Below are 143361 nucleotides of genomic sequence, written 5' to 3'. Positions count from 1 at the left end.
TCTTTTGGCCCCGCTGTCATAATGGCAAACTTCCAAGATCACTGGGTAAGTGCTTCCATCCAGCTACCACCTGAGACTTCAGGCTTGTGATGGGCCCTGATATTGCTAGGAGATGAAGGACACAAGTAGACATTCCCACCTTCCCCCACATTTTCCGACATTTCTCTGATGAAAATAGGGACGTCCTATTCCATAAACATAATAATTTTATTATTTATACCCTGCCCATCTGACTAGGTTGCTCCAGTCACTCTGGGTGGCTTCCAACATATATAAAAACATAATAAAACATTAAACACTAAAAAAAAAACCCAAAAAATTCCCAACACAGGGCTACCTTCAGATGTCTTCTAAAGTTACTTATCTCTTTGGCTCGGGGGTCACATAACCCTCCAAGTGTCCCTATTTCACGATTTTTCTTAGGATGTCCCTATTTTCATTGAAGAAATATTAAAGGGTATGGAGTTATGCAAGCCCTGAGCTAAGGAGATAAGTAACTATACAACCTTTAGAAGACATCTGAAGGCAGTCTTTTTTAGGAGATTTAAAAAAAATGCTTAATACTTTATTATGTTTTAATATATGTTGGAGGGACGCGGGTGGCGCTGTGGTCTAAACCACTGAGCCTAGGGCTTGCTGATCGGAAGGTCGGCGATTCGAATCCCCGCGACGGGGTGAGCTCCCGTTGCTCGGTCCCTGCTCCTGCCAACCTAGCAGTTCAAGACCACGTCGAAGTGCAAGTAGATAAATAGGTACCGCTCCGGCGGGAAGTTAAACGGCGTTTCCATGCGCTGCTCTGGTTCACCAGATGAGGCTCAGTCATGCTGGCCACATGACCCGGAAGCCACAAACGCCAGCTCCCTCGGCCAATAAAGCGAGATGAGGGCCGCAACCCCGAGTCGTCTGCAGCTGGACCTAATGGTCAGGGGTACCTTTACCTTTACCTTAATATATGTTGGAAACAGCCGAGAGTGGCTGAGACAACCCAGTCACCGATGGCCAGAATATAAATGATGATGGTGGTGATTGACTACATCTCTATTTTCATCAGAGAAACATTGGGGGTATGCCATATCATCCAACATTTCTCCAAAGAAAACAGGAACATCCTACCATACCCTTCAACATTTCTCTGATGAAAATAGGGACATCCTGAGGAAAAGAGGGACATTCCGGGATCAAATCAGAAACCAGGACAGCTTCTGTAAATCCACAACTGTCCCTGGAAAATTGGGGCACTTGGAGGGTCTGATTTTCTACCACCCTCATCCTCGATTAGCAGCAGATTTCCAGGGTGTTAGAAAACGGGCATAGAAAGGGCAAGATTCTGTCTTCCAGGCCCTGGCACATGGATGAATGGCCGGTGCATTAATTAGATGTATACAAACAAGACTCAATTCTTGTCGGGCTCTGTCTTAATTAAAACCAGTTGTTTATGAAATACGGGTGTGGAAATTGATAGATGAGCTATGGGCCTTATCTTAGGGCCCCTGTTTAGACAATCTGTTATCCTGAGATAATCATTCCTCCGTTTGCTTCAGCCTTTAATTTGCTTACATGTTCAAGTGATAAATTAGATGCTGGAGTAATGTGAAAGGACGTCAGCCAACTCTAGCAAGATCAGGGACTCGACGTGGCTCACCTTTCTTTCAGCCCAGAATAAGGAACAGAAGAATCTTGGGTCACTGGAGTTCCTTAATGGGTAAACAACAGTTCCCAGAATTCTGGGAATTGTAGTTTACCTCTAACAGAGCTGCACATCGCAGTACCCTTAACAAACTGCATTTCCCATGATTCCTTGGAGGAAGTAACGTGCTTTAAATTATGGTGCAGGTCTAAGATTTTTCTTCCACTATGCTTTTTCACAAAAGGGTGTTAGGCTCAGAGTTGTTTTGAGAGTCTCCTGTGATTATACAGAATTGGAACAAATAGTACTGTTGTGCCCCCAGAATTGCATTATAGGGATCACAGAGACATTTCAAGGCTTAACTCCTCCCTATGGGTAAAATACTTGCAGTGTTTATGCGGCAGTGGCACAAGCAGGATCGGTCAATTGTCTATTATCTCTGACAACAGCTCCAGTTGATAATGTTGATGTGTGATGTCAGGAGCTGACGTTGGCCATACGTAACAGGAATGATGAGCACAAAACATAAGAGAATTTCAGAGTATAGCTACATCGTGCATGGATCCAGAACCATTTCCTTTGAGCACCTCGAGACAGTTCCAAAGCCATTTGACTCTGCTCTGGCCAACTGCTATGTCCCAATGGGATGGGCTATAGAGAGACTGCACTTGGCAGCAGAACATGGTTGGCATATCTTGGCTCCTTGCCCCATTATGCATTCTGAGCAGAGGATGGAAATAATAATAATAATAATAATAATAATAATAATAATAATAATAGTAGTTTATTATTTGTACCCCGCCCATCTGGCTGGGTTTCCCCAGCCACTCTGGACAGCTTCCACAGAGACAAAAAATTCACTAAAATGTCACACATTAAAAACTTCCCTGAACAGGGCTGCCTTAAGATGTCTTCTGAATGTCAGGTAGTTGTTTATCGCTTTGACATCTGATGGGAGGGCGTTCCACAGGGCGGGCGCCACTACCGAGAAGGCCCTCTGCCTGGTTCCCTGTAGCTTTGCTTCTCGCAATGAGGGAACTGCCAGAAGGCCCTCGGCGCTGGACCTCAGCGTCTGGGCAGAAGCCAATGTAGGTCTTTCAAGACCGGTGTTATGTGGTCTCGGCGGCTGCCCCCAGTCACCAGTCTAGCTGCTGCATTCTGGATTAGTTGTAGTTTCTGGGTCACCTTCAAAGGTAGCCCCACATAGAGCGCATTGCAGTAGTCCAAGCGGGAGATAACTAAAGCATGCACCACTCTGGCGAGACAGTTCGCGGGCAGGTAGGGTCTCAGCCTGCGTACCAGATGGAGCTGGTAAACAGCTGCCCTGGACACAGAATTGACCTGCGCCTCCATGGACAGCTGTGAGTCCAAAATGACTCCCAGGCTGTGCACCTGGTCCTTCAGGGGCACAGTTACCCCATTCAGGACCAGGGAGTCCTCCACACCTGCCCTCCCCCTGTCCCCCCAAAACAGTACTTCTGTCTTGTCAAGGTCCTTTCCAACTATATGATGGTGTGGTATACCTCAATAGCACCCCTACTGGCCGAGAAGGGGGGAAACAGCTCTGTAGCTGCTCCAACTGGAAATGATTCCATTGAGGAGTGACTCACCAAAAACCTATGTTTTGTTTGCATTTCTTCAGATCTTTTGGGTGGGACCTCTGGCGGGCGGCATTGTGGCCTCTCTGATCTACAACATCATCCTCGCTCCTGACACAAGAAGCCTATCCGAGAGGCTTGATGTTCTGAAAGGGACCTACCAACCTGAAGATGACTGGGTGGAGAAGAATGATCAGAAGTACTCAACGGAACTGGTGGATCACAGGATCATAGAATCATAGAACGGTCGAGCTGGAAGGGACTCTGACGGTTATCCAGCCCAAACCCACTGTCAAACAGCGCTTACTGTCAGAAAGTTCTTCCTGTTTAGTCAGAATCTCCTTTCTTGTAACTCTCAAATCTCCTTTCATCCAGGCTAAATGAACCCAGCTCCTTCAACCGTTCCTCATCAGGCTTGCTTTCCAGACCCTTGATCATCTTGGTCGCCTTCTTCTGCACATGTTCCAGCTTGTTAATATGCTTCTTAAATTGTGGCGCCCAGAACTGGACACAGGTGTGGTCTGACCAAGGCAGAATAGAGAGGGACTATTAACTTTCCAAGATTTGGAAAGGAAGTAACTTTGTGCTGTGCAAAGAAGCACTTTTGTCTGGCCCGGACAATGTTCAGCTTCCCTGGATGCCCACGAATTCTAGTGTTACTAGAGAGGGAGAAAAACATTCCTCCCCCCACTTTCTTCATACTACGAATAATGGTATGAACTCCCATCATTTCTCCCCTTACTTGCCTTTTCTCTAAACTAAAAAGTTTTAAGGTGGAAGGACCAAACAAAAACAGTACAGTGGTACCTCTGGTTACGTACTTAATTCGTTCCGGAGGTCCGTTCTTAACCTGACTGTTCTTAACCTGAAGCACCACTTTAGCTAATGGGGCCTCCTGCTGCTGCCGTGCCACCGGAGCCCGATTTCTGTTCTCATCCTGAAGCAAAGTTCTTAACCCGAGGTACTATTTCTGGGTTAGCGGAGTCTGTAACCTGAAGCGTCTGTAACCCAAGGTATCAATTTACTCAAACCATCCCTTACAGACCTGCAGATCAGCTCCCAACCCTGCCCTCATTCTGGATTTTTCCTACCATCTCCCAAGGGCAGGGGTCAGCAACCTTTTTCAGCCGTGAGCCGATCCACCGTCCCTCAGACCATGTGGTGGGCCGGACTATATTGGGGGGGGGGGAATAATGAATAAATTCCTATGCTCCACAAATAACCCAGAGATGCATTTTAAATAAAAGGACACATTCTATTCATGTAAAAACACGCTGATTCCTGGACCGACCGTGGGCCGGATTGAGAAGGCAATTGGGCCGCATCCAGCCCACGGACCTTAGGTTGCCTACCCCTGCCCTAGGGTATTGCATTGGCATCCCTTTGTTTATTGAACGGGTGTCTTTGTTTAATAGCCTTCCATGCGCCTGGAGCATGAGAAGTCTTAGCTCGACCGCACCCTCCAACGTCAACTGATGCATCTAGTCTTTTGACATTCCCAGGTCTCTCCTTCCTGCCTCTGTTCTTCAGTGAATGTGGATTGTAAGCACTTTGGAGGCAGAGACTCTGTTACTTCTGTTCAGTGCCTAGCACACTGCTAGGGCTAAACTAAATGTTAAATAGCAGTAATAACAATAAAGTAGTAATAATAAATGGAGCAAAAGCAGCAGCATCAAACTGGCCACCACACAACAAGCCCGGGCAGTGCCGGATTTACGTATAAGCGAAACAAGCTATAGCGAAATAAGCTATAGCTTAGGGCTCCACTCTCTTGGGGGGGGGGGGTTAAAAGAAAAAATCACTGGATGTACATTTCCAAAATAGAAGATAAAAAATAAATAAAATAAAATCTACGTACAGCAACAGTGTTTTATGTTGTTTTGGCACCTATGATGTACTGTAAGTAATGCTAACCTGCTCCCTAAAATATCACTGGTTTGCTCATTTCTATATACAGTGGTACCTCAGGTTAAGTACCGTATTTTTTGCTCTATAAGACTCACTTTTTCCCTCCTAAAAAGTAAGGGGAAATGTGTGTGCGTCTTATGGAGTGAATGCAGGCTGCGCAGCTATCCCAGAAGCCAGAACAGCAAGAGGGATTGCTGCTTTCACTGCGCAGCAGGGATTGCTGCTTTCACAGGTTTGCCTGTCCACCTTACCTAACACAAACCTGAGAAGGCAGCTGGGAAATGCAACAATCAGCCAGTTTCAAGCAATCTAATAGTTCGTTGCACAAAGATCCTGATGCAGTTCATCATGATGACATGTCCGAAACCAATGGAACCAGTTAGACATGAGTTGTTACAGACCCGCTGTTTTCAGCTGGATTCAGCCACCTTAATCTGGATTGGAGCTCTTAGCGGAGAATTCTCCCTGGGAGTGCACCATTGACCAATACCTTGTCCTTCAAATCAGCCTCCATAGGTTGGAGGAAAAGAGGGACACTTGGAGGGTCTGGCATTGGTGTTTCCTGACGACCAGAGCAAGGACTATTGTGCTAACCTAAAGCCAAGAATGACGGTTGCACAATATGAAATGCAGCTCAACAGTTGCACGGGTGGAAGTAGGTTGTGCAACTGGAAATATCAGGGCTACAGCAATCTGTTGAGCAACCTCCTATGAGAACCTGTGCTTTCCTCCTGCACCATTTATTGTGCAGGCCATTCGATTTAGTACACTGCTAAGGGACTTTGTAAATTACCGCATTTTTTGCTCTATAAGACTCACTTTTTCCCTCCTAAAAAGTAAGGGGAAATGTGTGTGCGTCCTATGGAGCGAATGCAGGCTGTGCAGCTATCGCAGAAGCCAGAACAGCAAGAGGGATTGCTGCTTTCACTGCGCAGCGATCCCTCTTGCTGTTCTGGCTTCTGAGATTCAGAATATATTTTTTTTCTTGTTTTCCTCCTCCAAAAACTAGGTGCGTCTTGTGGTCTGGTGCGTCTTATAGAGTGAAAAATAATGTACTTGATTCGTTCCGGAGGTCCGTACTTAACCTGAAACTGTTCTTAACCTGAAGCACCACTTTAGCTAATGGGGGCCTCCTGCTGCTGCCGCGCCGCCGGAGCACGATTTCTGTTCTCATCCTGAAGCAAAGTTCTTAACCTGAAGCACTATTTCTGGGTTTGCGGAGTCTGTAACCTGAAGTGTATGTAACCTGAAGCGTATGTAACCCGAGGTACCACTGTATAGGGTGCCTACATTCTGCATGGACCGGTTGCATGGCAACATGTAGCATGGAGCTTCAGACTGCAGTGCAGCCCAGTTGAATGTCGGCCAAGCTGTTGTACCAGTTATCTAATATTAAAGAGTGCTTGTAGACTGATGACCAGGCAGCATAGACTAAGGGTATCAGTCTTACGCCTACCGATTGATTTCATGGAATACATAATTTATTTATTTTGATCCCATTATGGCTTAGGATACCTATTAGGTCCATAAATTACCATGTAGCATATATTCAACACAAAAAAACAGCGACAATTGGTTGTTGACAAAAGACAGCTGGACATATAAAGGGCCCCATTACCTTCAGTAGCTTAGGGCCTCATCAAACCTAAATCCAGCCCTAATGCGAATCAGACCTGGTAGAGCATGAGATTCTTAATCTCAGGGTTGTGGGTTTGAGTCCCACCTTGAGCAAAAGATTACTGCATTGCAGGGGTTGGACTAGATGACCCTCGTGGTCCCTTTCAACGCCACAATTCTATGCAGTCGAGCCAGCAGAGAAGAGAATTGCCTTCAAGCCCTGTTTCCTTATGCAGAGGACGGGGCCTTCCACTTACTTAACCTCAGTCTCTCTAGCACCTTGGAGCAGTCTCCCCCAGCCTGGTGCCCCCCCCCCCGCAATGTTTTGGACTACAACTCCCATCAGCCACAGCCCAGGCGGCGGAATGCCAGGGATGATGGGAGTTGTAGTCTTTTTTTACAAAAAAGATATCTGGAGGGTACCACATTGGGAAAAGCAAACTTGGAGGGGCAGCAAGAATGTGCGAGGACTTCAGTTGGCTTCTAGAGACTGTGTGAAGAAGAAGAGTTTGGATTTGCTATCCCGCTTTATCACTACCCGAAGGAGTCTCAAAGCGGCTAGCATTCTCCTTTCCCTTCCTCCCCCACAACTCTGAGGTGAGTGGGGCTGAGAGACTTCAGAGAAGTGTGACTGACCCAAGGTCACCCAGCAGCTGCATGTGGAGGAGCGGAGACGCGAACCCGGTTCACCAGATTACGAGTCTACCGCTCTCAACCACTACACCACACTGCCCCCCCGGGGTATCTGGCCTTTGAGCAGCACCAGAAACAAAACAAAGGCATGGACTCGGAACGGTTACAGCCAGTACACAGAAGAGACATAATTTTGCAAAAACGCTTTCCAGCTGGACCAACTGGACTAACAGCAAAAATAATTTTTCATTGCAACGGCACAGCATAAGGAATTTGTAGGAACGTGCCGCTGGAGGGAGGGCATAGGTGCAAGCCACTTGACAAAAAAGTCCATTTTCTTAATCATTCCAAAGAAATGGGCTGTCATTTTTGTAACATGAACTAAGCTGGGAAGACAGCGGGTGAATTTGCAGCCAGAGATAAATTGTCTGCAGTCGGAACGTCCTCGTGCCCCCGGACCGTTCCTGCTGTCAATAGGGCAAATGAAATTTCAATTCCATGCAAAAGCTGTCTCAACAGGACTCTGGCCTTGTAAGAAAAGAGAAATCTACAAAGCGGGGGGCGAGAGATTGTAAGTGGATCGCAAAATGAAGGCTGGCATTCGGTCGGCCTCAAAAGCGAACATGCTTCCCCTTACTGACATCGATTATATGGATTTTAGGAAGGGCTGTCTTTATTCTTCCAAACTGCTCTGAATCATATCAAGATGAATGATTTCTCTTTTTGGTAAAGGAGCCAGTATCCTTTTCTAACCATATTTTCTCTGTTATATCCTGGAGGTGAAAAGAACATGGAGCAGCCCAGGGCAGTTGGGGATACAAATAATAAAATTATTATACAGTTGCTATGAAGCCCCTTTATAATAAACAAAATAACATACTTCTTCACACACATTGGCCAGTTAAACTAAGGTGGAATCCAGACGCATATAAAAAAGTGTGAAAATGCTTTTTTTTAAAAAAAAGTTTTTAAAAATATATTGAATTTGCCATAAGCTCACCATCTAGTGTCAGATTTGTATAATGCGCTTAAAACACACTAAACACGGTACTTTTGCAGCTGTATAGCTGAATTTACTGCTGCAAGATGCCGTGAAGAGAACCAACTTGGATGTTTTTCAAAGAGAATAAGACCAGTTCATGGAAGTTAACCCCAGTAGTCATGATGGCTGTATTGTATCACTGTATCCAGTATCACTGTCCATGTGGAACTTAATAATAATAATAATTTTATCATTTATACCCCGCCAATTGGCTGGGTTGATTCTAGTATTACAAGAGGCAAAGGGAAAACCACTTTCTCCATTTTCCCCACACCTTGCATAATCGCTGCTTATTTAACTGATATGCAGAATTCATCATGCGAAAGGCTGGGCTGGATGAATCCCTAGCTAGAATAAAGATTGCCGGAAGAAATATCAACAACCTCAGATATGCAGATGACACAACCTTGATGGCAGAAAGTGAGGAGGAATTAAAGAACCTTTTATTGAGGGTGAAAGAGGAGAGCGCAAAATATGGTCTGAAGCTCAACATCAAAAAAACGAAGATCATGGCCACTGGGCCCATCACCTCCTGGCAAATAGAAGGGGAAGAAATGGAGGCAGTGAGAGATTTTACTTTCTTGGGCTCCATGATCACTGCAGATGGTGACAGCAGCCACGAAATTAAAAGACGCCTGCTTCTTGGGAGAAAAGCAATGACAAACCTAGACAGCATCTTAAAAAGCAGAGACATCACCTTGCCAACAAAGGTCCGTATAGTTAAAGCCATGGTTTTCCCAGTAGTGATGTATGGAAGTGAGAGCTGGACCATAAAGAAGGCTAATTGCGGAAGAATTGATGCCTGTGAATTATGGTGCTGGAGGAGACTCTTGAGAGTCCCATGGACTGCAAGAAGATCAAACCTATCCATTCTGAAGGAAATCAGCCCTGAGTGCTCACTGGAAGGACAGATCCTGAAGCTGAGACTCCAATACTTTGCCTACCGCGTGAGAAGAGAAGACTCCCTGGAAAAGACCCTGATGTTGGGAAAGATGGAGGGCACAAGGAGAAGGGGACGACAGAGGACGAGATGGTTGGACAGTGTTCTCGAAGCTACCAGCATGAGTTTGGCCAAACTGCGGGAGGCAGTGGAAGACAGGAGTGCCTGGCGTGCTCTGGTGCATGGGGTCACGAAGAGTCGGACACGACTAAACGACTAAACAACAACACCATGTCCCTCAACTGAAAAGTGCCAAAAGTTTGTATCTTTCCTCATATGGGGGTTGCTCCAGCCCTTGGTCATTTTGATTCCAAAGCAAAACATTTGCTCATATTAGAAGGAATATATCTACCCTCAGGCAAAACCCAGCCCAGCCAAGACCAAATATTCTGGGGAAATGCAACAGGAGTTGAAATGCCCAATGGCTGTGAGTCTTGCTGTTATGTAAACAGCAACATTGTCTTGAGATCCCATCTTCTAAATGTCTTAAAGTCCTGCGTTCTAGCAAAATACCCATCACCGCGATTGGCAGGAGACGAATGCCGCAAGCTTAACAACACAGGCACGACTCCTGCGTTTTTAGCAGTTTCCTGACACACAGAAATTAAGACAGTGAAGTGTCTCTTCCAGCACTTATCACTGTGCCATTAAAAGCTTTGCCTGCTCCATTATGTGTATCAGGAAATGGCTGTAAGCAAACAGATGGAAATAAGGTGGCCATCATAACATGGAGGGTTTGCCAGCATCTTGCAGTGATATCTGGGTGCACAGAAGTGGGGAAGGAACTTGCATTTCTATGTGCTGTGTTTGGAGGGAAACATCATCCCCAACCTTTGAGGTCTCTCTCAGCAGAGTCTGGATCACCTGCCTGTGGACTGTCTTGCCAGAGTGGTGCATGCTATAGTTATCTCCCGCTTGGACTACTGCAATGTGCTCTACGTGGGGCTACCTTTGAAGGTGACCCGGAAACTGCAATTAATCCAGAATGCGGCAGCTAGACTGGTGACTGGGAGTGGCTGTCGGGACCACATAACACCAGCCCTGAGAGATCTGCATTGGCTCCCAGTACGTTTCCGAGCACAATTCAAAGTGTTGGTGCTGACCTTTAAAGCCCTAAACAGCCTCGGCCCAGTATACCTGAAGGAGCGTCTCCACCCCCATCGTTCAGCCCGGACACTGAGATCCAGCGCCAAGGGCCTTCTGGCAGTTCCCTCATTGCGAGAAGTGAAGTTACAGGGAACCAGACAGAGGGCCTTCTCGGTAGTGATGCCCGCCCTGTGGAATGCCCTCCCTTCAGATGTGAAGGAAATAAGCAACTATCTTCTTTTTAAAAGACACCTGAAGGCAGCGCTGTTTAGGGAAGTTTTAAATATTTAATGCTGTATTGTTTTTAACACTTGATTGGAAGCCGCCCAGAGTGGCTGGGGAAACTCAGCCAGATGGGCGGGGTCTAAATAATAAATTATTATTACTGTATTATTATTATTATTCTGGAGGGACAATGGACAAATACAGCACTAATTACAGCACTTTTATTTCCTCACTGGGTGGAAGGCAGAATGACAAATCCTATATTCCTATAAAGATCAGCAGTGTCCCCTAAAAGATCTCCAATCAGGCCGGTTCTCTGGAAGTCTGCAGCAGACAGACATCCTGTTTGTTTTGTTTTTATTCCCCAGCAAACACCCTCAAGTTAATCTACCCCCCCTTTTTTTACATTGATTTTAGTGAGAACTGGCTAGCCCTTTTAAGTGCAGGGTTTATAAGGTGGTTGATCTAGCTTCTAAATAAAGTTCTGATTGGCCACAGAGACCATCAGAGACTGAGGATAACTCACCAACAAAACAATAGTCTACTTCTGTAAAGGACCCTTTTTGTATTACTTCTCAGATTTCCTATAAAAATGAGAGGCTTCACTCTCAGGTTTCGATCTCCTGAAATCAACTAACCAGGATTCTGAAAAGGTACTCAGTCAGACCATACTTTCTGTGAGAAACTCTGTGTGTGCTCTGAAACCCACCTGTTAAGTATTCAGTGGTCTGTGTTTGCCTGAGCTTGAGTCTGGACTAAGGATTCTGATCCCTGTGTTCTGATTCGATACATGATATTCAATCACAGAATAATTCAGGATTTGGGCCTCTGCCATTGGCCCTTAAACTCTTGAGTTATGATTCGCAGCTTGGAAGTTTAGCCAGCCAATCATGTTGGGAGTGGGAGTGGCCCAGGCCTTCAGAAATGTATATAAGCAGTTGCTTTGCCCCTGTTGCCCAGTTCTGTTAGTTAAATAAAGGTTCTTGCTGTTATCACTGTGTCTTGCCTCGTGGGAACCCACCTATACTTCATTGCCTTTGCTTAAGTATATAACATGCAACTAGCTAATTTAGACTGAGTTTTTTTAATTTCATATTAAGTCTCTTTGTGTGATACGGTGCTTTAATTCTCCCCTCCTTTCCCCGAATATTTGGCTTCACTGGCCTATATTATGCACAGCAAAAGATGCAGAAGAACCTCCTTCGATCATTGTCCTTCTCCCCTGCCAGCAGTAAAGGTCTCAGACTAGGAAATCACTCCATTTGCTGCTGCGATAAGGTCATGGCATCCCGTAAAGAGACGCTCCTTCTGGAAGTACTTTGGAAATGTAGGGTTGTACCCAGCTAAGTTTTTCCCAGGGTAGGCCCACTGAAATTAGTAAACCTTAGTTAGTCATGGCCATTAATTTAAATGGATCTCTGCTGAGCATGAATAGCAATGCATACATGGAGTCATGAAGAGCACAGCAGGTGCGAAGGACTACCAATGATGAAAATAAATGTCCATAGCTAAGAGCATCCCTGATGCTTCTTTGACAGTAAGCTAAGGAAAGAGACTGGTGCGCTCAGTAGAATGTATGAGTTTGCAGCATGTACAACCTGTGCTGCTTTATGTGGTGGGTGACTGCATGGGTAGAGGTAAAAGGTAAAGGTAAAGGACCCCTGGACGGTTAAGTCCAGTCAAAGGCGACAATGGGGTTGCGGAGCACATCTTGTTTTCAGGCCAAAGGGAGCCGGCGTTTGTCCACAGCTTTCCGGGTCATGTGGCCAGCATAGCTAAACTGCTTCTGGCACAATGGAACACCATGACGGAAGCCAGAGTGCATGGAAACATTGTTTACCTTCCCGCCACAGCGGTGCCTATTTATCTACTTGCACTGGCATGCTTTCAAACTGCTAGGTTGGCAGGAGCTGGGACAGAGCAACGGGAGCTCACCCCGTCGTGGGGATTCGAACCGCCGACCTCCTGATTGGCAAGCCCAAGAAGCTCAGATGTTTAGACCACAGCGCCACCCTCGTCAACTGAGGCCCCATCAGAAGTCGCATCCCCTCCAACGTGTCTCCGGTGCAAATAGGGTTGTCCTAAGGGAAAGTGGGACATTCTGGGATCAAATCAGAAACCGGGTTAGCTTCTGTAAATCTGGGACTGTCCCTGGGACACTTGAAAAGTCTGCGAGTCGAGACCCTACTGCTCACAGTCTAGTTCAGGCTTCTTCAACCTCGGCCCTCCAGATGTTTTGAGACGACAATTCCCATCATCCCTGACCACAGGTCCTGCTAGCTAGGGATCATGGGAGTTGTAGGCCAAAAACATCTGGAGGGCCGAGGTTGAGGAAGCCTGGTCTAGTTGGTTTTGCACAGATGACGGCAGACTTAAACCTCGAGAGCACCATCATTGCTACCTTAGCTGCCAGCGTTCACAGTCATTGGGCGCCGCAAGCGATGGGCCTCTGAACTGGCTTCCTCTCTGCCCTTCCGCTGCATTGCATACGCATGTTAACACAGTGCCTCCTGCTGGCCATACAACACCACAGATCCATTCCTATTGTCTGGCATTCCTCTTGCTAAAAAGAGTCGTTGCAAATTTGGCACCGTGCATATGCAATCTGACTTCAGATTTGAGAGAAAAGGCACTTGGAGCCCTCTTGTGGCCAGAGAGAGAAGAGTGGTTTCTCACTTAAAGGTAAAGGTAAAGGTACCCCTGCCCGTACGGGCCAGTCTTGCGCCCATCTCACTCAAGAGGCCGGGGGCCAGCGCTGTCCGCAGACACTTCCGGGTCACGTGGCCAGCGTGACAAGCTGCATCTGGCGAGCCAGCGCAGCACACGGAAACGCCGTTTACCTTCCCGCCAGTAAGCGGTCCCTATTTATCTACTTGCACCCAGGGGTGCTTTCGAACTGCTAGGTTGGCAGGCGCTGGGACCGAGCAGCGGGAGCGCACCCCGCCGCGGGGATTCGAACCGCCGATCTTTCGATCGGCAAGCCCTAGGGCGCTGAGGCTTTTACCCACAGCGCCACCCGCGTCCCTGGTTTCTCACTTAGTCCTTCCTAAAAACAAGAGGAGCCGTCGACGTTCTTCCATGGCTTGCTCCTAGGAGTCTAGAGTCTATGTACAAGGCTGGGCATGGGCAGAGATACAGAGTCTGTCGGCTGGTCTTTCTCCTTCTCCGAAGGTTCTGCATCATAGCTGCCCCTGAGAATAGCCAGTCGTTCCGCAAAGGTCTTTGGGTCGTGGTGAAGGACAAAGGAATAAAGCACAAAGGCCAGGACTGCACCAGCCAGTGGCCCCACCCAGAATATCTGCAGGGACAAAGAGAAGAAACAGTTTGTGCTGATGGGAGGCTAGAGGAGGCTGCAGTTCATTTACCCAAAACATCACTTGTTCCCACTTCATAGGGGTAGAAAAGAATCATAATGAAAGGAAGGGGCCCTGATCCAGGGAAATTAGGCCACATTCATCCCATACATTTAACTGTTTTTGCAGAGGAATTTTTTGAAATCGACCCTCAAGTACAGCCAAAGGCAGTACTGTATATACAATCTTGCGAAAGTGAAAGCACCTCTGTATTTTGGAATTGTTAAATTTTGCAAATAGGGTGCCGGAGTGTCAAATGACTAGGTGGACAATAATCCTACCATGGATAAAATTTCCTTATTGTGGCCAGATTATTCTGTCGCTCAATATCATATGGGCTCTCCTATATAGGTTCTGTGAGGAGAATCGGGGCCTCTTTTAGGCCTTGGGCCATCCCAGGTGGCGGCTGAATCTCCACCCGATGGACACAATCCCCGCTCCCTTCTGGCTTCAAGGTAACAGGGGCAAAAGGGTCAGAAAGGAGGCGACTTACCCATTGCTTTGTAAAATTCCCAACTACAACTGAACGGCCAAAGGATTTGGCTGGATTCATGGAACAGGTGGTGTAGTAGTGCTAGGAAGGAGAAATGGGAAGAGATGTGTCTGGACAAGCATATTTTGCAGGGTTCATCCTCCCCCCTTCTCTGAATCTCCATAAAGTGAAGGGCATCAGATGCACCACTTCGAGCTCCAATAATTTTGGAGAAAACAAACATGCCAAGAACTCAGGGATGGAGATCCTGCAGCCCTCCAGATATTGGTGAACTGCAGTGCCCATCACTCCTTACCACTGGCCATGCTGGCTGAGGCTGATGGGAGCTAGATTCTCACAAACAACTTGAAGGGCCACAGGTTCCCCATCCCTGCTATAGCAGGTCCCCGGATCCAGATTTCTACAAGTCACCTACAGTCAGGGCTCATCCACAATTACGTTTTGCCATATGCTTTCTAGGCACAGGCGTGTGCTTCTTTTTGTGTTGTCGTCCCCCCCCCTGCGCTTTCCCCCATGAAAATCCATTCTTTAATGCTAAATCGGAGCAAACAGAAGTTCAGGTTCCCTGCGGATTACCATTTGTTCCAAAGAGTGGGTGTTCACAGGGAAAACGCCGGACACAACACTTTAAAGCTTGGACCTGTGCCTAGGAATGTGGCAGAATAGGAAGTCCGGATGAGCCCTTACTGATTAGGACTGCAGTCATCAGAAGCAGTGCCGGATTTACGTACAAGCTAAACAAGCTGTAGCTTAGGGCCCCACTTTCTTGGGACCCCCCAAAAATGTAAAGGGGAAAAAACCTGGATGTACATTTCCAAAATATAAGATAAAAAACAAATAAAATAAAACCTGCATACAGCAACAGTGTTTTGTGTTGTGTAGGGTCCTGTGATGTAAGTAATTGGCTCTGCTTGCTAGCCTGCTCCCTAAAATATCATCTTTGCTCTTTTCTATATACAGTCATACCTCATGTTATGTTTGCTTCAGGTTGCGCATTTTCAGGTTGCGTCCCGCGGTGACCCAGAAGTACCAGAAAGGGTTACTTCTGGGTTTCGCCGCTCGCGCATGCGCAGATGCGCAAAATGATGTCACGTGCATGCGCAGAAGCGGTGAATCTCAACCCGCACATGCGCAGACGCGGGTTGCGTTCTTTTCAGGTTGCGAACGGGCCTCCGGAACGGATCCCGTTTGCAACCAGAGGTACCACTGTACAGGGTGCCTACATTCTGCATGGACTGGTTGCATGGCAACCTGTGCAAACGGCTTTAGATACCTGTTAGGTCCATAAATTACCATATAGCATATCTTCAACACAAAAAACGGCAACAATTTGTTGTTGACGAAGGACAGCTGGACATATAAAGGGCCCCATTACCTTCAGTAGCTTAGGGCCTCATCAAAACTAAATCCGGCCCTGATCAGAAGACCCCTCTGTAGGTTCCCCACCTCGTGACTGACTTCTGAGAATGGAGTAGCTTAGGCTACTTGCAGAATTGCTGCTGTGCTTCCCCTCTCTTGTAATCAATGGGCTCACATTAGTTCTGCACATGTCTGGAAGATCCACACGCTGCAATCTGTGGTGTTCTCTGCACTCTTTGGGTAAGGTGCTCTCCAGGATCTCACCCATTAGAGAGTTAACCCATATCTAGATTATGTCTATAAGTTCTCAGTCGGGGAGGCCCATAATACTAATGATCATAGGATTTGGGGGCTCAATCTTACTGCCACTCGGGGGCGCCATGGGGTGGGTGTGAAGATGCCTTGGGCCTGCCTGCTGCCACTATTCCCCCAATAAAACGAAACAACAGAACAAAATTGCCATTTACCACTGCCTCTGTGTGCAATTTATAAACCAATCCCTCCAGTAAACCTGGGCGGTTTGTCAGAAAATTAACACGTTTCCTATTTAAACTTGGGTGGTACTGTGGGTTAAACCACAGAACCTAGGACTTGCTGATCAGAAGGTTGGCGGTTCGAATCCCCGCGACGGGGTGAGCTCCCGTTGCTCAGTCCCTGCTCCTGCCAACCTAGCAGTTCGAAAGCACCTCAAAGTGCAAGTAGAGAAATAGGTACCGCTCCAGCGGGAAGGTAAATGGCGTTTCCATGTGCTGCTCTGGTTCGCCAGAAGTGGCTTAGTCCTGCTGGCCACATGACCCGGAAGCTGTACGCCGGCTCCCTCGGCCAATAAAGTGAGATGAGCGCCGCAACCCCAGAGTCGGCCACGACTGGACCTAATGGTCAGGGGTCCCTTTACCTTTACCTAACACCTTGCTTCTAAAGAGCATTCAGCTCTTAATGAGCACCTAGTTAAACATAACTTTCCCTTCTGATTTTTATTTTGCATTGGACAGGAGTACTCTGTGTAATTTGAGCATCTCCTTCCAGCATTCTACAGATTAGTTGGTCATCAGCAAGAGCTACTTCTTCCTTTGCTCATCAGATCCCCTGTAGTTTTTAAACTGCCCCAGGTCCTCCACTTACCCCAATTAAGTGTCCCAGGGCAACGGAGACACCGATCATGATAGCTGGAGAACCTTTGTTTCGGCTGCTATCGGTGGACACAAGATAGCTTAGAACCAGCTGCAATGTCAAAATGAGCTCGATGGACACAGCTTGTCCGGATGAGACGTTGACCCTCACCTGGGGAGGAGGAAGAGGAAATAGTGAAAGAGCTTTCGTGGGATCACGGTATACCATCACCAAAGCTGCCAATCTCTTAGATTTATGGAATTAAGATTGCCAGAAGAAATATCAACAACCTCAGATATGCAGATGAGACAACATTGATGGCAGAAAGTGAGGAGGAATTAAAGAACCTTTTAATGAGGGTTTAATGAGGGTGAAAGAGGAGAGTGCAAAATATGGTTTGAAGCTCAACATCAAAAAAACTAAGATCATGGCCACTGGTCCCATCACCTCCTGGCAAATAGAAGGGGAAGAAATGGAGGCAGTGAGAGATTTTACTTTCTTGGGTTCCATGATCACTGCAGATGGTGACAGCAGCCACAAAATTAGAAGACGCCTGCTTCTTGGGAGAAAAGCAATGACAAACCTAGACAGCATCTTAAAAAGCAGAGACATCACCTTGCCAACAAAGGTCCGTATAGTTAAAACTATGGTTTTCCCAGTAGTGATGTATGGAAGTGAGAGCTGGACCATAAATACACACATCTGTATATTAAGGTATGGTGATGTAACTATATTCTTTCTTTCTTTTCCTTCCTTCCTTTTCTCACCTTTCTTCTCTTTTTATGAATGACATTCTTCTAATGAAATATTATTATTTTTAAAAAGTAACAGAAACATCCCAGGTACAGACTGGCTGTTTTAGACAGGCCTTGCCTCATCCTCGCCTTTCCCGACGACGGCAAACATTCAGAAGACAGACACGGAGACAGACGTACCGTACTGGTGCCTAAACTTCCTCGGATGTCCTCAGGAGTCACCTCGTAAAGGACAGCTGCTCCGACAATGCCTCCGACCATCTGGGCAAGTATATAGCAGGCTGCCCTCGCCAACGATATGCGAGAGCCAAGCAGGAAGGCCAAGGTCACTGCTGGGTTGAGGTGGGATCCGCTGGCATGCCAGGCGATCTGGACAGCGGTGGCTGCGGCCAAGTTGAAGGTGATGGCAGTCTGCAGGACAGAGGGCTTCTCTGGCCAATTCAACTCCGAGCCCAGGCCAAAGAAGACAAAGATGGCGGTGGCCAGGATTTCTGCAAAGACAGCCCGGTAAAAAGCCACCATCCGCAGTTCCCTCCACATCCTGAAAAGAGGTTGGAAGACAGCTCTGTGTGTGGATTCTGCCTCGCCTCTTGATTCCTTTCCTGATGCTCAAGCACTAAGAAAACAAGCGAGTGCTTGCAACATACTGGGCTGGACCAGGAAACTTCAGGTTTATATCACAGCAGCCTTTATTTTCCCACCTCTCTGTATGGCACCGCCCACATTCCTGAAGGGATGGAGATAATGGGAAATTTGTGGTCTGCTGGCTCCTCCTTTGAAAACATGGGGAGAGGCAACACAACATATATAATAATCATTCTGTACTTGTAAAGAATCAAACTTTTAGGGTGGCAGTGCCTACTTGGAAACTCCCTGCCTATTGACAGCCAGTAGGCACCTTCTGAACTCAGCACCTCCTTAAAATCCTTCTGTTCAGGCAAAAGCCAATCCAGACGTGCTAAAAAGTTCACATGGGTTTTAATTTCGTTTCAGCTGACTATCGATTTCAGTTCCGCTTCTAATGTTTTAAACACCCTGTCTTCAGCTGCCGCTTATTGATAATTTAAATGATTTATTCTCCTTGTAAACCACAGGGAGGTTTTATTGCAGATATAATTTTTTGCGGAATAAAAAGAAAGCTTTTCCTGGAGAGGAAACAGCAGGGTGGATTGCTGAGAGACTCGCCTAAACAGAAAGGTCTGTGTGTGAGCATCATTGTGTGTGTGTGTGTGTGTGTGTGTGAGAGAGAGAGAGAGAGAGAGAGAGAGAGAGAGAGAGAGAGAGAGAGAGAATGTTGATGAGAACCAGGAAGTCTCCAAATCTCACCTCAGCATATATGTTTTTCTTATAATTATAAAAGGATTTATATGCTGCTGTCTCATAAAATATCGCTGTGCTAGTATACAGGAATATAAAACCATGGAAACATTAAGGGCTGCACAGAGCAATCACGAAGCAAACATTGTCTCTCTCACACTTGTCAAAACAGCCGCCATTGTGAAGAATCCTTTGCTTCTTGATTCATTTCCCAACTGACACACTCCTTGGCTTTCAACGCACCAGAAATAAATGCTTGGCGATACTGAAGACAGCACAACAGATACAGCGCCTATTCGAAAAAGGTTTTTTTAAAAAAAGGAAAAGAAAGAAAAATTGAAGGTCACACACATCTCCAGTTTTGATAAAAGAGCCATTACAGTCATGTCATTGAATGGCTGGTGGGCTGCGTCATAAAGAAGAGGTCTTACGGCTGCAAAGGATGTACCTGCTACTGGCAAGGCAGCCTGCCCTTGCTAGAGATTAGCACAGTGCGAGAGGGGAGAGAGGCAGTCTCCCTGCCCTGACCCGTGGCAAAAAAATAGACACCCGTGGCTGCTACCTCTTTCACAGAGGAGTGTGCCTGTTTACTCAGGTCAGCCGAAGAGGCCATCTTGTGTACCTGCACACTGTCTGAAGTGCAGGTCACATCTGCACTTTATATATATATTTATTTTTTAAAAAATAATTTTTATTAAATGATTTTATGTTACAAAAAACAATACAACCATACTACCACTAAATATAATTAAGAAATAAAAATTACATACATCGATATTTAGTTTGTTATTTGTTATTTACCGTCTTATTTCCTCCCAAACATTCCATACAAAGACACACATATGTGCAGACACCCACACCCACACACAAAATGATAATAATGAAAGTAAATATTTTTTCCCCTTTTATCTTACAAAATCTTTTCTTCAACTTCAAGTCCCTTTGAACATATTTTATCTTACAATCAAATGTACACAAAACAATCAACCTTTCTATATAATTTTTTCAATACATTCTGAAAACATAATAAATCCCTAATTGTTGTCCACCTCCTTTTAGTTTCTTTATCACTCGAATTCTAGTGAACAATGCTGATTCCCGGACCATCCGCGGGCCGGATTTAGAAGGCGATTGGGCCGGATCCGGCCCCCGGGCCTTAGTTTTCCTATCCATGGTGTCAACTAATATGCCATCTATAGCCCCCATACTAGCAGCTCAGCTACCACACCAGCTCATTTGTATGAGATATTGTTGCACCAATACAGTTTGTAACTTTGTTGTGCAGAATTAGCCATTCCCATATATTGGGAACACCTCTCACCCCACAAAGGGCTTATCCAATTTATACATTGTCAACAGGAAACCTACTGGAAAGCAGCAGGCTTAGACAATCTCAATAAGAACAGCTTAAAATGTGAGAGCAAATACCTGCTGACATAAGCCTCTCTCCCCCTTACCACCCTTCCTTAGGGTAATAAAAAGCCATTCTGAGTTTTGCATCCTCCATATGCAAGCGATCTAGCAGCTTATTTAATTACTCCAGCGCACAGTTGGGATGCACATCGACTATCAAGGTTGTCTCACTTCCACCTACAACATTTTAAAAATGTATATCAGGCAGTTTGTCCACTCTGCAGACAGTTTTTCCGGGTCATGTGGCCAGCATGACTAAGCCGCTTCTGGCGCAACAGAACACCGACACCAGAGCAGCACACGGAAACGCCGTTTACCTTCCCGCCAGAGTGGTACCTATTTATCTACTTGCACTGGCGTGCTTTCGAACTGCTAGGTTGGCAGGAGCAGGGACCGAGCAATGGGAGCTCACCCCATTGCAGGGATTCAAACCGCGACCTTTTGATTGGCAAGCCCAAAGCTCAGTGGTTTAGACCACAGCACCACCCGCGTCCCACAGAAAAATGTAATTAGATGCACATATATATATATATGGAAAAATTGGAAAGGGGGGGGGGAGTCGAAGGGTTCTAAGTAATCCCAGGAGTGTAACAATTGAAAACGATGTGAATGTATAAAAACACTGTTAAAAATTAAAATAAAATATTTTTAAAAAATGAGTGGTCACCTTCAAAGGTAGCCCCATGTACTGAGCATGGCAGTAGTCCAAGCGGGAGATAACCAGAGCATGCACCACTCTGGCGAGACAGTCTGCAGGCAGGTAGGGTCTCAGCCTGAGTACCAGATGGAGCTGGTAGACAGCTGCCCTGGACACAGAATTGACCTGCACCTCCATGGACAGCTGTGAGTCCAAAATGACTCCCAGGCTGCACATCTGGTCCTTCAAGGTCGGGACCTTACAAACCTCAGGTAAGTGCCTGGAACCCCTGGAATCTTGCACCACTCAGAGATTGAGGTGGTGTGCAAGACTATGGTGTGCAGTGCAGCCTCAGTCCTTGCACAGAGACAGGATGTAGAAGGAATGTCACCTCTCCATGCAATGTGACAAAGTCAATTTACAAATCCACAGTGTGAGAAACGCAAACACACAGGGCTTAATGAGCCAGGATGTGAAACTGAGAGATGACATTCCAGGGCTGCAAAGTTTTTACAGAACAAGGTTATTCAACACCAGAACCTAAGCAGCTAACAGAAGAGGACCTGCTCCGTGGAAGCGTTAGAAGTTGCGTTCTAGTGAGTCATACCTTTGGCTCACCTGGCTCAGTGTTGCATGCAATGACAAACATGGCAGCTCTCCACGATTTATGGCAGGGACTATCTCTCTCTTAGCCAGACTTAGCACCTTCTGCGTCCAACACAGATGCTCTACCACTGAGCTATGGCCATAGCTGTCAACTTACAGATTTGAAAATAAGGGACCAGCAGCCTTGAAAATAAGGGATCAGCAGCCAAAATAAGGGATTTTCCAAGCACAGGTATGTTCAACTTCTGAGCCCCTCCAAGCCAAAGGCAGAAAGCCCAGCCAGTAGCCAAACAAAGCTTCAAGCGGTGGTTCCCACAGCGCAGCAACCCGGCAAAGGGCATGCAGCAAGGAAAACCACCGTCACCTCTCCGCTGGGAAGCGCTGAGCAAAGGCGAGTCCCCAGGCAACACGGCCGATTTGATCGGCACAAGGCATGCAAGCTCCACCCCCCAGTTGTTCTTAGACTCCTTATTGGGTGAGCAACGCAGCCAAGCAACACAGTTGGAGCCTCCCTCCTCCCTGGCCGGCAGGGAGGGAGGGAGAGGAGCTGCTTCCTTTGAAACCCGGGAAATTTAAGGGACATCATCAATAAGGGACAGCAGCGGGACACGGCGCTGGGATAAGGGAGTTTCCCATAAAATAAGGGACGGTTGACAGCTATGGCTATGGCCTTCTCCATATCACTGTCAATAATCAATAATCACCATCACCAAGTTGGACTACCTATGGAGCCAACTATCCAACATTTCAGTAGTGCAGCCTGTCATCCTCAGACCCAGAGACAACAACAGAAATTACATAACTTGGGTTTTGTTTGTTTTTTAATGCTAAAGGGGCAACTCTGCACATCTAATCCAAAAGTGCCTTCTCCAGAGTGACCCTAGGAGTCAATCCTCAGTTTCCAGCTCACCCCCTTTCTCTCTGATTGACTCCATTCAGCACAAAGAGCGAATGGAGACTTCTCAGTGATGAAAAGGTTCTCTTTCATGCTGAACCAGGCAGAGGGCCTTCTCAGTAGTGGCGCCCGCCCTGTGGAACACCCTCCCATCCGATGTCATAAACAACTATCTGACATTTAGAAGACGTCTGAAGGCAGCCCTCTTTAGGGAAGTTTTTAATGACTGATGTTTTAATGTATTTTTAATCTTTGTTGGAAGCCGCCCAGAGCGGCTGGGGAAACCCAGCCAGATGAGAGGGGTATAAATAATAAATTTATTATTATTATTATTATTATTATTATTATTATTATTATTATTATTAGGTAGGCTCTAGGATGCTGGAGACGGGGACCCTGTTACAGTAAAGGGTCTTCAACCCCTGTGACCCCAGACCACCACATCTCTGCCTTTAACTACCGTAGTTCTTGTGGCTACTTTTGTTTTCCTATCCAGTTGGGTGTCCTAGGCCTAAACAAGTGAGGACCTGTTTCTTACAAGAAATGTACCATGTTATTAAGGAGGACAGACTGGTGAAAAGGGGGTAATCTGGGCATCACTTTCTTGCCCAGGGAAATACCACATCAAAGACAGCCGTAATTCTGAATAGGTCCTTCCCATTTCAAAACCTAAGACAGCTCCTTTGGGGAGATTAATGTTCATCAAGAAGGCTGAGGGACCAGAAACTGGCAACAACATCACTATAATGTCCCCTCACAGTGCTACAGCTGCAAGTGTTCCCTGGGAAGAGGGATTAATTGATAATTAATTAATCAATTAATTGATACAGTTCTGGGAACTCTCAGAGCTCTTAACAAGCTATACTTTCCAGAATTCTTTAGGGCGAGCAATGACTGTTTAAATTGGCAGGATACTGCTTAACATATAAAATGTAGATGGGGTTATAGTCTAACTTTTATAGTCAGCTTTGTGCCAGCAAATCAGAACGAATGTTGAATAACTTGGCTGTCTACAGTAGCCCTTTCCGAACTACATCCCCCCCCCCTTTTTTTAAAAGTGGATTTGTCATGACCGAGTGCTTTGACCCGCTTTAATTTAATTTAATCTAAATTTCTGGTGTGTGATTGAATCCCGCCCACTAAATACGGATGGTCTGGAGGTGACCTAAATTGGAATGGGAGCTGATTATAAGATTGTGTGCTGCTTATTTGGTCACCTAATCAAGGTTTGAATTTGCACATTAGCTACCCGCTGCAGCAGGAATTATAACATAAACAGAAGGACCACCGGTTTCCTTTGCTGATCATCTTTAGGTGGGCTGATGTGCTTCGAGTTGCAGGTGCAAGGATTACTGCTGGTACAACAGTGCTTTCCACCTCTCCTCCTGCTGTGCGTGCCCCTTGCCACCCCCCAGATTTGCTCCACAGGGTTGAGGGAGAACAGATTTAGGGCAGGAGGAAAAGGGGAGAATTCCATTTCACAAGGAGCAATCGGAACGTTCACCTTAGCACTGTGATGGATTTTAATTGGTTATAAACATGAGTTCCTAGAAATATGCTGGAATCCTTATGCAAATACATTACAAAGCTAAATGTAAATATATTTTGCCGGCAAGATCCTAACAGACAATGCCCAGAGCTGGTAGCTCAATTTTGGTTTAACATGGATTGCCTACCACAGACTACTAATTTTGAGTATATTCAGTCGATGGTGATGATGGAATAGGACGTCCTTATTTTCATCGGAGAAATGTTGACGGGTATGGTGTTAGATAGTTATCGCCTCATCACTAATACAGTGGTACCTCAGGTTACGAACTTAATTCATTCCAGAGGTCCATTCTTAACCCGAAACTGTTCTTAACCTGAGGAGCGCTTTCGCCAATGGGGCCTCCCGCCGCCTCTGCCATGCCGCCGCGCGATTTCTGTTCTCATCCTGAAGCAAAGTTCTCAACCCGAGGTATACTTCCGGGTTAGCGGAGTTTGTAACCCAAAGCATTTGTAACCTGAAGTGTTTGCAACCCGTATAGTGGAACCTCAGTTCTCAAATGCCTTGGTACTCAAACGTTTTGGCTCCTGAATGCTGAAAACATGGAAGTAAGTGTTCCGGTTTTTGAACGTTTTTCAGAAGCCGAAGGTCCGATGCGGTTGTTGGCTATTGTTTCCAGGGCGCCTGCACCAATCAGAAGCCGTACCTTGGTTTTCGAATGTTTTGGAAGTCGAATGGACTTCCAGAACAGATTATGTTCAACAACCAAGGTAGCACTCTATCCCCTTTTAATGCAAGATACTTGATGCTTTTGAATTCTGGTGCTGGAGGAGACTCTTGAGAGTCCCATGGACTGCAAGGAGATCAAACTTCTCCATTCTGAAGGAAATCAGCCCTGAGTGCTCACTGGAAGGACAGATCCTGAAGCTGAGGCTCCAATACTTTGGCCACCTCATGAGAAGAGAAGACTCCCTGGAAAAGACCCTGGTGTTGGGAAAGATGGAGGGCACGAGGAGAAGGGGACGACAGAGGACGAGATGGTTGGACAGTGTTCTCGAAGCTACCAGCATGAGTTGGACCAAACTGCGGGAGGCAGTGGAAGACAGAAGTGCCTGGCGTGCTCTGGTCCATGGGGTCACGAAGAGTCGGACACGACTAAACGACTAAACAACAACAACTTGTCCTCCTCCACCACCTCTGTTTGTCTGTCTGTCGGCCTGCCAACTGCCTCCCCCTCTCCCTCATGCAGAAAGCCCAGAGGAGCACTCTGGGGAGCACACGGGTGGGTTGGCTCCTAGCCACTCCAAGCCAGAGTGCAAGAGGCACACCCTGGGCCTACACCCTTGGCAGAGGCCAACCTAGACCTAGGTATGCCGCTGTCTGCACCTGACAAAGGAAAAAATTCGCCCCACCCCCCACTTTGGCAAGCATCAGTGGCTAGGCAATCAGCTGCAATCTTGTCTCTGCTTCTCCCTAGGAACTGTTTGAGATGTGCATAAAAGATGCAATATTTGGGGGAATGGGAAAAGGTTTGCAGAAGTCCAGAATGAGTTTCCCAAACTTTCAGTGCATGCGCATAAACATTTGACATTTACGTTACCGAACTATGTTAGACGTTAAATGATGAGATGCAAAGGCATATTAGGCCATTTTAGATGTAGCAGAGGTGTATTGGCATGCATTTATGAAATACTGATGGAAGTGGAATCTAAGCGTAATAAATTCAAGATGCAATGGGGAAAGATATTAAAATCAGTTTCTCAGATTGGAAAAAAAAATGGAAATATATTTATAAAGCGGGATTAATGGATACATTGAATGTGGCATTTAAAGAAAGCTTCTGTAAGATAATCTCACAGTGGGTACTGCGAGCCAGCAAAGGTTGAATGAAATGTACAGACACAAATGTAATGTATGTTTGAGATGTGGGAAAAAGATGAAAGAGGCTGATTTTCTCCACCGTATTTCGTGGAGCTGGAAAGTTGCAAAACCATTTGGAATGAGAATTACTGACAAAATGTTACAGAAGATAAATCTGTTTTTTCTCCAAGAGCAATACTTCTGAATTATATATATATATGATGATTGAAAGTATGCTTACAGCTGCGAAGAGGGTTTTTGCCCCAAACTGGAAGAAATCTAATGCTGCTGAGTCCTGACACAGAACATCAGCATCAAATATCCCATATTATTTTCAGATAATGAACACAGCAGCTGTACACATGCCATCAGATAGAGAAAATGGGTTGAAATGGTAAGGGAAATGTATGGGTTTTAGGAAAGGACCTACAGAACTGTGTGAGACATCAAATATTATGCATTTTATGTGAATTTTCTTTCTCTCTCTCTCGTCTTGAGTTTGATTTAGATAGCTAAAGGATGTTTTAAATAATTGTTTGAAAATGTGAATGTGTTCAGTCTGCATATTTAACTCAAAGGCTTTTGCAATAATTCGCCATATTTTGGTGCTGGAGGAGACTCTTGAGAGTCCAATGGACTGCAAGAAGATCAAACCTCTCCATTGTTAAGGAAATCAGCCCTGAGTGCTCACTGGAAGGACAGATCCTGAAGCTGAGGCTCCAGTACTTTGGCCACCTCATGAGAAGAGAAGACTCCCTGGAAAAGACCCTAATGTTGGGAAAGATGGAGGGCACAAGGAGAAGGGGACGACAGAGGACGAGATGGTTGGATAGTGTTCTCGAAGCTACCAGCATGAGTTTGACCAAACTGCGGGAGGCAGTGGAAGACAGGAGTGCCTGGCGTGCTCTGGTCCAGGGGGTCACGAAGAGTCGGACACAACTAAACGACTAAACAACAACAATTGCATTTTCATTGCCTCCTCCTTTTCTTCTATTGGATTTTATTGGATTGCAATGTGAGTTCTATGGTAAGTGTTCTTCACAGATACACTGCAAATCACCCAAATGAAGCTCACAGACCACTGGTGTTCTGTTGAGGACTACAGTTTGGGAACCATGACCAGTGCCAGATTTACGTATAAGCTAAACAAGCTATACCTTAGGGCCCCACTCTCTTGGGGCCCCCTAAAAATTTAGAAGGGAAAAAACCTGGATGTACATTTCCAAAATACAGTGGTTCCTCGGGTTACATACGCTTCAGGTTACATACGCTTCAGGTTACAGACTCTGCTAACCCAGAAATAGTACCTTGGATTAAGAACTTTGCTACAGGATGAAAACAGAAACCGTGTGGTGGCAGCGGGAGGCCCCATTAGCTAAAGTGGTGCTTCAGGTTAAGAACAGTTTCAGGTTAAGAATGGACCTCAGGAACGAATTAAGTACTTAACCCAAAGTACCACTGTATAAGATAAAAAACAAATAAAATAAAACCTACATACAGCAACAGTGTTTTGGGTTGTGTTGGCTCCTTTGATGTAAGTAATGGGCAACGCCTGCTAGCCTGCTCCCTAAAATATCACTAGTTGCTTATTTCTATATACAGTGGGACAGAGGGACACGGGCGGCACTGTGGTCTAAACCACTGAGCCTCTTGGGCTTTATATCAGAAGGTCGGCGGTTCGGATCCCCGTGACGGGGTGAGCTCCCATTGTTCGGTCCCAGCTCCTGCCCACCTAGCAGTTCGACAGCACATCAAAGTGCAAGTAGATAAATAGGTACCGCTCCAGCAGGAAGGTAAACAGCGTTTTTGTGCACTGCTCTGGTTCGCCAGAAGCGGCTTAGTCATGCTGGCCACATGACCCAGAAGCTGTCTGCGAACAAACGCCGGCTCCCTCAGCTTATAGAGCGAGATGAGCGCCGCAACCCCACAGTTATCCGCGACTGGACCTAACGGTCAGGGGTAAAGGTACCCCTGCCCGTACAGGCCAGTCTTGACAGACTCTAGGGTTGTGCGCTCATCTCACTCTAGAGGCCGGGAGCCAGCGCTGTCCGCAGACACTTCCGGGTCACGTGGCCAGCGTGACGAAGCTGCTCTGGCGAGCCAGCACCAGTGCAGCACACGGAAATGCCGTTTACCTTCCCGCTGGTAAGTGGTCCCTATTTATCTACTTGCACCCGGGGGTGCTTTCGAACTGCTAGGTTGGCAGGCGCTGGGACCGAGCGACGGGAGCGCACCCCACCGCGGGGATTCGAACCGCCGACCTTTCAATCGGCAAGTCCTAGGCGCTGAGGCTTTTACCCACAGCGCCACCCGGATCCCTCTAACGGTCAGGGGTACCTTTACCTTTAAGCACAGAACCCAAAAGAAAACCAACAGAAAAGGAGAGTATCTACATTTAACCAATTGGAAGCCGAGCTACTCTTTCTATCCAATGGGAATGGGGGCAGTGCAAGCCACTTCATTTATATCAATGAACCATGAGCCCCAGTGATGGAGTTAACCAATCAGACAGCTGGAATTAAGCTGCTTTCATGTGCATGTTGAGTTAGTATTGTAGAAGCGCTCCTAGGCTAGGATGAAAATTCCTGCGGCAGCTTAAAAGCTGAAAGTCCGATGCATCAAGTGCATGAAATCCAATCTGCTAAATATTGCACACATGTATATTGGGGGCTGGGAGGAAGGAGACGTAGCGAAGTGAGTTTAGGGGGAAGAAATCATCATCACCTATGACCAGGCAGCGACTGTCACCTAAAAGCATATACAGGCGCATTGATCACTGCCTGTTCCCACTGACTACAATTACCTATGACTAACTACCCTGAAATAAGAAAGCACTCCAAAAATGCAAGTAGATAAATAGGTACCGCTCCGACGGGAAGGTAAACAGTGTTTCCATATGCTGCTCCGGTTTCACCAGAAGCAGCTCAGTCATGCTGGCCACATGACCCGGAAAAAACTGTCTGTGGACAAACGCCGGCTCCCTTGGCCTGTAAAGCGAGATGAGCACTGCAACCCCAGAGTCGTTTGCGACTGGACTTAACTGTCAGGGGTCCTTTACCTTTACCTTTATATACAGTGGTACCTTGGTTCTCAAACTTGATCCATTCCGGGAGTCTGTTCCAAAACCAAAGCTTTCCAATTAATAATTATTTCACTATGAACATACTTCTTCTTAATTGTATTTCACTATTAATATACTTCTTCTTAATTGTATTTCAGTTCAACAATTACTTTGATAAAATACATATTTTGTTATGTGCAAATGGCTTTAGATACCTATTAGGTCCATAAATTACCATATGGCATATATTCAACAACAAAAACAGTGACAACTTGTTGTTGACAAAGGACAGCTGGACATAGAAAGGGCCCCATTACCTTCAGCAGCTTAGGGCCTCATCAAACCTAAATCTGGCCCTGACCGTGACATAGCCCATCTGCAAAGAGGACCACACAGTTTCTTTCAACTTCTAGCATTGTCTCAAGTAGGAACCGAGATTCCAGAAAAGAACCTTGAATTGTTTACAGAATGACAGGTGGAGCAGGAATCACTTTTGCTCTGCTTACTTGACCTCCTTTACGAAGAGGAAATAGAATAGAAAATCCCCAACTCATGCAATCTTGGGCACATGGGTTCGATAGGGTTGAACTATTTTATTTAAGGAGGGAGCAGGAAATTATGTACTTGCCCTTCTTGTCGACTAGCATTTATTTGTAAAGAAAAGAAACACAATCGTTTCTAGCTCACCCAACTTTTTAAAGCTGTACAAATGCCATTGAAAGTAACAACGGCTGTGTACGGACCATTCATTTAAAGGACATGACAGCCCCCAAAGGACATTGGAAGCCACAGTTTGTTAGGAGTACTGGGGATTGCAGCTCTAAACTACAGTCTCCAAGATCCTTTGGGAAAGTGGGAAATGTGGTTTGTCTAGGGTTCTGGCAATTGTCACTCTGTGAGGTCTAAACTACAGTTTCCGGGATCTGAGTGGTTCATGTGCTTTAAATGGTGTGTACCAACGACACGTCCCGAAACTGTTCCGTGTCTGCACGCCCATTCCTATGCAAAGCTAGGCATGTCAAAATGCATTGAGAACAATGGAGAGAGGTGGCCCTATTTTCCAGCGACAGTACCATATTTACAGAAGCCATCCTGGTTTCTGATTTGATCCCAGGATGTCCCACTTTCCCTTAGGACGTCCCTATTTTCATCGGAGAAATATTGGAGGGTATGGAGTTATGTAACCCCTAAAACAAGGAGATAAGTAACTAGACATTAGAAGATACCTGAAGGCAGCACTGTATAAGGAAGTTTTTTTAAAAAATGTTTAATGCTTTATTATGCTTTTATATATGTTGGAAACTGCCCTGAGTAAATGGGGCAACCCAGTGAGTTGTGTGGGGTATAAATAATAAAATTATTATTATTATTATTATTATTATTATTATTATTATTATTATGGAATAGGACGTCCCTATTTTCATCAGAGAAATCTTGGAGGGAAGCCGCTCAGAGTGGCTGGGGCAACCCAGTCAGACAGTTGGGGTATTAATAATAATAATAATAGAATAGGACATCTCAGCGCCTAGGGCTTGCCGATCGAAAGGTCGGCGGTTCGAATCCCCGTGGCGGGGTGCGCTCCCGTTGCTCGGTCCCAGCGCCTGCCAACCTAGCAGTTCAAAAGCACCTCCGGGTGCAAGTAGATAAATAGGGACCGCTTACTGGCGGGAAGGTAAACGGCGTTTCCATGTGCTGCGCTGGCTCGCCAGATGCAGCTTGTCACGCTGGCCACGTGACCCAGAAGTGTCTGTGGACAGCGCTGGCCCCCGGCCTCTTGAGTGAGATGGGCGCACAACCCCAGAGTCTGTCAAGACTGGCCCGTACGGGCAGGGGTACCTTTACCTTTACCTTTATGTGATACATGGCTGCAAACCTGTGCTCATTTAGTTAGGACACTATTCAATGCACTCTATATTCTGGAGCTATTGTTTTAAGAACAGTTACCATTAGATTACAGGTTATTAGACAATCCTATTCAGAGGCGGGTTCAAAACTGCCTGACCCAGACTGTGGGGTGTTATATCCTTTCTTAATCATGGCAATCTTTTTTACAGTCCCTGTTCCTATGCCTCATAAAGGCATAGGCATTTGAGAAGCAGAACCTTCACCTGGTCTGAAGATGCTGTTCAGGAAATGCTATGCCTGTTCAGTGTCTGTGTAAACTGCTAGTGAAGGCAGAGGAAGTAGACCAGATTAGGAAAAACCCAAGCAGTGGCATACAAACGCCTCAGGGCAATTTCCTCACACCTAAAAAGAAAGGCTAACAAAGGATTTCATTGTTTCAATTTCTGCTTTGTCAATGAAGGTTGTGTAAGGGATTAATCCTTGCCCTAGTTTCAGGCAAATGAGCTCTAAATTGCCATGCCCCAAAGACATGATGCAATGCGACTGCACCAAGGGCTGTGGGGTGCAAAAGGCAGTGCAACTGTGTCGGCGGCTGGAGTGTGCAATTTCCCCATTGACTCCAGTCACGTCTGTGGATCTTCTTCACTGTCTTTGACTGGGGAGAAAGCAAAGGCAAGCGAGAGGCAAAGAATTAAGTCTTAAGAGAACTAAAACCTATGCAAAAAGTGTGGCAGTCACATGTACACATGGTTAGGGGGTTGTTATAAGAATTTGAAGGTCTTATATATATAAAATAAAGGTAAAGGTAAAGGTACCCCTGCCCGTACGGGCCTGTCGTGTCCGACTCTAGGGTTGTGCGCTCATCTCACTTAAGAGGCTGGGGGCGAGCGCTGTCCGCAGACACTTCCGGTTCTCGTGGCCAGTGTGACAAAGCTGCTCTGGCGAGCCAGCAACAGCGCAGCACACAGAAACGCCGTTTACCTTCCCGCTATAAAGCAGTACCTATTTATCTACTTGCACTTAGGGGTGCTTTCGAACTGCTAGGTGGGCAGGAGCTGGGACCGAAAGACAGGAGCTCACCCCGCCGCGGGGATTCGAACCGCCGACCATACGATTGGCAAGTCCTAGGCACCGAGGTTTTACCCACAGCGCCACCCGCGTCCCTATATATATAAAATAGATGTTCCTAAATGTACCAAGCAAACGCATACAAATATGTAAACCACATGTCTGAAACCCACAGAAAAGTCCTGAAAACATTTTCTCTCTCCCAAAATGACCTCAAATATTTCTCTGCAAGGTCGAAGGAAATGGGAAATCTCCCCATTGTCTCTTTCACAAATCCTGTCTTAAGGGCACATTTAAGATATGAATAGGGTGTGAGCCTGTGACCTGGATTCAGGAACTGAGGAACAAAAGAGTGGCCAGGATGCCCAGGTAATCCAATCAAGCAACCTAGCAGACAAGAGGAAAAAACAACGCACTCAGATTTCTGTTGTAGACAGCCTTTTCTGTGATGTATGTATGATGTTTCTGGGGGTGGTCTTGGACTCCAGGGCGGGGAATTTAAAATGTCTATATAAGAGCTTGCACACCTTTGTCCTGGGTCCCTCCCCCGCCTCCTGAGGGGGGGGAGCACCCTGTTGCAACAGCTTTCATAAAGATCAGGCTTATAGCCGCTTTGCTTTTGTATATCCTGGTCTGGTCTCTGTTCATTTCCCAACTGGTTTGAGCGTTAAAAGTCACGCTCTCTCCCAAGGTCCAGTCTTCCTTAAGAAGCAGAACCGCTTGGAGGGACCCCATTTTTATTCTTATTTCAGGGCGGTCATAGGTAATTGTAGTCAGTGGGAACATGCAGTGATCAATGTGCTTGTTAATTGGCCAGTGAAATTATTTTGCTTTTAGGTGACAGTTGCTGCCTGGTCGTAGATGATGATGATTTCTTCCCCCTAAACTCACCTCGCTACGTCTCCCTCCTCCCAGCCCCCAATATACATGTGTGCAATATTTAGCAGATTGGATTTCATGCACTTGATGCAGCATGCTTTCAGCTTTTAAGCCGCCGCAGGAATTTTCATCCTAGCCTAGGAGCGCTTCTACAATACTAACTCAACATGCACATGAAAGCAGCTTAATTCCAGCTGTCTGATTGGTTAACTCCATGACTGGGGCTCTCGGTTGATGGATATAAATGAAGTGGCTTGCACTGCCCCCATTCTCATTGGATTGGAAAAGTAGCTCGGCTTCCAATTGGTTAAATGTAGATACTCTCCATTTCTGTTGGTTTTCTTTTGGGTTCTGTGCTTAAAGGTAAAGGTACCCCTGTGTTGTAAACAAAAAATTGCCCTTTTCCCTTATGGGGTATCCAAGAGCCCATATAGAGTCCTTACATAGGTTCCCTATTAGTAGGAGAAAATAACAGAGGCCAACCAGAGAATATTGAGAAGCAAAGCAGCTAGTAAGCCTGATCTTTATTGAACTGTTGCAACAGGGTCTCCTCTCACCAGCAGGAGAGGAAGAGGAACCCAGAAAAATGGCATGCAAGGCCTTATAAAGAATTTTGAAATTGCCACCCTGTAGATCAAGACCACCCCCAGAAACATCATCCATCCATCACAGAAGGGTTGTAACCTAAGACCACCCCTCAGATACACCATACCTACATCACAAAAAAGGCGGTCTAAACAAAAATGTGAATGTTGTTTTTCTCCTGTCCTTGTTTATCTCCTGTCTGGCAGGTTACTTGATTGGATTGCCTGGGGAGCCTGGCTAGTCTTTTGTAGTGATAAATACTTAGTTCCTGGGCCAGGTCACAGGCTCACACCCTATTCATATCTTAAATGTGCCCTTAAGACAGGATTTGCGAGGAAAGAGACAATGGGGAGGTTTCCCACTTTGACCTTGCAGAGAAAACATTTGCTCAGTTTAGGAATCGAAATGGTTCCAGGTCGGTCTTTCTGTGCTGATCTATGTATGGGCTTGGTTGGTACACTTATGAACATTACCATATATCTAAGACCTCAAAATTCCTATCACACCTGACCATTAGGTCCAGTTGTGGACAACTGTAGGGTCCGGCGCTCATCTCGCTCTATAGGCTGAGGGAGCTGGCATTTGTTTGCAGACAGCTTCCGAGTGATGTGGCCAGCATGACTATGCCTCTTCTGGCGAACCAGAGCAGCGCACGGAAACACCGTTTACCTTCCCACCAGAGCGATACCTATTTATCTACTTGCACTTTGACGTGCTTTTGAACTGCTAGGTGGGCAGGAGCAGGGACCGAACAATGGGAGCTCACCCAGTCATGGGGCTCACCCAGTCACGGGGCTCACCCAGTCACGGGGATTCGAACCACTGACCTTCTGATTGGCAAGCCCTAGGCACTGTGGTTTAGACCACAGCGCCACCCACGTGGCAACTGGTGTGCCTTGAATGATGGTCAGGGGTGCTGCGGGCAACCCTGGGCTCTGTCCCTCTTCCCTTCCCTCCCTCCTCTGATGCCTTCTTGCGCCTCTGCCTCCCAAAGGCTTGCACCCCTGTTTGTAGCCAGGACAGCTGCTGCAGCTATCTCCCCAGGTGAATGGTGCCTTGGGGGGCTGGCCAGGGGGTTCTTCCCAGGCCCCTGTAGGGCAGAGTGAGGAGGCAGCTCTCTTTGGGGCAGAAGAGAGTGGCGCTCAGAGACCAGGGGTGGCATCTGCGGCTACCCAGAAGACTCCCAAGGAGTGGGGAGAGGAGAGGAGGCTGAGGGAACACTCCACAAGGGAGGGTGTTTGCAAAGGGGTGAGGGGCTGCCGGCTCTGCAGGCAAGGGGTGACACAACTGGGCCCAAGAGCCCCACAGGGGTGCTGCAGAAAGAAGGTTGTTGGTCAAGGGATCCATGGACCCCCAAAGGTTGAAAACCTCTGGGCTTAGGGGATTGCTGCATTCTAATACTGGAAATTATAAAAACTCTTAGTGTTGCAGCATGTGATGAGTCACACCCTGGCCGGCGCTTTCTTGATCTCCTGCCCTCGGGCAGAAGATATAGAAGTAGGATTAGTCGCACCAACAGGGCAAAGAACAGCTTCTATCCGTGGGCTGTTAGGCTGCTGAATGAAAAGATAACAACAGGGCAACTGACTTTCGGGTTTGGTGGGTGTTCGTCAGTAAACAAGGGAAATTAAGACTAAGAGAGCTGAGTGGGGGGTGCTCGTGTAATCTCACTGTACAGTGGTACCTCAGGTTAAGTACTTAATTCGTTCTGAAGGTCCGTTCTTAACCTGAAACTGTTCTTAACCTGAAGCACCACTTTAGCTAATGGGGCCTCCTGCTGCCGCCGTGCCCCCGGAGCACGATTTCTGTTCTCATCCTGAAGCAAAGTTCTTAACCTGAAGCACTATTTCTGGGTTAGCGGAGTCTGTAACCTGAAGCGTATGTAACCTGAAGGGTCTGTAACCCGAGGTACCACTGTATACAAATTGTACAAGTGACAATAAAGTATTTCAATTATTGCTGTTACAATTGCAAAAGCATTTATTGCAGACCTTGGAAAGTAGGGTGCAATAGAAGCCTGGTATCTGAATTCTATTCTGTTGGGGTTACCCCCCTTTTTTTCTGGGCTCAAGGAGCTTTGAGAGAGAAAGATTAGAAAGGAATTGACTGATTTTTGGAATAAGCTTTGAACCACGACAGCCAACCACTAAATGTACATACAAAGTAACCAGTTACTAAAATCTAGCTTCTGGTGTGTATGTGCAGAGAAGTCAGCTGCTTTTAATGGTTCACTTTTAAACCCAAAATTTCAAACTCTTTTAATGATAATAATCATCTCCAAATAGGATTTTCATAACGTCATTTAGTACGGACGTCTTTGAAATCAAACCACGAGGAACGACGGAAAACTGAGCTATATCCAGGCAGAATTAACACTGCTTAAACCTTGCTGTTTCATAAGCGCCATTAGGTTTTTCGCCTCAGTAACGGCAAGGTAGGCAAACTATAAGTAAGTGGAAATGTCTAATGCGTTTTAAAAACTCAAAAGAAGCGTTCTATCTTTTGGCAGAAACCCCCAGGGCTCTCGGAACGCGCCAAATCTCGAGTTTGAATTTGATTGGCCGATTCAGCCTGCCATTTACCCACCCAATCAGGGGAGAAGGGGGTGGAGCCTAACTGTTTCAGGCTGAAGTTTTCCCTCCGGTCCGATTCTACCATACATAAACAGAAACGCAACACCAAGCAGCTTCATTTCGGGGAGACATCGGAAAGAGCGAGTCATGTCTGGTCGTGGCAAAGGAGGCAAGGGGCTCGGTAAAGGAGGCGCCAAGCGCCACCGCAAGGTTCTTCGAGACAACATCCAGGGCATCACTAAGCCCGCCATCCGGCGCTTGGCTCGCCGAGGCGGAGTCAAGCGTATCTCGGGGCTCATCTACGAAGAAACGCGCGGCGTCCTCAAGGTCTTCCTGGAGAACGTCATCCGCGATGCGGTCACTTACACGGAGCACGCCAAGAGGAAGACTGTCACGGCCATGGATGTGGTCTACGCCCTGAAGCGGCAAGGACGCACGCTGTACGGCTTCGGAGGCTAAGCCCCTACAGTACATAATAGTTCTCAAAAGGCCCTTTTAAGGGCCACTCAAATCTTTCTTAGAAAGAGCTGTAGACACTGCTAAAGAATTTACAAAAAGCTTTACAATCTCTCCCCACTCCCGGGATGGACCCTAATCCAGGAAAGTGTCGGCAAAAAATACACTAATCTAGTTACCCACCCTTTGGGAAGGTTCTAAAACTGGTTTCTAGAGAGTGTTGCGTAATGACCGTGTCAGATGCAAGACCAAGGCTAAAGTACGAAGTGACTGGTGCCAACCTAACCTACCTTACTGGGTCGTTGTTAGGGTGGGAAGGGCGGGCTGTAAGCTTTCCTTAAACTACTTGAAGGAAAGGTGGGGTATAAGTAAATAAATGACCGGGGTTGAATGAGGTGCCACAGGGGAAGTAGGTATGTTTTTTGTTCCCCATTTGCCTCTTTCAAGTTGTACACAGTTTGAACTAATGAAATGGTGAAATTACCAAATCAGCCAATCAGTGTGTGTGTGTGTGTGTGTGTGTGTGTGTGTGGAATGTTACAAAATGCATGAGGTCTCATTAATCACAGAATCATATAATTGTAGAGTTGGAAGAGACCCTGACGATCATCTAGTGAATCTCCTTTAACGCAGGAATATGCAGCTGTCCCGTATGGGAATCGAACTGCCGTGCCAATAAAGCATTACGAAGAAAACATTTAAGTTGCCTGTTTGGAGGGCACTTAATGCAGCGCCTTGTATATATATACATGGAATATTTCTGCTTTCGGATACTCACTTATTCCCCCCCCTTTTTTTTTTACTTCTGACAATAGATTCCTTTGCCCTTCCCAAAAGCAGGATAGGAGCACAGTCATTATAAAGATCTGTGCCGCCTGATGCATAAAAGCAACCAGGTATATTAAATAACATTTATTTAGGGAATGTACTTAAAGACATTCTCATGGATTAGTTACCTAGTCATGCTTTATGAGCAGGGAGCAGGAACTAGGTGGATTTCATGTTTGCCCCATTCATTGCACGCCTGTGGCTGAAACGAAGCATTGAGGATAAGGAGGATGTGTTAATATGGACACTTAGAATCATAGAACTGGAAGGAACCCAAAAGTCATCTAGTCCTGCAACGCATTTTAAATGCTGCATTTTAAATTGTATCTTAACCTGTATTTTAAATTGGTGCCCTCCCCATTATGTTTTTATTGTAATTTTACTGGCGTTAGCCGACTTGAGCCTGGGTCTGGCGGGGGAGGGAGGGGTATAAATAAAATTTTATTATTATTATTAAAGCATCCAAGACACACGGGCGGGAACGTGTGAATATGATCTGATTGTTGAATATTTGGTTAACCTTTCACAGACTAAGAAAAAAGTTTGCTCACAGTTGTTTTTCTCTCGGTCGGTCGCAGTAAAAGGTGGGGTTTTTTTACCCGCGAGTAGCAAATGCCTCGGCATCATCCTCTTACATATGCAAAAGACAGGATTGTAAAATACACGTTTCCTATTGGAAGCCTGCTTTGGCTGCTCTTTCCATTGATCAAAAACGAGAACCTTGCTTTTCATTGGTTGGTTTAAGCCCGATGGTCTCTCCAGCCAATCACGGGCCGCGATTTACAAGTCAAAGGAACGCATAAAAAGCTGAAAGTTCCCTTTCCGAATTCTAGCTCGCTGCGAGTAGTACGTCGGATCCGGTCTCGGAGAAGAACTCAGTTATGTCTGGACGCGGGAAACAAGGAGGCAAAGCTCGGGCTAAGGCCAAGTCTCGCTCTTCGCGGGCCGGCCTGCAGTTCCCCGTCGGCCGCGTGCACCGCCTGCTTCGGAAAGGCAACTACGCCGAGAGAGTCGGTGCCGGGGCTCCGGTTTACATGGCTGCCGTGCTCGAATATCTGACCGCCGAGATCCTGGAGCTGGCGGGCAACGCGGCCCGAGACAACAAGAAGACGCGCATCATCCCTCGTCACCTGCAGCTCGCCATTCGCAATGACGAGGAGCTGAACAAACTCCTGGGCAAAGTGACCATCGCGCAGGGCGGAGTCTTGCCAAACATCCAGGCTGTGCTGTTGCCCAAGAAGACCGAAAGCCACAAGGCGAAAAACAAGTAAAGGCTCCCAACTTTTCGAGCAGCCTAAAAACCAAACGGCTCTTTTAAGAGCCACCCACAGTGTCAAAAGAGGAGCTGTGATTCTGGTTTGCTAAAATCGAGCAAGTACAAATAAGCAAGATATTTATACACAAAAGGAAGAGGCTAGTGAAACTTCAGTTATCTAAGAGGGTCAAGCCAGTATAAAAAGACGGGAGGTAATAGTCTTCAAAGAAGACTAGCAATTCCAAATTGTCGAAAAAGGGCTTCCGGGTTAATTCGGACGCCATTTTCTTGTTTCATTTCTAGAGTCTCACAGTCTAGATCAGAGCTTTCCAAACTCGCGACACCTTAGTGTGTCGGCTGCAGTATGTAGGTGTGTCGCGCAAACTTTAAAAGAGTTCGTTAGTAAAACTGAATTACTGTGAAAAGTTTGGAAAGCTCTGCTCTAGATTACGTTTGAAGCAAAAAGACTTGCGCTTTCTCACTTGGGTCTTCAGTAAGAAATGTATCTGCCCTAGTTCATGAATTCACCCTGCCATGTAGTCCATCGCTTTTAGCCTCGTATTGCTGGCTGCTGAAGCAAAGACTAGTTTTCAAAGCCCTGCAATTTGATTGGCAGCCGTTAAGTACTAGGCTACATTGGAATGCCCCATGTTCAACACTTTCCAAAAACTATCAAGGTACACGTCAGCTGGGGGTCCATGATCTATTCTTACTTTAAGGAAACTGCAGACGTGTGGGAGGGGGGGAGTTCGTAGTAGCCCGGTTTTATTTCCCACCGGATACTTTTCCACCCGTTCGGAGGGGGGGGGCAAAGTATTGCGACCGCTTTCATCACAACAATTGCTGTAGCAAAGGGCTTCATCCCCGCCCTCTGTTTTCCCGTAATCCACTTAGCAATGTCGATTGCCGGTTTCTTGAATTCCTATCTCCAAAACAAAAATCCGATCACTTCCGGGGTAGTTTGTAATCAGGATGGCTAAGCAATGTTTCCAAATGGTGGTGAAATTTATGTCCCCGCCCCTCGCCCTGCCTTTAGTCAATGGAAGCAGATTGCAACAAAACACTAGCTTCTTTAAATTGTCCCTTCAAACGCCTGCGAAACCAATAACTCGACTGAATGTGATTGGAAACGCCTGGCGCTCCATTGACTCGAATTCAGACCCTCGCAAAGCAAGATTTTAATATATCAAATCGGAAGCTGGCGGTGTGTGCGTGACTCTACCCTGTCTGATCTCTTATGCCGGGGGGTTGACGTAACAGGGGAGAATGAAGGAAATATCCAATCGCGAACAAGCCCGGGAATTTCAAATGTTTCCAACGGCTACATGGCTATTTTCAGCCAATCAGAACAAAGCGAGCTAGCTATATAAATGGTCCGCACGCAAGCGGCTTGCTCATTTTGATTCCCGGCGAAGGCGGAGGTAGAGGGACCGGTACTTACTGCAAGGAGGAATGGCTCGCACCAAGCAGACCGCTCGCAAGTCCACTGGCGGGAAGGCTCCGCGCAAGCAGCTGGCCACCAAGGCAGCTCGGAAGAGCGCTCCGGCCACAGGCGGCGTGAAGAAGCCCCACCGCTACCGCCCGGGCACCGTCGCTCTGCGCGAGATCCGCCGCTACCAGAAGTCCACGGAGCTGCTGATTCGCAAGCTGCCTTTCCAGCGCCTCGTGCGGGAGATCGCCCAAGACTTCAAGACCGACCTGCGCTTCCAGAGTTCGGCAGTGATGGCTCTGCAGGAGGCCAGCGAGGCTTACCTGGTGGGGCTCTTCGAGGACACCAACCTGTGCGCCATTCACGCCAAGAGGGTGACCATCATGCCCAAAGACATCCAGCTGGCGCGCCGCATCCGTGGCGAGAGGGCTTAAAAGGGACCCGCAGCCAGCCGCTGTCCCTCCGCCAACCACCCACCCAAAGGCTCTTTTTAGAGCCGCTACTCCTTCAAGAAAAAAGCTGAAGTCACTTTTCTGCCACTATTGTGTGTAATCGCTTCGTACTTTCGCAGTATATATATCGCCTTAGCCGTCCCTATAGCCATGTAAAATGAATCTTACTGGGCTACCTGAGACATTCCTGAAGAAGTGATAAACTAAAACAGCTTAATTTTTCTTTCGCCCGCTTTTTTAAAAAATTAGATCTCGGAGGTTCACAGCATAAAAATACAAGATAAACACAAAACAGAATAAAAACATGCCAGTTATCCCAATTAATGTGAGCTTACAAAAGAGAAAGCCCACGGGGTACCAACTAGTGAGATGCATTCCTAGTAGCCAAAAGGCACATCAGCTGAAGCAAAATTTTAGGCTCCAGGTGTGAGTTACAAACATTTGTTCCTCTCTCGAATCTGTTAGCTTCTTGGTAAAGCCACTAAGGTTAAGTGAAGCATAGTTTTTCATAGGTATAGTGATTCTGCGGTGCAAACGTGGAAGTCCATGTAGTGTATAACCCCCCCACACACACACCGCCCCAAATCAGCTATTTGCATGACTGCGTCTGTGGGACTTGGGTGGGATGTATGGAGTGTTCAAAACCTAACACCCCTGAAGCCAGAAGGAATATTCATTGCCCCCCCCCCCGCGCTCTCAAAATCTGTAGTTTCTAGTTTAAAGGCACACTAGTTTAAAAACGCAGCTTCCGTCCTCTTAACTTTGTGGCAAGATTGGGCTTTATGCACATGATGAAATTGCAGATACGCACATTTGCTTCGAAAGAAGCGATAAAGCTCTTTTAAGTGAGAAAGTGGGTGGCCCTTAAAAGGGCCTTTTGAGAGCGATTATTTTCAGTATGGAGGTTAGCCTCCGAAGCCGTACAGAGTGCGTCCTTGCCGCTTCAGGGCGTATACAACGTCCATGGCCGTGACAGTCTTCCTCTTGGCGTGCTCCGTGTAAGTGACCGCATCGCGGATGACGTTCTCCAGAAAGACCTTGAGGACGCCGCGCGTTTCTTCGTAAATGAGCCCCGAGATGCGCTTGACTCCGCCTCGGCGAGCTAAGCGTCGGATGGCGGGCTTGGTGATTCCCTGGATGTTGTCTCGGAGAACCTTGCGGTGGCGCTTAGCGCCTCCTTTGCCGAGCCCCTTGCCTCCTTTGCCACGACCAGACATGACTGACTGTTTCCGACGTCTCCCCAAAGTGAAGCTGCTCGGCGTTGCCCTTCTGTTTATGTAGTGTGGAATCGGACCGGAGGGAAAACTTCAGCATGAAAGCGTTAGGCTCCACCCCCTTATATGTCGATTGGGTAAATGAATGGCAGGCTGAATCGGCCAATCAAATTCAAACTCGAGATTTGGCGCGTTCCGAGAGCTCTGGGGGTTTTTACCCAAAGGTTTACTGATCAGAACGTTTCTTTTAAGATTCTCGTAACATTTGTGAGAGTATATTTCCACTATTTACAGAATATATTTTTGCAAAATCGTGTGGTCATTTCTAATCACAAATCACAAGCCCACTGTTGTTTTACTTCTTTCCTTCTCTTTAAAGAAATCTCTGTGCTTTTCCAATTATTGACGAGAAAAGCTTAAAGAGGGTTTATATCGACTGAAACAGTTCGGTTTAAGCGACTTTAATTCTGCCTTTGATTGTGACTCAGTTGGTGTCTCCTCTGTAGTTTGGCTTTAAGGATGCCCATCTTAAATCACACAGTAGATAAGTTATTTGGAGAGGCTTATTATTATTTTTACAGCTGAAACAATAGGTTTAAAATCCCACTCTTAAAAGTTTTAACTCTGCACATACTACATGCCAGAGATTAGATTTTTTAAAGTGATTGTTTTCTACATTTGCAGAATGCATCCGCTCCATTGCATCCCCACTTAAATAAGTTTGTAAGAGCATGCTAAGAACATTTAGCTTGGAAATAGGAGCTTTTCAGTTTTGATTTGTTTTTCTCATGGCGGCTGCTTCTCCTTCCCCTGTTCAGAGCAAAGGGTGGAGGAGGAATTGATCAAACTTGGGAAGAGGACAGTCCTTTTTTTTTACTTCAAGAGGAGAGGGAATTCTGGCAGGAGCAATTTGACATGTAGGGAGCATCTACTGAAAGCCCCCCTTCTGTGCCACTAATAATACTACCAGACTTCTGTCATCTTATGCATTTCATCCCTTGCTGAGATTACACTGGGTATTAAGTAACCCAGGACAGTGTTTGGAAATTTGACCTAGCATGCAGAGGTTTTTTTTCATGCAGAGGTGTTTTTTTATGCCGCCTCCCATCAGATGTCAAGGAGATAAAGGACTACACAACTTTTAGAAGACATCTGAAGGCAGCCCTGTATTGGGAAGTTTTCAGTGTTTGAAGTTATATTATGTTTTTATGTGTGTTGGAAGCCACCCAGAGTGGGTGGGGCAAACAGACAGATGGGCGGAGTACAAATAAATCATCATCAGAACAATGACCTGGCTCAACATGGCAATTGTTAAAAGGTAAAGGGACCCCTGACCATTAGGTCCAGTCGTGACCGGCTCTGGGGTTGCGATGCTCATCTCGCTTTATTGGCCGAGGGAGCCAGTGTACAGCTTCCGGGTCATGTGGCCAGCATGACTAAGCCTCTTCTGGCGAACCAGAGCAGAGCACGGAAACGCCGTTTACCTTCCCGCCGGAGCAGTACCTATTTATCTGCTTGCACTTTGACGTGCTTTTGAACTGCTAGGTTGGCAGGAGCAGGGACCGAGGAACGGGAGCTCACCCCGTCGCGGGGATTCGAACCGCCAACCTTCTGATCGGCAAGTCCTAGGCTCTGTGGTTTAACCCACAGCGCCACCTGTGTCCCAGGGCAATTGTTATGTTACTGTAAAACAAGCTCACATTTCGGACCTCTTAAGCAAACACGTTTTATTTTTAATCTACATTCTCCATAAAGCAAGTTGCAGTAAGGTTGACTTTACTTAAGACCTAACAATGGGTTCTTTCTCCCAGTCTTCCTCGTTATTGTCGTCATCGCCGTAATCTTCCGTCTCACCGCCACGCTTCCCCAGATCATCAAATTGCTGAAATGAGTAGTAGATGGCCCCACGCTTGGGCGAAGGGGAGCGGAAAATCATATCAGGCACAGAGTCCCAGTTGGGGGCCATGGGGGTGGGACTTTCTTGCTTCAAGATCCAGAAGAAAGAATAGACGGCTAGAGCCACCACAACGAAGGACGTGAGGAATCCACCGACGACCCCTGTCACCAGTGGAGTGACCCACTGAAAGAGACTCCTGTTGTATGGCGGCAGGGGCCTCCTCTCTATAATCAGCTCCAATTTGTCCCAATCCCTCTCTTCCAGCTGGGCCTGAGATCCCTCTCTCCGCAGCCGGCCTCCTGGCCCCTCGCTCCCACCCATCTCGTTCTCTTCCAGGAGCAGCGAAGAGGTCAAGCGCTGGACCGTCTTGTGATATCCCTCCACGTTCTTCTTGATCTCCAGACTCTTGTCTTGGTTGAGGTTCTTGCCCAGCTCCAGGGAGACGTCGGGACGGCCGACGGCCTGGAGAGCCCTCGACAGGCGGTCCCAATACATGGTGTCTCCTTCCGTCTCCAGCCAGCCGTTGAGTGTGGCTTTGCAGGCCTCGGTGGTGGCGATTTCCCGCCGCCTACGAATGGGGTTCCTCTCCGCCGAGAGCCGTTGGAGCTCTTCGTTGACGTTCTCCTCCGGCCCAATGAGCTTGGCGTAAAAGGCCTGGCATTCCTCGGGGGACAGGAGCTCCGAGATGCGGCCCATCATGTGGCTGCCAATGTCGTCGGCCACCGTGTCGTCGGGCAAGGCAGGACGCACCAGGAGGAAAAGGGCTGTTCTGATGAGAATCAGCATTGAGGAAGTCCTGGAGCCTGAGAGAAGAGAGCATAGCTGTCAACCTTCCCATATTTGGCGGGAAACTCCCTTATTCCAGCGTCGTTTCCCGCTGCTATCCCGGATTGTTGCTACCTCGTAAATTTCCCGGATTTCAAAGGAAGCAGCTCCTCTCCCTCCCGGCTCCCTGCCGGCCAGGGAAGCTCCTCAACTTCGTTGCTCGGCTGCCCAATAAGGAGTCTGAGAATGACTGGGGGGTGGAGCTTGCATGCCTTGTGCCGATCAAATCGGCCGCGTTGCCTGGGGACTCGCCTTTGCTCGGCGCTTCCCAGCGGAGAGGTGATGATGGTTTTCCTTGCTGCATCCCCTTTGCCGGGTGCTGCGCTATGGGAACCACCTCTTAAGGCTTCGTTTGGCTGCTGGCTCAGCTTTCTGCCTTTGGGCCTTTGGCTCAGAGGGGCTGTGTGTGTGTGTGTGTGTGTGTGTGTGTGTGTGTGTGTGTGTTCTCACCCTGAAGCAAAGTTCTTAACCAGAAGTACTATTTCTGGGTTAGCGGAGTCTGTAACCTGAAGTTGTGACCCGAGGTACCACTGTATCAACTTGCACTTCGTGCTTTCGAACTGCTAGGAGCAGGGACCGTGCAACAGGAGCTCATCCCGTTGCGGGGATTCAAACTGCCAACCTTCTGATCGGCAAGCCCTAGGCTCTGTGGTTTAGACCACAGCGCCACCTGCATCCCAAGGACATCCTATTCTGTTGCTGTTATCATCATCATCATCACCACCTCTGATCCTTTTCTAAACCACAGGCATACAGATGTTTTTGTTCTTCAAATGAGGATCAGCTACAATTCTTAGGAAGCAGAGGTCTGTAGATCTTCTAGTTTCTCTGTGTTTCTGCAGTGCTGTAGCACACACAAAACACCCACTGTTTCTCTACTGCAAAGGTGTCCTATTTGGGAAGGGGAAATTGGCAGCCGAGTGCCTTTACAACTGTGTTTGTAGAGTGCGTGAATTTTGCAGAATGGCAGGAACTTGTGTGTCCATGGAATAAACAGGACTACAATAATTACTGGCGATTGTGACTGCCTGAAATCTTTATGGGATATGATGTATTTAAGATGAATTATTAGTATTAGTAGTATTAGTAGTAGTAATAGTAATAATAATACAGTGGTACCTCTGGTTACGAACTTAATTCATTCCAGAGGTCCGTTCTTAACCTGAAACTCTTCTTAACCTGAGGTACCACTTTAGCTAATGGGGCCTCCCACTGCTGCTGCGCGATTTCTGTTCTCATCCTGAAGCAAAGTTCTTAACCCGAGGTACTATTTCTGGGTTAGCGAAGTCTGTAACCTGAAGCGTATGTAACCTGAAGCATCTGTAACCCGAGGTACCACTGTAATATTATTATTATTATTATTATTATTATTATTATTATTATTATTATTAATACCCCAACCATCTGATTGGGTTGCCCCGGTCACTCTGGGCAGCTTCCAACATATATAAAAACATAATAAAACATTAAGCATTAATTAAAAAAAACTTCCCCATATAGGACTGTCTTCAGATGTCTTCTCAAGGTTGTCTAGTTACTGAACTCCACACCCTCCAACATTTCTCTGATGAAAAGAGGGATGATGTCCTAAGGAAATTGCGACATTCCGGGATCAAATCGGAAACCAGGACAGCTTCTGTAAACCTGGGATTGTCCCAGGAAAATAGGGACACTGGGAGGGTCTGGAACCCACTTCTGCTACTTTGAGATCCTTGGAGGAAAAGGTTGGAGAGCTAGAAATGCAGTGAAATGGATAAATAAAACATCAAGAGATCTTGTCTTCTTTCTCTACATATAAGGTTCGGCTCTGAGGGAAGGCTGGCTGTGAAGCGATTTTAAGTTGGGGACAAAGAGAGAGGGTTACCTGGCTTAACTCCCAGAACAGGGGACGTCTCTCTCGGAATATCGCAGAGCAATTGCTGTGGAATTTTAAATCTCCGTGAGTATCTGATGTCATAAACAGAGGCGGAAGTCCACTTCCATTCTGCCTACAGGGAGAGGAGCTTGTGGCTGAGCTCAGCTACAACTCCCACCACCATTGGCCGTGCTAACTGGTGCTGATGGGAATTGTAGCTCAGCAGTTGTTGGAGATTCCTCGGCCCTGAAGGAAACTGCCTCAGATCTTGGGGTAACTGAAATACTTGATATAAGGCAGTGCCAGCGCTCCAGGTGTTTTTGGCCTACAACTCCCATGATCCATACCTAGCAGGACCGGTGGTCAGGGATGATGGGAATTGTAGTCTCAAAACATCTGGAGGGCTGAGGTTGAGGAAGCCTGGCCTGTTTTCAACCTAGCTGGACCATAAAGAAGGCTGATCGCCGAAGAATTGATGCTTTTGAATTATGGTGCTGGAGGAGACTCTTGAGAGTCCCATGGACGGCAAGAAGATCAGACCGATCCATTCTTAAGGAAATCAGCCCTGAGTGCTCACTTGAAGGACAGATCCTGAAGCTGAGGCTCCAATACTTTGGCCACCTCATGAGAAGAGAAGACGCCCTGGAAAAGACCCTGATGTTGGGAAAGATGGAGGGCACAAGGAGAAGGGGACAACAGAGATGGTTGGACAGTGTTCTCGAAGCTACCAGCATGAGTTTGACCAAACTGCGGGAGGCAGTGGAAGACAGAAGTGCCTGGCGTGCTCAAGTCCATGGGGTCACGAAGAGTCGGACACAACTAAACAACTAAACAACATATATATATATATAATCATTTTTTCAATGCAAACAACAACTGCAAATGACACAATGGACTGTTTTCAACCTTGTGATTTTTTATCAACCAGCAGGTGGCAGTACTCTGCCGAAGATTTATCCTACCCAGAGAAAAGTTGATAATTTTATTATTTATTGGTTATTTATAAATAATCCTCTCTCCAGTTCAAGACTCTCGAGGAGGGTTGGCTGTTGGTCATGATGCCGTAGCTTCGGGTAAGGTGACCAGGATTGCTGATGACACTAAATTATTCAGGATTGTATCAAATAAAAATGGATTGTGCGGACCTTCGAAAGGATTGCTCCAAGTTGACTGGATGGGCGTTAAAAAGGCAAAAAGTTTTCAATGTAAACAAGTGTAAAGTGGTGATCATCAGGGCAAAACACACACACTATATATATATATATATATCCATACATAAATATACATAAACACACACACAGACATATACACACTATATATATATATATATATCCATACATAAATATACATAAACACACACACAGACATATATGTGGTTTTTTGAAATGAAGTTTTACAATCACATATCCAACATTTAATGTACAGTGGTACCTCGGGTTAAGTACTTAATTCGTTCCAGAGTTGCGTTCTTAACCTTAAACTGTTCTTAACCTGAAGCACCACTTTAGCTAATGGGGCCTCCTGCTGCCGCCGTGCCGCTGGAGCACCATTTCTGTTCTTATCCTAAACCAAAGTTCTTAACCTGAAGCACTATTTCTGGGCTAGCGGAGTGTGTAACCTGAAGCGTATGTAACCTGAGGTACCACTGTATTTACATACATACACACACACACACACACACATGGTTTTTTGAAATAAAGTTTTACAACCACATATCCAACATTTAATGTATTTTTAATCTTTGTTGGAAGCCACCCAGAGGTACAAATAATAAATTACAATTACAACATACAACATAAAAACAAGATTCCACAGGATCTCCTGGACTTCCCTCCTCCCCTTTGTGGGTCCTATTGTTAGTCCTCTCCTCCTGCATCTTTTATAATAATCCAAATCTTTTACATCTCCATTATATCCAAAATTCGCTATTAAACTACAAGTGGCAAAAAAAACCCCATTTTTTTTGCAGAGCAAAAAAACCTTAATTTCACATGCAGGTTCATGGCATCTGACAATGAGACCTCTTGGTTGTAGTGGGGAGCTCAATGAAGGTGTTCCCCATGCGCAGCAGCTGTGAAAAAGGTGAATTCCTTGTGAGGGATCATTAGGGAAAGTATCAAACATCACTGAAGTGTGGACTTGAACCACCAACCTCCTGGTTAACAGCCAGGCACTGTGATCCATTGTACCACTGATCCATTGTTGGCATAGTCAAGAAGAAACTTGAAAATGGTCTTGAACAATCAAGATTTGTTTTGATGAATTTCTGCAAGGTGGTTTATTATTCTTAGGTTATGTATGTGAGACAATTATAACAAAGATTCACAAAGGAAACAGTTGAAAAGAAATCAATTAAAAAGCCGATATCAGGGTGAAGGAAGTCAAAACTTTATGTTATTTATATTTATGTGGTGTAAATGTTTTAAGTTTCGTTGGTTGTAACTTTTATTGTCATTATCTAATTTTTAATTTATTTTTATTGCTGTATATTTTTTGGGGGGGGTTTCTGTTTTGTTGTTGGTGTTCTGATGTATCAATAAAATCTATAAAAAAGGGAAAAAAGAAAATGGTCTTGAACTAGTTCCTAGGCAACAGAAAATTTCCCCAGCAACAGGTGTCTTTATTGGGACATGTGATCAACTAAGACTGGGTAACTGTAAATAAGCACGTGAATGAGTCAGCATTAGGTCTCTGGCCGGATGGCTAAAAGGGAAAAAGATTATGCTGCTTTATTTGGTTTCTTTTATTTATTTATTTATTTTCCAAATTTGTTTTATTAGTTTTCCAAATTTATGACACATAAATCCACAAACATGAAAAGAAAACATTAAAAAACAAACAAACAAACATTTATCCTAACTGTAATAATTCCACTTTTGTTAACATTGTTGGGTGACTTCCTCCCGTCCCCCTGGCTGAGTTTCCATATAAATCATTGTAGCAGTTTTCCAAAACTATTTCCACATAGAATTTACTTGGTTGATTAACATCTTTCTTTTCATTTTAACAACATAGTATTCTACAACATCCCATATTTAAATCCTAGGCCTATCTGATACTCACAAGTACCGGTACTTCTTTTTATTTTATCTTAATGGTTTCTTTTATTTCTTAAAGACCAGTGTAAAGTTTTGTAAATAATAATGACTCTGAGAAACAGAACCAAATGGTGTTTATTCCTGTAATGGGAATTTCACTCAGAGATAGCTGGAATGCTGCTGCTGCTATTATAAAGCAGTAAAAGATGCAGGAAAATATTTGTGTAAAAGAACTCTGCTGCAGAAAGAAATGAAAACCCAAAAGGAGATGCTCACGCACTAAGATGCACATGAGCTGCTAAAATAATAATAATAATAATAATAATAATAATAATAATAATAATAATAATAATAATAATAATAATTTATTTATACACCGCCCATCGAGGTGAAACTGCAGGTAAAATGCTGTGTACATACCTGGTCACCATACCAGGGGCAGAATCACATACCCTCCAACATTTCTCTGATGAAAATAGGGACACCCTATTCCATTTTAATTTTTTTATTTATTTTTATTTTTAAAAAATATTGTATTAACGTTTTCTTGGTTTACAAAGGTATGCGCAATGTCTCTTTTTTCAAGTTACATTTTCCATAGGTCTGTTTCATTTGTTGAGACGTTAGGGTTACATTGGGAAGAAAAAAGGGGGGAAGAGGTGGAGGGGGGAAAGGCGAGTGGGGGTGGGGTCAGGAGGAGATATTTCTATTTTGATTAATGTATGTGTGGGTTTTTGTGTCAGGTTCTCTTTGCTATTCGCTTGTGTTCCTTTGGCGGTGAGAGAAATTGTGGTTGGCCTAGGGTGCGGTTGCTTGTTTGTGATTGGCTGTGTTGAACTTTGTTTTCGTGTGTGAGTGGGGTGTGTGTGTGTGTGTGTTTGAATCAAGTTAGCCATACTAATTCATATGCTGTTGGTGGATTCTTGTATTCCATTTTTATTTTTATATTACAGTGGAACCTCTACTTACGGACGTACAGTGGTACCTCAGGTTAAGTACTTAATTCGTTCTGGAGGTCCGTTCTTAACCTGAAATTGTTCTTAACCTGAAGCACCTTTAGCTAATGGGACCTCCCGCTGCCGCCGCGCCGCCAGAGCCCAATTTCTGTTCTCATCCTGAAGCAAAGTTCTTAACCTGAAGCACTATTTCTGGGTTAGCGGAGTCTGTAACCTGAAGCGTATGTAACCTGAAGCGTATGTAACCTGAGGTACCACTGTAATCAGTTCCGGAGGTCTGCCCATAAGTCGACCCAGGTCGCTGGTAGAAGTGCTGTTGTGTGCAGGTGCATTTGGCGGCAGCGCACTTCTGCACATGTGCAGACGGAGGCAGCCGCTTCTGCGCATGCGCGAATCATGACAAACTCAGTATTTACTTCCTGGTTTGCCGCGGTCGCAACTTGGATCGGGCCCAAATAAATGCGGTGGCAAGTAGAGTGTGATGGCCTGGGAATCCGATTCAGAGGCTGAACCGGAGGAACCCTAGCCTGCACAGGAGTCCCCGCCTCCAGGGCCGGCTGAACTGGGGCAGGGCCTTGGATCTGAAGCACCTGCACCTGTGCCGGATCCTCAGGAGCAGGCACCAGGTGAATCCTCTCTGGCTCCGGAGGCGATTGAAGACACAGTGCCTACAGGTGCGCCTCTCCCGGCCCTGTCAGGGGAAGGTGAGTCTCCCCCTGGGTCCGTTAACCCTCCAGCCTCTCCTGAGCTGCAGAGGCTCAGGGCAGAGAGGCGGAGGGAACTGGTTTCTCCCAGGAGGAGTGCTTGCCTTAAGGCCAGGAGAGGCGGATCTCCTGGGGGCCGGGGCCGCCCCTGGCCTCAGAGAAGATAAAGGCGAGTCAGCCCCGTCCCAGGTTGCGGGAGCAACGTCGTTGAAGAGCTGTTTTGGCCAGCACCCTGTCCTGTTCCTCGAGAGTTCCTGTCCTTGCCCTGCTCCTCGCCCTGGACCCCGCTTGGCCGGGGAGGACCGTCTGCTGACCCTCGACTCAGGTCCTGGACCTCGCCCCACAGTAACCTCCCCCTGGGACCAGCACATAGAGGTTCTGCTGTATTATTATTATTATTATATTATTATTATTTATTAATACCCAACCCAACTGACTGGGTATGCCCCAGCCACTCTGGGCAGCTCCCAACATATATACCCTTGCCCGAACAGGCCAGTCTTGCCAGACTCTAGGGTTGTGCGCTCATCTCACTCTATAGGCCGGGAGCCAGCGCTGTCCGGAGACACTTCCGGGTCACGTGGCCAGCGTGACAAGCTGCATCTGGCAAGCCAACGCAGCACACGGAACGCCATTTACCTTCCCGCTAGTAAGCGGTCCCTATTTATCTACTTGCACCCAGGGGTGCTTTCGAACTGCTAGGTTGGCAGGCGCTGGGACCGAGCGACGGGAGCGCACCCCGCCGCGGGGATTTGAACCGCCGACCTTTCGATTGGCAAGTCCTTGGCGCTGAGGCTTTTACCCACAGCGCCACCCGCGTCCCTTCCCAACATATATAAAAACATAATAAAACATTTTAGGAAAACTTCCCTATGCAGGACTGCCTCCAGGGGTCTTCTGAAGGTTGTATAGTTCCTTATCTCCTTGGCTCGGGAGTCACATACCTGCCAACATTTCTCCGATGAAAAGAGGGACGTCCTAAGGAAAAGCGGGACATTCCGGGGTCAAATCAGAATCCGGGACAGCTTCTGTAAATCCAGGACTGTCGCTGGAGAACGGGGAGACTTGGAGGGTCTGTGTCTATAGGGTGACGGTCTCAGCACGAAGGGAGAAATGAATCCAAATTCAAGTGTTGAAAATAGAAGGTGCAAGGGGAGGTGTGGTATTTGGCCTCCCAAAATATTGTATTTCTGCATGGGCAGGCACAGTATTCTCCTATGACCACATTCAGCCACTATTTTGCTGTTGTGATCTTTTTTAAAAAATAATGTATTTTTATTAAAGATTTTCTTGATTTACAAAAAGTATGTGCAATGTCTCTGTCTCTCGTATTTTTTTCCCCATGTAATTTTTTTAAAAACAAATCTGTTTCATTTGCTGATACATTAGGAAGAAAAGGGGGAAAGAGATGGGGGGAAAGATGAGTGGGGTTGGGGTTGGGTGGGGATGTTTCTATTTTACTTAATATATGTGGGGTTTTGTGTCAGCGTTGCCTGTGCAGGTTCTCTGCTGTTCACTGGTGTCCCTTTGGTGGTGAGAGAGGTTGGGGTTGGCCTAGGGTGTGGCTGTTCATTTGTGGTTGGCTGTGGTGGTCTTTGTTTTCATGTGTGAGTGGGGTGGGTGGGTGTTTTGGATCAGGTTAGCCATATTGATTTGTATGCTGTTGGTGGGTTTTTGTCATTGTCTTGTTGGGCTGTGTGTGTGATAAACGGGTGAAGGCGCTGAAAGCTGCTGTCGGTTGCCATTATGAGTTCCTTAGGTCCTGGAGCTGAAGCCTGGATACACAGTGCGAGGCAGCGGTGCGGCAGGTGGAGGTGCTGTGGTGCTTTGTGTGGCGGTCAGCTCAGCGGGATCCCATCCTCGTCGCCAGTGAAATATACTCGGAGCCAGGAGTGGATTTCATGCTGTTTATGCAGCTCATAGTGGTGAAGAGGAATGAGTGTTCCCCCAAAATATCTGCTTTATATACATTATTTACACAATGGGCCACACATGATTGACTAATTCCAGGATTCTCCTGTAGGCCAATCAGGTTGCAGAGTCACTTCCACCTGGAGCTGGATTGGGTGGCTCCTGCGGACCAATCATACTGCTGCATTGTTCTAGGACCAATCAGACTGCTGCATTTTGGATCCTATTCAACTCAGTACATAACAGGCGTCTTCTTCTATTTGTCCCCGTGTCAGTTTAAGTTTATTGGTTAATTTTTCTAGTAGGGCTGTTTTCCATACTATTTGGTACCATTGGTCCATGCTTACTCCTGACAGGTCTCTCCAGTGTCTGGTTAGGGGGTTTCTGGCTGCTGAAAGTAGGTGGGTTATGAGTTCTTTGTGCCTTGGAAGATGTTTGCTGTTGTCATCTTTTAAGAAGTTCATGTTTCTCGCATCTTTCTAATTGCACCCTTGGATTTGTGTGTGTGTATATATATGTGTGTGTCTGATATATGGAGAACTTCTACTAGCTGTAGGAAAGCGCTTTCCTGTAAATCTGCCAGAGCGCCTCTTAGAAAAGCACAGTGGTTTCATTGTTCCCTGCAAGGAATCTCCCCCACCACCCCACACACACTTAAAAAAAGAAAGAAAAAGAAAGTTACTGTCTTGCTGGGGAATGAAAACAAATAATCCAGGGTTTGTGACTGAGCAAAGAGGCCCACGTAGGGTCCCCTCCTTGAATTTCATTCATAGATTCCAAAGGGCAGAGAAGCGCGTTTGAAACACTTCTCTCTTCAAGCTGGGCTGAAGTTCGAAAAATGCTATTTAATTGAGTTGCAATTAAGGCGATCCCTCTGGGCCTTCCTTTTCCCCGGGAGAAATAGTTCATTGGATGTGATACTTGCGGACAAAATGCCGCGGCCCCGAATTTTGCACATCGCAGGGGGTTCGATCGCACATTCTTCCGCCAGCGAGTTTGCAGCTTGGATGGTGTGGCGGAGAGACAAGAGGCCTCTGTTGAGGCAAAATTGTGGCCTTTGCACATCTGGCATTCATTGGCCGTTGCGTCAGGGGCCAGAAGCAGATCTCTCCCCCAAGCTAGCAAAAGGTTTTTTAATTATCGAAAGCTCACAACTGGTCCATTCTCCTGGTTCCCTCGATTCATGTGCGCCGGCTGATTTCGAGGCATTTGGAAACCTGTCCTTTAGAGCACTGAAAGGAGGAGTGTTGAAAGAACTGTGTATCTGCATGGCACGAGAATCACAGAATTGTAGAGTTGAAAGGGACCCTGACGAGCATCTAGTCCAACCCTCTGCAAAGCAGGAACAGCTGCCCCATATGGGAATCGAACCTGCAACCTTGGCGTTTATCAGCATTATACTCTAACCAACCCAGCAATGGGAAACGGTATTGGGAAATGACAGCAAGGACACATAATAACTGATCACCGCCTTACAATGAGTGAGGCAGCAGAGTGCTGGACTTTACCTCGCCGGTAAAGTGGGGTGTCATTTTTTAGCGTTCTTTCACATAAACTGTGGTGTGTAATGGTTAGAGCACTGGACTAGGAGCTGGGAGGCCCGTGTTTGAGGCCCCACTCAGCCATGACGCTCACTGGGTGAACTTGGGCCAGTCATTCCCTTGCAGCCTAACCTACCTTGTGAGGATAAGGTGTAAGTAAATTATTAAGAAATAATAATAATCTACTGCCTGCATGTAATTAATTAGCACAGGTAGAGTAATAATAATATTTATTAGGCATTGTTTCACAGAAAAAAAGTAAACAAGGGTAAAAACAAGAATTATACAACCTAAAATACAGGTTGGTATGTAAATGTAAGAAATAATAATAATCTACTGCAGGTATGTAATAAATTAGCACAGGTAGATTAAGGGGAAAAAATATTTATTAGGCATTTTCCCCCAGAAAAAAGAAGCAAGGGTAAAAAAGAAAGAAAGAATAAAACAATAAGAGCTATCACACACACCCAAATCCAACTCAAACCCTCTTCACTAAAACTAAACAGGAAGATCCAAAAGCCTGGGAAAAAAGAATTAGTTTGCCTGCTGCCTAAAAACAGAGCGCGATGGTGTCAGAAGTGCCTCCCTGAAGAGAGCCTTCCATAAATGGGAGCCACCACTGAGAAGGCCTGTTCTCAAGTCACCACTCTTGGAGCTTCCCTCAGAGGGGCGCACGGAGAAAGGGGGTCCGATGGTCTGGACTGGTTTGTGTGGGGAGAGGCTGTTCTTGAGGTACTGGGTTCCTGAGCCCCATAAGGCCAGCACTTTAAATGGGGCCTGGACGCCAACTGGTTGCCGGCACCGTCACACCAAGGTTGGTGGAGCACGATTCGGCCACCCCACCACACAGACAGTTGTTTGGTCAGGAGATGCGTAGGGAAGCTCACTGCTCGTGCCATGAGGTTCCCAAGGAGAACAAAGGATCCAATTCAGGTGTCACATGAAATAACCGAAGTAGAGGTGAGAAGAGAGCAGCTCTGGAAGGACCTGGAGCGGAGACATTTTGCAGAATCCGTTTTTCTGAAGAAGGAAGTCCAGCCATTTTTCTTTGCCTTGCTTTCCCTCGGCCCCAGAGAGAAAGGCCACTTTGCAGAGAAATTTCTCTGAATAGTCTCTTGTTTTATTTTTAAGCGCTGTTCCCCAACTCACCCACACACCATGGTACCAGGGCCGGATTTAGGTTTGATGAGGCCCTAAGCTACGGGTGGCACTGTGGGTTAAACCACAGAGCCTAGGACGTGCCAATCAGTTCAGCGGTTCGAATCCCCGCGACAGGGTGAGCTCCCGTTGCTCGGTCCCTGCTCCTGCCAACCTAGCAGTTCGAAAGCATGTCAGAGTGCAAGTAGATAAATAGGTACTGCTCCGGTGGGAAGGTAAACGGCGTTTCTGTGCGCTGCTCTGGTTCGCCAGAAGCGGCTTCGTCATGCTGGCCACATGACCCGGAAGCTGTACGCCGGCTCCCTTGGCTAATAAAGTGAGATGAGCGCCGCAACCCCAGAGTCGGCCACAACTGGACCTAATGGTCAGGGGTCCCTTTACCTTTTAAGCTACTGAAGGTAATGGGGCCCTTTACGTGTCCAGCTGTCCTTTGTCAACAACCAATTGTCGCTGTTTTTTGTGTTGAATATATGCTATATGGCAATTTATGGACCTAATAGGTATCCTAAGCTATAATGGGATGAAAATAAATTATGTATTCCATGAAAACAACCAGTAGGCATAAGACTCATACCCTTAGTCTATGCTGCCTGGTCATCAGTCTACAAGCACTTTTTAATATTAGATAACAGGTACAACAGCTTGGCCGACATTCAACTGGGCTGCACTGCAGTCTGCAGCTCCATGCTACATGTTGCCATGCAACCGGTCCATGCAGAATGTAGGTACCCTATATATAAAGGTAAAGGTAAAGGGACCCCTGACTATTAGGTCCAGTCGTGGCCGACTCTGGGGTTGTGGCACTCATCTCGCTTTATTGGCCGAGGGAGCCGGTGTACAGCTTCCGGCTCATGTGGCCAGCATGACTAAACATGACTGGCGAACCAGAGCAGCGCACGGAAATACCGTTTACCTTCCCACCAGAGCGGTACCTATTTATCTACTTGCACTTTGAGGTGCTTTCGAACTGCTAGGTTGGCAGGAGCTGGGACCGAGCAAAGGTAGCTCACCCCGTCGCAGGGATTCGAACCATCGGCCTTCTGATCAGCAAGTCCTAGGCTCTGTGGTTTAACCCACAGCGCCACCCACATCCCCTTTACCCTATATATAGAAAAGAGCAAAACAGTGATATTTTAGGGAGCAGGTTAGCAGGCGGGGCCCATTACTTACATCATAGGAGCCTACACAACATAAATCACTGTTGCTGTATGTAGGTTTTATTTTATTTGTTTTTTATCTTATATTTTAGAAATGTACATCCAGGTATGTTTTTTTCTTTAAATTTTTGTGGGGCTCCCAAGAGAGTGGGGCCCTAAGCTATACCTTGTTTAGTTTATACGTAAATCGGGCACTGCATGGTACGAGGTCTGAGGCTTTGTTCAGAGTACGCAATCAGTTGACAATGCTGCGAACATTTGCAGTGGCAGCAAAACCAAAACTCCTTAGTAGGGACTAGATAGAGAAACTGGGCCTATTTCCACTGGGAGTCACACTCTTTGGAACAACTGTTGTTGTACCAACAGTTGGATGCTGGGTGAAATTGTGTTCTCTTCCTCCAAATTTCAGCGCTCATCAACAAGGTGACAGGATTTGAGAGGCTTGTTTTCACATACAGTGGACGCTTAGGTTGCAAATGTGATCCGTGCGGGATGCACGTTCGCAACCCGCAGTGTTCGCAACCCACAGTGGTGCATCTGCGCATGCACGGGTTGCGAATTGGCGCTTCTGCGCAAAGTGCTATTTTAGTGCTTCTGCGCATGCGCAACCCCCGGAACCCAGGTGTAACCCGTTCTGGTACTTCCAGCTTTCGGCGGGTCCGCACCCCAAAAAAACACAACCTGAAGTGTCTGTAACCCGAGGTATGACTGTACTTTTTGTCTAGGAACTACAGAGGTTGGTTTAAGCAAATACCTTTATTGTTTTGATTGGTAGTTGTGCCGCCAGGGGGCAGCAGCACCCCACCATATGGATTCCTGGATCCTGCCCTCATCCCCCCAATTTGCAAACCAGGAGACCCAACTGCAGATCACCGGCTGCACATGAAACCTTCCAGACCCCAAATCCAGATTTTGTATATCTCTTTCTTAACGAAGCTTGGCTTGCTCGTTTGGTTTTGATTCACACAACCACCTAAATGTGGGGAGGGATGTTCAAAGAGGTAAGACAAAAGTATACAACTCTAGCTGTTTGAAAGTCATTGTATACCTTTTGGTAGCTGCGTGTTTATGTTGTCAAATCGCTTCGGGGAAGCGGTTCAGAAATGAAATGAAGAATACTTGTGCTTCCCACAAGTCAGTGTGGTGATGAGCTTACTATAAAGAAAGAATTCACGACGATTTCTTCAGCCACTATGATCCCACCTCCCTCCTAGGTTTGCAGTCTATATGAGCGGGGCCAGATTTAGGTTTGATGAGGCCCTAAGCTACTGAAGGTAATGGGGCCCTTTATATGTCCAGCTGTCCTTTGTCAACAACAAATTGTCACTGTTTTTTGTGCTGAATATATGCTGTATGGTAATTTATGGAACTAATAGGTATCTAAAGCCATTTGCACAAAACAAAATATGTATTTTATCAAAGTAATTGTTGAACTGAAATACAATTAAGAAGAAGTATATTAATAGTGAAATTGGGCGGGGGGGGGCAAGAGATTGGGGCCCTAAGCTATAGCTTGTTTAGCTTATACGTAAATCCAGCTCTGTATATGAGGGATGTAAAGGACCCCTGGACAATTAAGTCCAGTTAAAGACGAATATGGGTTTGCGGCGCTCACCTCGCTTTTAGGCCGAGGGAGTCAGCGTTTGTCCACCGACAGCTTTCCGGGTCATGTGGCCAGCATGACTAAACCGCTTCTGGCGCAACGGGACACCGTGACAGAAACCAGAGCAGTGCACGGAAACGCCGTTTACCTTCCCGCCGCAGTGGTACCTATTTATCTACTTGCACTGGCGTGCTTTCAAACTGCTAGGTTGGCAGAAGCTGGGACAGAGCAACAGGAGATCACTCCGTCATGGGGATTCGAACCGCCGACCTTCTGATCGGCAAGCCCTAGGCTCAGTGGTTTAGACCACAGCGCCTCCTATGTCCCTCATGAGGGATGTACATACCAGCAGATCAATCCTTTGCTCCTCCTCCCATATGCTTCAGGCAGACATCCCTTTATAATAACTTTTAAAAAGACCATTTTATGCATTTAAAATGTTCCTCATTTGCTCGTTTGCTTGTCTTTAAATGCAAAACTGCTCTGGAGAGGGAAGTATGTTTATGACCCATAGGTGTCCTAAAGGTAAAGGTAAAGGGACCCCTGACCATTAGGTCCAGTCGTGGCCGACTCTGGGTTGCGGCGCTCATCTCGCTTTATTGGCCGAGGGAGCCGGCGTACAGCTTCCGGGTCATGTGGCCAGCATGATTAAGCCGCTTCTGGCGAACCAGAGCTGCACACGGAAACGCCGTTTACTTTCCCGCCGGAGCAGTACCTATTTATCTACTTGCACTTTTGATGTGCTTTTGAACTGCTAGGTTGGCAGGAGCTGGGACCGAGCAACGGGAGCTCACCCCGTTGTGGGGATTCGAACTGCCGACCTTCTGATCAGCAAGTTCTAGGCTCAGCGCCACCCACACAGGCATTGACTTCCGCAACCAGTTGTGTAAATTAGGTCCTCTCCTCTCGCAAAAGCATTATTATTATTATTATTATTATTATTATTATTATGCTTGGGAAAGAGCCATTGTAAATACAGAAAATTAGATATGAATGACAAGATAACTGGGGTGAATTTCACTGCGTATGATCCAACTGCACTTGTGCCTTTTTTGTAAGTACAGAACACACTGAATTCCCACTGAATTCAGAAGCTATCATTTTTGAATAAATATGCCAAGGGTTATCATGCACATAACTATATCAACCTTCCTTTCAATTCTCCTGAGATGCTCTGCTTTTAAGTTAGACCTTTGGACTTACATGCAATGAGTCCATCTCCCGCTGGTCCTGGTTCATCAACTTTTGCGATCTCCTGAATATTTGAGTTTATATTGCTTTTATAAGGACACAAGAGTACATTGTTATCTATAAGCTTATTTTTTACAAGTGTAACTGCAACAGCTGACAGAGACAGTATGTTGAAGAAAACCCTAAACTCCATATCACATGTGCAAAACTCTTTTTCCTATTGCTGCTACTCAATCAAACTGCTTCCTGAAGATGTTTTCAGTGTGCATTTATTCATGCAATAGAACGCAACATTCCCTGCGGATGCTTCTCAGCACCATTACTGAAATCAGAAAATCCAAGACGAACTGATAAGCTGAGTTTAGAAAACAAAAACGATGCAACACAATTCCATTCCATGTAATCTCTTTAATACTGTGAAATACTTTTCTTTTTAAAATACAGTATTTTCTGAGGTAGACCATTACAGTTCAAACGCATTTTTTTCAGACATTAATAAGACATGAATTAAATACTTTCATGTACAATATGTTGCAAAATGAGGTAGAAATGGTTACAGAGGATGTACAAAGTCAAAAACGATTTAAAAAAAAAAAGTCTTCAAAATTCCAGTACCACTTTTTGGAGGAGCAGAACAAAATAAAACAAAAAGAGGCAATCTTCCTGAGGTATATAGCTAGGAATACCTATGAGATACATTCGAAGGCACCCGAATGATATTAAGAGACTGTGCCCTCTTTCCAAAGGAAATCTCCCTTTGGAGAAACCAATCGTCTAAATTTTACCAGCATCGTAGGGTTTTAATGATGATGGATTTTCCACTATTACGGTTGGAGTGGACGCAACGGGGAAAAAACCATCTGTGATTTAGGAACAATGAGTGATGCTTTTTAGATTCCTTTCTCCACTGATGTGCCTGTTGAGGAACTTTTACGCATTATAGAAGGTTCTGGGGGCGGGGAGCATTCTAGAATGCAAAATCCATTGTCCCAGAGTTCCGCCCAGAACTGTTGGGAAATCTAGGACACAAGCAAGACCCTCTCCTGCGTCTAGTTGCACATTGCTCAGAAAGATTTGTGGTGTTGGGAGAGCTTTCTGCATTGCTGGTCTTCATCAAATATAAGCAGGGCTTTTTGGAGGTCCAGCGCCTCTCAAATGGGCACCACTGCCATTCTAAGAGATCAAGGGAGAGGTTCGTGGCGAGCTCCAGTACCTCTTTTTCTAGAAAATAAAATAGCACTGCTTATAAGGAGCCTCAGACTTTATCCGAACCATTTGGGAAACTGCTACTTGGCAGGGAGGGACAAAAGTGGTCCTTAAATGCAGAGGTTAGAGCGGGTCTATGAGGTCGCAAAATGTGGCTTCACTCATCAAATTACCACGCTGCGAGTCTGTGTGTTTTTTGGTGGGTTTTGCTCTCCACCACACGCGTCTGAAGGGGCTGTTTCTGGCAACATGCTTAAAGCACATCACTGAGCAACAGCCTCATAGCTTATTTTTGGTAGTGTGTGATTTTTCAGCGCATGACATGTAGGTAAGGAGAAGATATAGGCTTTGGTATAAGAGAGAGACAGAGAGAGAGAGACAGAGAGACTAGTAGGCATTGAAACTCTTGTTTTCAAAAGCTAACTTGCTTTCACAGGTGTAACAGCAAACTGCATGCCAAAAATGAGTGTGAGGCACACTTCAACATTTGTCAGTAAGCACAAAAATGATGCTCACAGCCAGACACACTTTGCTCCCTTTCCACAGCTTTTCAAGGAGACTGTGACTTCATTTTAGAACTCTCGAGACACTGCCTAAAAACACACACACACACACACACAACTAAGCAGTCAAAAGCATTTAGTTGCGATGAGCAAAAAGACTGTTGCTTTTGGCGGCAGCGTGGGTGTGTTCCAACATATAGCGATTGCATAAGGTTGGACCAGAATTTGGACAACCAGAATTTTCTGAAGTTATTAGTGATTGTTGTGACTTCTGTAAATGTATACAAGTCCGCAACAAGCACAGATATGGTGTAAATATGGGAGCAGCTTAACCTTTCCCCTCTCACTCATCCTGGTTTTTCCAAAATGCTACTAGTAATGGCTAGTCCCCCTTACTCTGCTAAGCCACAGACTCTTTCCTCCATCTACATGACACTCCTACCTGCTCCAGCCCTACCTGCGGATGGCAATATGCTCCTATCAATTGTGACAGAAAAATATGCGCTTCCATGCTCGGATACAGTATACCAGCATTCTGGGCACAAACAATCAGGGATCTCTGTTGCTTTCGTTCCCTGGTTGTTTGTAAGCCTCCTGAAAGGAATCTAGATCACGGCTGTTGGAAGCGGAAATGGGAAGAATTTGAGTCCCAAACAACAAATCTCACACTGCTGCTGCAGCAGCAGCACATCAGTTCTGCAGAAGTAAACCAGTGAGTTTGACAAACAAGTAACTTATCCAAGAACAGAAACCCAAGCACAAGTTGAGGTATGGGCCCCTGTAATGATTTCCTCTTGAATTAGATTCCCCCAAATTCATTTCCAAATTCATTTTTTCTTTCCAAAACTCAGTTCTCACGAAATCGTTTCCTCTTGTCCCCCCCCCAACCAGATTTTCTCAACCGTGGGTCACCAGATGTTGACGGACTACAACTCACATCATTTGTAGTGAGAAGGGCCAGCAGTCAGGGATGATGGGAGTTGTAGTCCAATAATATCAGGAGAGCCAAGGTTGAGAAAGGCTGCCCTAAACTAATAGTCCCATTTCCATCATTCACTTTTAATGTATTTTTAATCTTTTGTTGGAAGCCGCCCATCGTGGCTGGGAAAGCTCAGCCAGATGGGCGGGGTAGAAATAATAAAATTATTATTATTATTATTATTATTATTATTATTATTATTATTATTATTTCAGTAACAGAACAGCCCCATTTCCCCTATGTAAACCCAATCCTGCATTCACCCTACCAACCTGCTCCTGGGTTCCTTCTCACCTCCACCTTAAAGAAGCAGAAGAACAAAAGCGCTATAATTTGATTTTTTTAAAAGGGGCCAGATGGCCAATCGGCATCTATCCACCCATCAGTGTGAAGGAGCCAAACTCACCTCTGTGAGCACTTGTATCTTACCTATAGGGACAGGCAAGGGTTAAAAATAACAACCCCGTGAACTCCATTTGCTCATCTACATACCCCAGAACGATCTCACGGGCAATTTAAAAAAAGGCAGTGCCCTTAAGTTGGTGTGATGTGCAATGTTCATTACAAAGGAAGTCGCATCTTCTTCACCTTACATTGCGCCATCCTAGGCATGTCTTACAAAGAGAAGTCCCGAGAATGGAAAACACAGCCCAGCATACATAAACCTTTGGTTCTGAGAGGCAGTCCTCTAGCCAGACTAGATACCCTTGTCTTTCACACAGTCCATTTTCAGCTAATGCTACCACAATTACCTCTAGAGAAATTCTGGGGAGTTCTTCTCCAAAGCGCTACATACGCAAACTATGCTCCATGCAAAAGAATGTAAACTTTGGTGCTCAAAACCAACACAAATGTTTGCTTATTTTACCAAAAAGTTACAAAATTTGCACGGTTGGGTTTTTTTGTCTGTTTGTTTGTTTTGAAGAAGATGCTTTGCTCCCTCCCTCATTTCTGGCAGTTTCTGAGTTTTTTTAATCAGCCAGAAGCGGTTTGCTAAGTTCCAAGCAACCGCCAATGTTTTCTGCAGATTTGCTTGAGGAACAGAAATTTGGTTCTCATAGGAGTTATTATTTTCAGGAATCTGTGCCATAAATTACATTTGGGACTCAGCTACATTAGGCAAAAAAGCCCACAATGCCTTGAATGCGTTATAAACATGCGACACCAGATGGCGCCAGACAGCAAAAAAAATTCTATGTGATTTTTACATAGCGGTTTTTTTCTTTTGTTATAACGATTTAATTTCTGACTTATTTATAGTGGTCCCCTCCCCCCGTGGTAAGAACCACCCTTGGTATTAGAAAACAGAGAAGGTAAATGGCATTGGGTACATCCAGCCAACTGACGGAAGCTACTGAATTTCATAGCATGGAAGCTGTCAATTCTTTCTTCCAGAACACAACTGAAGTGCATTATACTGACACCCAGCTCCACAGTGACACTGCAATTCTCATCTCCTGACCTGCGTGTGTTCACTCTTGTTCTGAACTCACTCATTATCTTTAAAGCTTACGAGTCAATGGAAAAGGCTGACAGCAGGGTGTCAACAGCTTCCAATCAAGCCTCAGAAAAGTGCTAGTTTAATTTCTGTCTCCAGAATATTACTGTTTATTGCCAATATGGCTAAGAGGAAAAGAGGGGTGGAGAGGAAAAGAGATTTGCTTGTGTGCCTTTAGGTTTTGCCCCACGGGGCAAATAGAAGCTCGGAGGAGGCAAGACCACGCCGGGAATACTGTGTCCGATTCTGGGCACCACAATTTAAGAAGGATGTTGACAAGCTGGAAAGTGTGCAGACGAGGGCAAGCAAGATGATCAAGGGTCTGGAAACTAAGCCTGATGAGGAATGGTTGAAGTAGTTGGGTATGTTTAGCCTGGAAAAGAGGAGACTGAGCAGAAATATGAGAGCCATCTTCAAATATCTGAAGGGCTGTCTCATGGATGAGCGAATAAGTTTGTTGTCTCCTGCTCTGGAGGGTAGAATTCGAACCAAAGTTACAAGAAAGGGGATTCCGACTAAAACTTTTTGACAGTAAGAGCTGTTTGACAGTGGAACAGTGTCCGACTCTCCTTCCTTGGAGGCTTTTAAGCAGAGGTTGGATGGCCATCTGTCATGGATGCTTTAGCTAAGATTCCTGCATTCCAGGGGGTTGGACTAGATGGGCTTTGGGGTCCCCTCCCACTCTACAATTCCAAGTGGAAACGGTAGTACGGTTAGAGCAGGAGGCACTCTGCTGATCTTGGGGCCCTGGTAAACGCCAAACCTTGCTACCCACTGGAGGTGTCAATCAAAGAGTTGAAGCAAATGAAAAGGAAAGGAAATGTGAGCCCTTATATAACAGGGACCATCTCTTCCCGTGGAAATAACACTGGTGAGAATGGATACAGTGGTACCTCGGGTCAAGCACTTAATTCGTTCTGGAGGTCCATTCTTAACCTGAAACTGTTCTTAACCTGAGGTACTACTTTAGCTAATGGGGCCTCCCGCTGCCGCCGCGCCACCACCCGCGATTTCTGTTCTCATCCTGAAGCAAAGTTCTTAACCCGAGGTACTATTTCTGGGTTAGCGGAGTCTGTAACCTGAAGCATCTGTAACCTGAAGCATCTGTAACCCGAGGTACTACTGCACCTTGGTTCTTGAACTTAATCCGTTCTGGGAGTCTGTTCAACTCCCAAAACCATTTGAAAACCAAGGTGTGGCTTCCAATTGGCTGCTTCCTTGCACTCAATCAGAAGCTGCGTCGGACGTTCAGCTTCCGAAAAACGTTCGCAAACTGGAACACTTCCAGGTTTGTGGCATTCAGGAGCCAATTTTGTTTGACAACTAAGCCGTTCAAGAACCAAGGAACCACCACTATATATGCAAGCAGGAAAACCACCACAACCACAGCACCCATAACTGTGTCACCGGAAGAATAACAGCCATAGTTAATTAAATCCAAAATAAAGTGCTATCAGATGCAATTGCTTTGCTGAGAGAGTGTAGGGGGACCAAAGGCTTTCCAACACTCACTTAAGTCGCAGTTTTGACACTGAGGTGGGCATATATTTGTTTCTTGGCTTTTAGAATAGATGCTCAACAGTGCAGCCGTTGCATCAAAACCGGTCAACCCCCGCTGCCAATATGAAATCCGGGCAGAGAGAATGCTGTGGTCTTGATTATCACACTACAAAGAGTCACCCGGGTTCTCTCCAGTGACTTCTAAGGGAGTGAGAGATCAACCAGTATGCTAATGTTGGTTCGGTATTGGTGGGCGGCTTCACACATTTGCATTTTTAGGTGTGTAAGCCACAAGGACCAAACTGCAGGTGATGGGCAGTTCAACGTTTTCATGGAAAGCAGCTGTGAGGAGGCTGAAACGAGGAGAAGAAGACAAGGACAAGGTACTTAGGTACTTCACCCTTTCCCTTCTTGCTGTTTGCCCAGAAATCAAACCCCAAACCCTGGGTTGCTTTACCACTAATGGGGGGAAAGATTAAGGTTAGCAAACTGGGTGTTCTTACTGGTCCACAGGCAAGAGAGGGTTCCCAGATGATGAAGCATCTTGGCCTCAGTGACAAAGCATCGGGGTAACAAGAGAGTTAAACAGCTGGGTGCCTAGAAAGCTAAGTACCAATCTATTTAATAAAACTTAAACTGCAAAAGGGGGCAGCATTAGGGGCACTATGTGCTAGGAGCTGAATCCTGCAAAAATGTAAGAGCTCAGGCGTTAACTCTAAGAGCTGATACCTAGTTTGCAGAAACCTAGTTTTCAGCTCAGAAACTTAGTTTTCAATAAAGAAGGCTGATCGCCGAAGAACTGATGCTTTTGAACTATGGTGCTGGAGGAGGCTCTTGAGAGTCCCATGGACTGCAAGAAGATCAAACCTCTCCATTCTTAAGGAAATCAGCCCTGGGTGCTCACTGGAAGGACAGATCGTAAAGCTGAGGCTCCAATACTTTGGCCACCTCATGAGAAGAGAAGACACCCTGGAAAAGACCCTGATGTTGGGAAAGATGGAGGGCACAAGGAGAAGGGGACAACAGAGGACGAGATGGTTGGACAGTGTTCTCGAAGCTACCAGCATGAGTTTGACCAATCTGCGGGAGGCAGTGGAAGACAGGAGTGCCTGGCATGCTCTGGTCCATGGGGTCACGAAGAGTCGGACACGACTAAACGACTAAACAACAACAAGTTTTCAACTCTATCCAAGCATGGGAGCTACCTCTACCTTAGCGGGAAAATCTTGAGGGGGCCACACTAAACCTGAAACCTAGGTTGAATCCCAATTTTGGATGTGGGGTGAAAAAGAGAGAGAGAAAGATGAAGAGAAAACTGCAAATACATAGTTCCACGTAATACAGATCTAGTTAGTGAGAATCCAAAAGGTAGACTCAGCTTTTACAACAAGTTCTGTTTTATAGGTTAAAAGGGTTGGGGGCTTTCGAATAAAAAAAAAAAAAAAAAGAATAGCATACATGCTAAAAAGCAAGGGAAGGCCATGGCTGTAAGTTTCAGCCTTCAGTTCAGTTTAAAACCTGTTAAAGACTAGTTCATTTTTTGAAAAAATAGAGCGTAAGTAACTTAAAACTACAGAGTGGGTTTCACTTTTAAAAGCCTTATTATCAGGGTTGCCATACATCCGGATTTTCCCAATATTACTGGGATTTCAACGGTGGAAATGATATCGGGGGAAATTTCTGAAAAGCAGCAATTTGTCCGGATTTTCACTTCTTCAAATATGGCAACTTTTCTCAGTATGAGCAGTCCTCGGTTAGGTTAAGTGAAGTATATAAGCTGAAGCCAAACAGTAGGCCTCAGTCCAAGTCCACGTTTCAGCTTTCAGTTCAATATAAAACCAAATAAAAGCTAGTTTCTGTTTTAAATGAAAACTTCAACGGGGAGTTCATTGCTACCCTCTGTCTACTCCCTGCTTAATTGTCTACTCCCCAGACAAAATAAATGCAAGAAGGCAATGAGGAATGCAAAAAGAAGTATTTTGTGAAGCACATTGCTAAAAGCCCAAAGACCACCACCAACAAATTATTCAAATACATTAGAGGCAGGAGACCATCTTTGGATAACAAGGGAATCAAAGGTGTGATAAAGGAGGAAAAGGAAACTGAATTAATTATTTGCACCTGCCTTTACAGCAGAAGATGTCAGGTAAATAGATCCCTGTGCCTGAAGTTTCTCAAGTAGAGAGTCTGGGAAAAAATATTATTATTATTACTATTACTTAGGCAAATGGTGGTGACAAGCTACAGTTCTAGCCCTAACAGATGATAAATTGTGTTGTCTGGATAGCACCCGCCCAAGAGTTCTTAAAGAACTCAAATGTGAAATTGCTGAACTCCAAAAACAAGTACTTGTCCCTAAGATCAGCCAATGTACTTGAGGACTGGAAATTGGCCCATGTAACACCAATTTTTAAAAAAGGATCCAGAGGAGATTCGTGAAATTACAGGTTGGTTAGTTTAACGTCTGCTCCAGGAAAACTGGTGCAAAGGATTATTAAAGATAGAATTACCAAATATATAGAAGAACAAGTCTTGCTGAAACAGAATGAGCATTGCTGCGAAGGATAATTCCCGTCTCACCAATTTTTCAGAGTTCTTTGAGAGTGCCAAGAATTTGACACTGCATACTTCGACTTTCAAAAATCTTTATACAAGGTACCCACACCAAAGACTTCTGAGAAAGCTTAGCAGTCATGGAATAAGAGAAGGAACTGCTTAAGGTCCAGAAAGCAGAGAGTAGGAATAAATGAAGAGTTCTTCAGATGGAAGAAGGTGGAAAGTGGAGTTCTCCAAGGATTGGGCCTGTGCTTTTTAACGTGTTCATCAATGATCTAGAGCACGTTTTATTAGGAAAGGGATTGAAATTAAAACTGTCAATATCATAACACCATCCTACAAATCTATGAAGCCAAACATGGAATACTCTGCACAATTCTGCTCACGATACCTTAAAAGGGGGGGAATTGTAGAGCTGATAAAAGTTTCGGAAAGTGGGCAACCAAAACGATCAGGGGGCTGCTGCAGCTCCCCCTCAAGGGAAGGTTACAACCCTTGGGTGGGGGTTAGTTTCAAGAAAAAGCAAGATATAATATTATCCAAGATATGGGGAAGGTGGATAGGAAGTTGTTCTCCTCTCAGGATTCTAGAACCAGAGGCCATCTAAAGAAGCTGATTGTTAGAAGATTCAGGATAGAGAAAAAGGAGGACTACATGGTCACTAACTTAGATGGCTTTTAAGGATTAGAAAAATGCATGGATCTATCAATGGCTAAGTTCTACCTCCATCGTCAGAGGCCTCTGAATATTAGTTGCTAGGAATCACGGGTGAGGAGAGAACTTTTGTGCTCAGATCCTGCTCACAGGCTTCCTGTAGGCATCTGGCTGGCCAATGGGAGAACAGGATGCTGGACTAGATGGGCCTTTGGCCTGATCCAGTAGGCTCTCTTTATGTTCCCTGTGCAATGTGTGAAATGCCCTGTAATGCCATTTTTATCCATGAAACAGCCAGCACTGGCCACAGGCTTATTCTGTGTTCAGTTCCCTCAAATACTTTTCAAAGGCAGGTAGCTCAGTTGTGAGTTATTAGTGAGATAATGCACAAGGGAAACACAGACCCTCCAAGTGTCCCTATTTTCCAGGGACAGTCCTGGATTTACAGAAGCCGTCCCAGGTTCTGACTTGACCCCGTAATGTCCCACTTTCCCTTAGGACATCGCTATTTCCATCAGAGAAATGTTGGAGGGTATGGAGTTATGCAAACTCCAAGCCAAGGGGATAAGTAACTACACAATCTTTAGAAGACATCTGAAGGCAGCCCTGTATAGGGAAGTTTTTTTTAATGTTTAATGTTTAATTATGTTGGAAGCTGCCCAGAGTGGCTGGGGTAACCCAGTCAGATGGGTGGGGTATTATTATTATTATTATTATTATTATTAAAGCTATGGTTTTCCCAGTAGTGATGTATGGAAGTGAGAGCTGGACCATAGAGAAGGCTGATCGCCGAAGAATTTATGCTTTTGAATTATGGTGCTGGAGGAGACTCTTGAGTCCCATGGACTGCAAGAAGATCAAACCTATCCATTCTTAAGGAAATCAGCCCTGAGCGCTCACTGGAAGGACAGATCCTGAAGCTGAGGCTCCAATACTTTGGCCACCTCATGAGAAGACAAAACTCCCTGGAAAAGACCCTGATGATGGGAAAGATTGAGGGCACAAGGAGAAGGGGACGACAGAGGACAAGATGGTTGGACAGTGTTCTCGAAGCTACCAGCATGAGTTTGACCAATCTGCGGGAGGCAGTGGAAGACAGAAGTGCCTGGCGTGCTCTGGTCCATGGGGTCACGAAGAGTCAGACATGACTAAACAACAACATTGTTATTGTTGTTGTTACTCACTATCATGGAATAGGATGTCCCTATTTTCATTGGAGAAATATTGGAGGGTATGGAAACAGCTCTTGAACTTATAAAGAAAGTTCTCTTACTGAAGTGTTTGTTTAGTGAAAAATGTCTGAAGAGGACAATTGGCTGGTATCTTTTACATTAACAAACATATAGCACTTTTAATGTGCAAAGTGCTTAACAATGCTAGATACTCACAAAGCATTTTATTTTATTTTAATTTCATATGAAACAGGTAAGTAGAGTAGGCCACCCTCGATATTCATGGCTAAGCTTGGTGTTGAACCCAAGTCTCCTGGTTCCATTCTCTCTTTATGGTGTTAAGTGCTTTGGCTTATCTGAGACTTAAAGGAGAGCTCTTTACCCTCAAATCAGAAGTAGTTGTCAGTTTACAACTTTTCAGGTAAAACTGCCACTCCACTCTGCAGCTTCATCCCATTATTATTAAATATCACAGGTGCTCTCACTGACCACAGTCACACTGCCAGTGCTATTTTTCTAGAAAAAGAGGAGCTGGACCTCACCATGAACTTCTCCTATGTTCTCTTAGAATGGCAATGGCATCCATCTGAGCTCTGGCTGAAAAAAAGAAGCCCTGCACGTTTTTTTGAAGATTTTCAGGAAGCCATTTACCACTATGTAAATCAGCTTACAGAATGCAGGAGAGAAAGAGAGACAACTGGCCTGGAAGATGCAATGAAGAAAGGCCTGCTTAGCAGAATCTAGAACAAGACATACAGGTTCTCAAGTCAACAGCACTGAAGTATTTCCCCATGTATTTCGGCTAGCTGAACTTTGTTATCTTCTGCGTTTATGGATAACCCCTGTGACAGAGTGTCAGTGAACAACTATCAGGAAGCAAAATATCCCTGCAAACTAATTCCAGGGAGTCAATCTTTGGGTTTGGATGAGAAATTTGACTAGGTCCATCTCACAGGCCAAAGACCATGGTTCTTCCAAGATGATCTGTAAAGCCTTCCAGAATATCAGAAGGAGAGGAACTATTTAAGTGTTATACTAGCCTCAGTTGAATAGGGTATCAACCTGTGCCGTCAAAATGTGTGTGTAGGTAGCCTCCCTGTTATGCCTGGGTCAATGTTCCACTGCTGGTTTTGCTCAGTAGGGGAGTGCTGAGATAGGTCTTTTAGGAATCTGAAAAAGCCCCACTGGGAAGTCTAAAATTGTTCAGAGATGCAAATATGCCAAATAAATGTATTTCATTATCCCAGGCTGCAGGAAAAGGCAGACATCTCCTTCCTTCCTTCCTTCCTTCCTTCCTTCCTTCCTTTCTTTCTTTCTTTCTTTCTTTCTTCCCTCAAGCTTACACTGCAAAAATTATGGACATACCATTCAACTTAATCTTTCACCAGTTTATCCCAAAAACAGCTTGCAAAGTTTCCTTACACACTTGTAATATATTTAAGTCAGAAATTCTTAAAAGGGAAACCACATACAACTATTATTATTTTTGTTTTTCAGTAGTTGAAAGTCTTGCCAGTTCAATCTTTGGCCTTTAAAAGGAAGTGAGTATACTCTGGTATACTTCCTTTTCTGGTATATTTTCTGGTATATTTCAGAGTTTTTGGACTCTGAAATAAATCCAAACCATGCATAGGACTGTATCTTTAGGGTCAAAGCCTAAACCTGTGAACTATGGACACTTAAAATGGGGTCAACAGTTGGTTTCTAAGGGAAGCAGGTAAATAGGAGGCGGGAGAAAGGCTGGAGAACAGAAACAGAGAAGAATGCAGAAGACCAAGAGTGACTCGATAAAGACATGTTGTCAGAAAGCAAATGGTTAGTACTGAATTTGGGGTGCTAGGTTGGGCCTAAACACCTCTCAATATCCATATGAAAGTAATTTATGAATGGTTCTCCAGGACTGGCTTAGGAGATGCACCTTGAGTTTATCACACACACACACACACACACACACACACACACACACAACGTTAAAGCCTAAGCTGCCAGTTCACATGTTGCAACTGGTGAAGCTCCCTTTGAACACACCAAGATGGTAACATATTATAGGCTATGACAAAGTAAATGAGGACAATGCGTCCATAGGTGAACAAAAGTGTATTCTGCAGTGTATTACGGCAGTCAAGGCAGAGTGGTGCCTTCACTGGGCAAACTCAGCTCCATGAGACGAATGTCTCTAGGCTCATCCATTAAATCATGTGTTTCCCAGACTTGGGACTACAACTCCCATCAGCCCTAGCTGGCAAGACCAGTGGTCAGGGACGAAGGGAATTGTTGTCCAAAAAAAGCTAGAGACCCAAGTCTGGGAAACCCTACATTAAATGCTGAAATGTACGTTTGCTTTCTCTCTTCACACACACACAGACTTTAAAAATGTAACTGGAATAATGCAATTGCACCTGTTTTATTTGCTTCCCCATAAATTATACTTTGGGAAGTTTGAGAACTAGTTGTTTTGGGTTGTTGTTTTTTCTTGCTGTGACAAAGCTTGAGAGGTCCTACCAGAGGCCACAACCAAAGGGAAATAGATTGGCAACATGGAATTTGAAAATGAATAGAAACATTCCTTCAAAAAGTGGTACTAGCCATGGCTTCAAAACTACAGCACTAATACTTATCCTTTGAAGACATTTACTCCACCAAAACGCTATGGTAAAAATGTTTTCTTTAAAAAATAAAAATAAAGTTATGACATAATATATTGTGAAACGCCCCTGAAATACATTCAACTTTCATCTTTGTAACGACTTCAAGTTTATTCTTGTTCTTTTTTTCCTCTCCTTACCTTTTGCTTTTAAACGGGAATCAAGTGTGTGTTAAAACACATTTGAAATCCCTCCAGGTCATATTTTCTTTTCCTTGAGTTTAAAAAAACAAAAAAAACACATTCTTTTTTTTCTTCTTGTTTTGAGGTAAATTATTTTTCCTGAGTAGTTAAAAAAGAAAAAGAGAACCCACTACATACATTACAAAAATAAAAAGGATGCTAGTTTAATAAACAATCTACATTTTTTTAAAAAAAATCCCAAAAGCCTTCCCTTAAAACCCATTGATGCCATCTGCTTTAACAACGATGCTCTTGATGGCTTTAAAGAACATCAAGGGCTAAATTATGCCCCTGGAAATGAGTCTGTATAAAGCAGTGAATGACAGCTTCGTGCCATTTCCATGGAAGTTAAGAACTCTACAGAAATAACCAGGAGGTACAGTGTTAAAAAGAGTTGGGAAGGGGAGAATACCTGGCCAAATACTTTACAATGCTGGTACAGAAAGGGATGACTGGGGGAACAGATTAATAATAAATAGGTTATCCTGAGTTCATTCAGCAACTACTTTTCATAAACATAGAGACCCAACAACCACCACACAGTCAAAATTTCAGACATTTTTTAAGGGGGGGGGAAATGTACGCAAATCAATCTAGGGGAAGTCCTTGCATCCAAAATTAGGTGTGACTTTCTAACAGACGACTCCTCACCCATCGCCTGCTTTTCATAGGCAGGCAGGCTGCGGCCTCTCAAGGAGAGCACTCAGAGCGAAAAACTTTTAACAGCAAAAGAAAGAGAAGGGAATCGAATCTCCCAACAGCTTCCATTCAGAGAGACCCGAGACCATTGAAAAAGAAAAAGCCGGTCACTCTCCACTAGTGCCGCGACCCATACATTTTATCCCATTCCACGTACAAGTCCAGCTCCTTCTGAGAGACGGCAGGGTGGATTTTGCAGAAAACGCTTTCAAAATCCTTGTAGGAGGTGGGCTGAAGCTGCCCCGGCAGGCTCTGCAGCTTGCTGGACGCAACCTGCTGGCAGAGGTGGAGGAGCTCGCTGCCGGAATAGCTCTCGGTGAGTTGGACAATGGAGGCCATCTCCCTCTCGCTGAGGCAGTAGTTTTGCTGGGCTAAAGCATGGTGCAGGATCTGCCGCCGGGCAACGCTGTCTGGCGGGGAGATGTAGAAGCGCTTGGTAAACCTCCTCTGGGTGGCTTCGTCCAGCTTGCCAGGCCTGGTGGTGGTTGCTATGACCACGACGTTCTGCTCGCCTGAGGTAGCAAGGTTATCCAGGTAGGAAAGGAGCTGGGACTTCAGGACAGCGGCGTCTTCCAGGAGGGATTCCACGTCGGTGAGGAGAATGACCGTCGGCTGCCGGCAGTTGGACACGAAGAACGTGGCCTGCAGGATCTTCTCGGCTTCTGCCTTCCACTTGGAGACCAAGGCTGTCCCACTGAGCTTCATCAGGGTGGATCCCAGCTGGGTGCAAACGCACCTGCTCAACAGGGTCTTCCCGACACCGCGAGGTCCAAAGAGCAGGATGGTTTTGGGGGGCCGGCTTGCCCCCGTGTAAGCCCCTGGCCTCAAGATGGGCCACACCAGCTCTTCCTCGATGGCAGCTTTGACAGAGACTTGCCCTGCGATGTCTGTCCATTGAACTGGAGGACCGCAATCAATTATCTTGTTGTTCACCAGCTCCAGAACAAACGGGTCCATGGCTTTCAGCTGCTCTTCCACAGTCTGGCTGCTGTTGTCGCTGCTGAAGGGTGGCGGCTTGGGTTGCATCCTGAGGGCAAAGGACTCTCCTCCATGTTCCCCGTTGGCAGCCGGAGGGGTGAACTTCTCAAAGGTCTCGCTAGGCCTCAGCGGGGCTTCACCCACGCTGTAAGCCGTAGACACCAGGCCTTTCATGGGCTGGCTGTTGTATTTCCCCACGGGGTCCTCGGAAGCCACGGTGGTGGCCGCCACGCCTGCGGGCCTCTTCCCCCCTTTGAAAGGCACCTCAGAGCTGCGGCTGAACCCATTTCCTCTACATTCACCGCTGTCGGACATCTGGTACGGAGACTTTGGTTGCTCATAGCTGTATTTGCGATACCGGCCTTCGCCGTCATCCTCACCGCCGGCGAGATCAAAGGCCTTCCTTTTCAGAGAGCTCCCCGACTCACCGGTGAGGGGTGGCACAGCGAGGGGGCTCTGGTAGCTGTACCCAGGGACGACAGGGGGCCGAGAGGAAGGAGGGATGGGGGTGGGGGCAGCAATGCCCGAGGGCAAATACGAGGCTGACGGGTGGGGAGGGTGAATGGTGCCATAGCCAGGTTGGGGTGGGTAGCTGCCTGAGGCGTAATTGTACATGGGTCCTGAGGAGCTGTAGCTGGGGACGAGCGCCGTGGAAGGGTGGCTGGGTTGAAGGAGGCCTGAGCTATGCAAGGTGGACGGGTGTGGAGGCGGAAGCGCTGAGGCAGGTTGGCTGCAGTAGCCCGATGGCAAGTAGGCCCCACTGTAGCCTGAAGGGTACTCCTGAGACGGGCCAAGACTGCCAGAAGTCGGGGGTCCCCCGCATGTGTTACTGGGGTAAATGGAGTCCGACAGATTGCTGGAGACCACCGGGGAGGTCCCAAGGCTGTTCCCAGGGGTGACAGCAGGAGGGATGATCCCCTTGGAGGTGGGCAATCCATCGTGCATCGGGGTCAAAGGGTAAGCCCCCTCTGAGCTGTGCGCCATCGGCCAAGGCTCCATCTCTCCCTTCTGGCCGTTGAGGGGCCCAAAGGCGCCATCCCCGTAGGTGTTGAGCCCCGGCGGCCTGTCATATGGGGAGTCCAGGACTCCGGAGTACTTCTCAGCATACCTCTTCAGCAGGTTGGAGGCGGTCAGGGCAGAGATGTCATCGTTGGCCCAGGCATAGTTGAAGCGCTGCCGGCTGCTGTGGTAGAGGTCCGACTTGTGGGCAGGCGATGAGGTTGTGGAGGAGACATCAAGGTGCTGCTCCGGCCACTGGTTCAGGGGCTGAGCATGCTCGGGTGTCCAGTGCATGTTTGACAAAAGAGCTAGGGGAAAAGCAGCAAAGAAAACCAGAATTAGTTTTTGTCTTTGGGGCGACATATACCGTATTTTTTGCTCTATAAGACGCACCAGACCATAAGACGCACCTAGTTTTTGGGAGGAGGAAAACAAGAAAAAAAATATTCTGAATCCCAGAAGCCAGAACAGCAAGAGGAATCGCTGCGCAGCGATCCCTCTTGCTGTTCTGGCTTCTGGGATAGCCGCACGAAGCCTGCATTTGCTCCATAAGACGCACACACATTTCCCCTTACTTTTTAGGAGGGAAAAAGTATGTCTTATCGAGCGAAAAACATGGTAATGAGTTAAAGAAAACGTTTAAAAACACTTTTGTTAAAAAACCAGAAGCCTTTTAAATTGGGTATAGACAAGATAAAAAAAAATTATTATATGCAACAACTGCAGCAAGAATTTTGTTAGCCCCAAAATGGAAACAACAGGAGTTACCAATGAGTGGCAGATGAAAATGATGGACTTTGCAGAACTGGCGAAACTGAATCCGGAAGCAGCGAGACCAAGCATTCCAAAAAGACTGGAATAATTCTATATTACATTTGAAAGACAACTGTAAGCAATTAACATCACTAGCAGGGTTACCGTATTTTTCCATGTGTAAGACTAGGTTTTTTTCTGTTAAAAATAATGTCAAAAATGTGGGGGTGTCTTATACAAGGAGGCCATATTCCCCCCCCCATTTTCTTAAATCGGAGCCCCCCAAAATAGGGGGCATCTTATAGATGGAAAAATATGGTAGTTGAAGATGTGTAAAATGAAATTGCTACCTATTCAGATTGAGTAATTTAATATTTTAGGTAATGATATAACAAGGATAGGAAATAAAGTGAAAGGTAAAGATGCAAAATTTAATTTTATTAGGCAGGAGGGAAGGAAGTTCATAGGCTCAGTTGAGCCTAAGAGTTATAAGAAAAAGATATATTACTGTGTAATGTGATTATATGTAAAACTAATAAAAATTAATATATAAAAAAAGATTTTGTCTTTTGGGAATAATAGGAACAGAACTACCTAAATTGTATAGGAATTTATTTATGTGTGCTACTACAACAGCAAAAATGCTACTTGCCCCAAAAATGGAAAGAAGCATAAGTCCCAGCAAAAGAAGAATGGATATAAAACTTACAGAATATGCAGAACTGGCGAAACTTACGGGAAGAATAAGAAATTCTTTTTATAAAAGAATGGAAATGGTTTACTGAATATTTACAGATAAAAACATTGGCGGGATTATGGTAATAACCTGCAGTTTCATAAGAGTATATATTTAAAGTAGATAATTAAATGAGCAAATTAAGTGAATTTGGATATGAGGAAAATTAATTTAAGGAACCGCAGAAAGAGGGGGAAGGAAGTCAAACTTTGAAATGTTAAATTGACTGTAAAACTAAGGAAATGTATAAACTTGAAAGGTATAAATATGTTATTTGAAAGTGAGGACTTTTGATTTTATGTGTTTTTAATTTTTTTTTTTTGCGATTTGTTTTCTTGTTTGTGTTTTTGTGTTTTTCTTTGGGTTTTTTTGGATAATGGAAAAATCTTAATAAATATCATTTTGAAAAAAAAAGAAAAGAAAAATAAATAAATAAATAAATAAATGATGCGACACTGGCGGGGAATTGTGGGGAATCAAAATGGCAGCTGCCAGATCTCTACTGGGAGGCGGACATCGTTTTAATTTCCCAGGGTGCTCCGGAACAATGTCCCACAGGGGGAATTGTGGGGAATTAAAATGGCGGCCCCAGACCCAGCTGCCAAACACAGAAGTGTTGGGAGGGGGAAAGGCTGAAAGGAAGGGGTAAAGCTTTAGGATTGCTCCCAACAGTGTGCCGACACCAGATCTCCTCCCTGTAGCTACTGGCTACAGGGGGAAATCAGCAGTAACAAGCAAGCTGTCTTTCAAGGGAAGCTCCTGACGCCCTCATTACCGGCCTTCTCATTGCAGCCCTCCTGATCAAACTCCCCAGAGAAATGCCTGTCTTGGCAACTGGACCAATTTCTTCAGGATTGTTTCTGCTATTCTTAAAACCTATCACTATCAAAGAGGGTGTGTTGTTGTTTTTTAACTATTTGCACACACGCGGGCACCATGGTTCTCAAACTTTTCCTTCGGAGCCACACTTTCAGAATAAAAATTTGCTTGCGCAACACTGGTTTTTTTTTTAATTGATAAGAAATACATTTTGTGGCGGGAGGAGGAGAGAGATAAAACTCCCAGCAGTGCTTGATTTGTAACACATAACCCAGCTACATTATAATTGTGGGATATCCAGGAAATATAAAGCAATGCAGCTACATAAGAAAACGAAGTATTCCCAAAATATAACATTAATTGTCCCTGAATCTTCCCACCATAATTGTCATCCTTTGAGAACCACTGGAGTACAGCGTTATGCTAGGGTATTTTTCCGCTTCCTGAAAGATATACAGTGGTACCTCAGGTTACAGATGCTTCAGGTTACTTGCGCTTCAGGTTACAGACTCCACTAACCCAGAAATAGTACCTCAGGTTAAGAACTTTGCTTCAGGATGGGAACAGAAATCATGCTCTGGCAGTGCAGCAGCAGCGGGAGGTCCCATTAGCTAAAGTGGTGCTTCAGGTTAAGAACAGTTTCAGGTTAAGAACGGACCTCCGGAACACATTAAGTACTTAACCCGAGGTACCACTGTAATATAATTGTGGGATATCCAGGAAATATAAAGCAATGCAGCTACATAAGAACACGAAGTCTTCCCAAATATAATATTGATTGTCCTTGAATCTTCCCGCCATAATTGTCATCCTTTGAGAACCACTGGTGTACGGCATTATGCTAGGGTATTTTTCCGCTTCCTGAAAGATATATGCCTAGCATAAATTAAAAACTTGAAATTTATTATTATTATTACAGTGGTACCTCGGGTTAAGAACTTAACTCATTCCGGAGGTCTGTTCTTAACCTGAAACTGTTCTTAAGCTGAAGCACCACTTTAGCTAATGGGGCCTCCCACTGCCGTTGCACCACCGTTGCACAATTTCTGTTCTCATCCTGAAGCAAAGTTCTTAACCTGAGGTAATATTTCTGGGTTAGCGGAGTCTGTAACCTGAAGCGCATGTAACCTGAAGCGTATGTAACCCAAGGTACCACTGTATTATTATTATTAGTAGTAGTATTATTATTAACCTGGGTTACTCGATCGGGCAACCATGTTCTTACACAAAGTGGGGGCCCGCTTTAGACACAGAAGGCAGCCATGCTGGCTTGAAACACTTGCAGGGGGACTCAAAGCCCCCTTCCTCCTCCTCCTCCCTCCTGGTCTCAGCTGCTTCATAGCAAGCAGGCGGCGGAATGCACACAATGAAGCAATCAAGGGCAGAGCTGGAGGAATGCATCACCAGTTTCCCCCGACCTAAGTAACTTTAATTGTGCTGGGGTGTTTCTGCCCCTGCCCCGTGGCTTCCTCTTGTCGTCCTGATCTAATGAGTAGAGACATTTCAGGAGCCTTGCTGTGGGGCTGAGCAAATTCCAAAACCTCGAGGCTCCAGAGAAAGGGAGCGCGAGAGAAGCGGAGGAGGAGGGGAGGAAAAACAGAACGAAGAAGAAACAGCACGTATCGCATTATAGAGATTGGCAGGATCCTTGCAAAAAAAGGAGAGCTTGCAATCTTAGTTTTTCATTTCCTGTGTGTATGTGTGTTTTGAATGCACTATTGATTGAAAACTTTGTAACAGATATTATAGGCAAAATGAGAAATAAAAAATGAACAGTTATTCATTCATTAACCAATGCTTGCTTTGTACATCCCTTTGTGATTAAATTTGTCAAGAGCTCCGATCTTCCCGTTGCCTTTCCCAATTTAAATTCCTTGAACACGTGCTTAAAATTTACTTTCTCCATATTATTTGACTTACTAGGAATGTTGTTTTAGATAATTATCCTATTTGCACACCAAAGTTCAACCAAAACCTGCCAACGGACTGATCTCTTGACAATGTTCTTTTACATAAACTCTGTTTATATCCCACTCTCTGGGAAATTTTCTAGTTTTTTCATTTCCAGGTCCCTTCCTTAGCATTGTTGGTGTGTGTGTGTTGTGTTTGTGTGTGTGCATTTGCTCACCAGATCCACTACCTCAGCCGACCCCCCACTCTTCTCCAGGGTCCCCCCTCCTCTGCTCATTCACAAAAGGCCCGGGGGGGGGGGCAGAATGCTGAAGTGTGGGTTGTGGTTTAGCACTGCCATTCAGCCTCTAAGCCACTTTGTGGCCGCAGTACAATTAGATTACCTAATGCTTTAATTGACTTATATGGCATTTGTACTTTCACTCTGGATATCAAAACTTACACAGGAGGATTTAAATGGCAGTTTTAACCGGGCTTTCTCCGGCGGCCTGCCTTCATTTACTCCCCATTATATATTAAAAAGTGCCACAATTAGGCAAAAGGTCCGCAGAGAGGGTGCTCTCATCGCTACCCCCACCCAACTCCCGGCCGAGTAAATAAATAAATTAAAATGGGCGGGTGGGTAAACAAATAAAAGGGACTCGGGGGGGGGGGGCGAGCTTTGGAAAAAATGAAGACAATGGGAGCCTTCTAATAAAACACTCACTTTGGACAGGCAATTCCAAGCATAGTACAGTGGTACCTCAGGTTAAGAACTTAATTCATTCCGGAGGTCCATTCTTAACCTGAAACTGTTCTTAACCTGAAGCACCTCTTTAGCTAATGGGGCCTCCTGCCGCTGCCACGCAATTTCTGTTCTCATCCTGAAGCAAAGTTCTTAACCCGAGGTACTATTTCTGGGTTAGCAGAAGCGTAACCGGTAACCTGAAGTGTCTGTAACCTGAAGCATCTGTAACCTGAAGCGTATGTGACCCGAGGTACCACTGTATACAAATGCTTGGTAGCTGCAATACATGAACCAGGTCTCTTTTTCCTTTGCACCACGCGATACAAAGTTGTGGTCGGTTCTTTAAAAAAGCTTTGCTATTTACATCCCAGGTTCCTGGATGCGCTGGGCTGATGATGATGATGATGATGATGATGGTGCTGTTATTTATACCCTGCCCATTTCGCTGGGTTGCCCCAGCCCCTCTGGGTGGCTTCCAACACTTATAAAAACATAATAAATCTCATAACTGAAGAGTTGGAAGGGATCATCTAGTCCAGGAATGTCCGAAGTTTGTTTTGGGGGCCTAATCCAGCCTGCCGATTTAAACCTGCCTCCATGGCAGTATACGTCCTGGGATAAAAAAGCTCAGCAATTTCAATCCTAAAAAAGCTCAATAACTTTGGTCGGCCCTTACACATGTTCACTTCATCAAATCTGGCCCTCTTTGGAAAACGTTTGGGTACCCCTGATCTAGTCCAGCTCCCTGCAATGCAGGAATCTCACCATGCAGTCTCCCATCCAACTTGAAACCATACTGGTCCCTGCTTAGCTTTGCAAACGTGCTAGTAGTTTTATTGCGGCACCACTAGGAGGGTCAAACATTAAAAACATCCCTAAACAGGGCTGTCGTCAGATGTCTTCTAAAAGTCAGATAGTTCTTTACAGTGGTACCTAGGTTAAGAACTTAATTCGTTCCAGAGGTTCGTTCTTAACCTGAAACTGTTCTTAACCTGAAGCACCACTTTAGCTAATGGGGCCTCCTGCTGCTGCCGCGCCGCCACTGCGCAATTTCTGTTCTCATCCTGAAGCAAAGTTCTTAACCCGAGGTACTATTTCTGGGTTAGCGGAGTCTTTAACCTGAAGCGTCTGTAACCTGAAGCATCTGTAACCTGAGGTACCACTGTATTTGGTTTGTTTACATTTTGTATTTGTAAAATCAAATAAAAAATATTTCCAAAATAAAAATGAGATGCGGTAGCTCTTTTGCCTAAAATATCTGATGCTGGCTTTTACAAATTTGAAGATGTGCACTTTAACCATCCGGCTTAAAGCTCCGAAGACTTTCAACGCTGAGCTTTCTTCCTGGCCGCAGCCGCAGCCTAGCACTGAGAGCACCTTGTCGGATTCTCGCTTCGTAGCAGATCTCTCTCAGGCCGCAGCATGTGAACTTAATTATGGCGATGGTGTTTCCTAGGCCGCCATTGGGCTCTCAAGCTACTGATGATTCCTCAGAGAGGTTACCTTAGCACTTTACTAAATGATGTAGGGGGAGGGTCTTGGAGGAAAACAGTCCCCTAGGAAGGGATCCCCGGAGGAAAATAAAATACATCTGAAAGCAGCAGAGGGGGGGAAATCTTGATGCCCTTTGTTCTTTGTGGCTAGTGGTGCTCTAATATTTACAGCACGGTTTGTTAAAACGATTCGGGTATTTTCCCCCCTTCTCCTTATGAAGCTTCTGTTGGTATTTCCAAATAAAGGCTTCATTTTAAAAAAATTGAAAATAGCCTTGGACATACTCTCTTTCCTATGAACTGGAGAAGCTATGTTTAAAATCACGTCCTGCCACTTTTATAGCACTTTCACTATCATGGGTTTCCCCCACAAAGGACATGGGGAACTGTAATTCGCTGGAAACCTTCTTTGCGGAAGGTTCTTTAAAATTTAATCCCACTCGCAGAACTGCAATTACCCCAGGAGTAATTCTAGGAGAACAATCCATTTAAATTTAGACTATATGTATGTAATAAGAGACAGGAGAGTTTATTACCACTCTAGCCTCCAATGGGGGGGGGCTACCTTATCCTGCAATTTTCACTGATCGGGGCTACGATTCAGAATGGAGCGGGATCCTTAAATCTCTCTCACACAAACACACAATGCAAAGGGACCTTTTCTGAGTCAAAATGTGAGCAGAACACGGAAGAACTGCTAAATTATATCAGATAGAAACATGCCTTATATTTGAAGCAGATGACTTTCTCCAAAGATTCCTGAATATTGTAGCACTCTCACAGTGCTACAATTCCCAGCACCCTTTATTGAATACAGTTTCCAGCAGTGGCGTGGAGTAGAGGAACTAAGCTGGTCCCCTAAACATTCTCGCTTGAACCTCCTTTCCAAAGTCTGGGAAGCTTCTGCCCGGTTTAGGGAGGAGGGAGGCACCAGGCTCACATTTATTATTATTATTATTATTATTATTATTATTATTATTATTATTATTTATTATTATTATTAATTCCCCAACCACTCTGGGTGGCTTCCAACAGAATATTAAAATACAATAACCTATTAAACATTAAAAGCTTCCCTAAACAGGGCTTCCGTCAGATGTCTTCTAAAAGTCTGGTAGTTGTTTTTCTCTTTGACACCTGGTAGGAGGGCGTTCCACAGGGCGGGTGCCACTACCGAGAAGGCCCTCTGCCTGGTTCCCTGTAGCTTCGCTTCTCGCAGTGAGGGAACCGCCAGAAGGCCCTCGGCGCTGGACCTCAGTGTCCGGGCAGAAAGATGGGGGTGGAGATGCTCGTTCGGGTATACTGGACTGAGGCAACTGGATACGCTGCCCCCCCCCAATTGTTCCCTATGAAAAATTTCACTGCATGCCACTGGTTCCCAGGATTCTTTTGGGGAAATCTGAATGCACTTTAAATGTTTGGAATTTACAATCTGTGGTAACAGACCTCAGAGTTGTGGGCTTGAGCCCCGCGCTGGGTGAAAGATTCCTGCATTGCAGGGAGTTGGTCTATTAGATGGATCCTCGTGGTCCCTTCCAACTCTATGATTCCACAGGGGAAAAAGTGCTAGACTCCAAGGTGCAATCTACATACATATTAGAAAACGCTATGAAAATGCTTTATTTTAAAACGTTTTGAAAAGCACGTTGAATTTTGCATAGCTCACTTTCGCCATCTGGTGTCACATTTGTATAACTGCACTTCACAACACATTTTAAATGTTTTATTTGAAGCTGCATAGCTGAGTCCCACGGGATGCGGGAGGTGCTGTGGGTTAAACCACAGAGCCTAGGACTTGCCGATCAAAAGGTCGGCGGTTCGAATCCCCGCGACAGGGTGAGCTCCCGTTGCTCTGTCCCTGCTCCTGCCAACCTAGCATTGCGAAAGCACGTCAAAGTGCAAGTAGATAAATAGGTACCGCTCCGGCAGGAAGGTAAACGGCATTTCCGTGCGCGGCTCTGGTTTGCCAGAAGCGGCTTAGTCATGCTGGCCACATGACCCGGAAGCTGTACACCGGCTCCCTCGGCCAATAACGCGAGATGAGCGCCGCAACCCCAGAGTCGGCCACGACTGGACCTAATGGTCAGGGGTCCCCTTACCTTTACCTTTCAGCTGAGTTCCAACATAAAATAAGATGTGGATTGATCTGCCCACATCATTTCAACATAACTCAGGGGTGAAGTACCTGTGGTCCTCCAGATGTTGTTGAGCTGTAATTCCTATCACCTGCGACAGCTGGTTATGCTGGCTGGGGCTGATGTGAGTTCGAATTCAGAAGGCCACAGGTTCCCCATCCCTGACCAAACCTAAAGGGCTCGTGTACATGCACTCAGGCAGCCAAAGACTCTCTCAGTGTGGCAAAAAGAGCAGGCACACACCCTGCACATCCCGTGTAACATAAGATCCGAGCATTGGAATTTCTCTTACAAAATTCCTGCTACATGCGCTATCCTCTACAATCAGGGAGAAGGGGCTGTTTCTCTGCTGGGCAGAGAGAATCCATAGCCAGGTAAGCATGCGAAATAGCTTGTTTGGTGGAAATCCAAAGTCCATTGTACCAGCCGAGAGACAGAGACATATATATAGGTACACACACACAACAGACTAGAATTTAAGACACAGAGGAAGAATACAAAGCAGGAATTCAGAAACTCATGTTTAGGGGTGGACAAATCAAGTCTTATTTCCATCTTAGTGTCCGTTTTGCATGTGTTCATCTCCTAAGTCTGTGACATCCTGTTGTGGCATTACTTCCAGGATCAAATTACCCTTTATTTGCCCACCCAACCACTTCGATCTATGAAACTGGCAGTGCTACAGGTGCCGCATAATGCCTATTCCACGCTTGTAAGGAGTCTTTGGAACCCTCTGCCTCATGACACCAGGCAGATGCCTTCGCTCCACTCTTTTCGGCACATGCTTAAACCATTTTTAAGCTTATCCAGATAAAGTATGTACAATGCTGACCTGTATTTTAAACTCTCTCTCCCTCTTAACTATCTTTTGAATGTTTTCAAACACCTGTTTTCAGCCATCTTTTACTGATACGTTTGATGTTTTATTTTATTTTTTTGTAAACCACTTAAAGAGGTTTTATCGCAGCCAAATGGCATGTAAATAATGCAAAATAAATATAGATTTGTGTTTCTCATATGTATTTAAAAAAACTGTGTTTAGATGCAAATGGGTAGCAAAATGCGTACTATCTGTCATTTTTTTTTCTTAACAAAAGTTGCTATGTTTTTGATCTGAGAACTGCATTGAAATATTTGGAGAAGTGTGAGCTCTGAAGGATGGGGAGGTATGAATTAAAGCCATCGACTTAAAAATGTGGAGGGAACAAAATTCTCTACCCCACCCCACCCATGTTTAACAATGAGGGCGATTAACCATTGGAACAGCACCCCAAGGGAGTAAAAATTCTCCATCATTTGCAGCTTTCAAACGAAGGGCGAGTTGCTCTTCTAAAAGTTATGTTTTAACTAAGGGCAATTTCTTTGTATCTGATCTTTTATTTACTGATGGCAGCCGGGAGGTGGGCTTTGCTAGGAAGGTCAAGCTAAATGCCCTTTGGACATTTGAATATGAGAAATAAATATATGTATTTATAAAAGCGATCTCTCTCTCTCTCTCTCTGTTGGAAGCGCCTCCCAATTTTTGGCAGAGCTGGTCAGAAATTATATCTGAAAGAAAAAGGAAAGTAATCTTTTCCTTCTCCTGCGATGAGGCTACATTTTAATATTTTAATGTTTCAATATTTTAATGTTGTATTTTAATTTTGTTTTTAAGTTGTAACCATTCAACTTGTTTTTATTATTGCTTGTAAGCCGCTCTGAGCCCGGCCTTGGCTGGGGAGGGCGGGGTATAAATAAAAATTATTATTATTATTATTATTATTATTATTATTATTATTATTAGAAGACAGAATGTGTGATTAAGGCTGCCTTTGATGGAAACCAGAAGCAAAATGCAGCCAAAAAAAAAAAGGCAAACCAGTTGCAGGCCGTTAAAATAAATGTAAAAAATAAATAAGTAAGTAAATAAGAAAAGGAGAGAAAGAAAGCAGGAGTGGAGGGGGAAGGGGCCCAGAGGGAGAAGAGAGAAGTTGTCAAGCATTTGAAATGGAACGTGAATAAACGCTGCTCCGAAAAAGGCAGATGTTTCAATGCTCTCTCCCTTGGCAGTGTGAGAAAATTACTGTCCAGTGGCCAAATGGCACGTCAGTTTCCCACCCTCTTGGCTTCCCCATTATCTAAAAGCGCAAGACAAAAGGAAGGAGGGGGAGCGGGTGAGGAGAGAATCCCATTGTCCTCTGGCACTCTAATTATGGAAATCTGGTTAATCTATTCAGGAGCAACTATGGACTGGGTTTTTGTTTGGGGAGGGGCGGAGGGGAGGCACGAGAGAGCTCTTTTGGCTAAGGCTCCCCACAGCAAAAGGGTTTCCAACTGTTCGATGTTTTGAATGGGTGTCTTCTCCCCCAGCCCATACCCCTGCTGCTCCCCAAACCTGGGCCGCTGCTTCCACAGCAGAAGGAAAAACTCTTTTCCAGTTTCTCTCTCTCTCTCCTCCCCCCCCCCCGCCTTTTTATTATTTAAACGAAACAAAACCTAGCCATCGTTTCAAAGGCCCCTAACCAGCTCCAGGGGAAAAAACAGCCAGCCGTTGCCATCCCATGCAAGCACAAATCTGCAAAACAATTCAAAATCCAGAAATTCCCAGGCACAGCCACGTTTTCTACCTACATGCCCCAAGAGGAGCACATCAGCTCGCACTTTGCACCGATGTGCACAAATGTAATATCGCGGCTGCGTGAGGTTCCCCTGAAGCACACAACAGCACATCTGGAGGCGTATTTACAAAATCAGGAAAGGCCACAAAAAAGCCAGGCCCGCCCAAGAGGCTAAGGAAATATTTCTATACATGTACCTCAGGTTACAAACACCTCAGGTTACAAACACCTCAGGTTACAGACTCCGCTAACCCGGAAGTACTACCTCAGGTTAAGAACTTTACCTCAGGATGAGAACAGAAATTGTGCGGCGGCAGCAGGAGGCCCCATTAGCTAAAGTGGTACCTCAGGTTAAGAATGGTTTCAGGTTAAGAACGGACCTCCGGAACAAACTGAGTTCATAACCAGAGGTAACACTGTATGGTAGTACCTCAGGTTAAGTACTTAATTCATTCTGGAGGTCCGTTCTTAACCTGAAACCGTTCTTAACCTGAAGCACCACTTTAGCTAATGGTGCCTCCTGCTGCTGCCACGCCGCCAGAGCACAATTTCTGTTCTCATCCTGAAGCAAAGTTCTTAACCTGATGCACTATTTCTGGGTAATATAACCTGAAGAGTAATCTGGGTCTGTAACCTGAAGCGTATGTAACCCGAGGTACCACTGTATGTCTTTTCCTAGATTCAAAAACACTCTCTGCAGACCCTATTTTACAGAACAGTTCCAGATTTGACAGAAGCTGTCCCGGTTTCTGATCTGATTCCAGAACGTCTTGCTTTTCCTTAGGATGTCCCTATTTTCATCTGAGAAATGTTGGAGGGTATGTCTCTGCTGTTCAGTTCCTTAGCAAAGAGCATCTAGCTCAGGGGTCAGCAAACTTTTTCAGCAGGGGACCGGTCCACTGTCCCTCAGACCTTGTGGGGGCCTGGACTATATTTTGGGGGGAGAAATGAACAAATTCCTATGCCTCACAAATAACCCAGAGATGCGTTTTAAATAAAAGCACACATTCTACTCATGTAAAAACACCAGGCAGGCCCCACAAATCACTCAGAGATGCATTTTAAATAAAAGGGCACATTCTACTCATGTAAAAACACGCTGATTCCTGGACCATCCGTGGGCCGGATTTAGAAGGCAATTGGGCCGGATCAGGCCCCCGGGCCTTAGTTTGCCTACCCATGATCTAGCTTGTGTCTGGGAGTGAGTGAATGATGGGAAGCCCCTTCTCTCCCGAACAGCGTGTGCTAATGGTGCATTGCAATTGCTGCCGCTAAGGAAAGGAGGATACATCCAGAAAGAAACAAAACGCTCGAGCAATCATCCAGCCATTTTCAAGTCCCATTTATTTCAATTTATTTCAATAAGAGAATTAAGCACATGTGTTTCGGTCTCTCCGTTGAAATTAATGGGAATCGAAGTGCTCGTCTTGGGCAGGGTTGAAGCCTTGATTGTGATTTATTTATTTTTTAAGGGAAACATGTTTTCCCCATCCTGCTTAAATTATATACCGTATTTTTTGCTCTATAAGACTCACTTTTTCCCTCCTAAAAAGTAAGGGGAAATGTGTGTGCGTCTTATAGAGCGAATGCAGGCTGCGCAGCTATCCCAGAAGCCAGAACAGCAAGAGGGATTGCTGCTTTCACTGCGCAGCGGTCCCTCTTGCTGTTCTGGCTTCTGAGATTCAGAATATTTTTTCTTGTTTTTCTCTTCCAAAAACTAGGTGCGTCTTGTGGTCTGGTGCGTCTTATAGAGCGAAAAATACGGTATGCATCTTTACAGTGAGCAACACTGTAATGCGATATTAAACAATACCAGTTCTAGAAGTCTCGTTTCTAGAACCTTTTCATATTAAGCTTTCCCACTGCTCCAGAAAGACATTTTCACCTTGGCCTCTTTGCTTAAGGCCAAACACAAAGAAATCGGGTAGCGGCTTCTGGCTAAGAGAACCTTGAAAAGCTTCAACTTCCTAGTGCAGGGGTAGGCAAACTAAGGCCCGGGGGCTGGATGCGGCCCAATCGCCTTCTCAATCCGGCCCGCAGACGGTCCAGGAATCAGCGTGTTTTTACATGAGTAAAATGTGTGCTTTTCTTTAAAATGCATCTCTGGGTTATTTGTGGGGCCTGCCTGGTGTTTTTACATGAGCAGAATCTGTGCTTTTATTTAAAATGCATCTCTGGGTTATTTGTGGGGCATAGGAATTCGTTCATTTCCCCCCTCAAAAAAAATAATATAGTCCGGCCCCCCACAAGGTCTGAAGGACAGTGGACCAGCCCATGGCTGAAAAAGTTGGCTGACCCCTGTCCTAGTGTATTGGTGGCTGCTATACCAAGATGCAGCTGACGTATTCAACAGGCTGCAAAGATGCAGATATCTCGCTTGGTATAGCAGGAGGCTCTTAATCTCGAGGTCGTGGGTTCAAGCCCCACGTTGGGAAGAAGATTCCTGCATTACAAGGGTTTGGACTAGCTGGACCTTGGGAGTCCCAACTCTATCAATCTATGGTCCGACCGCACCTGGAAATACTGCGTCCATTTCTGGGTACCACAATTTAGGAAGGTGTGGAGAGGAGGGCAACCAAGATGATCAAGGGTCTGGAAACCAAGCCTGATGAGGAGCGGTTGAAGGAGCTCATTGAGCCTGGAAAAGAGGAGACTGAGACGAGATATGATAGCCATCTTCAAAGATCTGAAGGGCTGTCACATGGATGATGGAGGGTAGGACTAGATCCAATGGCTTCACGTTATAGGAAAGGTGATTCCAACTAAACACCAGGAAGGACTTTCTGAGGGTAAGAGCTGTTTGACACTGGAACCTCAGGAGGTTGTGGACTCTCCTTCCTTGGAGGGTTTTAAGCAGAGGTTGGATGGCCATCTGCCATGGATACGTAAACTGAGGTTCCTGCCAACTCTACAATTCTATGAAATGCCACAAACACGTTACTTGTGCTCAGTATTTTCTCCTCTGCCTAAAGGTCTTGACAGATGTCCCTTTTATTGTTCATTTCTGAGCATTTCTGCTCATGATGGTATTGGGGTGATTAGAAGCAATCACACTTTGGATACTGTTTGCACCTGCAAAAGTTTCACAGCGGACATCCTGCTTAGCTTCCAGTCAGTTCAACTCCTGTCCCTTGCCTGCTGAAATCCTTTTCATCCCACAAGTGTTTTGAATTAGAGATGTGGTTTTTTTTCCTCCCACATTTATTGCGCTACAATGCAGGAAGACCTCTGGAAGACCATGATGCTGTAACATCAGGGAAGCATTGCTGAACAATGACTAAAGCGGAATGACGTGTGGACAGCCCTGTATACACCCACCACAAATGTACTATGATTGCATCTGTGGCATGTTGTAAAATATACCTGCAGGGGGAAACCACCAGTTGGGTGGACATGAATTCTCAGTACCTGATTTGCCTCACATGCTTATATTCGCTGGCTGGGTGTAAATCACTGTTGGCACTTATATACACAAGCTTTGTGCGGATGCCTGATTATTGCCTTCCAAAGCAACGATTGTATTCCGAACTTAAAAATGGAAAGAGTAATGCTGGTGGTCAACAAAAGAGGTTTAAAGACTCTCTCAAGGCAATTTTTTAAAAAAAATTGGTATAAACACCAACAATTGGGAAACACTTGCCTGCAAGCACTCCAATTGGAGAAGAGCCTTTACCAAAGGTGTCATGGGCTTTGAAGACACTCGAACTCAGGACGCAAGGGAGAAATGTGCTAAGAGGAAGGCACACTTGGCAAATCCACACCGTGATCAACTCCCGCCCGGAAACCTATGTCCCCACTGTGGAAGGACGTGTGGGTCCAGAATTGGCCTCTGCAGTCACTTACAGACTCGTTAAGACCGTGTTTATAGAAGACAATCTTACTCGGCTACGAGTGATCGCCAAAGAAGCAAAAGAAGACACAAGCTTTTTCGCAGCCTACAATTTTCCCTCACGAAACTCCCAGCGCATCCATAGACATCTGTGTCTCTTTGCATGCTCTTCCTCTAAAGCATCCCTGGCAAGACGCAGAGGAGGCCTGGATTATTTTAATTCCGCCTAGCAATTCGTAGATTGCTAACCACAAAGGACAGGTGATTAACACACTTGCATGAAGGTACCAGATCGCACACAGAAAGGAAAGTCGGTTATTAAGCAAAATGTTGCCAATCTATTCCAGCAAGCTCATCATATTCTCCCTTGGCGCCGCGTTATTTGGCTGCGCGTGGCATTGCATAAGCCGTCAAAATTATTTACAGCCATCAGTTTGCTTGCATTTCAAATAAATACACAGACACCAAAAAAAGAAAAAGAAATCTATCTGCTTGAGCCACTAATAAGAGAATAGTAAAGAGCTCCGAGTAAAGATTCAGCCACAGAGAGAGCTCACGTCAGGTTGCACATTTCTGGGCCTCCTGGGGGAGGGGCAGAAAGGTCATTTTCTCTTTAGCTTTGCGCTAGATCAGCACATACAGATTCTCCTACAGATTAGAGCAAATAACACCCTCCAACATTTCTCTGATGAAAATAGGGATGTCCTAAATAATAATAATAATAATAATAATAATAATAATAATAATAATAATAATACCCCATCCCATCTCGCTGGGTTGCCCCAGCCACTCTGGCGGCTTCCAACATATATAAAAACATAATAAAACATTAAACATTAAAAAAAACTTTCCTATACAGGGCTGCCTTCCAATGTCTTCTAAAGGTTGTCTAGTTACTTATCTCCTTGCCTCAGGGGCCGGATAACTTCATATCCTCCAACACATGGGTAGGCAAACTAAGGCCCAGGAGTCGGATCCGGCCCAATTGCCTTCTCAATCCGGTCCGCGGGTGGTCCGGGAATCAGCGTGTTTTTACATGAGTAGAATGTGTCCTTTTATTTAAAATGCATCTCTGGGTTATTTGTGGGGGATAGGAATTCATTCATTCCACTCCCCCCCAAAAAAATATATATAGTCTAGCCCCCGACAAGGTCTGAGGGACAGTGGACCGGCCCCTGGCTGAAAAAGTTTGCTGACCCCTGCTCCAACATTTTTGCAATGAAAATAGGGACGTACTAAGGAAATGCGGGACATTCCAGGATCAAATCAGAATCCAGGACGGGTTTTGTAAATCCAGGACTGTCCCTGGGAAATAGGGACATTTGGAGGGGTTGGTAAAAATGACTTTTCATACATTGTACCTCAGAGAACATGCAATCTGCCCTCCGCATGCCACAAACTTTATGTCTAAATTTCGAGACCATCTAACTCAGGGCTGGGGAACCCTTGGCCCTCTAGATCAGTGGCTCCCCAACTATTTTCTCCCCACAGATCACTTGAAAATTGCTGAGCACCTGGGCACTAAACGGTGTGTCCGCCTGCTGTAGCAATTGTGCTGAATGCCGGATGACGGAGTGCAAATCCTAATACAATTAAATGCAACGAACAAGAAATAAAAGAAACAATAAAAAGGCAATTAGAAATCAATATGAAGATTTCCTGGAATTGATGTGCCCTCTCCCGTCTTCAACCACAGATTCCACAATGCCTCTAAACACAGAGTCACAATTTTAGCTAACTTTTCTACCCTAGCTTTCCTCTGAGGCAGCACACATGGCTCTTCCTTCCAATTTATCCTTACAACAATCCTACGAGGTAGAGTAACGGGGGCATAGTAAACTGGCCCAAGGTCACCCCGAGAGCTTATACCCAGTGGCGTAGCGAGGGGGTGCAGGGGGAGCCGGCCGCACCGGGCGCAACATCTGGGGGGGCGCGCTCGCCGCCTCCGGAGTCGCCGAAGAGCCTCGGGCACAGGCTGTAGCAGAGCCCCATGTCTCGCGGAACCGACGAGCTGTGCGCGCGTCTGGGCTGAAGGCATCCGGCAGGCAGCGGCTCTCAGCGCTCGCCACGGTCCCCGCGCATCAGGGCCGCAGAGGGCGCGCCAGGCAGCCCCTCCTCACAGCCCCGCCACCGCTGCTGCTGCTGCAGCTGCTGGGCCATGTTGCATTTTCCTCGCCTCTCTGCCCTCCTCCTCCGGGCAAGCGGCGTCGTTTGGGCGGCAGCGCCAGCGGCAACTCGCCTCAGATCACCTGACACGGACCCGCCGCCGCCGCCGTGGCTACCTTACCGTAAATACCCCAGCCCAGGCAGCAGCAAGAAGAAGCTGGCAGCGGCGGCAGGTTAGGGGTTAGGGGGCGCAAATTACTTGCCTTGCCCCGGGTTAGGGGGCGCAAATTACTTGCCTTGCCCCGGGTGCTGACAACCCACGCTACGCCGCTGCTTATACCTTAGTCTCCAAGGTCCCAGTCTAACACTCTAAGCCAAGCTTCCTCAACCTCCAGTGTTTTGAGACTACAATTCCCATCATCAGGACACTGGTCCTGCTAGCTAGGGATCATGGGAGTTGTAGGCCAAAAACATCTGGAGGGCCGAGGTTGAGGAAGCCTGCTCTAAGCACTACACCAAGCTGGCTCTCTAAATTGTAACCATAGCATTTTGACTGCAGCTTGAACTCCCTATCCAAGTTCCATAGCCTCAAGCTGCCTTCTAGAATTTGGACAGAAACAAACCCAGAAGCGTAACATTCTAAAGACTCAATGGGGGCCACCAGAATCAAAACAGCCAGACGGTGCTCAGGTGAGGAGTGGGCTAAGTACTGGTAAAAAGGTAAAGGTAAAGGGACCCCTGAATGTTAGGTCCAGTCACGGACGATTCTGGGGTTGCGGCGCTCATCTCGCTTTACTGGCAAGCTTCCGGGTCATGTGGCCAGAATGACTAAGCCGCTTCTGGTGAACCAGAGCAGCACACGGAAACGCCGTTTACCTTCCCGCTGGAGTGGTACCTATTTATCTACTTGCACTTCATGCTTTCGAACTGCTAGGTTGGCAGGAGCAGGGACCGAACAACGAGCGCTCACCCCGTCGCGGGGTTTCGAACCGCCGACCTTCTGATCGGCAAGCCCTAGGTTCTGTGGTTTAACCCACAGCGCCACCCGTGCCCCATTAAAGTACTGGTATCACACGCTAAAACGTCACACATGTGACAAATGGCTGAGCCTCCAAAATGTGCCAACAAGTTCCTATACCAGCAGTGACAACAGATTGTGTAGCCTATGCTCCGCTGACTTTTCTGCAATAAAGGGAAATCCAGATTAAACGCAGAAGTAGCAGAGGCTGACATTGTGCGGGTGATGCGAAGACCTTGCGTGCAAGAGCTACACCCGTTCCATAATAAACTTCTGTATTGAAGTACCCTAAAAAACAAACCAGGGATGTTCAGATCGTCACATCTTAAATCAGAGTCCAGGAACTACACAAGGAAGCAGAATGGGGAAATCCCTCTTGAGACATCAGTGTCATAACTGTAGATAGGATGTCAGGCAAAGTATTATCTCTGTGGGATCTTTCCCACTGACGTGGAATTTTCCGCCCTATCCAATGGACATGTAACTGGTTCTTTTATATCCAGGATCACATCACAGAATCACAGAGTGTATATGTATGTATGTATATATATATATATATATATATATATATATATATATATATATATGCAGTGTAGCTGCTTTACTTTGGATAGCCTTCCTCGTTCCAGTCGTGCCCCTTTGAACCACAAACTGATTTGGTCCCAGAATGCAGTTCTTTGGAAAGCAACTAATTCGACTGGGGAAGACCTGCCAGCTTAGAAGCTGCAACACCCATACCAGAACCACAATGTCAATCAATATAACAGCCACAATTGCTGGGCTATCCGTGTCCTGCTTTCCTATGGAAAAGGGGGCAAGATTTGGCCCAAGAGCAATCAGCTGCTGACCCCCCCTCTCCTATATACTGACTGCAAAGAAAGATGCTGTGACAGCATATGGACATAAGCGGTGGCGGGGCGGGGGGGCAGAGACAGTTGCCCCAGGTGCAAAATTGTTAGGGGCGTGAAATTCAAACACCTCAATTCAGCTGCGTGCTTCTATCACTGGGCTCCGTTGAAAATATCTTCTCCATGAGAACCAGGAAGTGGCTTCTCCAGACAATGGAACGACTCTTCTTTTCTTATCTCTGTGGCTGCAATCTCCTGGGTGAGATGCTGTTAGGGGCAGCTGAATGTGCATGTGGACTGCATCTGTTTCCATGCCTCCCATCCACCCCGCTTTGTGCCACCCTGGGCACCAGCAACCCACGCTATGCCAATGGACATAAGGCATGCCACCGAACAACAAATGGTTTCACTAGATCAGGGGTCGGAAACCTGTGGCCCATGAGCCACAAGCGGCCCATGGGGGTCGTTTAAACAGCCCACAAGCCGCCCCCAAACCGAGCCGCCCGCTCGACGAGTCCCTGCACGCTGCACTAAACCGGCGCAGCGTGGAGCAGGGACTCGCTTCCACGGCGCCAGAAATAATATAATATAATAATAATTTATTATTTATACCCCACCCATCTGGCTGAGTTTCCCCAGCCACTCTGGGCGGCTCCCAATCAAGTATTAAAAACAATACAGTGTTAAATACTAAAAACTTCCCTGAACAGGGCTGCCTTCAGATTTCTTTTAAAAATAGGATAGCTACGTATTTCCTTCACATCTGAAGGGAGGGTGTTCCACAGGGTGGGTGCCACTACCAAGAAGGCCCTCTGGTGGCATCTGCGCAGACACAATCTGGCCCATAGAGCGATCTCCACGGAGTGAACCAGCCCAGGTGAGGTAAACCTTGCTGAGCCCTGCACTAGATGGTCTTAATGCCCGTTCCAAGATTTCATAAGGGCACACCCAACGCAGCGCTGATTTTAGAGGCTGAGACAATAGACTGAAAAAAGCTGGGGATTTAAGCTCATGCTGGTCCTCTTCTAAGGCGCAGGTGTGAGATAGGTAGGGCCATGACAGGCTGCAGAGTCTGCAAAGCCACCTCTCTGCTTCCAGCGTGGGGAGTGTCCCTGGAAGAAAATGGTACTTGCCTTTTTTCCTTTCCCCAGGGGGACTTCCTGCACTTCCAATTATGCTCTGCAATGTCCACCCAGGAGCCCAGGCATTCCCTAAAATGACAACATCATTCCCACTGGCTTGATCCAAGCCATAGACCCACACCCAAACAAACAAACCATCAAAGAATGTGGAGTTATTGCTGGGCTAGAAAGGCGGCACTTAAAAAAAAATAAAAAAAATAAAAATTCCCAAGACTCCTGGCTGCTGGGGACAGAGGTTAAAAATGAAACGATCTGGACCTGCCCCCCCCCAGTAGACAATGCACACCCTCGTGACTTTTGTTGACAAAAGGAAAGGATGGTTTTGCAATCAAAGCAGGGTCAATGTACATATGTTAAATGGATTGAGGCGAACTTCAATGGTGCCCCTATTCTGCCCCCACCCTCTGGAACAGCCCCTGCCTGGAATCAGGTTTCAACGCTTGCTCTCTCTCTCCCCACACAGACACAGATACACACACACACTTTCCCTCACCCCCCCCCCTCGGCCTGGTTTTGTTTCCACAAGCCCTGTGGCTCTCTAATGTCCAGTCTCTGTCCACTCATATATCAAGGGCAGAGCAGCTGGGCATCACACTGACCAATAGGCCATTTCCCATCTGTGCTGTTTTGCTCTCCGTCCAGCAACTGAAAAATTAATATGTATCCATTTGTACGTGGCCAGCAGCTGAGCATCACCCATCTGTCAAGACTGACAGCGGATAATCTCGGCCAAATGCAAAGAGGAGGGAGAGGGCAAGGTACACTTGGTCTGTTGGCAGATCTTGGAACACTGTCTATGATAAGGAGAAGCAGCTAATTTGGCAGAAGCCCCATCACCCTGAAAAAAAAAAATGAAGTAAGGGCTGGGCACACGCTAAGAGGAAGGAAATGCAATGTGGGGAAAGGATAGCACAGTTTGGCTTTCTTCGTTTGCTGGCATGCTGAATTCCTGAAAGCCATGTTTTTTTACGCTTTGGCTCCATGATCACTGCAGATGGTGACAGCAGCCATGAAATTAAAAGATGCCTGCTTCTTGGGAGAAAAGCAATGACAAACCTAGACAGCATCTTAAAAAGCAGAGACATCACCTTGCCAACAAAGGTCCGTATAGTTAAAGTCATGGTTTTCCCAGTAGTGATGTATGGAAGTGAGAGCTGGACCATAAAGAAGGCTGATCGCCGAAGAATTGATGCTTTTGAACTATGGTGCTGGAGAAGACTCTTGAGAGTCCCATGGACTACAAGAAGATCAAACCTATCCATTCTGAAGGAAATCAGCCCTGAGTGCTCACTGGAAGGACAGATCCTGAAGCTGAGGCTCCAATACTTTGGCCATCTCATGAGAAGAGAAGACTCCATGGAAAAGCCCCTGATGTTAGGAAAAATGGAGGGCACAAGGAGAAGGGGACGACAGAGGACGAGATGGTTGGACAGTGTTCTCGAAGCTACCAGCATGAGTTTGACCAAACTGCGGGAGGCAGTGGAAGACAGAAGTGCCTGGCGTGCTCTGGTCCATGGGGTCACGAAGAGTCGGACACGACTAAACGACTAAACAACAACACCTTTAAAGAGCATTTTCTGTTTGACCCTGTTTGCCAAGGAACCTCTAAAATGATTTAGGGTGCATTCTTGGAGAGTGCCAGTGTCGCTTCATCAGAACTTAGCAATCCCACCACAATACACCTCTGTGACCACACGTTACAGGGGGGAAAGATTGATAGTGGACAGCATGGTATCCTTCCAGGGTTCCCTTCACGCCGAGCTCAAAAAGCAGAGTTTGAAAATCTGCTGTATGTTGCTACCTTGTTTACCTGACCAATGTTGTAGTTCCCAAAAACCTTTTGTGTGCATGTTTAGTATTTGGAGGCTTCCCAGGCTGCCAAAGAGGTGCTGCCTATTTTGCAAGATGACCCAGCTCACCTATGTCCTGACACCTGGCAGCTATCATGTGTTCAGCGTTTATTTTTTCCCCATTCAATTTATATCCCTCCTCCAGTTCCTGAAGCCACCCAGGACAGCAGACGGATCAATGATCTAAACCAGGGGTTGGCAACCTAAGGCCCGGGGGCCAGATGCGGCCCAATCGCCTTCTCAATCCGGCCTGCGGACAGTCTGGGAATCAGCATGTTTTTACATGAGTAGAATGTGTCCTTTTATTTAAAATGCATCTCTGGGTTATTTGTGGGGCCTGCCTGGTGTTTTTACATGAGTAGAATGTGTCCTTTTATTTAAAATGCATCTCTGGGTTATTTGTGGGGCATAGGAATTCGTTCATATTTTTTTTCAAAATATAGTCCGGCCCACCACATGGTCTGAGGGATGGTGGACCAGCCCACAGCTGAAAAAGGTTGCTGACCCCTGATCTAAACCATGTTATTATTATTTTTAAATAAGCATTCTAAAACCGTGCTGCAAAAAGAGCTAAGACTCATTCAGCCAGTGATTTTAGGGTTGCCAGAAACAGCATCTTTCAGCCATCAAACGCCTGGGTGAACACAAATATTTTCAACTTCTTCCTGCAAGTCAGTAATGAGGGAGACAGATGTGCACACTTTCCCTCAGAGAGAGCCTTCCACAAATGGGGAACCACCACTGAAAAGGCCCTGTTCACTGGTCAATGTCAAGCAGGCAGCGGCCTGTGGCACCACCACCAACAAGGCCTCACCTGCTGATTGAAGGGTCTGAGACAGCTGATATTGGGGAAGTAGCTCTTGGATCCCAAGTCATTTAGGGCTTTATATACTAGTACAAACACCTTGAATTTGGCCCAGAAGCTCACAAGCAGCTAGTGCTGTGCTTTCAGGACCGGTGACACATGGTACCATAGGACTGTGCCCCTTACCAGCCTAGCAGATGCGTTCTGCCCTAGCTGCAGTCTGCACTGTCTTCAAGGGCAGCCCCACCTAGGCTATCCCAGCCCAGGAATGGCAGTCACTGGAGAATCAGCCTAAGATGGGCACAAACACATCTGAAGCCACTTGAGGCTAGGCTAACAAGTTGGGATCCAGGAGAACTCCCAGATTACAAACCTGCAGCCCCTCCCAGACCAGGTCATCTATCTACCGTATTTTTCATTCTATAAGACGCACTTTTCCCCTCCTAAAAAGTAAGGGGAAATGTGTGTGCGTCTTATGGAGCGAATGCAGGCTGCGCAGCTATCCCAGAAGCCAGAACAGCAAGAAGAATCACTGCTTTCGCTGCACAGCGATCCCTCTTGCTGTTCTGGCTTCTGGGATTGCCACACAAAGCCTCCTCAGGGCAGCGGGAGGAGCAAAAGCAGCGATTCCTCTAGCTGTTCTGGCTTCAGGGATTCAGGATATATTTTTTTCTTGTTTTCCTCCACCAAAAACTAGGTGCGTCTTATGATCTGGTGCGTCTTATAGAGCGGAAAATACGGTAATTCCTAGACACAGGAACCACGCATCCACAAAACTTTCTGCTTGTGTCGTTCCTGGTGGTTTGCCAGTGCCCTATCATATGCACCATCTCTTGAGACAGCGCAGGGTTATGAGAACGATAGCCTGATGGTTGGTCTAGGATACTGGCAACCAATGGATAGAACTAAGAAATGCAAGAGCGATGGTTATATGAATATGAGGAGAGAGGAGAAGAGACAGGGACTTGGTGGGCAAATTGGAGAGGAATTCAAGTTGCTTAGTAAAGGGCATTCCGTTTCTCTCTCTCTCTTTTCCTCCCTTCCTTGGAAAGAACAACTGGAAAACTGCTTCTAAGTCATTGTTCCAAGGAACTCTGAGAAATGGTTGATGAGGTGGTTTACCATGACTGATCTATCACTAGCGATCTCTCTTGGCAAATGTGCAAACCCAGAGAACTGTTGTGCATGTTCTAGGGTTCACTAGTTCACACACAGAGGTAAAGGTAAAGGGAACCCTGAGCATTAGGTCGTTGTCCCTGAGAGGGGGCAATGACAATAAAGATATTTCTATTCTATTTCTATTTTCAGTCACGGACGACTCTGGGGTTGCGGCGCTCATCTCGCTTTACTGGCCAAGGGAGCCGCCGTACAGCTTCCGGGTCATGTGGTCAGCATGACTAAGCCGCTTCTGGCGAACCAGAGCAGCGCACGGAAACGCCGTTTACCTTCCCGCTGGAGCGGAACCTATTTATCTACTTGCACTTTGACGGGCTTTTGAACTGCTAGGCTGGCAGGAGCAGGGACCGAGCAACGGGAGCTCACCCCGTCGCAGGGATTCGAACCACCGACCTTCTGATCGGCAAGCCCTAGGCTCTGTGGTTTAACCCACAGCACCACCAGCACAGCGGTAGTGAAGCCAATTCCACACCTGATCTGCGTGTAACCTAGAACCTGCAGGAATTCTGTGTCAGATGTGGGAGATTATCCACGAAGATAGAAAATCTGGGGGGGGGGGACTACAAATGCAATTTTCAGGGTTTCTGAATGTAGTAACACAAAATGGTGCGCCCAGCAATAAAATTTAACTGCCGTCCTATTAACAGCTGCCTAGGACTCTCTTTATCTGATTTCATGCATTTTGCAAGATTTCTGTCTCATCTGCAAATGCAGGAGAGAAGAAACAAGTAACAAAACAGGTAAGCTTTTCTAAAAAAAAGAAGCAGCAACTCAACTGCACATTATGCAGCAATTTCTTCTCCCAGGGCATACAATAACTTTGCAAGCCATTGAGTCCCAACTCTTGCCTTTCTTGCACAGGAGAATGTAGCAAAATGTGAGCCTTGATCTCCAGATAATCTGTTACTGGGGTAGAAGCTAAGCCTTTGCCTGCCAGAGCTCAGCTGACAAGTAGCTATTTAGAAAGCTAAAATGAAGGCTTTGGCAGGGAATCCCTGTCAGAAAGGTGGCAGATCAAGGCAGGGAGACAAGCAGGCCAGAGAAGATCAAATTTCCACTCCTGTTTATCAATGGGTGCACTCAGATTCCACAGATCTATAAAAAGCAGGGGTCTCCGTAATTCAGCGCAAATGGTTCTGGCACGCTCAGACAAGCCTTTAAAATGGGATCACCAGGATCTTTTTAGACAGTGAGTTCTTGGATAGCATGAAGCGCATCTCTCCACGGAAGCGCTAGCAGTTGCGAATAGAAACCCCTATTTGTCCTCTCAGCCCGTTTTTGTTGTGGGGAAAACTCCCATATACAGTGGTGCCCCGCAAGATGAATGCCTCGCAAGACGGAAAACTCGGTAGACGAAAGGGTTTTCCGTTTTTTGAGCTGCTTCGCAAGACGAATTTCCCTATGGGCTTGCTTCGCACGACGAGAACGTCTTGCAAGTTTGTTTCCTTTTTCTTAACACTGTTAATACAGTTGCGACTTGACTTCGAGGAGCAACTCATAGAACGCAGTGTACATAGTAGCGTTTTTTGAGGTTTTTAAAGACTTTGGTGATTTTTGAAGCTTTTCCAAAACTTCTTTTGCAGCCATTTGGTAAGTTAAGCTTTTAAAACTTTTTTTTTGGGGGGGGTTGGATTTTGGGTTGGGGTGTTTAGAATTCAAGGACTTGGTGTTGGGGAGGGGTTTGCAAGAATCTGGAAGCTTGTGTGGGTTTTTTTTGCATTTTTATGATTTTTTGTGACCATTGGGGCACTCTGCTGTTTTTTTAAAAAAATTCTGGATTTGAATTTCTGTGTGCTGGGTGGCTGGGGGAACAGTTGGGGAGGGGTTTGCAAGAATCTGGAAGCTTGTGTTTTTCCCCCCTGCATTTTTATGATTTCCTGTGACCATTGGGCCACTCTGCTGTTTTTTAAAAATATTTCTGGGTTTGAATTTTGAAATGCTCTTTACAGTATGTGTGACTTTAAAGAGCACTTAATAAACTCTTGTTGTACCAAATTTGGCTTTGTTTGGACTTTTTTTGACCATAGGAACGCATTAATTGATTTTCAATGCATTCCTATGGGATTCTGTGCTTCGCAAGACGAAAAATTCACTAGACGAAAAAAATTCGCGGAACGAATTAATTTCGTCTTGTGAGGCACCACTGTACCGTATTTTTCGCCCCATAGGGTGCACCGCCCCATAGGACGCACCTTGTTTTTTTTGGGCGGGGGATAATGAAAAAAAAATTATTTCCCCCCGCAAAGCCTGGGACTGCAGGCAGCTCTGCGCAACCCTTGGGAGACCGGCGCGAAGTTGCGCCGGTCTCCCAAGGGTTGCGCAGAGCTTCCTGAAGCCTGCATTCGCCCCATTTCATTTTTGGAGGGGGAAAAGTGCGTCCTATAGGGCGAAAAATACGGTATTTATTGTAAGAATTTCTCCCTTCTGGGTTTTCTCCTTTAGAGGAAGGCTTTGAACATCCTAATTAATTTCAAAGTCACAATCATTCTATCGTTATGGTTCTACAAAGTTATTGGCAGGAGCCCTCCAACCAGGACATTCTGCAGGCATCTCGTCCTATATATATATATATATAGGAATAATATAATGAAAATGTGCCCGGGAGCTGCTAACAGGGAATACTTACAGCTGGCCTCGCACTCCCACTAAGGGGCCTCACAGTTTTTAAGGAAACTAATAGGAACCATCTGTGAACATGAGCTGGAGATGGTAAGAGAATCCAGCCCACTGACCTGGAGAAGAAAAGTTGATTATTAGGCAACGTTTGGGAACAAATAATGTAGGGCACTTCTATTTCTGTGCTGCAGATGGGAAACCGAGGCCAAAAGGGCAAGGCCCATAGTGATACGAAGTGGTTATAGCTAAGGTGGGATTTCCTAGATCCAATACCTGATATTTTACTGCTACAGGCACCAAGCACCCCAGCGGTATCCAGCACTGCCTATGAATCCAAATGTAACCCCTGCAAAAGCAATATCAGAGGGATCACAACTTAGGAAAACCCACAAGCTCTTTAGAAGAAGAAGAAGAAGAGTTTGGATTTGATATCCCGCCTTTCACTCCCCTTCAGGAGTCTCAAAGCAGCTAACAATCTCCTTTCCCTTCCTCCCCCACAACAAACACTCTGCGAGGTGAGTGGGGCTGAGAGACTTCAGAGAAGTGTGACTGGCCCAAGGTCACCCAGCAGCTGCATGTGGAGGAGCGGAGACGCGAACCCGGTTCCCCAGATTACGTGACTACCGCTCTTAACCACTACACCACACTGGCCCTGCTAGATCCTGCCATGTGTTTTATCTTGCCATGTTTGGCCCTTAGAATGCCCACTTTGCACACCTGCAAACTTGCATTTGAAATCTTTGGGGGAAACACCCACAGTTTGGATGGTCTTCAATAGGAAATTTTCCTTAAAAAAAATGGAGCAAAAAAAAAAGTCTGCAAACACAGCGTGGTTGAATAGAAAACCTGTAGCTCTCTAGATTTTGTTGGGCATCTCTGACTACTGGCCATGCTGGCTGGAGCTTATGGGAACTAAGAAGTTCCCCATTTCTGCCTTAGTGTATAAATGCTGTGTGTTAGCACTGAAATGCGTGAGCACACATGGCAAAGATAACTTTCTTTTTTTTTTTAAAGATATTTATTAAATTTTCCAATTTTTTAAACAAACAAACAGAAACAGAACAAACAAACACATTAAAAAAGACATAAAGTTCATAAACCATACTCTTAAATAACAAATTTCTCAGACCTCCTCATACTTCTCCTCCTTGTATCCCAATTAAAGTTATTTGTTCAGCAAATCCTTCATTTAAAGCATTACAGCTTATAACATTACCTTATTTTTCAAACCCTTCCCCCCCCCATCTATGCTCCTTTATATCATTACAGCTAGAAACCATTCATTTTCAATCCAACACCATTTAACTTTCCTTAATTTTACAGTATTTCTGTAAATAGTCCTTAAATCTTTTCCAGTCTTCTTCTGCCGACTCTTCTCCCTGGTCACGGATTCTGCTCGTCATTTCTGCCAGTCCCATACAGTCAATCAGTTTCATCTGCCATTCTTCCAGAGTGGGTAGATCTTGCGTCTTCCAATACTTTGCAATGAGTATTCTTGCTGCTGTTGTAGCATACATAAAAAAAGTTCTGTCCTTCTTTGGCACCACTTGGCCAGCCATGCCCAAGAGAAAGGCCTCTGGTTTCTTCAAGAAGGTATAATGGCAAAGATAACTTTCAATGGCTTACTGTATTTCCTCCGTCAAGACTCTTCGTCAACGAACTGTGCTACCCCGGTGACAAAACTTATTAAAATAATGCATGGCAACTACCATATTTTTTGCTCCATAGGGCGCACCGGACCATAAGGCACACCTAGTTTTTAGAGGGGGAAGAAAAGAAATCTTATTTCCCCCCAGCCCCAAAGAGCAGCGTACAGGCTGCGCGCAACCTCTCCCTGCCGGAGGGGTTGCGCGCAGCTATGGCATAAGCCAAGACAGCGAGCGGGATGGATCCCGCTCACTGTTTTGGCTTCCTCTTTAGCCCCGCGCAACCTCTCGCTGCTGGAGAGGCTGCGTGCGGCTATCCCTGAAGCCTTCCGAGTGCAGCACAAGTTCCCGCTGAGCTCCTCAGGCTTTGGGTTCCTTTTGCTGAAGATGGGAGAGCAAGACTCTCCTGGCTTCAGCGAAAGGAACCTGAAGCCTCTGGAATGCAGCGGGAACTTGCGCTGCGCTCCGAAACCTTCAGGCGGCTATCCCTGAAGCCTGGAGAGCGAGAGGGGTCGGTGCGCACCGACGCCTCTCGCTCTCCAGGCTTCAGCGAAAGCAACACGAAGCCTCCGGAGCGCAGAGGGAGCGTTCCCTCTGCACTTTGAAGGCTTAGCGTTGCTATCGCTGAAGCCAAGGAGCCTGCATTCGCTCCATAGGAAGCACACACATTTCCCCTCAATTTTTGGAGGAGGAAAAGTGCGTCCTATAGAGCGAAAAATATGGTAATACACATTTGCTCCGTACAGATAGTTTAAAGCCAAGGATTCCCAAAGTCTGAAATGGAGATTGCAGGGGACAGCAGACAAAGAGCAAAGGGCTTCATTTGCAAAGATTTATCTAGCAGCTGACATTTTTGTTCTTCTTGTGCTTCATGCAATGAATGTAAGATGTTTTCGTAGTAATTGCCTCTTCTTCCTTTACTTCTCTGAGAGGGCCTGGTGATCTGTACCACTCCCTAAGCCACCATCCTCAGGTAGTTTTATAGAAACTCAGATATAGATAAGCTAGGTGCCAGATGTCTCTTTAAACCAGGGTTACAGTCACCAAAAGGGACGCGGGTGGTGCTGTGGGTTAAACCACAGAGCCTAGGACTTGCCGATCAGAAGGTCGGCGGTTTGAATCCCTGCAACGGGGTGAGCTCCCGTTGCTCGGTCCCTGCTCCTGCCAACCTAGCAGTTCAAAAGCACGTCAAAGTGCAAGTAGATAAATAGGTACTGTTCCGGCGGGAAGGTAAACGGTGTTTCCGTGCGCTGCTCTGGTTCGCCAGAAGCGGCTTAGTCATGCTGGCCACATGACCTGGAAGCTGTACGCCGGCTCCCTCGGCCAATAAAGCAAGATGAGCGCCACAACCCCAGAGTCATCCGCGACTTGACCTAATGGTCAGGGGTCCCTTTACCTTTACAGTCACCAAATAGGAATGTTTAGTTTCAATAGTTTTCAATACACTTTTTTGGTTCCTGAAATCCGTTCTGACTGTGCAGACAAAATATCATGCATAGAATTCTACAGGATGTGCTGTTAGTGTGCAAAAACAGGCGAGATCCAATGATTGCCAGGCATGGACCTCCAGATGGAGACGTCAGACGCCATCCTGGTGCCTGGGCATCTTCAGTTGGTTGCCAGTGGGCGATAGCCAGGTGCAAAATGCACCTGGCGAATTTTGAAGGGAAGCTATGACAGCTTAATAGAACCAAATAAGCCTGTAGCATAGACATGCCCTTTGCGGTCTAACACAGCTACTCTGGCAGCTCTCATTTTGCAGCTGGCAAACACAATGGCAGAGGAGGGACATGCTGCGTTCCACAGCATGGGCAGCGCAGGGAAGTGAACTAACCGATCCAATCTCTCCACAAGGACGACGGACACCTCTTTTTGGCTAAGTCGGCCTCTTTGCTTTTCACAAAGGGGGAAGAAAGGGACGGTTCTTCTTTATTTCCAGGAGGAAATAATGAAAGCATCTTGTGTAGCTGGGCAAAAGCACATCGGGGGCCTGAGCAAGAACAAAGGGAACACTTCCCGAGGTAAACACTGAACCAAGAACTCTGGGCATTTTTCATGGGAAGTGGACAGCCAAAGACCGGAGAGGGAAGGAGGGGTCTGCTCTGAAACAGATGGGAGCAGAGAGAACCGCAGGCTGCTTGCGCCCAAGAGAAAGAAAGCTAAAGAATGAGAAAAATGCCAACCATCAAGAACATGGGTAGGCAAACTAAGGCCTGGGGGCCGGATCCGGCCCAATCGCCTTTTAAATCCGGCCCGCAGAGGGTCCGGGGATTGGAGCCTCAGCTTCAGGATCTGTCCTTCCAGTGATCAGTGTGTTTTTACATGAGTAGAATGTGTGCTTTTATTTAAAATGCATCTCTGGGTTATTTGTGGGGCATAGGAATTCGTTCATTTCCCCCCAAAAAATATACTCTGGCCCCCCATAAGGTCTGAGGGACAGTGGACCGGCCCCCTGCTGAAAATGTTTGCTGACCCCTGAACAAGAACAACAGACCTTCCTACAAACGATTTAATGACTATTCCTACCTGCGAAAAAGGTTTATCTAACCAAAAGGAAAGACTAGCTTATATTAAACCCAAATGGAGGCTGGTCCATTAAGGCAACTGGGGCAACCTCAATCTGCCCTCAGCCAGCCCCTGACTGACTGCTTTCTTACATATAACCAGTCTACTGCCTATCAGCTTCCTGCTCCTCTTCTGTCTTCAGGGTAGAATTCAGCAGTGAAGAGGATGGGGATGAAACTGGAATTAGCTGGCGCTGTCTGTCAATGGCTCCGGGCCTTTTAGATATGCTCCTTCCCACAAATAAATCTGAAAATAAATTTGAATGCATGCCTTTGACATAACGGTGGCAGAAGCAGTCGTGGAAGGGGGGGAGATGTTTTTAAATAAATAAATAAAAAGGTAAAAGTAAAGGTAAAGGATCCCTGGACGGTTAAGTCCAGTCAAAGGCAACTATGGGGTTCTGGCACTCATCTCGCTTTCAGGCTGAGGGAGCCAGCGTTTGTCCACAGACAGCTTTCCAATTCATGTGCCCAGCATTACTAAACCGCTTCTGGCGCAACGGAACACCATGACGGAAGCCAAAGTGCACAGAAACGCTGTTTACCTTCCTGCCACAGCGGTACCTATTTATCTACTTGCGCTGATGTGTTTTCAAACTGCTGGTTGGCAGGAGCTGGGACAGAGCAACGGGAGCTCACCCAGTTGCAGGGATTCGAACCGCCAACCTTCTGATCGGCAAGCCCAAGGTGGATTAGACCACAGCGCCACCAGCGTCCCTACAAATAAATAAAAACGCTCCTTCCACGACCCTACTTTGTCAATGGCATTCCAGCAACGTCATACTGAACTAGCACCAGAGTGTTGTATGATGGCGTTCCTCTTGTTACTAGACCCTGTAACTGAACACATCCCTCTCAACCTTCAAAATTCCTCACGGCAGCTGCTGCGCTTGCTATTATTAATATACTGCAACAGGCCCTTTCGCTCAACATTCGGAGCATGCACGAACATTCTGTGACTGTCACAAGAACTGAGGCAATAGGCTGGCCAGAGATGCATAAAGAGCAGGCTTCTGAAAAGGAGAAGCTCACATAACATTCTAGACAGCTTTTGTGCTCCGAAGCAAAGGCCACTCTTTCTAAAATAACTGACATTACTCAAAGATGTAAGGGACCATCTGGCAACCTTACCGCAGGGGATCAGAGGCTCCTTTTGAAGGAAGAGTGGCCAATTTAACAGTCCCATCTCACCTGTAGAACCTGACTTGCAGGCTGCACTGGCCTTAGGTAGGAGTTAACTCTTACCCCCCTGAACCTAGGTGGCTGTGAAAGACAGTACTCTGCTTTTAGGCAAGATTCACTTATACAAGTATCCAACCATGTCAGAAACTCAGGTGCATAATTGAATCACCAAATGGCACCTTAAACCCAGGTGACGGTCGCCACAATGGAACATCTAGGCACTATTTTCTTTCAATTGTGTTGTTGTTGTTAATTTCATTTCTATGTTGTTGTTGTTCAGTCATTTAGTCGTGTCCGACTCTTCATGACCCCCTGGACCAGAGCACGCCAGGCACTCCTGTCTTCCACTGCCTCCCGCAGTTTGGTCAGACTCATGCTGGTAGCTTCGAGAACACTGTCCAACCATCTCACCCTCTGTCGTCCCCTTCTCCTTGTGCCCTCCATCTTTCCCAGCATCAGGGTCTTGTCCAGGGAGTCTTCTCTTCTCATGAGGTGGCCAAAGTATTGGAGCCTCAGCTTCAGGATCTGTCCTTCCAGTGAGCACTCAGGGCTGATTTCCTTAAGAATGGAGAGGTTTGATCTTCTTGCAGTCCATGGGACTCTCAAGAGTCTCCTCCAGCACCATAATTCAAAAGCATTAATTCTTCGCAATCAGCCTTCTTTATGGTCCGGCTCTCACTTCCATACATCACTACTGGGAAAACCATAGCTTTAACTATACGGACCTTTGTTGGCAAGGTGGTCTCTGCTTTTTAAGATGCTGTCTAGGTTTGTCATTGCTTTTCTCCCAAGAAGCAGGTGTCTTTTAATTCCATGGCTATTTTAACGAACAAATCTCAAGGCACTTTACAACACATTAAAACAGCAGATAAAACAATCCAGAATAAAAGAAATTCAAGCTTCAAGGAAAATATTTCAGATCCTTCTCTAAGCGATATTTTGCTTTCCCCAGTCCCCAACCTAGCATCCAGAGATCTCCACGTGGTCGCAATTGGACCTCCACTAGTCGCAAAACACGCTGGCACCTGGCTGATTTTGAATGTGGATCATGCGATCGCTTTCCAAAATATACTTTCTCAATCTGGATGCTAGCTGGGTGGGGAGGCGATCCCAGCCAATCAAAACTGCAGCTTGAAATCAGGAAAATGACAGTATCTCAGCAAGTGAGACATCAATTCCCCCACTATGCATTAGTAACAACTACGCATTATTTGAACTGATTATCTGGAAAGAACCTAAATCAGAAGCTGTTCCAGGGAAAACAGAGAATACGTTAACCTGTACAGAGTGAGGGGACACACCAGTGTTTATTGTGACAATGAAACGTGGGAACCAGGATGGCTGGGCAGTATCTGGTTTTCAACATCATGATATATCACCATCTAAACATCGCGATATTTTGATATATCATAATGTCTGAAATAAGGACGGAACTGTGTAGAGGCGAACAGTAAAAAGGTAAAGGTAAAGGTACCCCTGCCCGTACGGGCCAGTCTTGACAGACTCTAGGGTTGTGCGCTCATCTCACTCTAGAGGCCGGGAGCCAGCGCTGTCCGCAGACACTTCCGGGTCACGTGGCCAGCGTGACAAAGCTGCTCTGGCGAGCCAGCGCAGCACACGGAACACCGTTTACCTTCCTGCTAGTAAGCGGCCCCTATTTATCTACTTGCACCCGAGGGTGCTTTTGAACTGCTAGGTTGGCAGGCGCTGGGACCGAGCAGCGGGAGCGCACCCCGCCGCGGGGATTCGAACCGCCGACCATGCGATTGGCAAGTTCTAGGCGCTGAGGTTTTACCCACAGCGCCACCCTCGTCCCCTCGTAGGGCTGGGCAATACCTGGTTTTCAACATTGTGATATATCACCAGCTAAATATCACAATATACCAATATATCACAATGTCTGAAATAAGGATGGAGCTATGTAGAGGTATTGGCTGGCTTCAAGGTTTTTCCCGTATCGTGAATTTGGCCAGCGCTGGTTCCTGTGATTTGCTCCCCTGCTTCATGAGGCAGTGAGAGCTGAGCCGGCAGAATTAACAGGGGCTGCAGGAATAGAGAGAAACATTGGTTGGCTTCACAACTTTTCCCACACTGTGATTTTTGCAGAGCACACACACACACACACACAGACATCATGATTTGCGATATATTGCCAGCTCAAAAATTTTGAAACCGGTACCATGATATGGACTTCAAGCTGGTTTGGGACGATATATCGATATACCGCCCAGCCCTGATACAAATCATGATTCGTGATATATTGCCAGGTGAAAAATTATGAAACTGATCTCACAATATGGCCTTCCAAAGGGGTTTTGGATAATATATCGGCCAGCCCTAGACACCAGTATTCACACTAGCCTTCAAGCATACCATTTCCCAAGTAAAAAAACCAGACTAAGAAGGCACATCGAAGCACGCAACATATTGATAGACTAGTTCTAAAAGGGAACTCATGTTGGCAAACTAATCCAGGAACAACTAGACAGGTGCAAAAAAAAAAAAAGAAATTATTCCATTTATCTTAAAACCTTCCCCTTATGTGATTATATTGAATTAATAATCCTCTGCTTGTTATACAAGAGGCAGAGAGGTAGCTAACATTCATTTTAGGCTCCTGCCCAATGGCAAACAGGCTCCGGAGAATTACACACAACATGCATACACACAGACAGAGAGGCTCGATCCCCAAGGGAGAAAATTAACATATCTGAGCCACTCAACTTGCTGATAACAAAGCCTGGAGGTTAACAAAAGTGAAAGAGCAAACAAGGCTTGCGTGGAAGCTCATGGCACCAAGGCAGCCATGTTTTGACAGACGTCACAGTGACAGCTGATGGTATACCACTGGACTGAACACTAATAGCAACGAAGAACAGCAGTAGATCGGAATTAAGCACACCTACTGCAGTACATATGGGACGCAAGTGGCGCTGTGGGTTAAACCACAGAGCCTAGGGCTTGCCGATCAGAAGGTCGGCGGTTCGAATCCCTGACATCATGATCACCTGACATCATGATGTCATCATCATTATGACATCATAATGATGTCAGGTGACAGACCTACCTGCAGTGTTAGAAACTCATATATAGACATATAATCTAATTGCCAAATGGCGCCTTAAACCTGGGATACAGACGCCACAATGGAATGTCTAGGCACCATTTTTGTTTGTTGCATTTTGTTTTGCTGTGGACTTCGTTGTTGTTCTTGTTGTTCATTTCATTTCCATACTACTTTATATTTCAAAGAACAAATCTCAAAGCTGTTTACAGCACATTAAAACATCAAATAAAACAATTCAGAATACAGTCATACCTCATGTTACGTCCGCTTCATGTTACGTTCTTTCAGGTTACGGCCCGTGGCGACCCGGAAGTACCGGAAAGGGTTACTTCCGGGTTTCGCCACTCGCACATGCGCAGAAGCGCAAAATGACATCACGCGCATGCGCAGAAGCAGTGAATCGCAACTGTGCATGTGCAGATGCACCGCTGCGGGTTGCGCTCTTTTCATGTTGCGAACAGGACTCCAGAACGGATCCTGTTTGCAACCAGAGGTACCACTGTAAAACGAATGCAAGCAATATTTCAATGGCAATATTTCATATCCTTCTCTAAGTGACATTTTGCTTTCCCCAGTCGCCAACTTTGCAACCGGAGATCTCCACGTGGTCGCAATTGGACCTGCACTATTCGCAAAATGTGCCTGGCTAATTCCGAACACTGCCTACTTGTCAATGTGTCCCATCACGGCTGGGTGAGGGCATTTGGGAGCAGAGCCCACGGCCCGGATCCATATACTGACCCCTACTCTAAATGGTCAGGAAAGGGGCTGCAGGAAATGTGGAAGTGGGTGTGGAAGCAGGATTTGGGGCAGGACTCCACACAGTCCCAACCTTTGGATTCCTGGCACTTGCACCAAAGCCAGCTGATCTCATCCCAAACGTATGACCTCCTTTTATATGAATGCAATGGGCTCCTAGGTGATCACTTGCTCAGAAACTGCAGGAATGTCTTTCTGTAGATGTATGTATGTATTACAGTGGTACCTTGGGTTAAGAACTTAATTCGTTCTGGAGGTCCGTTCTTAACCAGAAACTGTTCGTAACCTGAAGCACCACTTTAGCTAATGGGGACTCCTGCTGCCGCTGCGCCGCGATTTCTGTTCTCATTCTGAAGCAAAGTTCTTAACCTGAGGTACTATTTCTGGGTTAGCGGAGTCTGTAACCTGAAGCATCTGTAACCTGAAGCGTCTGTAACCCGAGGTACCACTGTATTATTATTATTATTATTATTATTATTATTATTATTGATTCAGGTAGGTAGCCGTGTTGGTCTGACACAGTCAAAATAAATTAAAAAATTAAAAAATTGTCCAGTAGCACCTTAGAGACCAACTAAGTTTGTTCTGGGTATAAGCTTTCATGTTGTTGTTGTTGTCGTCATTATCATCATCATCTACTTATACCCGGCCCATCTGGCTGGGCTTCCTCAGACACTCTGGGTGGCTCCCAACAGAATAATAATAATAATAATAATAATAATAATAATAATAATAATGTGATAAAACATTGAACATTAAAAACTTCCCTAAACAGGGCTGCTTTCAGATGTCTTCTAAAGGTCAGACGGTTGTTTATTTCCTTGCCACCTGATGGGAGGGCGCCACCACCGAGAAGGCCCTCTGCCTGATTCCCTGTAACCTCACTTCTCGCAGTGAGGGAACCAGCAGAAGGCCCTCGGAGCTGGACCTCAGTGTCTGGGCTGAGCGATGGGGGCCGAGGCTTATGGTACCACTTTCTGCTGGGAAGAAGCCACGAACGGTTGCACGGAAATGACTGTATCATTACATACATAACGCTGGCTCCCTGCTATCCACAATTAACAAATGGTTGTTGGGATATGTTATTGGCTTAATCGGCTTTGTTCCGTACTATCACAAAGAATGGTCAGCTTCCAAAATGTGCAAATTGGAAAAGAAAAAGTGAAGTTATTTCTGCAATATAAAAGCTAGAGTATGCCAGCAACTGCTCTGTGTATATCCTACTACTATAGCAAATCGGAGTATATATATATATATATATATATATATATATATATATATATATATAAATGAAAGTGGCCGGGCTGGACGATGTGCTGACCCTTTCTGACCTTGGACTCTGTGAAATCTATGCAATTATCTAGGGGTAACAAAAGCATTGTATGAACATGCCTGATTCACCATGGAGCAAAGGGCAATGGCCTCAAAGTAGCTGTCATACATACATGAGCACGGCTGGCGTTGTGGCTACCGAATGATATTCAACATTTATCTCAGGCCTGCACTTTCAGAACTTCGTTCCCATTCACACGCCGCAGCAGCAGCAACAACAGTGATTATCAGCCGGTTTCATTCTACAACCCTGGGCTGCACTGTGCAGCGCTATAACCTGCCTCAGGGATTGGGGTCCTGCATAAAAACCCCACTGAATCTCCCCACACCCCTCACCCAAAAAAGCCACCGCTCCCTTTGCAGAGATCAAAAGGAATCTCATATTCCCAAAGCTCCAGGCCTTTCCTTATAAGCGGAGGAAGCTTTCAGGAGTCCCCACCCCCGAGGAGTGCCTCAGAGGACGACATGTTCAATCTGGCTCATGTTAGGCCCATTTAGGCCTCTCCAGGCTGCCTTTGTTCCCTGAGTGACAGCTCTTTTCTAAATGCCACCTCTATGGGCTGAAAAGGCCTGGAGGGTTGCTTTGCTCCATTTGCTGATGGCTTTCCCAACCACCAGGCTTTTTCCTTGCCGAACCACTTTAGCAGGCCTGTCTGTGTGCGCCTCACACTCGGTCCCTATCACAACCCCCTGGATTCCACCTCAAAAGGGGGGGTGCGCTTGCATGCATGTGTATTAAGGAAGCATCTTATACGAAATCCCTTGGGATCTACTTCCTTACTGCCGGCACGCTTGCTTTTTCGCTACCTCGTGCCAATACAGTGGTACCTCGGGTTACATACGCTTCAGGTTACACACTCCGCTAACCCAGAAATAGTGCTTCAGGTTAAGAACTTTGCTTCAGGATAACAGAAATCGGGCTCCGGCGGCACGGCAGCAGCAGGAGGCCCCATTAGCTAAAGTGGTGCTTCAGGTTAAGAACAGTTTCAGGTTAAGAACGGACCTCCGGAACGAATTAAATACTTAACCTGAGGTACCACTGTACTCGATAGCCTAAGTGAATTTCAACCCGTTTTGATTTCATTTATTATTATGCCAGCCTTCCAAGGAGCTCTTGGTAGATTCAAGGAGCTCTTGGTAGGATTCAAGTTCCCCATTTTCAAAACAAATCATGCCAAGAGAGAGATTGCCTATCCCAGGGTAATTCCCAAGGCTTAGTTCTCCTTGAGGTGATAAAGCTGGGTCTATACCAGTTTCCGAAGAATATTTCTTCATTGCACAAGAAGGAATTCCCTCCTCACGAGAAGCTAGATGTCAAGTAGAGAGAGGTTCTATCCTAGCTTTCCATATATTATGGTAATTTTCTATGTGTTCTGGCTATTATTATTATTGGGTAAGAAGTACAATCCAGGCATAGATTCACCATCTCCAGGAATTTTAGGTTTGGTACACACTAATGGGACGCGGGTGGCGCTGTGGTCTAAACCACAGAGCCTAGGACTTGCTGATCAGAAGGTCGGCGGTTCGAATCCCCGTGACAGGGTGAGCTCCCGTTGCTCAGTCCCTGCTCCTGCCTGCCTAGCAGTTCGAAAGCACATCAAGTGCAAGTAGATAAATAGGTACCGCTCCGGCGGGAAAGTAAACGGTGTTTCCGTGCGCTGCTCTGGTTGGCCAGAAGTGGCTTAGTCATGCTGGCCACATGACCCGGAAGCTGTCTGCGGACAAATGCCGGCTCCCTCGGCCAGTAAAGCGAGATGAGCGCCGCAACCCCAGAGTTGGCCACGACTAATGGTCAGGGGTCCCTTTACCTTTACCTTTTTACACGCTAATATACCTTTAAAGCACATTTAAAGCCATAAGTGCCAACCCTATGGGGCTGAGGTCCTCAGCCCCCCAAAAACAATACATTGGGACGGAGCTGAGCACACACACCCCATCTCAAGGGGCTGGGTCTCACAGGGCCTCTCCACAGCCATGGCAGGTCCCTGCAGCTTTGACGGGTCTTGTGGCCTCCTCCTGCTGCATGATGTCACATATGTGCATTGTGTGCATGAGGTCACACATGTGATGCCCCCCCTAAAGTTGGGCAGAACCCGGTGCCTATGTTCAAAGCACATTCTTTCCCTCCAAGATTCCTGGGCACCACAGTTTTGTTAAGGGCTGCCGTGAATTGTTACCCACTTTAATCTGGTCCTTAGGAGAGTTTTATTTTCATTTTCAGTTAAGGCATTTTATGACTGTTCTTTCATTGTGTCTGTGTTGTTGATCTTACTGCTCTTGCATTTTAAAAAAGATTTTAATCATCTTCTTATCATTTCGTTTTCTCTAGATTCTTATAATGCTGTCTTGTGTCAATGCAACCAAGAAGGGCACTGCAGAAATGTTACTATAAATACCTATTTTTAAGAAAAGATCCCTGAGCAGTATTTTGAACCCAAGCCTCCCTGGTTCAAAGCCCAAAACACTAGCCAGCCAGAGCCTACTACACAAGGTCCCTAACCCGGAAAGAAAAGAAGGCAGACTTTCCATAGTATGTGCTTTTCCTTTTTCTTTTTTTGAATGATTATCACCACTCAAATTATTCAGGATATTGAGTGCAATCTGGTGGGTTAGTCTCTCGGAATCCATCTCGCATAACATTCAGGAATTAGCATCAGTTTGTTCATTCATAGCAACGCACTGCAGAAACCACATAGCTGGTATTAATCATCCCTTCTGCTCATCCTCGGAAACACAGGAATGCCATAAACACCTGGCTGTACAATTTGCCTTTTCCAACGATGTGACGTTAAAAAAGTCAACATAAAATATTTAGGCAGTGTTGCATAAATAAATTACCGCTAGCTAAAGCAAGAATTCCCACTGATCATTACTCAGTCTGCGTAAGCCACAATTTCTCAGGAGCGCAGAAAAGCCACAGAATGTTGTGCTGGGTGCAGAATTCAGCTTTTCTTTCAAAATAAGTAATAAATAAATCTAGTACTTGCGATTGCAATGATGGCTGAAAGTATATGGGCAATCCCTGCCTACGTCTCAGAAGCCAGAGGAGTTGCTTAAATAAATAAGGATTCCAGTGTTTGTTGTGGCGGGAGGGGAAAGCAGAGTTTCAGTGTTCTTGTACTTTGACCCTCACTACAGAAGGTCGGCAGTTCGAATCCCCACGACGGGGTGAGCTCCTGTTGTTCGGTCCCTGCTCCTGCCCACCTAGCAGTTCGAAAGCACGCCAAAAAAGTGCAAGTAGATAAATAGGTACCACTCCGGCGGGAAGGTAAATGGCGTTTCCATGCGCTGCTCTGGTTCGCCAGAAGCGGTTTAGTCATGCTGGCCACATGACCCAGAAGCTGTCTGCGGACAAACGCCAGCTCCCTCGGCCTATAGAGCGAGATGAGCGCACAACCCCAGAGTCGTCTGTGACTGGACCTGACGGTCAGGGGTCTCTTTACCTATACCTTACGGTTAGCAGTAACAGAACTGTGCAAAATAAAGTATGGAAAACAGAAGAAGGAAAATTATGCAAAAATCCCACTTTTCTTGTCACATGGCTCTGCTGTTACAAAATTTGGTGGGCCTCTTTCTCACAGTCTAGACTGGAGGGAGCTAGCCTGTGAGCCCTACCATACGTGTTCCATAATCCCTGACAACTGGCCACAGTGGCTGAAGCTTTTGAGAAGTGATGTCAAAGAACATCTGGATGGCCGAAGGCAGTGTTAGAAATTAGCCAGGCGCCAGGCGCATTTTGCAACTGGCTATTGACCACTGGCAACCAAGTGAAGATGCCTGGGAGCAAGGATGGCGCCTGACATCTCCACCATGGGGAGGTTCATGCCTGGGGATCTTTGGATCTGGACTGTTTTCACACACTAATACCACACCCTTTTTCTGTGCGGTCTCAGCAGGAGCAGTGAACAAAGGTACTTTCCTTCTTTAAGTTCAGTAAGTTCTCAACCTAGCTCAAGTTTGTCATCTGAACTAGCCAGATGTTTAACTGATATTTAGTCACAGTCAGTCCATCATTTGAAAAACAAGACTTTAGAGGCGTCTTGCCCAAAAATGTCAGCTAGACATTCTGTTTTGGCAACTGTAACCTTGGTTTAAAGAGCCATTTGGAGCCTAGTTTATATATCCAACACTGACCACAGGTTAGACCTAGAGCATGAAATGTGGCACATGGCAAGTTCTCCCTGCCATGCACCTCAAACCATTGTATGCCAGATGTTGCACATACAGCCTCATTGACATGCAAGCCAATGATATGCAAAATACTGTTTTAAAAAAACACACTAAAAAACTACAAGTATATCCACTATCCCTTTGGCTTCAAGTTTCACAAGCTTAACATAGGAAACATAATTCCTTGCAACAAAATAAGCCTATTGGTTTTCAGTTTCTTCGTAGAGAGAAGAAAATTCTCTTGCCTCCTAGAAAGACAAGGCCTTCTTTGCCTCTTAAGAATCTTGCTGTGTTCTGCAAAGGTTACACAGAGCATTGCCAGTTCTGTACAAAACCACTTCTTAGCGCCAGACCCTCTCCTTCTCCCTGGAGCTAATTGTGTATGTTTTCATCTACTTTCAGCAGCTGCTCATTAAAGAGTTGTCACCCTGTAAGAAAGGGGAGGGGTGCAAATTGCCTACAGCATCATGCTATTAATATAATTTCCACCGAGGGCCTATATACTGTCGTCGCTAGGCTTCAGAGTCAGCCTGGCGGGTGTTGTTTTTTTAATTTTCCACCACCACAATCTCATTTGTCCCCTTCATCTGGAGAGCTATCAAAAGCATTCAAATGACCAAGAAATCTGGATAAATGGGGCAAGTGTTGTAGTTAACAAAGTCTAATGTTAGACAGCATCTTAAAAAGCAGAGACATCACCTTGCCAACAAAGGTCCGTATAGTTAAAGCTACAGTTTTCCCAGTAGTGATGTATCGAAGTGAGAGCTGGACCATAAAGAAGGCTGGTCGCCGAAAAATGGATGCTTTTGAATTATGGTGCTGAAGGAGACTCTTGAGAGTCCTGTGGACTGCAAGAAGATCAAACCGATCCATTCTCAAGGAAATCAGCCCTGAGTGCTCACTGGAAGGACAGATCCTGAAGCTGAGGCTCCAATAAGAAGAGAAGACTCCCTGGAAAAGACCCTGATGCTGGGAAAGATTGAGGGCGCAAGGAGAAGGGGACGACAGAGGACAAGATGGTTGGACAGTGTTCTTGAAGCTACCATCATGAGTTTGACCAAGCTGCGGGAGGCAGTGGAAGACAGGAGTGCTTGGCGTGCTCTGGTCCATGGGGTCACAAAGAGTTGGACACGACTAAACGACTAAACAACAACAATGTTGGACAAATATTTCCTGTGCGTATGATTTCAGATATATAAAATCTCCGTAACAAGCTTCCAAGCTCTGCCCACAACACATACACAGATGCATGTGCTACAATGGCGCGGAAATGTACCATTTTCAGATCACTAGGTCATTTTACCATTCTAACAGCAATCTTTTGTGACACCTGTCCTCTAGTTTCTACTTATTTGTCACCTTTGTCTCCCCACGCTCTCAGATCGCCATGGGAGTACCTAGGATATCCTTTTCTGCACAACCTTTGTGCATGTGTTCTCCCCCTCCCTGAAAAAGCAGTTATCCAAAACAATGTGAATTAGAGCATCAAGCTGACACAGAGGTCATAGATTCTAGAATTGTAAAGTTGGAAAGGACCACAAGGGTCTTCTAGTCCAACCCCCTACAATGCAGAAATCATTTGCCCAACATGGGGCTCAAACCCACAACCCCGAGATTGAGAGTCTCAAGCTCTCTCGGCTGAGCTATCCCAGCAGCCATGCATCATGGTATTTTTCAAGTGCAACATTCCTTAGTGGCCCCACGATTTCTACTCAATTTTGCCACCCTGCCATGATGTACGAAGATCTGTGCAATTTGAGAAGAGATGATCAAAGATGGATCTCGAGGCACAGAGACCATTCTGAAAAGTGCTAGCTGCGAGCGCAAGATAACTATGGCTTTGTTTGTTTATGTTGCCTAAAATACGTTCAGGTTCGGCTGCATGTACCTAGTTGTGCTTATGAGCAAGAATATTCAAATGTGCATCCCTTTGCTAGTAATGTGGTGTTGGGAAACACCACATTGTTTCCCCCGTCTCCATCAGGCTTGCAAAAGAGTTTGTGGCCCCAGCCACCAATTATTACAGTCGCTGAACCGAAAGTACCGTATTTTTCGCACCATAGGATGCACTTTTTCCCCTTCAAAAATGAAGGGGGAATGTGTGTGCGTCCTATGGAGCGAAGACAGCATAGCCCCGCGACCCTCTGCCGGCTGGAGAGGTGACGCGCAGCTATGGCAGGAGCCTCTATAGCCGCGCGCCACCTCTCCAGCCGGGAGAGCGTGCTCGGGGCTAAAGAAGCCCCGCTTACCCTCTCCCGGCTGAAGAGGTGACACGCAGCTATTGCAGCAGCCTCTTTAGCCGCGCGCCATCTCTCCAGCCGGGAGAGCGCGCACGGGGCTAAAGAAGCCCCCCCCCATGACTCTCTGCCGGCTGGAGAGGTGACACGCAGCTATGGCAGGAGCCTCTATAGCCGCGCGCCACCTCTCCAGCCGGGAGAGCGTGCTCGGGGCTAAAGAAGCCCCGCTTACCCTCTCCCAGCTGGAGAGGTGACATGCAGCTATTGCAGCAGCCTCTTTAGCCACGTGCCATCTCTCCAGCCGGGAGAGCGCGCACGGGGCTAAAGAAGCCCCCAGCGACCCTCTCCCGGCTGGAAAGGTGACACACAGCTATGGCAGGAGCCTCTATAGCCGCGCGCCATCTCTCCAGCCGGGAAAGCGCGCGGGGGGCTAAAGAAGCCCCCCCCATGACTCTCTGCCGGCTGGAGAGGTGACGCGCAGCTATGGCAGGAGCCTCTATAGCTGCGCACCACCTCTCCAGCTGGGAGAGCGCGCGCGGGGCTAAAGAAGCCCCGCTTACCCTCTCCCGGCTGGAGAGGTGACACGCAGCTATTGCAGCAGCCTCTTTAGCCGTGCGCCATCTCTCCAGCCGGGAGAGCGCGCACGGGGCTAAAGAAGCCCCCCTGCGACCCTCTCCTGGCTGGAGAGGTGACATGCGGCTATGGCAGGAGCCTCTATAGCCGCGCGCCTTTGTGCTGCTCCCTGACCTGCTCTTTGGGGCTGGTGGTGGGCTTCCCGCCGCCAGCCCCAAAGAGCAGGTCGAAAGGAACCTGAAGCCTGCAGAGCGAGAGGGGTCGGTGCGCACCGACCCCTCTCGCTCTCCAGGCTTCCAAGGTAGCCGCCTGAAGGCGTCTGAACGAACCTTAAACGGCACCTTGTTTTAGAGGGGGGGAACAAGAGGGGGGAAATTCTCCCCCTCTCTGCGCAGTGCCTCCTGCCGCTTCGCTGAAGGGGCGCTGGGCAGAGAGGGAGAGAATTTTTTCCCCTTGTTCTCTCCCCTCTAAAACAAGGTGCGTCCTATTGTCCGGTGCGCCCTATGGTGCGAAAAATACGGTAAATCAGACAGAAGGAAAATTCAGGATCACTGTCTGCAGCAACAGAAAAATAATATCTGCATCGGAAATTGAACCTGGTGGATTATTGATGTATTCTCCTAAAGTTGATCCTGCAGCGGAATTGAGTTAAGTATCCAGTATCCCCTTACTGATAAGCAGGTTATAATGGCTCCTACAACCACAACTTTTTCCTTGGACGACTGGTGTTAGGAAAGGTAGTTTAGAATATGGCAGATGCAGTCTTACAACACAGACCATAGTCTGGTGGTTTTCAGATCTACTCTACCCCTACGATTCTACGACTGCACTAGTTCTGAGAAGACATAAAACTTGGGCAGAATATAATATTATCCATACTAAGCCTGTTCTATGAGCTAATATCTCTCACTTTTTGGGGGGTCTGAGGCCCACTTTTAAGGCTGACTTTTGTGGTATCTACTTTGCTCACTATTTTTTTACTAAAACCCAGAGATCCACCAGCCAGCTACAAAATAGTGAGTGAGGGTATCTCAACCCATTCCACTAAAAAGACGGCCCAAAAGGATGCCACAAATATATCAACTACCCTCCAGACCAGCATAGGCAAACTTGGCCCTCCAGATGTTTTGAGACCGCAATTCCCATCATCCCTGACTACTGGTCCTGCTAGCTAGGGATCATGGGAGTTGTAGGCCAAGAACATCTGGAGGGCCAAGTTTGCCTATGCCTGCTCCAGACTGAGGGAAAAAGGATAGGATAGAAATTTTTGTCTGGTGCTTAAAAGCAGATAATGATGGTATCAGGCGTGCCTCCCTGAGGAGAATATTCCACAAGCAGGGAAGCAATCAAAGGGGTATCAAAGCAGCTTACAAAAGAATCACGCTCAAGTCTGACGTCAGGAAGAGAAATAGCATGGCGTCCCTATGGTACATTTCCTTGCACTTCCCTGCTGTTGTGCTTCAACTTCTGCCTACTAGACAACAACTCCTAATAATGTCTTTTGAGGCAAGACAGAGGCGCTGGAACTCACTAAACCAATGATGGAGGCTAGTCTTCTCCTTCTTAGACAAGCGCATTGAATTCTAATTCACTGTACAAGTTTCACGCTCATTTTCATTTCCGAGCACAATTCAAAGTGTTGGTGCTGAGCTTTAAAGCCCTAAACGGCCTCAGCCCTGTGTACCTGAAGGAGCATCTCCACCCGTATCATTCAGCCTGGACACTGAGGTCCAGCTCCGAGGGCCTTCTGGCAGTTCCCTCACTGCAAGAAGTGAAATTACAGGGAACCAGGCAGAGGGCCTTCTTGGTAGTGGCGCCTGTGGAACGCCCTCCCATCAGATGTCACGGAAATAAACAACTATCTGAAGACATCTGAAGGCAGCCCTGTTTAGGGAAGTTTTTAATGTTCAATGTTTTATCACATTACAGTGGTACCTCAGGTTACAAACACCTCGGGTTACAAACACTTCAGGTTACAGACTCTGCTAACCCAGAAGTAGTACCTCGGCTTAAGAACTTTACCTCAGGATGAGAACAGAAATTGCACAGCGGCAGGCCCCATTAGCTAAAGTGGTACCTCAGGTTAAGAAGAGTTTCAGGTTAAGAACAGACCGCTGGAACGAATTAAGTTTGTAACCAGAGGTACCACTGTATTATTATTACTATTAATATTATTATTAATAATAATATTTCATCTCAAATACATCATATCCCAGAAAGATTTTGGGCAGACAGGATGGCCAGTAATTATTGTAGTCCTGTTTATTCCATGGACACCCAAGTTCCTGCCATTCTGCAAAATTCATACACTTACACAAACAGTTGTAAAGGCACTGAGCTGCCAAATTCCCCTTCTCAAAACAGGACACCTTTGCAGTAGAGAAACAGTGGGTGTTTTGTGTGTGCTACAGCACTGCAGAAACACAGAGAAACTAGAAGCTCTACAGAATTCTGCTTCCTAAGAATTGCAGCCAATCCTAATTTTAAGAACGAAAACATTTGCACGCCTGCGGTTCAGAAAAGGGTCACAGGTGATCGCTATGTCGCACTTTCAAACTGTGCTTTTTGCTCTTGCGTGTCCAACAACCTTCGCCAGCTTGCCGAACAGGAGCCGCCATCCGGAACAAGCGCCAAACCTTCCCACCCAAGCTGTGACTCTAGAGAAGACACATCACCTTCAAAACACTCAACCTCGCTAACCTCCACTGCACTGATCGGGTTAGCAGTGCATCACCCCTTGGCCCTTTAATTACACATCTTTGCAACCATTAATCCTGATGCCATCAATTACTGGAGCTTTATCCCATTCAAAAAAAGGAAAAAGGAAAAAAAAGCATTAAGGGTCTAGCAAGCAGTCAAGTACCTCTCTTCTTTACCTGTCAATTACAGAGCATCGTGCACAACTGCAGGGCCGCATTGCTCTGCCTATCAGGGTGCTCAAACAGCCACATACATGCTCACAAATATTCGCACATCCCATTATTCTTCCACTATCCACTCTCCCGGCATTATCCTTTTTGACAGCATGTCATCCACCCAAGTCCATTTTAGAACAGAGGCCCTGAAATAATACGACTACATACCAAATACCCTGATGAAAGCTTTGGTTTGGTAATACGTTCTTTTACTGTTGGTTTGCTTTTTCCAAAATTATTGGGAGCAGCAGTGTGCTATACATATTCTGGTGTGTGTTCTTTCCATAAGAAGCAGTACGCTTTGCTAATTGGTGATAGATGATGTAGATTAAGGTTACCAGACGTCCCCGTTTCCCGGGGACAGTCCCCAGATTTACAAATCAGTCCCCTGACAAAATCCTATATTTCCTACTGAAGTTGAAAAGTGTCCCCAGATTCATTGAAAAAAAATCTGGTAACCTTAATGTAGATAGATAGTTGATTGATTGATTGATTGATTGTTGATAGATCGATAGATGATAGATAGATAGATAGATAGATAGATAGATGAGATAGATAGATAGATAGATAGATAGATAGATAGATAGATAGATAGATAGATAGATAAGATAGATAGATGATAGATAGATAGATAGATAGATAGATGATAGATAGATAGATAGATAGATAGATAGAGATAGATAGAGAGATAGATAGATTTGTGTGTTCCACAATGTTTTTGTAATTTAAATGTGAGGGCTTGAATGGTGATCCCTGATCTTTTTTTTTTCATATGTAGTAGACTTGTAAAAAAGCGATGGTATTTTGGGATATGATACATGATGAGATAAAAAAGATGTTTATCGTGATTATACCCCCCACCACCAAAAAAAAGCACTCTGAAGTTTTTCTCTTAGGGATTATCGGGACAGAAGTTCCAAAAAAAGATGACTAAGCTGTTTAAGTATGTAAGAGCAGAAAGCTAGGATTTTCTGAGCACAAAAATTTAAGGAAGCCATTTCCTCACCAAAGAAGAATGTGATACACTATGTGGAATCAGCAAATCCAACAGCCAAAATAACAGAACCTAATGGTGATTGTTTTGTGGTAGAATGGAAGCGCTTTTCCAGAATATTTAAAGAAATATTATAGTATGATGAATTCGTGAGCAGGATTTGAGCTGTGAGGAACAGAAGGAATGAGGAATTATTGTGTGGTGGTTATGATACAAAAGAGAGAAGACAGGGCGCAGCAATGGGGGACAAAGTAAAAACACCATGAAAAATGGGAGGGGAAGTGGGGGGGAACCCAAAGGAAAAATTATTATGTTTTGGAGAGCACATGTGAAATTTTTAACATTTAATAAAATATAATGAATAGAAAAAGAGAAGAAAAAGGTGGTAAGTTTCACTAGCAAAGCTAGAAATTAATTTTAGGTGGTATTTCAGGTAGAAGAGGTTTGTTTACCTACTTGAGGAAATAGCTGTATGTTTAATGGCACTGCTTCATGATCTAGAAAGCAATTCAGCCCATGTCCATTGGGTGGGGTGGAGGCCGAAATGGTGCAATAAAGATCAGCGTCTCCTGATAACAGGCAGCCAGGGTTAATACTGTCTGAAGAAAGGCAGGCTGAAAGCACTCCAACTGCAGCTGATGACAGGACATAAGGCTAGGAAGTCGGTGGAGTTCTGGTAGCCCCATTTTTAAAAGGATATCGCACAGCTAGAAAGGGAAAATCAAATGATCAAAGGGACGAAGGGACCTTCACTTCAAGGGAAAGGCTAACGAGTTTGGGCTTTCTCGGTTTAAGTGGGGGGTGACAAGGCATGACAGAGGTTTGACAGGACTTGATAGAGCTCTATAAAGTTCTGGACAGTGTGGTGAAAACGGCAAGAGGCAGGTCTCCCTCTTTAGCAATACCAGAACAGGGATGGGGGATCTGTGGTTCTCCAGATGTTGACTCCAACTCCTAGACTCCCTTGGCCCATTGGCCAATGCTGGCTGGGACTAATGAAATCCAAAAACATCTGGAGGGCCACAAGTTCCTCACCACTGACTTATAATTTGGGGGTTATTCAGTAAAACAGATGAGCATTATCAGTTCAAGACTGAGAAATTCAGAGAATTCAGGGCAAACAAAAAAGGAAGCGCTTTTCTTCACACAACACATCATCCATTGATGGAATTCACGCCAATTCCTGGAAAGGAGTCCAGATAGGTAAGAAAGGGACAGGGACTGGTGAGACTGGGAATCTAGGTGACAGCCTGCAGGGTCAGAAGACAATGTGGAAACAGCAACTGAGGTCCAGCTCTGAGGGCCTCCTAGTGGTTCCGTCACTGCAAGAAGTGACGTTACAGTGAAGCAGGCAGAGGGCCTTCTCGGTAGTGGCGCCCACCCTGTGGAACGCCCTCCCGTCAGATGTCAAAGAAATAAACAACTATCTGAAGACATCTGAAAGCAGCCCTGTTTAGGGAAGTTTGTAATGTTTGATGTTTTGTTGTGCTTTTAATATTCTGTTGGAAGCTGCCCAGAGTGCCTGAGGAAACCCAGCCAGATGGGCAGGGTATAAATTATTATTATTATTATTATTATTATTATTATTATTATTATTATTTAGAGGCTTTGTTTGGACTAACGCCTGCTAATAGCAGGAGATCCAAAATCAGGTTTCCCACAAAGGGGGTTGGATCACTGGTCTCCTGCTGTCTCAGAAAGTTTGGCAAAAGTCTACTAAGCCGGATGATTTCACAGGCACAGGGAAAGTCAGGAGCAAGCGAGGTGAAGCAGAGTAAGGCAGGGAGCCTGAAATATCACCAGTCCTGAGAGATCTGCATTGGCTCCCAGTACGTTTCCGAGCACAATTCAAAGTGTTGGTGCTGACCTTTAAAGCCCTCAATGGCCTCTGTCCTGTATACCTGAAGGAGCGTCTCCACCCCATCTTTCAGCCCGGACACTGAGATCCAGCGCCGAGGGCCTTCTGGCGGTTCCCTCGTTGCGAGAAGTGAGGCTACAGGGAACCAGACAGAGGGCCTTCTCGGTAGTGGCACCTACCCTGTGGAACACCCTCCCTTCAGATGTGAAGGAAATAAGCAGCTATCCTATTTTTAAAAGACATCTGAAGGCAGCCCTGTTTAGGGAAGTTTTTAATATTTAATGCTGTATTGTTTTTAACATGTGATTGGGAGCCACCCAGAGTGGCTGGGGAGACTCAGCCAGATGGGCGGGTTATAAATAATAAATTATTATTATTATTATATCACAAGAAACAGCAGGGAATTCAAGCATCCAAGCTCACGTAGGGGGACACCACATGAAGGCATTAAGCCAGGAAATTTGGAGGCCTTAAATGTTCCAAAGCGATGTACTGCTCAGGGGAAAGGGGCTTCAGCTTAACTTCTGAAAGGCACACAGCTCACCACAGCAGTGTAACAGCCCTAGCTTCATCGTCCAGGAAAAGCGTACGCCTCCAATTCACAAGAAAGGCCACCTGCATTCCACCACAGAGATTAGCTGAAACAGAGCAACACAAATTCCCTTGCCACCCTGTTGAAAGTGCCGGCTGCCTCCCCAAGTCCCCCTGAAACAGCAACTTCATCTGCTAAGTAGGTGGCAAATTCATCACAGCAGACAGGACTTATCTCTGGCTCTGGGTGAAAACAGCCCGGATTTACCAGGCCATTCACCATCAAGAACCGCCCCCCCCCAGCAAATGACGCTTTGCAGATGCTGTGGCAGCGGAGAGAACAAAGCCTTCTTTGCCGCTGCTGCCGCTACATCCCAAAACTTCTGAAAGGAGGAGATCTATGCAACAATCAGTTGGCTTCGACTCTCTCCTCCAGCAGTACTTGTAATCTAGCTAACCTTCCTTCCTTGGTGGTGTCAGATCCTCAGGAAACCAGTTGGAGGAGAGGGCAAGGAAGTTGTGGCCATCAAACAGCATCCCTAGAAAGTGTCCTGAGTCTGGCAAGCTGCATAAAGCTAGCTGCACAGCTTAAGCACATGGCCCAGTGGGAAGGGTCAGAAGCTCAGAGGTAGGGAGTCTACTTTCCATGCTGAAACCCTGGAGAACCACTGCTGGTGGTCAATACAGACAATACCGAACTAGATGGAGCAATGGTCTAACTCAGTATAATGATAATACAGTGGTACCTCGGGTTAAGAACTTAATTCATTCTGGAGGGCCGTACTTAACCTGAAACTGTTCTTAACCTGAAGCACCACTTTAGCTAATGGGGCCTTCTGCTGCTGCCGTGCTGCCGGAGCACGATTTCTGTTCTCATCCTAAAGCAAAGTTCTTAACCTGAGGTATTATTTCTGGGTTAGCGGAGTCTGTAACCTGAAGCGTATGTAACCTGAAGCGTCTGTAACCCGAGGTACCACTGTACAGACAATACTGAGCTAGATGGACCAATGGTCTAACTCAGTACAAATAATAATAATAATAATAATAATAATAATAATAATAATAATAAATTTTATTTATACCCTGTCCTCCCCGGCCAGAGCCGGGCTCAGGGCGGCTAACACCAATAAAATTTCAGTAAAACCAGAACACGAAGAAAAGAAAAGAGAAGAAAACAATTTAAAATACAGGTTAAAATGCAATTTAAAATGAAGCCTCATTTTAAAAGTCAAAACCATAAGGGGAGGGAAACGTAAGGGTCAGACCGAGTCCAAACCAAAGGCCAGGCAGAACAGCTCTGTCTTGCAGGCCCTGCGGAAAGATGTCAAGTCCCACAGGGCCCTGGTCTCTTGTGACAGAGCGTTCCACCAAGTCGGGGCCAGTACTGAAAAGGCCCTGGCCCGAGTTGAGACCAACTTAACCACCTGCTTCATGCCAGCTATGGGCTTGTGCTATTTTGTTATGCTAATGCAACTTGGGTAGGATGTAGTGAACTCAAGGAGAAAGTTGGCCCGGGTGGGGGGGATTGGAAGGGGTTTTTTTTCTGAGGAAACTGGGAAGTCTGGGCACAAGTCACCCAACAGACGGGCAGCAATGAGGGGGAGAAGAGGCCCAGCACCTTGTGGAATAGCAAGAGTGGAGAGCCCAGGAGCACGATGGAGGAGGGTCCTGGAGATAGGCTAGAGAAGAGAAGAGCTACTGGACTTGAGTAGAATGAGTCAAGAGATAGCAAGGAAGAGATCAGGAGGAGATACATGGCTGGTACAGTGGAGTGGGCTTTGGTCTAAGGCAGGTAGATCCAACAGGTAGATCGCGATCTAGCGGTAGATCGCGGGGGTGTTCCAGGTAGATCGCGAGATCTCTGGGGTGCTCCTGATCGATCCCCCAGAAAAACTCAACAACTCTGGGCATAGCTCTCAACGTTTCCCCCTTTTTAAAGGGAAATTCCTTTATTCCGAATATGATTCCTCACAAGAAAAGGGAAAAGTTGACAGCTATGACTCTGGGTCACCCTCTCCACAAAAAGCTTAACAACTCTGATCAACTCCCCCCCCCCAAAAAAAAGATCAACAACTCTTGGCAATGACAATGGGTAGATCACTGCCAGTTTTTTTATAGTGGAAATAGGTTGCAGTATCTTGGGAGTTGGACGTGCCTGGTCTAAGGGATTGAGACTTTATAATCAGACTACTGGGCCCAAAAATTGTTCTCAAAGGATTGGGGGGGGCTGAAATAGGGGAGGTAATTCAGAACTCATTTGCCCCATTTTTTTTTATTTTATTTGAACTACAGTCGTATCTTTGTTCCCAAACAGAATGCATTCCAGGAGTCCGTTCGACTCCCGGAACCGTTCGAAAACCAAGGCGCGGCTTCCAACTGGCTGCAGGAGCGTCCTGCAGCCAATCAGAAGCCGTACCGGACGTTCGGCTTCCCAAAATAGTTGGAAAACCGGAACACTCACTTCCGGGTTTTGGTCATTCAGGAGCCAAGGCATTTGAGATCCGAGGTATGACTGTACTCTAAAATGTATCTTAGATGTGCCTAGTGACCAGTGTTTGAAATTCACCAGGTGCCAGGGGCATTTTGCATCTGTCTCTCAACCACTTACGACCAAGTTAATATGCCTAGGCACAAGGATGGTGCTTGATGTTTCCATGATTTGAAGGTACATGCCTTGGATCGTGACTGTTTTCACAAACTAGCAACCCACCCTGTAGAATTCTGTCTCTTATATTTTAGCTGCACAATCAGAATGAGTTTCAGAAACCGAAAAGTCGTACAGTGGTACCTCGCAAGACGAAATTAATTCGTTCTGCGAGTTTTTTCGTCTTGCGAATTTTTCGTCTTGCGAAGCAGGGATTCCCATAGGAATGCATTGAAAATCAAACTTGCAAGACGTTTTCGTCTTGCGAAGCAAGCCCATAGGGAAATTCGTCTTGCGAAGCAACTCAAAAAACGAAAAACTCTTTCGTCTTGCGAGTTTTTCGTCTTACGAGGCATTTGTCTTGCGAGGTACCACTGTATTGAAAAGTTCGACTTTGGAGCCGTTTTGGCTCCCAGATGGCAACTAGGCATTCTGTTTTGGCGGCCGTAACCCTGGTTTAAGGAGCCATTTGGCGCCTAGTTTATACATTTGAGTTTCTAACGCTGTTTAGTGAGATAACGCTGCTTGCCTTATTCTCAGCCTCTGCCCTAACAATTCGCAACGCGGAAGGTTTTGCTACCACGGCAATGCTACAGCGTTGACATGTTCCAAAGAGCTTCTTCCGCTGCAACCCTTCCAGACTCCCAAAGCTCTCTTTCCTGGCGAGTCGCTACCAAGTTAAACCCACATCAACAAACACTGCAAAATCGGGCTTCGTTTGTGTGTGTCGGGGAACAGACTCCCACACTCTCCCTCCCAAGGCCCCTGGGAAAAAAGGTTGCCTTTCACCTAAAGTCCTGCAGTGTTTTGCAAGTAACTTTGGGGAGCATAAACTGTTGTGGCTGCCTTGATGTTTTCTCCAGAACTGATTGAACACTCCTATCCATGACAAGCTAAGCAGCAGCAACAGAAAACTAACATTTCTATCCATAAAACAGAAACACAGGGAGAAGCAAATGCTCTATATGTGCCCCCTTCTCGCTCTCTCTTAATAGAATCCTTGTCAAACTGGCTCCACAAGCAGCACTTGCTGGCCTTAAGATGCTATTATTAAAAATACCGACTCTAAGAGTCTGCCAGAGAGGTGCGGGAGAAGCGGGTAGAAAACAGAGGTCTCCCCAGATAAGCAATTGTTAACATGATCCATATGGTACACAAGTTGCCTTTCTGTTTAACCAAAATGATAATGGCCAAAGAATGCAGGGGAAGGCGAAGGGGGGGTTCCTAGCAGAGAATGGGAGCCGGGACAAAGCCTGCTAGTTAAAGCATTCTCTGGAGCTGAGTTAAAAGAAAAACTCATTGTGAAAAGGAGCTGCAGCTTTCTGATTCTTTGCAGCTTAAGGAACTGCGCCCACCCCCCACCCCACTCCCTGGCACATCCAAGACCAGGAAGCCCCAGAAGCCAAGGCTCGCTTTTCCTGCGCTAGAAAACAAAACAAAACACCTCGGTTATATGCATGTAAATTCTGGCAGGATTCTTTATTAAAGGTCGCCAGCTACAGAAAACGAACATAAGGCACGTCATCAATCACAAGTTTTAACTGCATCGCACAAAGCCCAAAACCGACCATTTTTGGCCTCCGAGCGTCTTTAAGACTTTGCAAGTTGTGTGTTTGAGAAAGATACTGTCCTACTTCGCTGTACAGCAAACCCCTTTCCAAATGATATTAATACACTATTTGTCAAAAGTAATCCACAAAGGGCAGCAAGAGAGAAGAATAACCTCATTCATGGTTAATAAATCGTTCATGGTTCATAAATTGATCCAAGGCAAATGCTCAATTTAATAAATGTGTTACACTAGTAAGGTATTCCCCTTATCACTATCCTGGTAATTGCCGAATTCAGAGTAACAGGTTTGTTTGTTTGTTTGTTTGTTTGTTTGTTTTTAAAAAGGCAAAACTGTTTCCATTTAGACTTTTCACAAAAATGCTTTAATTTGGAGGGACAACTGCGCAAAAAAAGCTTAAGTACTTATTTTCTTCAAAGTAATTATAGGATGCACTCTCTTTCACAATCCTTCAAGGATCCGCATCACGAAAACCCCCACTTTTGCAATAAAGTAACCTTTGTAACAGCATAATCCGAAGCATGCTTATTCAGAAGGTAAATCCCACTGAGATCAACGAGACTTACTCCCAAGTAAATGTGCACAGGATTGCTTCGGTTGAAACAGTGCCTGTCACTTAAATAATGTTTAGTTGATTAGCCATCTGCTTTTAAACCAACTGATTAGATAGAAACATGTTTGCATCTTGTCAAAACCTAAGTACAGACATCCATTTGTGATACTGAAGGGAGTGCAGGATAACTTAGCAATCAAATGCTTCCACTCATTGTTGCAAGATCATATTTAATGGGGGTAGAAGGGTTTAAACATCCTTATTACAGTAACGTACCAAAAGCATGATAGCTGTTAATTTGTTTGTTTGTTTGTTTGTTTGTTTTTAAAGCAAGTGTAGCCTTAACTCAGAATCTCACTGATCATCATTGGTACCAGCAATTAATCAACTAACTTTCATTGATCCATCTACTGATTAACCCAATTAAATCTTGCAGCCTCAAGTTTTAAATACTCAGTAGTTACAATATATAATATACAAAACAATCAATTGAAGAACCTTCCTTGTACTAGGTTCCTTTGTACTGAACTGCAGCTATTTGGGCAGCCATTGACAATTCACCCCCCCCCCAAAAAAAGAAGTCGCAGTCAAACAAACTGTGGTTGAGTCCACCCTAGTGGTATATAGCACTTTCAGGACTGCAGAAGATAAAATTAGGATAAAAATTAAAACCAGGCAGGCACCTCAACTTAAAAAACTGCAGAATTCACACAAAGCGTTCTCTGTCCATATATCCCGTATCGGCATAATCAATTTGGTAATTAAAGACAGATCTTCTCACCATTAGAGGCACAGCACGTTGGAGATCACTTTCCTTCAGTAAATATGTGCGCATTAAACAGAAACCATGCCTGGGCTTCAAAACCCATGGATACATAACCTAGAGGCCATGTTTGGGCTTAGGATATAGTAATTCTTCCCAGGGGCAATTGGGAGTGGTGGGAGAGGAACATTATTAATATGTCTACTCGATGGATTCCCGAAGCAGAGAAGAAGGGTTATAAATCTAGGTCAAGCCTACTTTTCAGCATTCCTAGATTTTAACAGCGGAAACACCCACTGGGACCAGCCAGCTTGATCTAACAGAGGGCAGCTGAATTATCTCAGGGGGAAAAACCTTAGCTGCTCAATGGTGCTTCGCAAAAGCAAGCTCCCCCCACCCTTAAGCAGCATGTTTAAGTCCTGGGATGTTTAAGTCCTTGGGTTCCCATCACCCCCAACCAGCAATTCCCCAATTGTCTCCAACTGATGAGACCTGAAGCCCCATACAAATCCAGGGCAAGGCTGATTTAAAATAATGCCAATGGCAGAAAACACAATTGTTAGGCAGCCTAGCCTAATCAGGGTCACTGTTTTAAGATGATGCTCCTTATGAGCCAGAAATTGGCTCACCTGCTGCTGATGCTTTTCTCCATGAAAATGGGGGCACTGAATGATACAGAACAAGCAGCTTCTCCTATAGCCAAACTGGTGCCTTCCAGATAGAGTTGTACCTTGGGTTACATACGCTTCAGGTTACATACGCTTCAGGTTACAGACTCCGCTAACCCAGAAATAGTACCTTGGGTTAAGAACTTTGCTTCAGGATGAGAACAGAAATCACGCAGCAGCGGCGCAGCAGCAGCAGGAGGCCCCATTAGCTAAAGTGGTGCTTCAGGTTAAGAACAGTTTCAGGTTAAGAACGGACCTCCGGAACAAATTAAGTTCTTAACCCGAGGTACCACTGTACTGCTGAACTGCAACTCCCATCAACTCTGACCTTAGGCCCTGCTGGAGGAGAATTGGAAGCACAATAATCTCTGGCATAGGCTCCATATACATTCCTTAATTTGAAGTTAGTAGAGAAAACACAGTACTCGAAATTTGCCACCCTTCCCGTCCGCAACAACGGGGAGCCATCATATATATGGCACCCTCCCTGAGGAACGCCTTCCCATCGGATGTCAAGGAGATAAAGAACTACACAACTTTTAGAAGACACCTGAAGGCAGCCCTGCATTGGGAAATTTTTAATGTTGGGCATTTTATTATGTTTTTATATGTGCTGGAAGCCACCCAGAACAGCTGGGATATACCGTAAATAATAAAATTGTTGTTATTGTTATTTGCAAGAGGTAAAGGGACCCCTGACCATTAGGTCCAGTCGTGGCCGACTCTGGGGTTGCGGCGCTCATCTCGCTTTATTGGCCGAGGGAGCCGGCGTACAGCTTCTGGGTCATGTGGCCAGCATGACTAAGCCGCTTCTGGCGAACCAGAGCAGCGCATGGAAACGCTGTTTACCTTCCCGCCGGAGCGGTACCTATTTATCTACTTGCACTTTGACGTGCTTTTGAACTGCTAGGTTAGCAGGAGCTGGGACCGAGCAATGGGAGCTCATCCCGTCGCGGGGATTCGAAACACCAACCTTCTGATCGGCAAGTCCTAGGCTCTGTGGTTTAACCCACAGCGCCAACAAATAGGGATTAATCAGAGCGACCTAAGCTTTCCTTTAGGGATTCCAGGAGGACTTTCCCCCCCAAAGGCATCTTCTCCTTTGCAGTCTCCATAAACTACATGCACATGCACACATGTGCATTTTTTAAAGCTGCCTCTCTCGCACACACACGCATGCATGCATGCATGCAAATAACAGGCTATGAAGCACTCAAGAATCAAATACTTGAAGGGGGCCCCAGAGATGATCCCATCCCCTCCATTCCTGCGCAGGCTTCAGCAGCCCACCTCCTCCCCTCCCCCTGCCTGGGGTCGCATTTCTAGAGTGTGCAAAATAATGTCATGGATGATGGGAGAGACTCTGCCTCAAACTGACATTGTTTGAAGCCGCTCTGCATGCTCCCTGCAAGTTGGGCTAATTGACAACTCACTAAACCCACAACCTGAGGGGATTTTCAAAGGCAATCAATAGGAGATGCATGTGCAGCCCAGGGAGGCTCCCGGTTTTTTAAGCCCCCCACCCCGCCCGCTCCCTCCCTCCCACCGCCTGCAAGCGAGAGACCCTGGACGGTGGCGAAGAAAAGGGAACAGCCACTGCCACGCTGAATCAAAATTCCTCCAGAGACGGCTGCTTCTCTCGCCCCAGGGGTCAGGGCAGGCACAGCATCCAAACAAAGGGCCCTGGTTTCTGGTTGCCCCCAAATATACCCGTGTTTGCTCCCTGCTCTCCAACTGGCGCTAAATAAATGTACACAAACGCACTCACACAGAAGCCGAGCATCTTCCCCCCACCCCACCCCCCGGTTCCCTTTAAAAGCCCTACATTGCCCTCATCCAGAGACATCTCTCCCTAGTCCACTAGTTCTTCCGTTTCCACAAACCTATAACTTCCACGGCCCTTCCCGAGCCCCCCAGATGGCTCAACCTGCTGCCCCACTTCCGAAAGGCAATCCACGCGCAATAGTGGACATCTCCCAGCCCCGGACACGCACAGAGCGAGCCTCCCGAAGACCCACAAGCCGTGCAGGCAAGGTCTCTCTCCCCGCCCCACAAGCCCCGGCGACCTTTGCTCTTGCGCGCAGGGTTTGTGCCCCGACGGCACGAGAATAATCCTCAAACCCGCACCCCCTCCCAGTGAAAAATGACACACACACCCTTTGCTTCCCAGAGAGTCACGTCACCAGAACAGTAATCTAGATATTGAGGGCGATCAGGAGATTCCCCACCCCCACCCGCGATCTAGGAGGTTTCGCGTCTGGCACGACATAAAAGGTCGCGCGTAAAATCCACGAGGGGAACCCTGTCACCAGGCGCACGCCTACCCTGCGCAACGTAAACACAGCAGCTTCAGACACTCTTGTTTTTGGACCAAAAAAGGGGGGGAGCAAAAAAAAAACCACTCCCTCAACATGGGTCTCAGGCCTCCCACCCCCAGAGGCAGTTTTGCAAAGCAAAGTACCCCCCCCCCCATGTATGTGTGTTCCCCCCTCAGGGGTGCCAACTTGAATAAAATATTGGGGTGGGGTGGAGAAGCCGTCCCCCGCATAATCGATCGCACGACGCGGTGCACACACACACTGTTTGAATGGCAATGCCCATCAACTTGGGTGGGGGCGCCCCCTCAAATATTTTATGGGGGATCGAAGACCCCTCGCCTCCTAGGAGTTGGCTCCACCGCGCAAACGACAACCGGCTAGTTTCCAGGGAAAGGAAGCCTTCGCAGCTGCATGTTTTGGCCGGGGAAACCCAGCCCACCCTACGTTGCCGATGATCCGGTGGATCAGGAGCACACCAGATCCCTGTCTCCCAGGGCTCGCCTTCCCGCCCCGACTCGAGGCAGCCCGAGCGCCGTCTCCCACCCCCCCCCTGCCCCGGGAGAGACTCCGATCCCCATCCCAACCCCTCCGGACGATCTGGGGAGGGCCGCCCGGAACCCGGCCCGCTGTCAGCGCCTCGCCCCCTAACTCACCTACTCATCCCGGCGCGTCCCTAGCGGAACCCGGCGCAGCCCCCTGGTCCGCGTGGCCGGGGCGCTGCGGCGGCGCAGGCGGGCGCGGCGCAGCTGTGGGTGGCCGCGGAACTCGGCATCCTCCTGCCGCCGCCCGGCCGGGACAACGCGGAGCCGGAGCCGGGATCTGCTACTGCCTCCGCTGGTCGAGCAGCTCCAGGCTGCGTGCCGCCCTCCGCTTGCCCAGGCAGGCTCTGCGTCTCCCGACCCGCCCCTTTCCCCAATGCGCCCACCCGCCTCTCTCGCCGGCTCCACCCCCCTCCCCTTCGGCTCCGGGCTCCAGATTCACCGCCCATTCGATCCCCCCGCCTCCGATGACCTAACCCTTCCAGTCAGTCCGTCCGTCTATCCATCCACTCGGGCTTATCATCCCCTCGCGCACCAGGCGAGGAGGCGAGGGGAGGTGGCAGCGCGTTGGGCGCGCGGAGAAGCCCCGCAAAATGTTGTCGAAGGCTGCCTACGAAAGAAGGAATTCCCTCTCTTAAAACATCACGGTCAGGTAATCTGGTCAAGTGTGTACACAATTCAAGATATGTAGATATAGATCCATAGGCGTAGCCAGGGGGGTGCATGAAATAAACAAAATACAAAAGTAAATAAACAAAAATACTTAACTATACGACTGATTGCATGGCAGATAACTCGGTTCTGCCCCCCAACATAAAGCCTGTGCCCCCTAAAACAAATCCTGACTAGTAAAGGTAAAGGGACCCCTGACCATTAGGTCCAGTCGTGGCCAACTCTGGGGTTGCGGCACTCATCTCGCTTTATTGGCCGAGGGAGCCGGCGTACAGCTTCCGGGTCATGTGGCCAGCAAACCAGAGCAGCGCACGGAAACACCGTTTACCTTCCCGCCGGAGCGGTACCTATTTATCTACTTGCACTTTGATGTGCTTTCGAACTGCTAGGTTGGCAGGAGCAGGGACCGAGCAACGGGAGCTCACCCCGTCGCGGGGATTCGAACCGCTGACTTTCGGATCAGCAAGTCCTAGGCTCTGTGGTTTAGACCACAGCGCCACCATTCATGCAAAGCATTCCCCCCCCCCCTTATGTACCTCTTAACTTCATGCCATTGCACCAGATTATACAGAGTCTACATATATCTAGATTGTTATTGTTTGGAGGGTTTTTCAAAACATTATTTCATATAACAAAAGATTTTAAAAAAGAAGCCAGACATGGACCAGATAACCTCAACATGACTAGGTAGTCATTTCCTTCTTCTTCTTAAATAATATTAAATTTCTATACCACCCTTTATCAAAAAATCTCAGGGCAGTTCACAGAATAAAATACCAGTTAAAACACAAGTAATTAATTCAACCAAAACAATACGCCCCTTCCCATAGATACATTTAAAAGGATATTAAGCAGCCGAAGGCCTGGTTAAAGAGGATTGTTTTCGTCTAGTGCCTAAAGACATATAATGAAGGTGCCAGGCAAACCTCCCTGGGGAAAGCATTCCACAAACAGGGAGCCACTACAGAAAAGGCCCCGTTCTTGTATTGCCACCCTCCCGACCTCACATGGAGGAGATACACAGAGAAGGGCCTCTGGTTATGAACGCAGATTCTGGGACAGCTTTTGATGCGATTCTGGGGTTGGATTAATTGGCGGATATATAGAGTATGCTGGGGACTGTGGTGATATTTCAGATGTATTATTGTGTGCTTTCTATTATGTTAGTGATTACTGTTCAGTACAATGTTGTACGGAAACCAAACTGTTCGTAAGAGAAGATAGCGGCAGAGATTGGCACACCGCTGCAGTCAAAATTAGTGGCAGCTTTTGCCTTTGGCCTCGGTGGACGAAGGATCGGGCTTCACATTTACAGGTTGTCTCCATAGAAACAGGAGAGGATCCACAGAAGGAGGGGCACGGAAGAGGACTGAGCCAGGGAGAAAATTACCCAAGTAACCATTTACTACCAGCATGAATAAAATCCTGTAGGCTGGGAAATGGGGGAATGTGGAACAGACCAGGAAGCAGTACGCAAGAGTAAAAAAAATTGAAAGAGAAATGTGGAACCAGAACAGGGCCTTAGTCAGAACCAACTGCGAAACTAGTACAGTGGTACCTCAAGTTACATATGCTTCAGGTTGCATACACTTCAGGTTACAGACTCCGCTAACCCAGAAATAGTACCTCGGGTTAAGAACTTTGCTTCAGGATGAGAACAGAAATCGTGCTCCGGTGGTGCAGCGGCACAGGAGGCCCTATTAGCTAAAGTGGTGCTTCAGGTTAAGAACAGTTTCAGGTTAAGAACGGACCTCCGGAACGAATTAAGTACTTAACCCAAGGTACCACTGTATCTCAATTGCAAACACTTGTGAATGAAGGCCCAGAACGGAGATACATGGCTTTCCAACTAAGAAAATGGATCTTTGAGACCAAATCACTGCTGGTGGTGAAGTTATTTCTGTTGTTGTTTTGAAAGCCACAGGCATCTGATGCTTTAGGAAGAACAAAAGCCCAGAATTCTATACCGAAAGAGTAGCAGGCATGACCCCAAAGACGCTTACAATACAATCCTAGCTATGTCTACTCAGAAGTAAGTTCCCACGAAGCTTACACCCAGGTAAGTGGGGGTTAGAATTGCAGCCATCATATTTTTTTAGTTGGTTGTAACATGGAGGGACATCACCTTGCTGACAAAGATCCGTATAGTTAAAGCCATGGTTTTCACAATAGTGATGTATGGAAGTGAGAGCTGGACCATAAAGAAGGCTGATGCCGAAGAATGGATGCTTTTGAGTTCTGGTGCTGGAGGAGACTCTTGAGAGTCCCATGGACTGCAAGAAGATCAAACCTATCCATTCTGAAGGAAATCAGCCCTGAGGGCACAAGGAGAAAGGGACGACAGAGGACGAGATGGTTGGGCAGTGTTCTCGAAGCTACCAGCATGAGTTTGACCAAACTGTGGGAGGCAGTGGAAGACAGGAGTGCCTGGCGTGCTCTGGTCCATGGAGTCATGAAGAGTCGGACATGGCTAAATGACTAAACAACAACAACATGGAGGGAAATGATACTGCCCTCGCGTAGGAGATTTCACCCTCCAGCTGAGCATTAATCAGGCTTCCTCAACCTCGGCCCTCCAGATGTTTTTGGCCTGCAACTCCCATGATCCCTAGCTAGCAGGACCAGTGGTCAGGGATGATGGGAATTGTAGTCTCAAAACATCTGGAGGGCCGAGGTTGAGGAAGCTTGGCATAAAGGATATTGCGCAAATGTTTTTCCACCCAACTAAGCACTGCGCCACTACGAGCTTTGAATACTGAAGAATGGCATAGTATGTGGTGTGTTCCAAACCTTGAGGAATTGGAAGATCGGACTTGCTGGCTAGTGAAAGGGACACAAAAACTCAAGATGCCCAGGAAGGGACTGAGAAATAAATGGGCATGCATACAGTCAAATGAATGCCATGGTGAAAGCATTTTCAGACAATAGTAATGTAATTACAATAATTGATACTAGACCTAATTTACCAAGGTTGCATGAACTGGAGGTTCATTGCTTAAGGCAGGGGTCAGCAAACTTTTTCAGCAGGGGGCCGGTCCACTGTCCCTCAGAACTCGTGGGGGGCTGGAGTATATTTTTTTTGGGGGGGTGAACGAATTCCTATGCCCCACAAATAACCCAGAGATGCATAAAAAGACACATTCTACTCATGTAAAAACACGCTGATTCCTGGACCATCCGTGGGCCGGATTTAGAAGGCGATTGGGCCGGATCCGGCCCCCAGGCCTTAGTTTGCCTACCCATGGCTTAAGCAAACAGGACACAGGATTTGGGACAAACTCTGCAATATGATTTAAACAAGCTATGTGAAAACTGGCTGCAGTTTGAGGTGATTGTCCTTTGTTGTGATTGTAGGCGTTTTCTTTTTTTATTTGATTTAATACAGGCTTCCTCAGCCTCGGCCCTCCAGATGTTTTTGGCCTACAACTCCCATGATCCCTAGCTAGCAGGACCAGTGGTCAGGGATGATGGGAATTGTAGTCTCAAAACATCTGGAGGGCCGAGGTTGAGGAAGCCTGATTTAATACTTTAAGTTGCTGTTTATGTATACAGTCATCCCTCGTGTTGAATATGCTTCAGGTTGAGCATTTTCAGGTTACGCTCTGCGGCGACTCGGAAGTAACGGAACGCGTTACTTCCAGGTTTTGCCACTCACGCATGCGCAGGCGCGCAAAATGACGTCACGCGGATGCGCGGAAGCGACAAAACGCAACCCGCAGTTGCACAGTTCGCATCCAGAGGTACCACTGTATGGGGTTTTATTGCCGCTTCCATAAGCCAGGATGAGAATTAAACAGCATATTATAGCAGCAGCAACATAGCATCAAATCTTGATTTATTCCAATTCATCAAAAAAAAAAATCATTTACAACGCCGGTGCTGAACCGGTGTTATGATTAAAAATCCCTTCCCCTGCAACCCCTCCCCTTCCTGATTCCCTTCAAAAGTAACACAATGATCAAAAAGTCTCTGCTGTTTAATTACCTCTCCGTTTGATCAGCCATAGGCACCATCAGCAGAAATCCAGGCTGACACCTCCCTGTTAAAACATCAGGTTGATCCTGCGGGGAAGTTGACATTCCTCGGAGCTCATTAGTGGTTTGACAGCAAAAAAAAAGAAAGATATGACAATCCCAGGTCCAGGAATTTTATTTTTTATTTTAAAGAAAGAAAGAACATGTGACGGCAGATATTTCCCTCCCCTTCCCCGCCCCGGCCTGTTGGTTCACCTGGGGCGGGGTGGGGGTTTTGACATATCAACAGCTTAGATTACGTTTCAGTAGGCAATGCACAGCTGTGCTAAGAAAATGCGAGCAGCTTTGCTACCAAAAAAACTATTAAGTGTCAAGAGTCTCCTGGTGGAAGCAAGGCTCTTCATTGTCCGTAATCCCCCCTTCTTCCTTGCTAGGACAGTATCTCGGGTCCCGAACGAGTGACAAGTGAGGGTTTGAGACACGGGTTACATATGGTTCTGAGTGTCGCAACCCCCTGACACTTTTGTTCAAGCTGCAGACATTAATGCTTTTAGCTCAAGAGGTTCGTAGCATGTTGGTCAAAGAACGGTCACACTTAACAGTCATTCCTTCTAATTGATGGGCCTATTAAGACCCACTTTATAGCTGTGCCGCTATTCAGGAAACAGAGCTTGGTGACACTGCCGATAGCTCACTAAAACATCTAGTTCAGGGCCCCGCCGTGAGGAGTGGGAAGGCAAATAATGCAAAATATGATGACCTCTAAAGCTCTATTCAGCCTGGACCCAGCACTCAGAGGCTGCTTCCACCATTACATTCCATCACAACTTCTAAAACGAACCCAGAATTCTTTTAAATTAGGGCTGTCATTTTCCCAGAATTTCAAAGGCAGAATTGACATTGAGAGAGAATTTCCAAAATGTGTTCCTACTTTGAAATTCATCTCTTCCCGAGGATTCACTAAAGCCCAACACCTGTGTGTGTGTGTTACAGAAATCATACAAGACATTTAATTCAAAATGGCATGTGGCAGCTAGGGATGTGATTCATTAATTAACGTATCGTTACCTGGCCCCATGTCCTTGGGATGAGGGAGGTGACACAACTTTGATAATTTATTTATAAATTGCTGTCGATAAAAAAAAAAAATCAGAGCAGTTTAGAATAAATTGTACATAAAAACCATACAATAAAACATACCAAAAAGTTAAAATGTAGTATGACATTTGCCTGGCTTCATATAATAAAATACTTTTATTTTCTCAGGTTTTAATTATTGTGGCTGGTTTTTATGAGCTGCTTTGGAACGGCTGCTGTTACACTATGTATTGCTTTGTGCTGTATTCTCTGTTTTATTGAGTTTGTAGGTAGCCATTTTACTGCATTTTTAATAATAACTTAAAATCAGAAATCAGCTAACCGTTGTGGAAGGATATAATCTCAATTGCCTGCATAAGCTTGATGGAATACAAAAGTTTTCAGAAGGTGTTTAAAAGTTGAAACAGGCGGCGATTGGTGAATCTCTGTTATCAAATTATTCCACAGTACTGGGCTGATGACACTTAAAGATACGTTTTTTGTTGTTGTCAAATGAGCTTTGCCAACATGAGGGACAATCCAGATCATCTCTGTGGCAAAGCTGGTATAAAAGGCTTCAGGTAGCCCCCAAGATATAGGGGTCTCCGAACAACTCTCAGCAAACTAAAGCTCCCAGAATTCTTTGGGGAAAGCCATGGCCGCCTCAAGTGGTATAATAGTGCTTTTAAAATATGGTGTGAATGTGATCTTGGGGACACAAAAAGGGTGTGGTGTGTGGGTGTGTGTTGGAATGGGTCTGTGATGTCGGCTGGCTTAAGGTAAAGGGACCCCTGACCATTAGGTCCAGTCGAGGCCAACTCTGGGGTTGCGGCGCTTATCTCGCTTTATTGGCTGGGGTTGCGGCGCTTATCTCGCTTTATTGGCTGAGGGAGACGGCATACAGCTTCCGGGTCATCTGGCCAGCATGACTAAGCCGCTTCTGGCGAACCAGATCAGTGCACGGAAACACCGTTTATCTTCCCGCTGGAGCGGTACCTATTGATCTACTTGCACTTTGACGTGCTTTCGAACTGCTAGGTTGGCAGGAGCAGGGACCAAGCAACGGGAGCTCACCCCGTCGCGGGGATTCGAACCGCCAACCTTCTGATCGGCAAGCCCTAGGCTCTGTGGTTCAGCCCACAGCGCCACCCGCATCCCTCAGTCAGCTGGCTTAACTTCTGCTAAAAGAAGCTAACTGGGGGAGTGTAGCAAAGTGAAGAGGACTTTTGTTCAAAGCTATTCAGGAGCAGCTCACTGCGTCTCACGAATAAGGCACAATTTTGCGCAACAAAAGCAGAAGTCTCTGGGAGACGGTACAGAAGGACACACATCACACAGAATGTGGCGCAAACTGCATCAGTTCCTCACATAGGAGCCAACTCTCGCAATAAAATATTTGAGTGGGCCTTGCGCCACCCCCCAAAGTTGATGGGCGTTGCCATTCAAATGGTGTGCATGCCCCATGTCTTGTGATCAGTTATGCAGGGTGAGGCTTACCTGGCCACTCCCCCAATATTTTATTCATGTTGTCACCCCTGCATCTATGGCCTTAAGCGAACAGTTCCCTAATATCTCCTAGCTGGGTCTTGGGTCTTTCTGGATATTAAACTTGGATGTGTGTGTTCCACGCTCTTGCTCAACATGTGAGATGTATCATCACTGAAGCAGTCAAGTACAACATTTTCTTGTTGCCTAGAGTGGACATGCAGGGGGATGTGGCTCCAGACAAGGAGGACTTCTTGTCACACCTGTTCTGGAGCCTCCTCACCTTGCGTGTAACCAGGTAGATGGGCGTTGTTGAATAGTGGGTAGACATGGCAGACGACACAGCGATTTCTCCAAAGCAGCTCTTTATTTTGTAAGCTGGAACAGAACTGAACAGCAAACAGCTCAGCCGGCCTGCTTTTATAGGCAGCCGGCTGTCAACATTGTAGCAACAACAACCCAGGGTTTCCGCCTAAAATAACTGATGTGGACCTGAGTGAAAACTATCTACAGTATCCCCCCTGCTGGCCCAGGGCTTCAGTACATAACTTCAGTACATAACAGGCGTGATCATGGCTGAATTTAGGTTTGATGAGGCCCTAAGCTACTGAAGGTAATGGGGCCCTTTATATATCCAGCTGTCCTTTGTCAACAACAAATTGCCACTGTTTTTTGTGTTGAATATATGCTATATGGTAATTTATGGACCTAATAGGTATCTAAAGCCATTTGCACATAATAAAATAGGTATTTTTTCAAAGTAGTTGTTGAACTGAAATCTGGAACACATTAAGATTGAGAACTAAGGTACCACTGTACAGTCATACCTCAGGATGAATACGCTTCAGCATAAATATTTTCGGGTTGCGTTCTGCAGCGACCCAGAAGTAACAGAGTGCGTTACTTCCAGGTTTCACCGCTCGCGCATGCGCAGACGCTCAAAATGACATCACGTGCATGCACGGAAGCGGCGAAACGTGACACGCGCAGTCGCGTCTTACATTCGCTTCAGAATGCAAACGGGACTCTGGAACGGATCCCGTTCACATCCAGAGGTACCACTGTATATAGAAATGAGCAAACCAGTGATATTTTAGGGAGCAAGCGAGCAGGCAGGGACCATTACAGTGGTATATCAGTTTAAGAACAGTCCTGTTTATGAAAGATTCGGTTTACGAACTCTGCAAAACTGGAAGTAGTGTCCCGGTTTGCGAAGTTTACCTCGGTCTAAGAACGGAATCCGAACGGTGGAAGGGCACCGGCAGCGGAAGGCCTCATTAGGGAAAGCACATTTCGGTTCAAGAATGGTTTTGGTTTAAGAACGGACTTCCGGAACCGATTAAGTAAATCAAGGTACCTCTGTACTTACATCATAGGAGCCTACACAACACAAAACACTGTTGCTGTATGTAGGTTTTATTTTATTTGTTTTTTATCTTATATTTGGGAAATGTACATCAGGTGTTTTTTTCCTTTAAATTTGGGGGGGGGGCCCTAAGAGAGTGGGGCCCTAAGCTATAGCTTGTTTGGCTTATACGTAAATCTGGCACTGGGCGTGACCCTAGCAGATCCTGTAAAAGGGCTAGCCACGCAGCCAGCTTCCCTTACGGTGGTACCTCTGGTTACACACTTAATTCGTTCCGGAGGTCTGTTCTTAACCTGAAACTGTTCTTAACCTGAAGCACCACTTTAGC

At 46.1% G+C, this 143361-nt stretch overlaps 6 protein-coding genes and 1 pseudogene across 7 annotated transcripts in view; 3 read left to right on the top strand and 4 right to left on the bottom strand.

Moving 5' to 3' along the window:
* LOC128407099 (aquaporin-5-like) overlaps nt 1–3766 on the top strand; it is an 11431-nt gene extending 7665 nt beyond the window's left edge. Inside the window, exons 3-4 of the mRNA XM_053375074.1 lie at nt 1–45; nt 3270–3766. The exon at nt 1–45 is cut by the window's left edge and continues 36 nt beyond it. Of these exons, the coding sequence (XP_053231049.1) occupies nt 1–45; nt 3270–3467 (243 nt within the window). The 3' untranslated portion in view covers nt 3468–3766. The remainder of the gene's footprint in view (nt 46–3269) is intronic.
* Nucleotides 3767–13707: 9941 nt separating this feature from the next.
* LOC128407100 (aquaporin-6-like) lies at nt 13708–18499 on the bottom strand. Its single transcript, XM_053375075.1, has 4 exons — nt 17927–18499; nt 17004–17162; nt 14523–14603; nt 13708–13974 (listed from the first exon to the last, which is right to left on the bottom strand). Exons 1-4 carry the CDS (start codon nt 18284–18286, stop codon nt 13774–13776), a joined length of 801 nt encoding a protein of 266 aa, XP_053231050.1. The 5' UTR covers nt 18287–18499; the 3' UTR covers nt 13708–13773.
* Nucleotides 18500–36040: 17541 nt separating this feature from the next.
* LOC128407103 (histone H3-like) lies at nt 36041–40460 on the top strand (annotated as a pseudogene).
* On the top strand, nt 38104–38648 carry LOC128407101 (histone H2A type 2-C). Its single transcript, XM_053375076.1, has one exon. The coding sequence runs from the start codon at nt 38140–38142 to the stop codon at nt 38527–38529; it is 390 nt and encodes a 129-aa protein (XP_053231051.1). The 5' UTR covers nt 38104–38139; the 3' UTR covers nt 38530–38648.
* Nucleotides 40461–41170: 710 nt separating the features above from the next.
* On the bottom strand, nt 41171–41692 carry LOC128407102 (histone H4). The gene has a single exon (XM_053375077.1). It carries the CDS (start codon nt 41609–41611, stop codon nt 41300–41302), a length of 312 nt encoding a protein of 103 aa, XP_053231052.1. The 5' UTR covers nt 41612–41692; the 3' UTR covers nt 41171–41299.
* A 1628-nt stretch (nt 41693–43320) lies between these two features.
* LOC128407095 (transmembrane and death domain protein 1-like) lies at nt 43321–47283 on the bottom strand. Of its 2 annotated transcripts, none has more exons than XM_053375068.1 (2): nt 47148–47283; nt 43321–44308 (listed from the first exon to the last, which is right to left on the bottom strand). In XM_053375068.1, exon 2 carries the CDS (start codon nt 44289–44291, stop codon nt 43389–43391), a length of 903 nt encoding a protein of 300 aa, XP_053231043.1. In that variant the 5' UTR covers nt 44292–44308; nt 47148–47283; the 3' UTR covers nt 43321–43388. The 2 variants fall into 2 exon arrangements, with proteins under 2 accessions (XP_053231043.1, XP_053231044.1); XM_053375069.1 differs by lacking the exon at nt 47148–47283 and adding an exon at nt 46195–46417.
* A 25195-nt stretch (nt 47284–72478) lies between these two features.
* FIGNL2 (fidgetin like 2) lies at nt 72479–134802 on the bottom strand. The gene is made up of 2 exons (XM_053375057.1): nt 134574–134802; nt 72479–75323 (listed from the first exon to the last, which is right to left on the bottom strand). The coding sequence occupies exon 2, from the start codon at nt 75307–75309 to the stop codon at nt 73156–73158; it is 2154 nt and encodes a 717-aa protein (XP_053231032.1). The 5' UTR covers nt 75310–75323; nt 134574–134802; the 3' UTR covers nt 72479–73155.
* Between the last annotated feature and the right edge of the window lie 8559 nt (nt 134803–143361).

This window comes from Podarcis raffonei, chromosome 2 (genome assembly GCF_027172205.1).
Source record: "Podarcis raffonei isolate rPodRaf1 chromosome 2, rPodRaf1.pri, whole genome shotgun sequence".
Lineage (NCBI taxonomy): Eukaryota > Metazoa > Chordata > Lepidosauria > Squamata > Lacertidae > Podarcis > Podarcis raffonei.
Note: the sequence above shows the minus strand (reverse complement) of the source record. Positions and strands in the feature narration are given on the sequence as shown.

Excerpts from the sequence above, each read along its gene's own strand:
- LOC128407100 (XM_053375075.1), bottom strand. The coding sequence starts at position 18,286 with ATGTGGAGGGAACTGCGGATGGTGGCTTTTTACCGGGCTGTCTTTGCA. Across the intron at positions 17,163-17,926 it reads GAAGTTTAGGCACCAGTACG|GTGAGGGTCAACGTCTCATC; the intron begins GTACGTCTGTCT and ends CCTCCTCCCCAG. Across the intron at positions 13,975-14,522 it reads GGAATTTTACAAAGCAATGG|ATATTCTGGGTGGGGCCACT; the intron begins GTAAGTCGCCTC and ends TTGTCCCTGCAG.
- LOC128407102 (XM_053375077.1), bottom strand. The coding sequence starts at position 41,611 with ATGTCTGGTCGTGGCAAAGGAGGCAAGGGGCTCGGCAAAGGAGGCGCT.
- LOC128407095 (XM_053375068.1), bottom strand. The coding sequence starts at position 44,291 with ATGCTGATTCTCATCAGAACAGCCCTTTTCCTCCTGGTGCGTCCTGCC.
- FIGNL2 (XM_053375057.1), bottom strand. The coding sequence starts at position 75,309 with ATGCACTGGACACCCGAGCATGCTCAGCCCCTGAACCAGTGGCCGGAG.
- LOC128407101 (XM_053375076.1), top strand. The coding sequence starts at position 38,140 with ATGTCTGGACGCGGGAAACAAGGAGGCAAAGCTCGGGCTAAGGCCAAG.